Source organism: Salvelinus sp. IW2-2015, linkage group LG7 (genome assembly GCF_002910315.2).
Source record: "Salvelinus sp. IW2-2015 linkage group LG7, ASM291031v2, whole genome shotgun sequence".
In the NCBI taxonomy this organism is placed as follows: domain Eukaryota; kingdom Metazoa; phylum Chordata; class Actinopteri; order Salmoniformes; family Salmonidae; genus Salvelinus; species Salvelinus sp. IW2-2015.
Window position 1 is genome coordinate 8,504,262 of NC_036847.1, and position 108,972 is coordinate 8,613,233.

The window sequence follows — 108,972 nt, forward strand, 5'->3', positions numbered from 1 at the left end:
AGACTCATTCTGAACAAGTTGTAATCTGCCAGGATACTTGGTTTCCTTCCCTTGACATGTGCGCTTGCGTAAGCATAAACACACATGCACAACGGAACATCCAATTAGGATTTATGCTAGGATCACTTAAGGGTCCGAGCAAAATACCAACCTTAGTAAAGTTGAACATTTATTTAAATTTATTTTCTACAGCTACAGTACTCACCAGTTTTCTTCCCAGAAGTCCATAGGTCATCCCTGTAGACTGCCCAAAACTAGTGCCTTACAGCTGTAGACTTATCATATAGTTATCAACTTAGGATAGTACCCTAAGCAACACCCCACAAATTAGGAAAGCCCTAGATATGACATTAGACAATGCCATGATAGGGTCATTTTGCCAAGACCATGGACGTAGATGGAATACAGTCCAATTAGATGATTAAGGTGGCATAACTATATTTTGTTTTGTTTATGCTTTCATTCATTTTGTTTCATTTTCTTCGGCACGTAGAAAGTGATAGAGCCATAAACAACTTCCCCATACAACCATCAGTTAGTGCCACAACGCCGCTCATTTKGGAGGAAATATAATGATATATTTCATGAGTGTGTGTGCGTTGTTAACATCTGCCTAAGTTACTGCCCAGATCTTCCAGTCTGGACGACCAGACGACGGGTCCGGAACGCGATCCCAATCCGGACATCCGCTGCCCAGCCATGGAGCGGACATCTTCATTTGCAGACACCCTACCCGGGTCAACCACCAGAGGGGGGACTGCAACGGCGATCCCAATCCGAACATCCGCTGCCGAGTCATGGATCGGACTTCTTCATTTGCAGATACTCTACCCGGATCGACCACCAGCAGAGACGTTCTTCAAAGGACAAAGGACTCTGTTGGGCAACACGGCCTTCCATCTACCACCAACCTACCGAAGCGCAGCTCAGAGTAAATATTTATTGCATTTTCCTTTTCCAAATGCATAAGATACTGTATTTACGATAGAGACATAGCTTCTCCCTTTGTTCTCCAGTCTTCCTGCTCTTTCACTCAAACCCAACCCCCATTCTTTGTGTAACCAGCTGTCATATCTTTTCCGTCCGCTAGGGACGTTTTCCTTTATGACATAATTTGTAATCAAGGTATGATTCATTCTGTGTATATGTAATTCTGTGTGATTAGTTAGGTATTTAGTAAACAAATAATTAAACCCAATTTTGTATTGCTGATTCAACTTGTTAGCCAGGGTTCGTGAAGATAACCAAGAATTTACAACTTTCGGATGAGACTGAAATAAGGTGACGATTAATATTGACTGCTATTGATGTAAAGTATTACTAGGTCTTTCAGTTTATTCGGAAGATAACAGCTTTATAAATATTATTTCGTGGTGCCCCGACTTTCTAGTTAATTACATTTACATGATTAGCTCAATCAGGTAATATTAATTACGGAGAAAGGATTTTATAGAATAGCATGTCATATCACTTAATCCGGCATAACCAAAGACACGACAGCTCCGTTAGGTGTCTTATGTAACAGTATAACTTTAAACCGTCCCCTCGCCCCGACACGGGCGCGAACCAGGGACCCTCTGCACACATCAACAACGGTCGCCCACGAAGCATCGTTACCCATCGCTCCACAAAGGCCGCGGCCCTTGCAGAGCAAGGGGAACCCTACTTCAGGTCTCAGAGCAAGTGACGTAACCGATTGAAATGCTATTAGCGCGTACCCGCTAACTAGCTAGCCATTTCACATCCGTTACACTTAGTCAACCTCCAGGTTAATGGACTGAACTGGCTAGTTCGGAGAGCCGTTTTTTACCTCTTCCGTTTAAGGTAATGTTTCTTTCTTACAGGTATCACTCTAGGTTCTTGCCCTATGGACATTTTTATATATGGTACCAATCCCTGGTTTTGGAAAGGGGGGGGGGGGTGTTATGTAGTTCGACATGCTGTTCGTCATACTGTACGTTGCTATGGTTTACGACAGTGTGCTGCTTTACGGACTAATGGGTTGTCAGGATGAGTGGCACGTCATTAAACGAGAAAGCGATGTGCAATGTGAAACTGCAGATGTGCGTTCTTTGACATCTAAGCTAGATATTACATCCAGCACTTAGCCTCACCATGAAGTGTTTAACCATTATATTTTCAGGACAACCAGGGCTATAAGTACAATACAAAACAATTTGACAAACAATTGCGTTCATGAGTTTTAATGACACATTTCAAAAAAACAAATAAGATCTGCCAAAGCGAAAACCTGATAAAAATGAATTTATATGAATGCTGTAAGTGCAGCTATTGTTTTCTAACTGGGAAATGACTATCCAACTAGTCAGTGACAACTGTGTGTAGTTTGGAGTTTGTGACAGCAATTACGTGAGCTTATTACAGTATTATAGACGCTATGTCCTGGGATTTCATATAATCTTCTATGTAAAAGAACCTCTTACCTTCTTATGACTCTTGTGTAGCTTGTGAGAGTCATGAAGCAAAACATGTTTGTGAGAGTCTCAGCTTTTCATAGATAACTTTAAATAGTTTGTAGCTCAAACCGTTCAGACTCTACAGACGTTTTTATAAAGATATCCGGCCCTGGCAGTGGAGGCTCCTAAGAGGAGAAGGGGGAAGACCATCCTCCTCAGTGAATTTCATGAAAATAAAAATTGTGAAACATTAAAAAGTTGTCCTTTTAGATAAAACTATACTAAATTTATTCACGTCACCAAATAATTGACTAAAACACATTGTTTTGCAATGACGTCTACAGTTGTCTCAACATCACTCTGTAGGACAGCTAGTTTCCATCCTTCTCTGGGAACTTTAACTTCAATACAAAACCTAGGATTCTCATGGTTCTCACCACCTTCCGTAGACTTACACAGTAATTATGACAACTTTCGGAGGACGTCCTCCAACCTATCAGAGTTCTTGCAGCACGAACTGGCATGTTGCCCACCCAATCAAAGGATAAGATAATGAATCTAGTACTGAAACCATAAGCTACAGCTAGCTAGCACTGCAGTGCATAAAATGTGGTGAGTAGTTGACTCGAAGAGAGAGAAAGACAATAGTTGAACAGTTTTGAACAAATAAATTTCTTAAAAAATGAAGGAGAAGCAAGAGAGAGAGCGAGAGAGAGCTAGCTATATTTCATTGTATTTTATTTGACTTTCACTGAGCTAGCAAATGCAGCTACTGTAGTTAGTTTAGCCTACTCAAACAACCAGCTCAAACAGAGAGGGATGCTATGTTAGGTAGCTGGCTATGGCTATCCAACACTGGAACTATTCCAAGCCCACCAGTGTAACTGCTAAAACTGCTTGCTGACTTTTACACTGTACTGCATGATTGTAGCGGGTTGCTAACACGTTAGTTCTAGTAGCTATGTTGACTATAACGTTAGCTAATAACGGTGACAATGATGTAGGCCGTGTGTAGCGGTTAACGGTTACGATATAAGAGTTTGGCTTGGAAAGGATTTTTCGCCATGTCACAGACAGCTGATGTGTTGTACATTGAAGTCCCCAAGTGAAGGGAAAAGGTGAGAGGAGCGCGCTTAGATGTGAGAAGGACTTACAGCTACAACTATCAGAGTGATCATACTGTTTGTTTGTGGCTGCTATGAAGGTGACTGTGTTTACGTGTGATCAGGGGTGTATTCATTCCACCTATTCTGTTGAAAAACGTTCTTAAATGGAAGCAAACACAACGGGATTTGAATACCTGAATTTGTCCAATACAAACTTGTTTGCAGCTGTTGTACTAATGATTACACCCTAGATCAGCTAGATGCAGGTAAGAGCGTGCAAGGGGTATTGAATGTGTAACTGTCACCTTAATTACTCAAATTTCTCTCGACCTGTGCACCTTCGTTGTAAACTTCCATTCATAGGCTAGGTTGTAGCAACCTCATGATGGGTCCAGGGAAAATTAGAGTATCATGTCGTAGCCTAAACCTATCGATGTTACATTGAGCTGGGTGAATGGATTATGAATAACAGTCATACGATAAGCTGTAATAGAAATAAGGCCATGCTCATCATTTTTTTTATCATCCTCCCTCATTTTAAACCGCACCGACCGCCACTGGACCCCGGGCCCCTTCGGGATCTGCCCCTTGTCTCACAAACACCGCTCTAGCTCAGCCACCGTTAATCACACAGACTAATGATATCTACGGATGCAGAAGAAATAGACAAATCCAATGGTACAACAAAGTCTGTAGCTCAAACACACAATGTTTTAAAAGGTTTTATATTCCAAAACAAGATGGTGTCACAATGGAACTCATTGGATTAAGTTCAGATACAGCTTATGAGGCCCCTGAAACTTCTGAATGCTAGAGACATAGATCTATTTCGAGGACTTCCTTGTTCTGTTTTATGCTATGTGATGTAAGAGCAGCACAGCAGGAAAGAGATCGTTCTCTCTCTGAATCCGGAACCACTCTGTACATTGTTGTGTGGGCAGCATGCGTGCTGTTGGTCAGCCTTTGTTTTGTTCGATCAATGGTTTTAGCATGTCTTATAAGCATGTACTGATGGTGCACTCGTATAAAAAAGGAAAAGTGGTTCCCTGGTTAATGGAGGCTGTAGTAAGTGTCTGTACACTATTTCTCCTGGTTGGCTGCCTTTCTTATTCTTTGTACTTCATAGTTAATTGAATTGGCAAAAAATGGGAAACCATAGAGTAACTCCAGCCTTTCTGATTTTTGCTACACTTCCTGAGGAAATTCTGAAATATGGGGCTGGTTTGTGAGAAGTGGTCATATTGTGAATATTTATTAAATGGGTATATGTTATCGAGTGTGAATGATGTCACTCATGTTCTTTATGAGGAATCAATTTAATTTAGCATGGATTTCATTATGTTCCCGACTTCCTTTCAGTCTAGTTTTAAAAGTTAGTTTTACTGAGCTGTAAATCTTAGGACCAAAACCAATCAACATGTCTATAACCAAAAATCTAACTTTAAAAGCTTGATTGTGGTTGGAGTTCCTCTTTAATTATTATTGTCTGCATGCTGAAGGAGAATTACAATTTAATTTGTGAATGTTGTGAAAAGCAAAAGACATAGAGCATGCAGATCACAGTAAAGACGTCTCAATAAATACTGACAACCATTCGTCTTTATTGAAAATAGAATATAATTGACAATGGTGCCATGTCAAACACAAAATGTGCTTAGCAACAGACGGTAGGCTGGTGACATTACAAAAAGCTGTCACCTTTTTGTAACGATGTCTCCAAGACACTCAGCCGTGTCCTTCCTTAACAAGCATTCAGCCACCCAAATGGGCTCCGAGATCCTCTTGCGCCACATTAACTATTGCTTGTATGTCAATATTTGACCTCAGTCTCCACTATACAAATCATTATAAGCAGGGACATGAACTGAACATTTGCACAGACTATTCATGTCAAATAAGACACAGCTGAATGTCATCATTCAGTTTATATGGCACTCGCTTCTTCATTATTGCCTCATTGCTTTGTTGGATGTCAAATATACAGAGACATTATTGCGGATTCCCTATTTGCATAACGCCAGCATAAAACTTTTTCACAAAAGGAGAACGTATGATAATTATACTATACAAAGTATTTTGGGTTCACAGTTGTTTTGTTCACTATGCTCATTATGTGTTTTGAAACGTGTCATTTCATTGTTCTGAATATTGTGGTGAAGACTAGATGGGATACCAAATTGAAGACATAGTGTCCAACAGATTTCAAAGCCAAACTTGCAATATCTTGAAGAGACTGATTCTACAGAATGATGAAATTAGATAGCTAAAAATATTAACTATATCTTTCTCATTCTAATAGAGATACAGAAAAGACTGGTTGCTCCATGATAACTGGAACATTTGAGTAAATACATTATTTGGCATGAAGCAACATGATAAAATATAAATAGGTAAACCATACAGAAAAGTGTTTAATTTATCATTCTTGGCTCATTTGGTTTATTATGGTCTGCAGCTTCTGAGAAAAAAAACTGGACACTACCAGTCCCACAACTCGGTCAATTACCTCAACAAATGTTGCTGAAATGACGTTCAACAACCAAATATAGGGTTTCACAAACAGGGTAATGACATAAAAGTAAATCCCTTTTAGAAAACATTTTCTTCTCCTTAAAGCTGGTTGATTAAACCACAGCCGATATTTGATCGAGAAACGAACCTGGGGTGAATTGTTTGGCAGTTGGGTAGCTAAGGACTGACTGTTCAAGAGATCAAGTCCCCTTGCATAGAGAAAATTAACCCTTCCCCTCTTCTATCTCTGTCACTTTTTTAATGGCTTTTGACACAGGCAGCAAGTAGTGGTTTAGGGGTTTCCACAGGCAACACCCTCGTCAGCTCCTCTGACACTGCCTAGAACTCCTACCACAAAGAAAGTGACATCACTGGGTTCCTCAAAGACTCGCCTCCATTGAAGTGTAGCATGTCCATTTGATTTGAATTGGTGGGGAAATGGTCTTACCATTGTGGTGGTATGGTAAGACTCATGATCATGTGGGTCCAGCATTTCGACGGTGTTTGATCCTTCTTACAATCCAGACGGGATTGAGAAGTGGCACGGCGACAGGGCGTGCTGCTGTGTGGCGTTTGGACCCTTATCGTCAATGGATGTGCTCTAATGTCCACCTCCAGCTCGTTTCTCTCCGGTCGTCCAGTCGATGATGATGAACGTCAGGCTCATTGACATGAAGATGAAGCCCATGGCTGTGAAACAGGCAGCCTGAAACCAGCCAGAGAAAGAGTTGTTGGAATTTGCCTTGAAGTCATTCATGTTGTTAAAAATCTCCACCCAAACCCGGGTTTAGGATGTTTTTACTGGCACCCATTGTGATACCACCCACCCACTCCAAACTGTAGCGAAAGGGTCATGCTATATGGTGCCAAAACCTGGGGATTGTGTGGGGAGTTTTAACAAACGTGTCTAGACAATGGAAGGAAAATGTATGAATGATATGAAGACCTACTGTGATCTTTGGTCTTGACTTCATTGGTTCTTGTTCAGTGGGAACAATGCGGATGTAGAATAATCCTGGGAGAATGAAGATCAGGCTAGGTGCAGTGGTGGCCCCTGGACAGATAAAGGAGACAATGAGTTGTTCCACTGGTAAGTACTCTTGTATGAGGCATTTGTAATATATAATGTCAATATGAAGGTCTTCCTTCCCATAGTGTTAATAAGGATGATGATGATGAAACATGGTACAGTGTGTCTGGTTGGTTTGTGAGTATGGAGAGAATGAGCATCGGAGGCTGGACGGCAAGAACTGTAGTAGTCTATATTCATGAATATATAAGTCTCACCAATGATGCCAAAGATGTCTCGGATGTTGGGCACAAGGATGACGAGTACGTTGACCACGAAGAGGAGACACAGGGCGATGGTGATGTGACGTGCCCAGTGGAAGGGTTTCGCTGGGAACAGGAGCTGGAGAATGGCTCTGCGAATCTGGAAACCATACACAACAGAGAAGACTCAGAGGAGTGTCTAGGGTGAAACTTGAAACATGGCTGTCAAGTTATGAGGTATGTGTAAAGTCAATCTAAATGAACAGAATGTAGAATGTACAATCTGGCATCAGTTATTCTGTGTGACACAATAGGTTAACATTTAGAGTGAAATGGATAAAAAAGTAACTGCCAAAATAAAGGAAACAACTGAGTAAATGAAGGATACAAATTATATTAAAAGCAGGTGCTTTCACACATAGGAGCATAGGGAGAGAGAGTGTGTGTGTGTGTGTGTGTGTGTGAGTCACCAGATCTCAATCCAATTGAACACTAATGGAAGATTCTGGAGCGGCGCCTGAGACAGCGTTTTCCACCACCATCAACAAAACACCAAATTATGGAATTTCTCATGCAATAGAGTTCCAGACAGTTGTTGAATCTATGTCAAGGCGCATTGAAGCTGTTCTGCTCGTGGTGGCCCAACAACCTACTAAGACAATGTATGTTGGTGTTTCCTTTATTTTGGCAGTTACCTGTACATCAAGGCTATGTCGGTTTTTAAATGCAAACAATGTTTGAAATGAAAACCACTTGAAGTGTCTTTAGAAATACAGTAATTTGAGTATGTAATTAGAGCTTATGAGAGGAGGCTCTTACAGGGAAGAGAACCACAGGGACAGTAAGGGTGACTGCCACCAGTACGGCCACACGCACACACAGGATAAGTGTGTCCAGAGGGTCCACTTTGCTGTAGGTGTGCAGGAGCTCAGATTCTGTGTTCACTACATAAACATATATACGCAAACACGCATACACACACGCACGCACACAAACACGCATGCACACATGCACACACACAAATTGAGTATCATTTGAAATACTAAAATCATTCTTTTTTTCTGTAGATTGTATACAACTTAAGCCCTCTTGAAGCCCTGGTCTTACCGTAGAAGGTGAGGTAACCAAAAATGGCGGTGAGGAGGTACATGACGAACATGCCCATGATGGACACATTAGCAATACCCTGCATACGCCTCTTGGTGGCACTTTGGTGTAAAAGAAAGCAGTTTTTTTTTCAATTAATGAGGTAGAGTAATGATATTACATTTATTACATAAAAAATGACCCTTGATTTAATCAAAAGCCAAAAGGTGTAGGTACATGCGTATGTATTGTACTGCAAATGAGTATCAGTAAAGAAAGATAAAGGCTGTCATCCCAGCATGCTATGGTGTTTATGAAGGGAGCTAATTGGGAGTTTTATCGACTTACTTTTTCAGTTCAGTGTAGATGGGAAGCACCTCGGGGTGACAAACAAAGGCGAACGCTAAGATGGGGATGGTATACGCCGTCTGAAAACCATATAAAGGTTAACTAAAATTAGAGGCGTCGCATGAGGAGTGTTTGAGGAAACTCACAAGACTGTGTGGATAATTGTGCCACACTGGCTCTGCCTCAAAACACATGGACAAGCACTTGTCCGGGCAGCAGGGTTGGGGAGAAATGGATTACCAAAAAACAGTAACTGTAATCCGTTACGTTACCAGCAAGAATATTATAATCCGATTACAGATACTTTTGAAAAACTAGATGATAACTTCAAGGATTACTTTTAAATTCAGAAAGGATGTTTGTGGGGAAAAAACTTTGACACTTCTGTTTTCTCAATGAGAGAATGCCAAGAGTGTGCAAAGCTGTCATCAAGGCAAAGGGTGGCTAATTTGAAGAATCTCAAATATAAAATATATTTTGTTTGCTTAACATTTTTTGGTTACTACATGATTCCAAATGTGTTATTTCATAGTTTTGATGTCTTCACTATTATTCTACAATGTAGAAAATAGTAAAAATAAAGAAAATCCCTTCAATGAGTAGATGTGTCTAAACTTTTGACTGGTACTGTATATACAGTGAGGGAAAAAAGTATTTGATCCCCTGCTGATTTTGTACGTTTGCCCACTGACAAAGAAATGATCAGTCTATAATTTTAATGGTAGGTTTATTTGAACAGTGAGAGACAGAATATCAACAAAAAAATCCAGAAAAACGCATGTCAAAAATGTTATGAATTGATTTGCATTTTAATGAGGGAAATAAGTATTTGACCCCTCTGCAAAACATGACTTAGTACTTGGTGGCAAAACCCTTGTTGGCAATCACAGAGGTCAGACGTTTCTTGTAGTTGGCCACCAGGTTTGCACACATCTCAGGAGGGATTTTGTCCCACTCCTCTTTGCAGATCTTCTTCAAGTCATTAAGGTTCGAGGCTACGTTTGCAACTCGAACCTTCAGCTCCCTCCACAGATTTTCTTATGGGATTAAGGTCTGGAGACTGGCTAGGCCACCCAGGACCTTAATGTGCTTCTTCTTGAGCCACTCCTTTGTTGCCTTGGCCGTGTGTTTTGGGTCATTGTCATGCTGGAATACCCATCCACGACCCATTTTCAATACCCTGGCTGAGGGAAGGAGGTTTTCACCCAAGATTTGACGGTACATGGCCCCGTCCATCGTCCCTTTGATGCGGTGAAGTTGTCCTGTCCCTTTAGCAGAAAAACACCCGCAAAGCATAATGTTTCCACCTCCATGTTTGACGGTGGGATGGTTTCTTTGGGTCATAGGCAGCATTCCTCCTCCTCAAACACGGCAAGTTGGGTTGATGCCAAAGAACTCCATTTTGGTCTCATCTGACCACAACACTTCACCAGTTGTCCTCTGAATCATTCAGATGTTCATTGGCAAACTTCAGACGGCATGTATATGTGCTTTCTTGAGCAGGGGACCTTGCGGGCGCTGCAGGATTTCGTCCTTCACGGCATAGTGTGTTACCAATTGTTTTCTTGATGACTATTTCCCACACCTTGAGATCATTGACAAGATCCTCCTGTGTAGTTCTGGGCTGATTCCTCACCGTTCTCATGATCATTGCAACTCCACGAGGTGAGATCTTGCATGGAGCCCCAGGCTGAGGGAGATTGACAGTTCTTTTGTGTTTCTTCCATTTGCGAATATCACAGAAACTGTTGTCACCTTCTCACCAAGCTGCTTGGCGATGGTCTTGTAGCCCATTCCAGCCTTGTGTAGGTCTACAATCTTTCCTGACATCCTTGGAGAGCTCTTTGGTCTTGGCCATGGTGGAGAGTTTGGAATCTGATTGATTGATTGCTTCTGTGGACAGGTATCTTTTATACAGGTAAGAAACTGAGATTAGGAGCACTCCCTTTAAGAGTGTGCTCCTAATCTCCGTTCGTTACCTGTATGAAAGACACCTGGGAGCCAGAAATCTTTTTGATTGAGAAGGGGTCAAATACTTATTTCCCTCATTAAAATGCAAATCAATTTATAACATTTTTGACATGCATTTTTCTGGATATTTTTGTTGTTATTCTGTCTCTCACTGTTCAAATAAACCTACCATTAAAATTATAGACTGATAATTTCTTTGTCAGTGGGCAAACGTACAAAATCAGCAGGGGATCAAATACTTTTTTCCCTCACTGTATATATCCATTGATTGTTGAAGAATATAACTTATAAATGCGAGTTTAGTTCAACTGTCACACTCCATGAGAACCCAAAATATAAGCTTGTATTACTCCAATGTTTGTAAACATTGTAAATGTAAACAAACACTGTATAGCCTCATAACATGGTTAAAACAATATTTTTTATATCATGGATGGTCAGTCCTTGCATCCATAGCTCTGTCTATTAATCTGAGAGTGGTTACATTTCTCCAGGCCCATCCCTCAGCTTTTTACCAAAACAGAGGCGGGGCGACCGTTTTGTTATTGTTTCATCTGTGGATTTGTCATTTAAACAGCTGCATATGATCAAGATATCAAATTGTCACCAACAAAAAGGTCAACAATAGGCCTATAGCAAATGCAGCATATGGCATTCATTTTTCACATGTAATTAGCACTTTTCAGTAGTGCTCAAAGCATGCCATTCCAGCATTTATTTTTCAACTCGAAATCAATGAGCCCAATCAGTCCTCCATGACAACAAAATCATAAACAACAGAGTGGGGCTGGCTAATAAGTCCTTAGTTTTGGGGTCATGCTTAGATAAAATCAGTTGGCTAATCTATATTTCCGAGTCCTATTCTTGCAGATCAAGGGGTATAACATTTATTGGAATGACAGGAATTCTGATAGACTTTGGTTTTTAATGTAAATACATAATATTATTGTATTATATGTAGTAGAAAGCGATGGGTTAGAAGAAGCCTACATAATCAACCCATAAAGTAAAATTGAACATCCATATATGGCCAGCTATGTAAACTTTGAGATTGATTTATCCTGCAATAAATATAATTTAATTGGTAACATACATTTTTGTCTTCTTCTAAAGGGGAAAGTAATCTAAAAGTAACTGAATGTAATCAGATTACGTTACTGAGTTTGGGTAATCCAAAAGTTAAATTACTGATTACAATTTTGGACAGGTAACAAGTAACTGTAATGGATTACATTTAGAAAGTAACCTACCCAGCCCTGCCCGGCAGTAACATGATATCATGTCATTATAATATTGAATGACCTCTGCTCCAACTGCAAATAGCTCCTAACCTTATGTGGTCTTAACACAGTAAGAACCTAAGAGCAGAGGTGATGTGGAATAAACACAAACAATTATATTTGAACTGATATTTGTGTAGCAGTGCCGTAAACACTTAATTTCCTAACCTCCTGGTTGATGGTGAACATTCTGCCTTCGCACTGTCCCTCTTCCACGGTGGTGTTGATGATTGTTGTGTGATTTCTGCCATATGGCACCAGGGGACAGGGGATGTTGAACTTCTTGTATATGACCTTTGAGATAGAGAAAGAGATAGAGGGAGAAAGAAAGAAAGAAAGAAGCTGAGCTGTCAGAGTTAGCGGAACAGCTTGACCCTCTATCACTGACAACCATGATGACATACTGTATCTCTGGTTAATTTGTGAATTCCTGTCCCAAGCCTCATTCCTCCTTCGGTTAATTGATCAAGTTCAACGATAGAATTTGTTACATTATTAATGTACCTTTCTGCAGCATTTTTAAAAGTATCTTGTTAATGCCCAGAACTGCATCAGCAACATGCACAATAGTATAATCTAGGATTGTGCTCAATTATTCAAGCAACCTTGAATTGTAAGGTTCTGTATTTATTTTCTTAGTCAACCTTGTGTTCTGTTTCGTTGTGTTCTTGAACGTAGCCCTGCTTCTTTGTGTTCTTCAACATAGCCCTGTCTTTCATTTTTGTTAATTGATTTCACCTGTGTTAGTTACTCACCTGGGCTCATCAGCTCCTTATTTAGTTCAGTTCATTCTGTTTGTGCCTTTGTGAGGTATTGTTAATTTTGACTCTACTAAGCCTTTTCCTAGCTCATTTGTGAGAACCAGTTATAGCCTTCTGTCCTAGTTTTGATTCACCTACCTGTGTATGACCATTGCCTGCCTGTGTATGACCATGATTCCTGTATTCTGCGAAGGGGAAATAAACACCTACCGCGCTCTTCGTGTGAATCTACACCTTTTTCTCCCTGAGTATTCATTACATGAATAGTATCAACAATTGTTGAGGTATAGATTTTACATTTGACAATATCTAAATAATTATTGGGATGAATATGGTTCATTTATAATGTTGCCCCCCTTTTTCCTTGTATGTCAACATAATTAGATAATTACCTATTTCAGAAGGTTAACTTAGATGTAGGATCTCAATTTGCAATGCAGGAAATGTAAAACTTGACGTTTAAAAAGGCTAATGACATTTGTAATTTCCACTTTGAAATTTCAGACTACATTATCCCTTATGAAAAATGTATCAACTCCCACAAAAACAGTCATTCACTATAATCCACATAATACTTCAAATTTCCTGTTGGTGCAGTATTTTCCTGCAGTAGCAAACTGGCTCAAATTAAGATCCTACACCTGTATCCATGTTAGCAAATTTCCCCAACAAGGCCTGGCTGGCAGTGAGTATAGGAAACAGGAGCTCACATGAAATGTCATGCGAGGTAGAGTGGCACAAGAAAAAAATATCTCCTCATAAATTATCAAGGGCACATTAGAATCACAGTCGTTAGTCATGTCCTATGATAAGCTCTGAACACTATGAACACATCTAACACATTAACAAGGGTAAAGAATCACTAAAACAGACAATCACCAGGAGAGATTTAATTTCCCAAAATGGTGAAAAGCATATGCAGTATTAGTTTAACATTGAAATGTATGATTGTTGGTATAATATATAGTGTAATATAATAATACAACATAGACATCTGTCGTCAGATGTCATCAAAAAGTCACTCACCGAGGAAAGGAAGAAGACCATGCAGGTTAGGGAGAAGCCGCTGGTGTAGCCCAAATACCCTGCAAGATGCAGTCAAGGATTGTTACTACAACAAAAACAACAACCATCCCACAGCCCAGCTGACAATATTTGGTTTCCAGAACACGTCTGCTCCTGACCTAAAATAGGTCCTAAACAGATACACATCCAAATGTTTTGTTTTATGAATATATGAATCAAGAGGTGCTGATTGAATGATTGACAGACATAGAGGTCATTAGCGGCCATTATGAAAGGTCGAAGTTCATGATGAGATCAGTCACATACCCAATTGTCTCATCAGGGCAAGTGGAAGGATGACGCACACACTGACGATGATGATGAGGTAATTCCCGTTCAGGAACCACTCTCTAGTTTAAAACATAAAAATAAAAAAACACAGCCAGACACAAAAGTTAGTTACTTCTAGTTTCATTAAGGCATGCAATGTAGACTATGTAGAAAACATACTGTTTAGGGGCAATTGATTTAATCTAAGGGAGAAATAGATTGGCTTTTACTAACCTCTCACCATTACCAATAACAGGGGAGGTTTGCATTTTTTGGGGGGGATAATATTTATGCCTCTGTAACTTTCTCACTCATCATTATTCACGATTCATTCAAGATTATCCGTAATCATGGTAGCATCCACATTAATGTAGAAGTGTTCAGAAACATATTACATTCTTATTTACAATAAAAGTGACTCCAAAATGACACAATACATTATTTACCATTAATTTCTATTGGGCACAACATAATCTGAAACACAACCAAAATAATACACGATTGATGTAGTTATTGTGTGCTAGGAATATGGGATCAAATGCTAAACTTTTGACTACTTTAATACCAGTACACATATAAGTGACTTTGTCCAAATACTTATGACACCTTCAGACTAGATAAATAAAGTGCTTTCATTTCTAAACAGTAAAACAGATATGTATGAAAATACCCTCAAATAAAAAGGTGACATTCTGTACTGTCACCTCATTTGAAACATTTGATCTCAATATTTACTATATCATTGCGCTGCCGAACAGGAGAAATTTAGAGGAACAACCCCCATTACGTTTCTTTCTAGAAGTCCAGTCAGCCCAAGAGGCAGCCGCAAAGTGGAAAGAGCTGGACGTCAAGATGGTCTTTGAAAGTTCTGGACGGGAAGAGTTCCAAAACACAATGTCGAAATGTTTCCAAACAGGTACTTCACTGTTTTACAACCTTCATTGAAACCTGTGGATATGTTTGGGATATGGTATGGAGTACGCAAGTACAAAGTGCACGTGCGCGAAACAACAAGTGGGCATTTGATAACAATCCGTAACTCAATCTCCCTAGGCCCATACAAGAGGAAGATCTCCTGCCCTGGACAGGCCCCTCATTGTTACATCTGCCAGGGGCTAGACCATCAGGACAAGGAATGCCCAGAGGTGAAGTGTTGGAGATGTGGAGATCTTAGACACAAATCCAGGGTATGTGAGTCTACAAGCAAGTGCACCCTGTGTGTAAAAGAGGGCCATGACTTCTTCAAGTGTCCCCAGTCTTATGCCTACAAAGTGAAGGTTGGTCCACAATCCAGCCCAGAGGAAGAGCCAGAAGAGGAGACAGAGACAGAGCCACCGACCCCGACAACGAGTTCCATCGCTCGACTGGTCCGAGCGCAGCTGAGAGACAGGTGCCAGTGAATGAGAGAGAAGCCGAGGGAGCTGAATCCAAGAGTGAAGGCGACCAGATCTCCGAGGAAGGTGTCGGCGAGAGTATCCAATCCTCCAAGTTCAGCCACAGAGAGAGTGAGGAACTCCTTTGAGGACGAGAGCGAGTCAGACTTCAGTACTAATTACCCGACCCCCGAAAAGAGAGAGAGAGAAGAGGACGATTCCCTTTCCCCCTGCCCCCGCCCCTCTGCTCCCTTCCCCCCAGAGCTAGTTCCCCACACCGCTCAAGCAGGTGGAGTGAAACACCGTTCACACTTCTCAATCTAAAACCAAGTTAAGAAGAAAGATGAGAAACCCAAGTGGTAGATGGAACACAGTAAAAGTACATCTGAGACACTCCATTTAGTATAATATGTTACGTTTCGTATGGTATGTATTAATTTGTGGATGTCCATCATCCATTTCGTATGATGTGTTACAAATTACAATTCGTACAATATGTTGTGAATTGCAATACGTACAATATGTTACAAATTTGCAAAATGTATGATATGTTACGAATTACTATTTGTTGTGGCTAATGTTAGCTATCCACCCCTACCAATAACCCTACTAATTTCAGTGTCTTGGATTAACATTTACTATGTTACGTCTAGTCTATGAGACCAGGCTGAGAAACCAAGTCCCCAGCAGAGGGTAAGTAAATAATCGAAAATAATTTAGAAAAACAGACTTTGTAGACAATGATGATTTGATATTGGAGTGCATCTTTAGAGGAACGAAAATAAGAGTGATAAATGTATACACAGCATCTGATGCAAATAAGATTTTTTTTTCAACATGTCAACATTTTGTTACGTTTGTGGCGGATGAATCAGAATTAGTTGGATAACATAAATAATTAAGATGTCTTATCTGCATAATATGCTTATGTGATATACTTGTTATTAGAATGTATCCCTTCGGACTCTGGTGTTGGCAGTTGCACTTTTCCCTCAGCTGGGGCTCAGTCACTTGGGGCCCAGAGAGGGGAGAGGACAGGCTTGTCTTTCACATTTATATAAATATGAACTTTATCAAACAAAACATGCATGTATGGTGTAACATGAAGTCCTATGAGTGTCATCTGATGAAGATCATCAAAGGTTAGTGATTCATTTTAGCTATATTTCTGCTTTTTGTGAAAGCTATCTTTCGCTGGAAAAATGGCTGTGCTTACTGTGGTTTGGTGTGAACTAACATAATCGTTTGTAGTGCTTTCGCTGAAAAGCATATTTGAAATCGGACACTTTGGTGGGATTAACAACAAGATTACCTTACAATGGTATAAAACACATGTATGTCTGAGGAATTTTTGAATTTGGCGCCCTGCACTTTCACTGGCTGTTGTCATATCAATCCCGTTAGCGGGATTGCAGCCATATGAAGTTTTAAGTATAACTCTGACTGGTGTGTGAAGTTTGTCTCTCTCCTCATTTTGTAATACAGAAATTAACCACCACACGTTACAGCCTTATTCTAAAATTGATTAAATTGTGTTTTTCCCCTCATCAATCTACACACAATACCCTATAATGACAATGCAAAAACATGTTTTTAGAAATGTTAGCAAATTTATAAAAACAAATAATCTGAAATATTACATTTACATAAGTATTCAGACCCTTTACTCAGTACTTTGTTGAAGCACCTTTGGCAGCGACTAGAGCCTTGAGTCTTCTTGGGTATGACGCTACAAGCTTGGCACACCTATATTTTGGGAGTTTCTCCCATTCTTCTCTGCAGATCCCCTCAAGCTCTGTCAGGTTGGATGGGGAGTGTCGCTGCACAGCTATTTTCAGGTCTCTCCAGAGATGTTAGATCGGGTTCAAGTCCGGGCTCTGGCTGGGCCACTCAAGGACATTCAGAGAATGTCCCGAAACCACTTCTGCATTGTCTTGGCTGTGTGCTTAGGGTCGTTGTCCTGCTGGAAGGTGAACCTTCGCCCCAGTTTGAGGTCCTGAGCGCTCTGGAGCAGGTTTTCATCAAGAATCTCTCTGTACTTTGCTCCGTTCATCTTTCCCTCAATCCTGACAAGTCTCCTAGTCACTGCCGCTGAAAAACATCCCCACAGCATGACGCTGCCACCACCATGCTTCACCGTAGGGATGGTTATGCCCACACATTTTCTATAGGATTGAAGTCAGGGCTTTGTGATGGCCACTCCAATACCTTGACTTTGTTGTCCTTAAGCCATTTTGCCACAAGTTTGGAAGTATGCTTGGGGTCATTGTCCATTTGGAAGACCCATTTGCGACCAAGCTTTAACTTTCTGACTGATGTCTTGAGATGTTGCTTTAATATATCCACATCATTTTCCTACCTCACGATGCCATCTATTTTGTGAAGTGCACCAGTCACTCCTGCAGCAAAGCACCCCCACAACATGATGCTGCCACCCCCGTGCTTCACAGCTGGGATGGTGTTCTTCGGCTTGCAAGCATCCCCCTTTTTCCTCCAAACATAACGATGGTCATTATGTCCAAACAGTTATATTTTTGTTTCATCAGACCAGAGGACATTTCTCCAAAAAGTACAATCTTTGTCCCATGTGCAGTTGCAAACTGTAGTCTGGCTTTTTATGGCGGTTTTGGAGCAGAGGCTTCTTCCTTGCTGAGCGGCCTGTCAGGTTATGTCGATATAGGACTTGTTTTACTGTGGATATAGATGCTTTTGTACCTGTTTCCTCCAGCATCTTCACAAGGTCCTTTGCTGTTGTTCTGGGATTGACTTGCACTTTTCACACCAAAGTACGTTCATCTCTAGGAGACAGAACGTGTCTCCTTCCTGAGTGGTATGACGGCTGTGTGGTCCCATGTTGTTTATACTTGCGTACTATTGTTTGTACAGACAAACGTGGTACCTTCATGCGTTTGGAAATTGCTCCCAAGGATGAACCAGACTTGTGGAGGTCTACACATTTTTTTCTGCGGTCTTGGCTGATTTCTTTTTGCTTGACATCATGGGAAAATCAAGAGGCAGGTACAGGTACACCTCCAACAGGTACACCTCCAATTGACTCAAATTATGTCAATTAGCCTATCAAAAGCTTCTAAAGCCATGACATAATTTTCAGGAATTTTCCAAGCTTTTTAAAGGCACAGTCAACTTAGTGTATGTAAACTTCTGACCCACTAGAATTGTGATACAGCGAATTATAAGTGAAATAATCTGTCAGTAAACAATTGTTGGAAAAATGACTTGTGTCATGCACAAAGTAGATGTCCTAACCGACTTTCCAAAACTATAGTTGGTTAACAAGAAATTTGTGGAGTATTTGAAAAACTTGTTTTAATGACTCCAACCTAAGTGTATGTAAACTTCCGACTTCAGCTGTATCTCATAATAATGACTTACTATCTCATAATAATGACGTACTATCTCATTATTATGACTTACATATCTCATAATTATGACTTTCTATCACATAACTCGTAGTCAGATAAAAAAATGTGGGTGGCGGGAATGGGCTTCCATGCAGATACAAAATAATGTTTTAAAAAATCTACTCTGCGCGCAAATGTCAGAAAATGTCAGAGATCCTGCCTGGTTGATTTCAGTACGACGTTTACCAGTGCGTGCTGTAGTAAAGTGGAATTGTTTTGTCATGACGAAGAAAATATAACACCTTTTAGTGAAATACTACAAAACTAAAGAAATATGGAATCTGATGAGAATTATGACGTAGGCCTATGTATAAATCCCAAGTCCGTCTTCAATATTCACATGGATGACATTACTAAAGAAGGATGGTGGACAATATTATGCATTGACATTACTAAACAAATATTGTGGACAATAATTGTGGACAATGCATTGTGAAAAGTACAATTTGGAAGACAAGATGCCTATAAGTTTATAAAACCATTTTTTTGCTCAAACACTATTTATATTTATTTTTTTGCAAATAAAAATGTAATAAAAGAATAAGAAATATGATGGACTCCAAAAAACTTCCATGGATACTATTTAATCTGTAAATCATGTTATGTAATTGTGAACTCAAATACATTGATGTGAAAGTTTATTTGTATTTGTGTGAATTATTTATGATTATAAACTGGGTGGTTCAAGCCCTGAATGCTGATTGTCTGACAGCCGTGGTATATCAGACTGTATACCACGGGTGTGAAGTCGGTCCCTCTCCTTGTTCGGGTGGTGTTCGGCGGTCGATGTCACCGACCTTCTAGCCATCATTGATCCATTTTTCATTTCCATTGGTTTTGTCTTGTCTTCCTACACACCTGGTTCCAATCCCATTCATTACATGTTGTGTATTTAACCCTCTGTTTCCCCTCATGTCCTTGTTAAAGTTTGTTTTGTTTGTTTGTGATGTGCTATTTAGTGTTGGTGTGATTCGGGTTTTGTACCCACTTTGTTATTTTGTAAATTTTGGTTGTTTTGGAGTTTTGTCAGCATTTATTAAACAACTCCGTTTATACCAAGTTCGTTCTCCTGCACCTGACTTCCCTGCCACCAACACGCACCCCTTACAACGGGTATGACAAAACATTTATTTTACTGCTCTAATTATGTTGGTAACCCGTTTATAATAGCAATAAGGCACCTCGGGGGTTTGCAGTATATGGCCAATGGGTCGTGCCTAAGAACAGCCCTTAGCCGTGGTATATTGGCCATATACCACACGGGCCTTATTGCTTAATTGTAAAATGTGAAAAACTTTAATAAAGATTATTTTTAAACAAAAAAAGAAATGTGCTGCTCCACTTACCCAGTGTTCGATGACAAGCCCAGGAAGGCTTGAATGACCAGAGGCAACTCATACTTCACAATGAAGAGGTAACTGGACATTGCTGGAGGGGATTAAACATATTTCAGAGTTGTTAACTTCTATTTTCAAAAGAAAACAGACATACAAAGCCCATTTACCTGTGTTTAAAACACAAACATTGGAGGAAAAAGTTCTGTCCTGAACCACTTAAACTTTTATGAGCCATGAAATCCATGAGTGTCGCGAAGCCATGAGTGCATTTGTATGTGTCACTGTGGTTATTTTCAAAACAGATACTATGTGTTAGTGGAAGTACTGTACATGGATATACACTCAGTGGTCAGTTTATTAGGTACACCACCCGTTCACACATGGTTCGCTCCTACAGACATTTTCTATTAAGGTATCTTTACTTTTACTCAAGTATGACAATTAGGTACTTTTTCCACCACTGGACGACAATACCACGTTCCACTCCTATCAGCTAAAAACAAGAAGAAGCGGTTCCAGTGGGGCGCACGATCACCAACACTGGACAATTAAGGAGTGGAAAAACATTGCCTGATCCGACGAATGAGACCATGGCCCCCCTGGCCACTTACCGCCGATGTTGTGAAAGGTTATAATGACTCCCGCTGCTATTTTTCCTGGTTGTCCAAAAGCACGGAAACCCAGCTGTTCATACGCACGAATACCTGAAGCAACAAAAGAGACATTAGTCTGTGAAAGAGTAGAAATGGAACAGAATCTATCTGTCATGTCATAAGAATACACTTTTATCTAAAGCAACGTACAACAGATAGTGCATACATTTCAGTATATGTGACCCCAGCAGGAAATCAAACCCACAACTACTAATTTACAGACAGCTTGGTTCATATAGTGGATCCCTACTACAGTTTTCTCTATAAAAAAGCTATGTATTTCTGTGAAGGGGTAAAACAACAGGTTTTTCAATGGTCCAGATGTGAAGGGAAAGTTTGTTCACAGAAAGTTTACTTTTCTCATTTTGTAATGATACACTCTATGATTCAGCTACTAATTTGTCTTTGATTCCATGGGCTGGTCCTTAGTGACACATACTCACCCACAACTCCAGCACTCTTAAGCAGAAGGTGAACCGAGTAGCTGGACAGACAGGCGATACATATCAACAGGATTCTGCGAAGCACAAACAACTGACTTAGACATTTTGGAATGGTAAACAACATAATTGATTTCATGTGGTTTCATCCAATGTTAAAATAATGAGTAGCCGACCTCTTCACAGATTAATCAAACAGTTTACTACGAAGTAAACACTGGAAGAAGAAACTGGCCTCCTGTGATAGCAACTTGATAACGACAATGCTCAAATTATTTATTCATAAGCATTCAAAAAAAAATTGACTCCTGCCTGAACCTGACATGAATGTGAGCAACCCAAAGTGCAAAGCATGCTTGGGAGCCATATATGTGGTTTGCCCACACGCAAGCTGTGATTCATCTGCCAACTCTAAGCTATATTTAACTCCTGAAATTTGATTTCGAAGTTGCATGTGTCTCAAATCTCACCATTAAAATGACATATGGACACACCAACACACACCACTCTTCTCCACTGTTCTTTTAACCATTCAAAGACCATAAATGTGAAATATTATATTGACTATTTTTAATTACATTTTTGTCAGCTTTCCACTGTACTGTTTTGGTAACATTGTTGCAACGCATTATGCAGTAACAGTGTGTATCAAACCATATTGGGAGTAGCTGCATCTGTGACCTTTTGACAAAAAGAAACACGAGATAAATAATCCTTCCCCCCAAATCTTGACCTGGCAAGTTAATATTTAACTTGGTGGGGGTGTGTGTGTGTACTAATTCCCCACTGGGCACACACTGGTTGAATCAACGTTGTTTCCACGTCATTTCAACAACTTACGTTCAACCAACGTGGATAAATCGTTGAATTGACGTCTTTGCCCAGTGGGTTGTCTGTTGTCACTTCAGGGAATCACATAGGGACACGGCACACATGAGTGTGCTGCTGTACTCACATAAAGAGAACGATGCCTGTGTTTGACATGGCGTATGACAATCCCAGAATTCCACTTCCCATGATGGCGTTACTGAGGTTAAAGACGGACATTCCGAAAGAGGTTTTTCCCTCAAACTGCCAAGGATACAAATACATGAATGTCAGTTGTTATAACTCCTCATAATGACATTTCATGACATGACATCTCAGCATAAAAACGATGACTGTCGGCTCCAGACCTGTGGCCATAGTTCGTCATACTCACATCTGTAAACTGGGGCTTCTTGGTCCCATCACTCTTATGTGGTAACATCTCCTCTTCCTCTTCTGCCTGCGGGATGCTATTATGTCAATCAAACCAAGGAAATAGAAAACACTGAGGTTAAACAACACTCAGTTTTATCAATGTCATAAATCAGCCAAGCATCATTATAATCAATTGGGTGCTTGAAAATGCTGTCCATGAAAGAGTGCTGTATCCATTTAAATGTTTAAAATGCATAAATGTAAAAACGGTGAAATGTAAAAACTAGTATTTCCGAAAAGCACGTTTTCACAGGCATTTTTCCAGGTATAGATAATATACACTCAGTGGCCAGTTTATTAGGTACACTCATTTAGTACCGGGTCGGACCCCCCTTTGTCTCCTGAACAATCTGAATCCTTCGGGGCATGGAAATTTTGCTCAATTGATATCAAGGGACCTAACGTGTGCCAGAAAACATTCTCCACACCATTACACCACCACCACCAGCCTATACCGTTGAAACCAGACAGGATGGAGCCATGGACTCGTGCAGCTTAAGCTAAATCCTGACTTTATCAGGATGACACAACAGGAAACGGGATTCATAGGACCAGGCAATGTTTTTCCACTCCTCAATTGTCCAGTGTTGGTGACCGTGTGCCCACTGGACCCACTTCTTCTTGTTTTTATCTGATAGGAGTAGAACCCGGTGTGGTCGTCTGCTACAATAGCCCATTCGTGACAAGGACCGAGGAGTTGTGCGTTCCGAGATGTCATTCTGCACACCGCTGTTGTACTACGTCGTTATTTGCCTGTTTGTGGCCCACCTGTTAGCTTGCATGATTCTCCCCCAACCTCTCATCAACGAGCTGTTTCCGCCCACAGGACTGCCGCTGACTGGATATTTTTTGTTTGTCGCACCATTCTTGGTAAACCCTAGACACTTTCATGCATGAAAAGCCCAGGAGGCCAGCTGTTTCTGAGATACTGGAACCGGTGCGCCTGGCACCGACAATCATACCACGCTCAATGTCGCGTAGGTCACTTGTTTTACCCATTCTAATGTTCAATCGAACAGTAACTGAATGCCTTGATGCATGTCTGCCTGCTTTATATAGCAAGCCATGGCCATGTGACTTACTCTCTGTAGGAGCGAACCATTTTCATGAATGGGTGGTGTACCTAATAAACTGGCCAATGAGTGTAATTATAGGGTGGTAATAGTCTTCTTTGTCAGAAAACAAACAGAAATACACAAAAAAATACTATCATGCACACAACTGGGGGAAAGATATTATCATGCATGCCAGGTAGCAATATGTGCAGTCAAAGAGGACACATACCCATCTTCGAAAGGGACAAAGCCATGGTGGAGGCCATTTGATAGCTTTTGGAGTTCCATATTGTTTTAGCTGATACAAAGACGGGTGGGTGTGACTGATGGTTCTTTACTGGCTAGAGTTCCAATCTGAAACAAAGCAAAGAGGATTGACCTTAGATAAATGAGCAAGTTATCGTTTGCATGTCATTCAAGATGATAGACAAAAAAATGTATAGTCAGGTTTGACCTTCAATGAAAACGGTTTGGGGAATTTGCACGTCGCAAAGCCTAGACTCTTGGGCTGGGCTCTCCAACCCTGTTCCTGGAGAGCTACCCTTGAGTAGGTTTTCACTCCAACCCCAGTTGTAACTATTCTGATACAGCTTATCAACCAGCTAATTAGGGTTGGAGCGAAAACCTACAGGACGGTAGCTCTCCAGGAAAAGGGTTGGAGAGCCCTGCTCTAGGGTAACTGTGGGAGTTGTCAAGGTGTCTGCTGTCACTATGGGACCACATGTCTGCTTCCCACCAGTGGAATCTATAGCACCACTCTCTCCTTGCATGTGTCATTTCATTTGACAGCTCAGGTTGCAATGCCAGTAATGAGACGTCTGACTACTTTTGAAATCCTTCCAATAGAATTCCTTTCAATAGAAGAGGCTAACAAACGTAATAACAGTATCCATTACCAACACCTGGAAGCACTGTGTTGTCATCACAGACTTTGTTGTGAACACAGACTCTATTGTGAACACAGACTTTGTTGTTCACTGTTATTTTTCTAGATTTTATTTATCCAGAGTGCCATTCGTCTCTTTTTTAATCGATTTGGATTTCACTCGTCCCTCTCCACTGCAGGGCTACCATAGGGTAAGATACCAGCACTATGCTAACTGAGGTGCCAGCTGTGATTTGATGTCAGTACAGACGAAATTGGCAAACAATAAATATTGCAATTTGCTGAACAAATAGTGTCATACGAGGCTGCTTACATATCGCCTTCTGATACATTGACAAAATAAGGCATGTGGCCCTTTATCAAGCCTAGTGAGTTGTGTTGGCTCACAGCTTAGGCAATGTTGTATATTATATTTTTATAGCTAGGCTACCTTTGTTCTCAGTGTGCTGTATTTACAGACAATAGTCTTTTCATTCAGAAACATACGGTCTTACTAGCCAAAGAAAACGAAACTTTAAAAATGTAGTCCTATGATTAACTCATAACTAATGTTGTTTGCTACCCCCACACAACATTTCTGTCTATTGTATTATGGCATGAAAGTAAAACCTAAATATCTTGGATAGTGCTTTTGAAAGTAAGCTTTTCTGTTTGACCTTTACCATAGAAAACATTACTGCTTCTTACAAACTGTGTTGCGCTGCTGAATCCAATGACCCTAGGGAGGTGTGTTTTATAACACAAGTGATGTGGGACGTTGGAATTCACATTTATATGCACGCCAGAATTTTTCCTAACCCCTGAGATGGATACGTGGCTCACTGGCTCCCAAGTTGCAGTTTGGAGCAAGTCCAGGTTTTTACCAGCTGCAACTCCCCACCAGTTGCTGGAGATCTCAGCCTTGTAACCTATCATGTCAAACGCGATTTTGATAATGGTTCGACTCACTCTGACATCACATGATGCATCACATGCTTTTCAAAGGTGATTCAGGTAGCGGGCACCCTACATACCCTAATATATTGGATGATCCCTCAGAATGTGCCTTCTGATGATGACCCATACTAAGTGTACAGTACTTTGATATGGGTAAATTGTACCTAAATTCTACCCTTTGGGCCAACTCTAGTTTCTATATCAATAATACCCAACAGCATTTAGAAAAGCCACATGTAAAATCACACCAGTTCAGTGGAAAGAAATCTACCAAACATAAATTCTGGTAGTGTTCAGCTCCCATTGGTTCCTGCAGATTAGAGTACAGTAGGTGTTGGTCTGCTGTTCCTACAGCCATTTCACCAACATTCCTTTCTCTGTCTCTCTTCCTTTTCACATTTCGACATTTCTACGTTACGTGTGGGATTTTTCTCCTTGCTAAATCTCTCCCTACTCCCTATATCTATTCCAATACATTAAGAGCCCCTGGAAATACGTTTCTTACGTAACCCAAATGCTTTTTTTATGACAGGCACCTTGTTGTGAGTGAACGAGAACTGTCGGGCAAGCCCATACTTGCATTGTGTTTTTGGAATCAAACTCCAGAATATGCCTTTCTGCTCGGTTCTCACTTCGCACCAACACAAAATGTCTCTGTTGAAATCAACACCCAACGACCACAACTACAAACAAACACACACATACATGCACTGGTGACCCATTCACACACATGCACACACACCTAGACACGCAAGCGCGCAGACACACCATCTATTTTTGTATGCGTTATTTACATCGCAAGGCTCTTTCGTTGAAATGTAGTCTTTTTCTGATGTTTATGTTGGATATTTTAGGAAGCCATAGTGGTCGGCAACCAATACAGCCAGGAAGTCCTCTCTGAGTGAAGAAAGATGTCTGGTAATGTAAATCAATTGTGTGATGTCAGGTAAAAAATGCAATGGTCTAAAATTAGAGTGGTATGGAAACCATCTATCATTTCCGATAAAATGGCTGTTTTAAGATTTCGCTAAAAAAGAAAACTAGATAGATTTCTGATCTTATGTATTATTATTATTGACTGACCTATCAGAAAACCTATAGCCTAATCTGTAATGGGAAGAAAAAGTCCTGTGTAACCTGTTGAATCGTGCATTCGGCCAACAGAGGACCCACAAATAAGTGCCACCATGTGACGCTAGTTTGGAAAGGTGGATAGACATTGCCTTTCTAAAACTTAGAGACAATAAGAGGGCTCTTTGTACAAATTAAAAACCTTGAGGGACATATTCATATGTTGACTATGTCTTGTGTGAATGAGAATCTATCTAGATAGCTCTGTCGCTTTTGATTCATCCAATTGTGATGGTGGTAACTTCCCTCTGTTACTGTATCTAGTATTAAACTATTTATATGATACTGTACCAAGGCTGAGTTTCTGAGTGAGTGAGGGAAACAAATGTGCCTGTAAATAGGGAAAGTATATTGCAGCAGAGTGCAGCACATAAAACACCCTCTGATCCCCCTTTTCTGTGCAATAAAGCAGTGTATACATTACATATTATGTAATAACCTTAATATAATTTATTGCTTTCCATTGGCCGATTGAGAGGTTTTTATGCTTTAGCAATAGTCCTGGAGTTAGGTGTAGTTGTATACTTGACATCGAGGCTAGTGGATAAGAAAATTGACTGGGTAAATAAACTATGTATGAGATTCTGTCATGAGATTCTATTTGAGGAAGAGCTATAAATTAAGGTCTCCAATGGTACAGTAGGATCAACTGATTTTTGTATTTATAGACAAAGAGGAAAAGGGGGTTTTGTGCTCAAACAACTATATTCGAAGGCACTCCATTAGACACTATTGTCCAATAGACACTCTCTCCATTATAACAATAGAGTTTATTATAGATCCATTGTTAAAAACATACTGTGACGTTTCGGTCAAGGGGGTTTTGCATTTACAGACAAAGATCCAAGATACTGTTGTGTTGGGTTGTATGATTCACATTACAAAACAGTCAACTGCTATTCTGAGCAATTTCTTGAATACAGTGTCAGTCACACAAAGAAAGAGACAGTGGCCACTGAATTCACTGTCAGTTGGTGTCCTTACTCTCATGAGCTCACTCGACCTATCACACAGTGTCTGTCTGTAACCTTTCCAAATGGGCATATTCAGACCAGTCTTCCAACAAGTCATTTGACACCCACCTACTCAATCCATATTGGTAGAAATAAAAGGGCTTTTAAAAGCTTCAAAAGCTGACAACCAAAAACAGTCAAAAATCCACACATGAAACTGGTCAGGAAAACATTCCCAATCATGAATAATGAAAAAAAGACTTTAGTGCTTCAATATGTTGTGGAAGTCAAGAAAATCAAGTAGTTCAACTGATAATGACAAATTCCACAAACACTACCTCACAACAAACCTCACTGATGTGGATCAGTGAAATTCCCATAGTATTTAACCCTTCTTGTAAAGTACTTCATATGACCCACACGTGGCATGGCAATACATAGAGAATAAAAAAAGGACTGGGTTCTCTTACCTTCTAATGCAGAACATGTATAGTTTCAATGAAGACAGAGAGATAGTGAAGGGTGTCCTGAGAAAAATATATGTTTTCTTGACCAAGGTGTTGTTTTTCTCAGTTGTAATTGGCCTGAGTTTAGAGACAAGAAGAAAGAACAGAGAGTGTCTGCTTAGGGGAAAGGGAGACGATTTGGGTGGGAGCACATGTATAGGAAAAAGCACTAAAAGGGAGGGCCTTTCAAAATGATGGTCTCAAGTTTCTTGTGATGTCACACATGGCCACTCCCATCTCTGCTGTCAAAAACAGGCATGCAGGGGCATATTCTCACAACAACTCTGGTGAATTGCTCCATTGGGATTCCATCACATTTGGAAGAGGCATTGACTTTTCTTATCAGAAGACTGTATTCTCACATGCCCTCTCCTCCCAAAAATTGCAATATTAGAAATAAATATGGTGAGGTGATCAATCTCAGGTTGCATAAGAGTCTGGCTCAGTGGAATGAGTTCAGCCCCCCATGAGAAATACACTGGAAGGGAAAGGTAAACCACAAGGCACCACTATGAGAGTAACAGTGCATTCGGCCAACAGAGGACCCACAAATAAGTGCCACCATGTGACGCTAGTTTGGAAAGGTGGATAGACATTGTCTTTCTAAAACTGAGAAACAATAAGAGGGCTCTTTGTACAAATTAAAAACCTTGAGGGACTTATTCATATGTTGACTATGTCTTGTGTGAATGTGAATCTATCTAGATAGCTCTGTCATTTTTTATTCATCCAATTGCGATGGTGGCAACTTCCCTCTGTTACTGTATCTAGTATTAAGCTATTTATATGATACTGTACCAAGGCTGAGTTTCTGAGTGAGTGAAGGAAACAAATGTGCCTGAAAAAAGGGAAAGTATATGGCAGCACATAAAACACCCTCTGACCCCCCTTTTCTGTGCAATAAAGCGGTGTGTACATAACATATTCTGTATGGCTTATTTGCTGCGCAAGGTTTATTTGATCGAATAGATATGTCGTAACGCTTAAGTTGTTGTGAGTGTACTGATATAGGACACGTGACATCCCGGGAAATTTTGAGAATTTATTTTTGTATCGAACTTGTCTCGAGATGGCTATACATATTTATGGCATGAGGCTAGTAGCGCAGCACGCTCTCCGTTGAATACAGGCAGTTGACGTCAACATGTATCCACCAATCTAAAGAAAGGATAGGTGGGAGCTAGACAGTCCACCGTGCCGCTTTGTAGTCTCCCATTGTTAGGGCAGAGAGACATGTATCTTGTCAGTACATCCATAATCTTTGACACAGACCACATGAGACAGCATGAGAGAAGAATGTACACAACACAACAACAAGAGGGATGGATAGAGACAGTTCGTGAGGTAGCTCTACCCGATTGATAGTTGTAGTAGTCTACCTCCACCCCAATGGACATATATTTTTTCATCACTGCCACAGTTGTTATTATGTGTAAAGTGCTATTTCTATGTATATTGTTGTTTTTTAACACCATTTTCATTATTTTATTTAACTTGGTCCTGCATGTTGGACTTCGAAGCATAAGATTTTCACTGTACCCTTCAATCACACCTGCAACCCGGTACATGTGACTATTAAACACTGAATAGTAGTTGGTAATAAGCAAATCTTGAAAGTATGCTTTATCTACTTTGAAGAACTACTAGACTAATTTTGTCAGACGGCTCTGCAGCACAGGCATCTACCAGCTAGCTAATAGCCTAGCTAAATAGGATGACTCAATTGAGAGAAACAGAGATAACGTTACATGGTTATCTGGCTGGCTGCTACTGCCTGAGCAGAGATGAGATGATGACTTTAGGAAATGAAATAATAAAGTCATCAAATAAAAAAAAAGTTATATACACAACTGAAATATTTTATGAAAGTATGGTCATGTGAATACATTATGGTTAATAAGTATGCAGTGATGGACAGTCACTACCATCATTGGGCTCTTATTAATTGTTTTCTTCTGTGTTGTTAGACAATGGAATGTTTTCAATGTTTTGGCAAATTAATGTTCTCAATATTTGGCTTTGGAATTTCAATTAAATAGCTCTAAAATTATTTCAATGTCATATGTCATAATGTATTTTTAATTTTTTTTAAATTATCTAAACAGAAATCAAATGTTTTATTATTATTTTTCCAAAACAGAACCGACCTCAAAAAACACTAATCACTCAGCACTAATAAGTTGTATTCTTCAAGAATCAATGGGTATATATCACCAATTTAAAAGTCAAAAAATGGATGTGGCAATCACAGATTGCCCCCTTTAAGTGAAGCAGTGAAATATAGTCATAGTTAAATATATTAAAATAGCTTGTCTGATTACTTTGATAGACTACTTATCAACCGTATTACTTAGGAGTGTGGGGCAGTTAGATCCCATATTTCATCACAAATAATTGTTCAGATTAGTAGACTTTTACTCACAAGGAATTAGAAAAGTTTTGGGTTATTATTTGGGGAGAGCTATATGATGTTGCATCTAGTGGAAGAAGTTTAGAAGTTTGTTAGTGTTGAAAAATGTTGACTTGTTTAATTGTAAGTAGCCCAGAAGTACGTGTAGCAGTAATACTGTAATAGTGAATAGGTAGGTACGTTTTTATGTAAGTTGTTGAGAAAGTTCAGTTGTTTGTAAAAGTTGAGATGAAATGTAGTTATAATAAATATAATTAGAGGGTGCTTATATAGTCCTGTTTCACTGTATGTACAAATGGGTAACCTGTACAAGTGTGAGGTGTGAAATGGAAATGTGTTTCTGCATATCCCACTTCCCCTGTGGGGTCACAGCCAGGGGATCAGCCATTATTGATAGTGACCATGGAGCAATTACGGTTATTTGCCTTGCTCAGGGATTTGACCCAGCAACCTTTCAGTTACTAGCCCAACGCTCCTAACCGCCATGTTACCTGACGCCCCTTTTTGATGTGGTTACAAAAACAGCTGCATCGTTTGATTGGTATACTGTTCTGATTTCAGATTTGAAACGCAGGAAGTAGGCCAAGATTTCATAAGTTGTTGGGAAAGTGGTCAAAGTAGCTGATTTGTGTCAAAAGTTACGTTCTTTACAGTCAATAGAATGTTGGAATTCACGGGAGTTTTCAACAATGGGAGCTTTAGAATGTTAAAGAAATCCCATTAATGTGGATGAAGGACAAAAAGTATGAATGTTATCAAAAAGTTGTATACAAGCACACTGGTCCTGACCAGTCTACACATTTTAAAGTTTGAATTATGTTTCTACCTTAAAGGGGCAATCAGCAGCTGAAACAATATCAAACAAAGTGAGATCCCCACCCCTGTTTCGGTAAAAGGCTGAGGGATGGGGCTAGAGAAATGTAACCACTCTCAAATTCATAGATAGAGCTATGGATGCAAGGACTGACTATCCATGATATCAACATTGTAGTTTTAACCATGTTTTGAGGCTGTATAGTGTTGGTTTACATATACTTTGTTTACAAAGTTTGGAGTAAAACAAGCTTATATTTTGGGTTATGATGGGTTATGATAGATTAACTAAGCTCGTGAGGCATTTATAAATTATATTCTTCAAGTATTAATTGGTACATATCATTAGTTTATTTAAAAAAAAATGGATGTAGCAAATGCAGATTGCCCCTTTAAACAGTGTACAAAAAAATGTTGTACCAAATAAAAATAAGTCCGAAATAAGTTGTACAATATTTAAAGTGTAATTAACAAGTCCTATTAATACACATCCCACTGAAAACAGGCACACGTTTAAAATAATACAATTTCCAAAATGCACGTGCCAACTCGCAGTTGCCAGTCATGGGTTGTCACTAAGCGAATAGTGGGGGCTTGCTGGGAATCAGAGTTTTACTTGCCGAGCTCTCCAGTTTTTTCCCCAATACTCGCAGAAGATTGTTGAAACTCAGCATCCCATAAAGCACTGCTACCATGTACTCCTCCCATACGACTTCCTCCCTTTAGTTTAGAGATGCACAATTTTAGATTAAACGAATGTATTAGCTAGCTTTCGTAAAATGAAAAGCAATTTGCAAGACATTTAGGAAAACACACAGCATTTTTTTAAATGGAACGGTTGCTGAAATAGCCAGTGCCTTTTGTTCATGCGCTGTGGAGTGATAACGTTAGCTTAGCTAGCTATTTCGCCATCTAACACAGGCTCGCTAGCTAGCTTTTTCCAATGGACAAGCCTGTTAAACCGCTGTCTAACTAGCCAACAGAAGCCTAATTATATGTAATTTAGGGGAAGATTTTTTTTCAAAAGAAATTGCAAGGCACTTCTTACAGTGATGGATGAAGTTGATAAGATTTTAATTCACTCGCTTAGACAGACTGGCACGTAAGTATCTAGCTAGCTAAAGTTACTTTCTAACATTATCAATAAATAACCTGTTGTTGCTAGCTTGCAATTTAGTTAGCTAACGTTTGCTAGCTCATGTGTCTACTGTAGTGAGTTTGGCTAACCCTTGTCTTTGATTTGATAGCCACTGATACCCATATCTACATTTACTCACTCACCAGAGCCATTAAGTTATCAGCCAATATTTTCCTTGTGAACGTTTGTTGAAGTGTAGAGCGCAAATCATGGCCACATTCATCCAAACGTTTAAAATGTGCTTATTTTGTTCTAACAGCTACGGTTAGTTGTTTAATTTTCACTCTGCCAATAATAAAACATGGTCGATAGTGTAATGAGCAGAATTCGTCTATCTTTCTATCTAGCATGTTAGTTACACCACAGAACTTTGAATGTCATTTGAAAGTTTAACCGGCTGATCACATGAGAAGTGGGTGTGACACAAGTGGGAGGTTAACCCTGTGCACCTGCACCTCATGCTGTGTCTGTTTGCACAGGGAAGTGGGGAAGGATGTGCAGAGTGTGAAGCACTTCACCAGTGAGCTGATAGTGGAGGCGGTGGTGAGATGTCTGCGAGTGATCGACCCGGCCCTGGGAAGCGGACTGTCCCCCTCCTTACCCCCAGGCATGTCTGCCCGCTTCCGTGTGGGCATGAGCCTGGCACAGGCCTGTCAGGTGAGAGGTCGAAAGGGATAGTCATAGTGCTCCCCCTCCTGTTGCAAAATGGGGCTCACTCCTTTTGATCACATGAAGATTAAGATATTGTTGGCTGTAAATGGATAACCACGCATGACTTATTGATGTACCCATTTGACCTATACCCCCTTTGCATGACACTCAGTCCAGGGTTTCTTTGGTATTCTGAAATGAATTTACTGCCATTAGATCAAGCTCAGTTGTTCATGGTCCCAACTACATGCATGCAGTCTGGACCACTGATGCCTGAATAGAAGTCATTCAGCAACCAATTTGACCTCCTGCTACAATGTGAAGTCATGTCATATAGACTAATGCCATTCCATCTCATTGAGCATTGTTTTGAACTGTTTTTGTTTCCTTGCTTGATTGACTATTGAATAGCCCAATTGCTTGCGTAACTTCAGTTGAGTGGTCTACTGAGATTAACAGTTTACTTACAAGATTTAGAATCTGCCAAGTGTGAATACATTTGGTTTGATCATTTTGTGAAGCAGGCTACATCATTGGACATGTTCATGGAAATCTCATAGACATTTCTGGTTCCATTTCTTACCCGGAATGACCCTCATGTTCTAAAGGGTGAGGCATTATGCTAAGGTCAATGGCCTGTGTATGAACAGACTCCATAACGAGGTTGACATGTGTTTTATTTGCAGGACCTTGGCTACAAGGGAGAGATTGGCTACCAGACCTTTCTGTACAGCAATGAGCCAGAGATCCGCTCCCTGCTCATGTTCCTAGTGGAGAAGCTGCCCAGAGAAAGTGCTGAGGCCTCGGACCAACCAGCAGGTACAGACTCAATGTCCCACCATTGTACTTCTTGTCATTAATAAATACCATTCATCCCTTAGCCTTAGTTCTCCCATTATAAATTGGTTTTATTTTTTGCTTTCTGAACTGTAATCTGATCAATAAAAAGACATTGAATGTTTGTGAACTTCTAAAAATGACAATTATCAGAAAGTATTTCTTTGTCTCATACATTGTACCCCCTAACAGGTAAATCGGCCCTCCTCCAGAAATCCATAGCTGCCCAGATTAAAGCTCAGCTGGCCTTGCCCTGGCTCTCTCCATCCTGCAGACTACCCCTCCTCTGTAAAACACAGGTACGTCCTGCTAGCTATGCTACAAAGCATTATCAATGACGTGGCCTGCTAAGTTGAATATACACTGACAAATAACTTTGGGTTGCCTAGATCATGAAGGAAGCTAGATTAAGGCTGTGTAGTGAGGCAATAATGACTCATGTTCATCCTGTTTTTCATGGCTTCATGGATATTTACTCAAGTCAATATTCCCCAGAACTACAAACTTCCAATTTGAATCTATACACACTTCCTATTTGAATCTATGCGTCTTTGTGTCAACAGTGTTCCCTCTTATTGTATGCGTTCTCACTTCACGTTTTTTTTTAGAACCCAGGACCGTCCCACAGTTTCCACTCTCAGACCCTTAGTTTACCCCACTGCCTCAAAGTGCCTGGGAAAAAGCAATTGAAAGGTAAACCCCAGAATACACAGGACTCTCTTAACTTACTGTCATTGCATATCATTCTGTAATCCAATTCTTCCAGTTGTGTAGGATTCTGAATGAGTAGCCTATATACAGTACCAGTCAAAAGTTTGGACACACTTACTCAATCAAGGGTTTTTCTTTATTTTTACTATTTTCAAAAATTTTGAATAATAGCGAAGACATCAAAACTATGAAATAACACGTGGAATGATGTAGTAACCAAAAAAGTGTTAAACATATTTTAGATTCTTTGAAGTATCCACCCTTTGCCTTGATGACAGCTTTGCACACTCTTGGCATTCTCTCAACCAGCTTCACCTGGACTGCTTTTCCAACAGTCTTGAATGAGTTCTCACATATGCTGAGCACTTGTTGGCTGCTTTTCCTTCACACTGTGGTCCAACTCATCCCAAACCATCTCAATTGGGTTGAGGTTGGGTGATTGTGGAGGCCAGGTCATCTGATGCAGCACTCATCACTCTCGTTCTTGGTCAAATATCCCTTACACAGCCTGGCGATGTGTTGGGTCATTGTCCTGTTGAAAAACAAATGATAGTCCCACTAAGCGCAAACCAGTTGGGATGGCGTATCGCTGCAGAATGCTGTAGTAGCCATGCTAGTTGTGTGCCTTGAATTCTAAATAAATCACAGACAGTGTCTCCAGCAAAGCACCATCACACCACCTCCTCTATGTTTCACGGTGGGAACCACTCATGCAGAGATCATCCGTTCACCTACTCTGCGTCTCACAAAGACATAGCGATTGGACAGATTTCCATCGGTCTAATGTCCATTGCTCGTGTTTCTTGGCCCAAGCAAGTCTCTTATTGGTGTCCTTTAGTAGTGGTTTCTTTGCAGCAATTAGACCATGAAGGCCTGATTCACGCAGTCTCGTCTGAACATTTGATGTCTGTTACTTGAACTCTGTAAGGAATTTATTTGCGCTGCAATTTCTGAGGCTGGTAACTCTAATGAACTTGTGCTCTGCAGCAGAGGTAACTCTGGGTCTTCCTTTCCTGTGGCGGTCCTCATGAGAGCCAGTTGCATCATAGCACCTTTTTTTTTTTGCTGCACTTGAGGACACTTTCAAAGTTCTTGACATTTTCCGGATTGACTGACCTTCATGTTTTAATTTTATGATGGACTGTCATTTTTCTTTGCTTATTTGAGCTGGTCTTGCCTTACATTTAACATTTACATTTAAGTCATTTAGCAGACGCTCTTATCCAGAGCGACTTACAAATTGGAAAGTTCATACATATTCATCCTGGTCCCCCCGTGGGGAATGAACCCACAACCCTGGCATTGCAAGCGCCATGCTCTACCAACTGAGCCACACGGGACCGCACACACGGGACTTAGCCCTATATGGTAAAAGACCATCTCCTGTATACCACCCCTACCTTGTCACAACACAATTGATTGGCTCAAATGCATTAAGAAGGAAAGAAATTCCACAAATTAACTTTTAACAAGGCATTCCTGTTAATTGAAAAGCATTCCAGGTGACTACCTCAAGAAGCTGGTTGAGAGAATGCCAAGAGTGTGCAAAGTGTTATTTCATAATTTTGATGTCTTCCCTATTATTCTACAATGTAGAAAAAAAATAAAAATAATAAAGAACCTTGAATGAGTAGGTGTGTCTAAACCTTTGACTGGTACTGTACATAAGCAGGTGTTACATTAGGCTTGGTACAAGATCTTCTTTGCTACTGAAATGAGAGCATATGGTGACAGTTCAATACCAGTATACCACGTCATTCTTTTCTCCCCCTCTTCAGAGGAAAATGACTACCACAGGGACTTCCTTCTCCCTGTAACTGCCCAGCCGTCGCAGCATGCCTCTGTGCCGGCCTCCCTGCTGGAGCAGCATGCAGGGGAGCTCAGTGCCGCCCAGGAGTGGGAGAACGAGTGGAACAGCCAAGGCCTACTCTCCCGCCTCACGCCTGAGGTATGCTCTTTAAGGGATAGTTTAAGTTTTTGACATGAATTTGAGAACAAAAATAATATGTGTTCAATGCAGTGTTTTCATCTGTGAACTCCTGTCTCCTTGTGTCCACCCAGGAATATCGCTCCAGGAAGCGTGCCCGTCTACAGAAGCGGATCGAAGAGCAGCTGCGCACTGCAGCCCAGACCCGCCCGGACAACCTCGGTGCTCACGGGTCGGGCTCTGACCTCACAGAGCTGCTGCAGTCCTTCGGGGGCTCTCCCCTCATTGGTGACATCCTCGCCAAGGGCACCCGCTTCACCCACACTGAAAAATTAACTTTCACAGAGGTGAATGATGGGTTAAACAAAGCCTGCTCCAAAGACATTGAGCAAGATCTCCAAATGTTCCCCCTTTTTGATTTCCAATCTGAATCCAGCCTTTGTTTCTCTCTAACCGGTCCATGCCTCTCTCTGGGTGTGTTTGTCAGGAGCCTGAGAAAGCTGCCAAGCAGATGGCAGCAGCGGCCAACTCCCTCCCCAGCTCACATCAGTCGGAGGAGGACCTGCAGGCCCGACAGCAGGAGGAGCTGGCCTCCCTGCAGCAGCAGCTCCAGCAGCTCTCCCTCAGCCTAGAGGAGGTGGGCGGAGACATGAGGCAGCTCACTGTGTCCATACATCAGGTAATTGGAGCCTCTCTTCAAAATAGACAAACTGTATTTGCGTAGACCTCGGACCAGAGTTAACACAGTGGAATGAACTATGATATGTAAGATATAGTCACCCTGCGACACTTGTCTGTGTGCAGGTGTCAGATGAGCTGAAGCAGAAAGAGCTGAGCAACACGGAGGAGGAGGACTCTGTGCGGGTAAAGAAGCAGACCATATACCTGCTGCCGGACGGGGAGAACAACCTGGCCAAGCTGCAGGCCCTAGTGGAGGGAAGTGCCGAGCGAGTGGTCAACCTGGCCGCCCAGTGGGAGAAACACAGAGCTCCACTTATCGACGAGCACCGCAGGCTCAAGGAGCTCTGCAGCAACCAAGAGGTAGTGTTCATCTCCTTAGATATCCCCAAGTGTGTGTGTGACAGAAAGAAACTCTTAATTCAACTTCCATTCTTTTCTTTAGATGGAGTCCTCCCGAAAGCTATCTGAAATCAAAGAGCTTCATGAAAAAATCAGTCAATCTGCGGAGGAGGCCAAGAAGAAGGAGGGACTGTATAAACAACTGGTATTAGAACTAATTAAATGTATTTGGGATGATTTACTTCCACAATGTGTATTAATTTGGTTCCTGTCCAAGCATTATGTCTAACACCAGTTTTTGGAAATCTGATTTGTCCTTCAGATAACAGAGTTTGAGAATCTCCCCAAAGATATCTCCCGCTCAGCGTACACTGCGAGGATCCTGGAGATCGTTGGCAACATTCGGAAACAGAAGGAAGAAATTACAAAGGTGCACTGTCTGAGACACCTCGCATCAATACAGTCCTGAGTATCTCCTTAAAAACAAAGTAATTAAAACAAAATTTGAATCTGAGTAGAGTGATTTTAAGTATGGTATTTTTCTCTGTAGATTCTGTCTGACACTAAGGAGCTGCAGAAAGAGATTAACAGCCTGACTGGAAAACTGGACCGAACGTTCGCTGTGACTGATGAGCTGGTCTTCAAGGTGGAGAACTCCATGATTTTACTTTTTTATATTAGGGGTCTAAGGAATACCTGATCATTTTATTTCAATTGTTCTCTATACCACAGTTGTCTTCAATTGCCTAATCATACTTTTCCTCATACTGTGCAGGATGCGAAGAAAGACGAATCTGTCCGCAAATCCTACAAGTACCTGGCAGCCTTGCATGAGGTAAGAGCTTGTTGGCAGAATATAACCTTTGTAGAAACTGAAGAGCAATGTGTATATCCTTGGGTGTGGTGCACTGGTAATTTTAGGGCCTTATAACTATATTGGTTAGTTGTGTGACTTGATTCTCTTTCCTGGTATAGAACTGCACTCAGTTGATCCAAACTATTGAGGACACTGGCACAATCATGAGAGAGATCAGAGACCTGGAGGAACAGGTATATATATGGACCTCTTATTTTATACCAAACCACTAACTTGCACTGCTACTGTACAACATGAGTCATAGTTTGTGATTTTATTTGGCATAGCGATATAGGTCTGACTTGGTAGAGCAAACTTTTAAAGTTCCCTTCTCCATAGATTGAAACAGAGAATGGTAAAAAGACTGTAAGCAACCTGGAGAAGATCCTGGAGGACTACAAAGCCATTCGCCAGGAGAACTCTGCTCTGGCTGCCAAGATCAGAGAGGCCTGACGTGACCCTCCTCAGCATGATGCACCGTAGTGGCCGCCTGACTTGTCTGCTGGTCAAACTGACCGGTAGGTAGCATGCCCTCGAGACTGCCTGTCCTGTGTGTGGAACCAAGAAAGCACACTCCATCTCGTCTCAAGACTTTCAACGCTTTCCTTCGTCCAACGTCACCTTTGGTTTTGCATTCTGGGAGCACTGACAGCATGTGGGGGAGGGGAGATTGAATTTTGTACTGAAAATACTTAATTTTTTATGCACAAACCTTGGCTGAACAAAATCCATGCAGGATATAGAAAAGAGATGTGTGATGCATAAAACAGTGATGAATTAATTATACTTGCCTTGCATCCCTGGTGTCCCATACTGGTTCCATATTGATTCCACACAATCAAAAAATAGGTTCTGTACAAATGATGCTCTCATACTTTCTCATAATGTGTAGTAGATCTTATCTCAATTGCAGTAGTTCTGATTGACCCATCAAGTGAATGTCTTGATGATCGAGGTACAATTACACAAGCACTGATTTACGTCCCTATGAATTTGAGTACATCAATCATTACCTACATTCTTAGACCAGTCATTGGAAATGAATGATTGATTTAGAACTCACGAGGTCGTTTGAATGTCATCCAGTCCTAGACTAGTAAACCTAGTCATTGTAAGTGATTCTGCTGAATCGGATGAGGTTAGTGTGCTTTGAAAATGTCAGGTCTATGTACCCTCAAAGTGCACTATGTTTCAGAAGTAACATGCACCATCACAATCCCCCTGAGTAATGGTTGCTGTACAAATGACCAGCTTTAAGCTTTTTTTTCTATGTACAATACTTCAAGTAATCTTGATGCTACTTTGAAATGCAATGCAGTTCCATGTGTTAAGGTGAATTTCTTAATTTTGCCCCTCCCATTCCACAGACAAATGCAAGGGCTAGGTATGGCCTAAGATACTGTTAACTTGTGCTGAAAGAGATCCATGCCATATTTTGTCTTACAAACTGGAATCGATAAGGAGATTACTAGGTTTGTCCTTTCTAGGTCATTCTCATGCCTTGAAATCAAATGCTGCTTTTGTCTCTTGCTGAGTATTATTTGGCTTAGGGTAAATTGCCTTGCCTTTTGGGCATTGATCTCCTGAAATGGCCAAGATTAGATAACAAATAAACTACATTGATTGACAATGATTCATGCAAAACTTGTATAAAAATGTTAGTCAGCAGCAAATGAACATTTAAAGGAAAGTCCTGTGCTATGTTGCGTTTTCTTTCACATGTTAAGGTTTAGTTAATGTTGAAATGCTGAGACGTCCTTTGCATCACGTTTGTATTCTGGCCTTTTTTCCCATGATCCTATGGGAATGCCTGTTGTACTGGCTCTTTAGCCCTGTTTATACCTGGTGCCAACATGCGCCCTTTGTCCTGATCTTGTCCACATTCTGATTGTGCCCACATTTCTAGACCGGTGTAGACGATTAAAAAACACATTGTGATCTCTTTGTGATCAGCTCTTCCTGATCACCTCAGGAGGTGGCTGTGTTCACACAGGCAGTCCAATTCTGATCTTTTACCCATTTATTAACAAAAGAGCTTATCTGATTGGTCAAAATGCCAATTAGGGAAAAAAGTATTATGCTGCCTGTGTAATCACTGCCATTGTTTCTGGATATCAGTCAAGTGTTAACAGATCCTGATGGTCAAACTAAATCATCATACTGGCCTCTAAGATCATTGACACTGAGCACCATTGACTTATGGCATCAGCAATTGTCTTAAAATAAATACATGAATATTGTTTTGAAAGAATATCTGTCAAAAATGTGCATGCAGGGAGACACCAGCTAATCTGTTCATAATGTGGACAGTGGCTGGGTAGATGCATCACCTTGATCAGATCACAAAACTCACATAACACATGTAAACAAGGCTTCTTGTTTTTGGAACATTTGCATCAGGCACAAATATCCATTATCAATCATTAGTATATCCACACATGTACCTCTCTTGGATCCATCATGCTGTTATTTTCAAGAATGTACTTGCAATATTGAGTTGCATGTATTAATATATTTTCAATGTTTTAATATAAATTGATGTGTTCCAAACTAGTCATGCAGTTACAATTGACACATGACATGGTTGATCTCGTAATATTCACTAGATGGGCTACCAACCGTACAATGTGTAACTTGTTACTGCGGGAAACCACTTGCTGAATCCATTGGCGTCTAATAACATGTAACGCTAATTTTTACCAACATTTTTCACCACAGACAATTTTCTTAAAATATGATTATTAGAATAAAACCTAGATTTAATCTAATTACGGTTCCCAGGTTTTATAAATATTTCATCCATGAAATAAAACATGAGATGCTTCTGCCAGCTGGAGGCTTAGATCAGTCACGTAGCAGGCGTAGGTCGAACTGTGCATGGAAACACATTTTGGGAAGACTGCATTCTTTCCCACCATAGGCTGAACGTGAAATCAGTCATCGTCTCACGGCGCATGATACGATGGGGACGTTGATACCACAGAGGAAGAGGCGAAGCGAGAGAGCTGACTCCGCCCCAAAATCTGTCCGGCAATGGGAGTGTCTAATATGCACTGGATCTTACTTGTGCATCAGACTCAGTGCATATTATAGGCTATCCACGACATATTTTTTTGATTGAGATAACGTTCTAAAGATACTCTGATAAATGCCAAGTACTAATGTCCTGTCAAAAAATAAGAACGTTTAGTCATGCGTTATGGCAGGCAAGTAAGTCAACGTCGCTTTGCAAAGTTTATGTGGCTTCTTGTGGTAGCGTGGCATCTACAGGTCCGACCACCCAAATAGGAAAATGCTGCGAAAATGAACAAAGTTGTGGAGCAGATTTAGGTATCCAGCCTGCACCGTCCACAGCCATCCCAACTTCTCCATCACCCGCAAATCACAGACACGTAGCGGGCAACAAACAGAAGGTGTCGCCTACCTTGTCTGAAAGGGCATTCACTACAGGACTCAAGATTGACTCCAAGACTTACCTTTGGTCAAGGTATAATGAAATGAAACGGCTTGTGCACGGTAAGATGGTTTTATGTAACTGTTAAAGTTTGCCTAAAATATGTTAGTTTTTTTGCCAACTGAAACTGTATAATCACTAACCCATTTCCCTTTTGTCAATACAGTTTTACCATCCATACCAGATAGATTGTTGGTTGTCAGTTGACAAATGTTAGACTCCTGCCATATCATCTTATTATTGCTACACTCTGGAAACTTTTCAACCTCTCATTTGTCATTTTAGTAACAAAATTCCCCCCTTGATTAGAATAAGGTTGACCAATAAACCTAGTCTTTTATATTAACCCCCCCCCCTCCCATTCCAATTATTTTGTCTGTAATAAACTCTGAAGGATGTGCTAACTGTGAGTGAAATGTTCATAACCTAATGAAATACATATTTGGCCATTTTTAACTAACTGCCCAAAATTGTCCAGACTTCAGTTTACCCACACAATGCATTGAAGACTATTCATGAAGACTGATCATGGTAGATCTGGTATTTTGTTTAATGTCTCCCCCCTTCTTTTCTGCAGATCTGATTCCTCCAGGTGTATGTAACTTACTGAACCCCTCCACCATCTATGCCAACAATGAGGTTGACTTGGACGAAGTGGACATCTATGGCTTTGATTATGACTACACACTCGCTCTGTACTCCAACACTCTTGATACAATGATCTACAATACAGCTCGAGACTTCCTTGTCAAACACTACAAGGTTTGTTTGATGGAAATGCGATGCTGTTTGCCTCATATTCTCATACAAATGTTCATGATGCACGTTTGTTTGATTTGAATTTGTTAAATTATTACTTTTAACTCCCCTAACAGTATCCAGAGGGCATTAGCAAGTATGACTATATTCCCAACTTCGCTGCACGTGGTCTCCACTATGACATTCAGAAGGTAAGTGCTTTTTTTTCTGTATAAAAGCTTATAGTATAAACATTCAACAGGAAAAGTTTGAAATTAGCTGGAATATTTTTTTTTTTTACTAGAGTGAAATGGTAGTTGAACTAATAAAATTGTTTTCCATGCAGGGACTGTTGATGAAAATAGATGCCTTCCATTACATCCAGCTGGGGACTGTATACAGGTAAGTTACTTGCTAGGTGACTATATGGAAAACAAAAGTTTTTTTCTAATAACAATACTCTTTGCTATTGCTATGTCATGGATTAAATTCTGTAGTCAAGAGACCATAGTGAAAGAGATGTTAATTCCCACAGGGGTCTGAAGCCTGTTCCAGATGACGAGGTTTTGGAGCTCTACGGTGGAACTCACCATGTCCCTCTTCAGGAAGTCAGTGGCTTCTATGGAAAGGTCACTACTTCACCACATTCTTCGACAACACTTGCCTGTATCTTCCTGAACAGATGAGCTAGATGAAAGACAAGGATCGGAGATTGTGCATAAACATATTTGACCTATAGTCCTAAATGTTGAAAAAGCATGCAAAAGCGATGAGCTTTAAAGTAAAATAGTTCACAATTGCAATTAATTCTAGTTGCAATGGCAGTAACTATAAGACACGTTTTACCATGTCCGTGACCTGCTCTACACCACATTCTTTCTTTTAATCACAAACAATCCTATGGAGACTTTAGGCCAGCTACTGGAGAAATAGACATGGTCTGACTCGTTAATTGCTCTGTTCTTTCAGTGCCTTGGGAGAAGTTGAGTTTATTTGCCCACTTGATTAAATGCCCTGCAAACCAAATGGTCGGTGTTCTCATACTATACTACGGGAATAAAAATCTATTAACTGACTGGTGTGCATGAATATGTATAACTTGGTTTGTCTTCTATCCCGTTGGGCTAACGTTATCTTACAGGGTCCAATGATGAAGCAGTTCATGGATGTTTTCTCCATCCCAGAGATGACTCTCCTGGCAGCTGCCAATGACTACTTCAACTCCAATGACATTGAATATGACCCTGGTCATCTCTACAAAGATGTTTCGGTGAGTGCATTCAGCAACAAAACATACCCACATTCTGATGCACTTAAAGATAATACTTTATTTTAATTCAGACATCAAAGTGGGACCAGTTTTTAAAATGTGGGCAAATAGCTGGTTCTGAAAATACAAGGCTTTTAACTAAAAAGTCTAACTTAGTTCATTGCTGCACCCTGACTCCTGAGTTGTTGCACCGAAGTCAATGTCTGTGAATTTTCTTTTTGTCTACCATTGTGCATGGCAGTTGAGAATGTGGGTTAACTTTGTTTTTCATGCGGTGTCGGTCAGTCAGTGTGCCAAAAGCTATTTTATTCCTCCTCTCTCTCCCTCCCCTTCAAGTGGAGCCACTTACAATTGCTTTGTGTGTCTAAATGGAAAAGGTTCGGCATAGCTAAAGACAGACAAATCTATGTCGGTGAGGTAACTTTTGGTGCCTGCCAAGTTACCAGTGTGTTGGGCTCTGTTCAAATGCTGTCAAGACATAGTGAAAGGTTCCCCATCTGTGTCCTGAGAACCCAAAAGTCGCATACCATTTTATCTTCTCACTGACTTTAAATAGCAGCTGAATTCGATATTTGTAATGAACATTGATTTTAATGTAAAAAATTACAAAAACTGTAAATATCATCAATTTGGTCATAGTCAGTATTTTCCAAAACAGAGATTTGCGAGATTTAGGGAAGCTGTTACATTCCTAGATTCATTGGATATTTGAGTGTTGTATTTTGATTTCGATCATGCCATCTAACACGGGATGGTAAAACCTAGGGACAATTGTCATGCATGGAGAAAAAACTGCGCTGATTGCTCTCTATCCAACTGTGTGGCAGAACCAACAGGCAGTGAGATAGACCTGCCCACATGACGCAGTGCCTCAGACTTGTTTACATATCGTCGCTGTCTGATAACATTTTAGCCTTTTAATGTAGCTATTTATTCAAAGCAGTAACCTCTTAATGTATGCTGACTCTAGGAAGAAAATGTATTCAAAATAGCTTCTAAAGTTTCATGTATTTTTGTTAATGGGAAAATATGGTAGTTTTTAAGAATTTCCTGAAAAGATTATGTTTTGGACATGAGGTTTTCGTCAGACAGCGACGATAAGACAATACTTGGCCCATAAGCCCTTTATTGAGTGGCCTCTTGCTGATGTGTTTGATAGTGATCACTCGAGTCTTTCACAGTTTTGGGCAAAATGAGAATTGAGACAATGCGCACTTGCATCCCAACTGCCACTTGTCAACAATCCAAAATTCCACAGCCATTTGTGAGCATCATGGGGCCATACTTGCGAACATTAGAAAAAGTTGAAGTTTCAACTTTTTGTCAGTCTCAAAATGCGCATCAGCCAATTAAAATCGTAGACGTAATTGCTTAGCTTTCTGTGTAGAGTGCTTAGCTCCACGTAATTGTCGCAGATTGTGGCAAGGGCTCGAATTTTACACGAGTTGTTTTCCCTGTTGAAATGTAGAATTATTTATTGTGTTTGTGTGTTGAAATGCAGCAAAAACTTTGTAAATTATGAATACAATTAATTAGGAGCTTCTTGTTGAAGTCCCTCTTGCAGGCTGACGCACAGGCTATTGGCACTGCTAACTAAATGTATTTGTTTATTATGGATCTCCATGCAGCAGCTACTCTTCCTGGGGTCCGGCAAAATTAAGGCAGTTATACTATTTTAAAAACATTACAATACATTCATAACAGATTTCACAACACACTGTGTGCCCTCAGGCCCCTACTCCACTACCACATATCTACAACGCAAAATCCGTGTGTGTGTGTTATCGTATGTATGTATGTATGCATGTGTCTGTGCCTGTGTTTGGGTTGCTTCGCAGTTCCATGAAGTGTATTTCTACTGTTTGCATCGGTTACCTGATGTGGAATAGTGTTCCATGTAGTAATTTGCGCCTCCCATAGTCTGATGTGGACAGTGAAGAGACCTCTGGTGGCATGTCTTGTGGGGTATGCATGGGTGTCTGAGCTGTGTACTAAGCGTTTAAACAGACAGCTCGGTGCTTTCAACATGTCAACACCGCTCACCAATACAAGTAGTGATGAAGTCAATCTCTCCTCCACTTTGAGCCAGGAGAGTTTGACATGCATATTATTAATGTTTGCTCTCTGTGTACATCCAAGGGCCAGCCGTGCTGCCCTGTTCAGAGCCAAGTGCAATTTTCCTAAGTCCCTCTTTGTGGCACCTGACCACACAACTGAACAGTAGTCCAGGTGCGACAACTAGAGCCTGTAGGACCTGCCTTGTTGATAGTGCTGTTAAGAAGGTAGAGCAGTCCTTTATTATGGACAGACTTCTCCCCATCTTAGCTACAATTGTATAAATATGTTTTTACCATGATAGTTTACAATCCAGGGTTACTCCAAGCAGTTTATTCACCTCAACTTTCTCAATTTCCACATTATTTATTACAATAATTAGTTGAAGTTTAGTGAATGATTTGTCCCAAATAAAATGCTTTTAATTTTTGAAATATTTAGGACTAACTGCAGTTAAGTGTAGCAGTCATTTCAGTCGCTGTAGTAGCTGACGTGTATAGTGTTAAGTCATCCGCATACATAGACACATTGGCTTTACTCAAAGCCAGTGGCATGTCGTAAGTAAAGATTGAAAAAAGTAAGGGGCCTAGACAGCTTCCCTGGGGAATTCCTGATTCTACCTGGATTATGTTGGAGAGGCTTCCATTAAAAAACACCCTCTGTGTTCTGTTAGACAGGTAACTCCTTATCCACAATATAGTATGTAAAGCCATAACACACAGGTTTTTCCAGCAGCAGACTGATCGATAATGTCAGAAGCTGAACTTAAGTCTAACAAAACAGCCCCCAAAATCTTTTTATCATCAATCTCTGCATCAGCCTATCAAATATCTTAGACTTTATATCCACCAACCAATGGCATTTCTTAAAATAGGTCAACGTGGCAACCAGAGGGCTATTTTAAAACTCCAAATTCAAGGTTTACTTTTGTTCCGCTTGGTCCTTCTCAAGTGTTGAGTGCCAATATTGCATGATGCCTCGTTGACTTGACAAAATTCAAAGGCACATTTTTGTATATATGAGAAAATCCCATGCTCATCTGTTTCACTGTGGTTTTAGAGTCAAAGCGGTTGACTAAAACCAGTGCACATTAACCGTGGGTTCGAGCCCCCTCGCATAAAGCATTTTTGTTAAAGAAAACACTGTTCACTGCTAGTACTCGATGCTTGATTCAAATAACACGTGACAAAGTGGATGATTATAAAAATGCATATAAAAACATTGTACATGTAAACTGTAGCCTACACGTCTATGCAATTTGGTGGCCAAGTTGACCTATTTTAAGAAATGCCATTGGTTGATAGATATAAAGTCTAAGATATTTGATAGGCTGATGCAGAATTTATTACAAGAAAATAGTCACTGCCACCTGCTAAAGTTAGCATAGGGCTGAATATGCCAGGTTATGTAATGGGAACAGCATTTAATCACAAGCAACTACTATCAACACGTAATTGACTGATGCCCATTTTGAGACTGAGAGAAAGTTTAAACCTAAACTTTTCCAATGTTCGCAAGTATGGCCCCCTCGTGTCCCACCACAACCTGTTTTGTAACATGATTTACTATTAAACACTGCCAGACAGCCTCTCACTCCGGTAATAGATAGTGAGAAAGTTCAAAACAAAACGGCACCGAAGCTCTTTGCCACTCGTCAGTGACTTGATAAGCTGATTTAGCTAACGTGGCCTGCTGCTCAATGTGCCTGCTAGCTACTAGCTAGCTTCATTGACAAACACAGATGGAACTTAGCTAGCTAGTGGTTTTGGCCGCTGATAATGGTTTGATGGCACCGGAGAGGATGGCTGTCGTTTCATGGGCTCTTAACAAACCGTGCTATTTTGTTCATTTTTTTTCTTCATTTTTTGTAACTTATTTTGTACATAAAGTTGCTGCTACTGTTTCTTATGACCGAAAAGAGGTTCCGGAAATCAGAACAGTGATTGAACTGGATGAAGAATTTCTCCTTGAGTCGGACGAGAGGGATTTACTCCAGACACATTTACATTACATTTACATTACATTTAAGTCATTTAGCAGACGCTCTTATCCAGAGCGACTTACAAATTGGTGCATTCACCTTATGATATCCAGTGGAACAACCACTTTACAATAGTGCATCTAACTCTTTTAAGGGGGGGGGGGGGGTTAGAAGGATTACTTTATCCTATCCTAGGTATTCCTTAAAGAGGTGGGGTTTCAGGTGTCTCCGGAAGGTGGTGATTGACTCCGCTGACCTGGCGTCGTGAGGGAGTTTGTTCCACCATTGGGGTGCCAGAGCAGCGAACAGTTTTGACTGGGCTGAGACACCCGAACAGGCCCTCATTCCTGTCATTCGCAGGAGAAAGAGATGGAAAAGATGTCGCGGAAAGAGATCAGGGTGCCTTGGAGGACCTGCCCGACGAGTGGCTTATCTGCCCCAGCCATCCGTACTACTGGCCAACATCCAATCGCTGGTAAATAAATTGGATGAACTAAAAGGACGTATATCTTACCAACGGGACATTAAAAACTGTAATCTTATGTTTCACCGAGTTGTGGCTGAACGACAACATGAATAACATACAGCTGGCGGGTTATACACTGTATCGGCAGGATAGAAAAGCAGCCTCTGTTAAGACAAGGGGTGGCGGTCTATGTATATTTGTAAACAACAGCTGGTACATGATATCTCAAGAAGTCTCGAGGTTTTGCTCGCCTGAGGTAGAGCCTCTCATGATAAGCTGTAGACCACATTATTTACCTAGAGAGTTTTCATCTGTATTTTTTTGTAGCGGTCCACATACCACCACAGACCGATGCTGCCACTAAAACCGCACTCAATGAGTTGTATACCGCCATAAGCAAAAACGCTCATCCAGAGGTGGCGCTCCTGGTGGCCGGGGACTTAAATGTAGGGAAACTTAAATCCGTTTTACCTCATTTCTATCAGCATGTTAAATGTGCAACCAGAGAGAGAGAAACTCTAGACAACCTTTACTCCACACACAGAGACGCGTACAAAGCTCTCCCTCGCCTCCCGTTTGGCAAATCTGACCATAATTCTATTCTCCTGATTCCTGCTTTCAAGCAAAAATTAAAGCAGGAAGCACCAGTGACTCGGTCAATAAAAAAGTGGTCAGATGAAGCAGATACTAAACTACAGGACTGTTTTGCAAACACAGACTGGAATATGTTCAGGGATTCTTCCGATGGCATTGATGAGTACACCACATCAGTCACTGACTTCATAAATAAGTGCATCGATGACGATGTCCCCACAGTGACTGTACGTACAAACCCAACCAGAAGCCATGGATTACAGGCAACATCCGCACTGAGCTAAAGGGTAGAGCTGCCGCTTTCAAGGAGCGGGACTTTAACCCGGAACCTTATAAGAAATCCCGCTATGCCCTCCGACGAACCATCAAACAGGCAAAGCGTCGGATGTGGCAGGGCTTGCAAACTATTACAGACTACAAAGGGAAGCACAGCCGAAAGCTGCCCAGTGACACAAGCCTACCAGATGAGCTAAATTACTTCTATGCTCGCTTTGAGGCAAGTAACATTGAAACATGCATGAGAGCACCAACTGTTCCGGACGAATGTGTGATCATGCTCTCCGCAGCCGATGTAAGACCTTTAAACAGGTCAACATTCACAAGGTCTCAGGGCCAGACAGATTAACAGGACGTGTACTCTGCTGTCTTTACTGACATTTTCAACCTCTCCCTGTCTTAGTCTATGAACCAACATGTTTCAAGCAGACCACCATAGACCCTGTGCCCAATAACACTAAGGTAACCTGCCTAAATGACTACCTACCCGTAGCACTCACGTCTGTAGCCATGAAGTGCTTTGAAAGGCCGGTCATGGCTCACATCAACACCATTATCCCAGAAACCCTAGACCCACTCCAATTTGCATACCACCCCAACAGATCCACAGATGATGCAATCTCTATTGCACTCCACACTGCCCTTTCACACCTGGAACACCTATGTGAGAATGCTATTCTTTGACTACAGCTCAGCGTTCAACACCATAGTGCCCTCAAAGCTCATCACAAAGCTAAGTACCCTGGGACTAAACACTCCCTCTGCAACTGGATCCTGGACTTCCTGACGGGCTGCCCCCAGGTGGTAAGGGTAGGTAACAACACATCCGCCATGCTGATACTTTACACGGGGGCCCTCAGGGGTGTGTACTTAGTCCCCTCCTGTATTCCCTGTTCAATCATGACTGCATGGCCAGGCACGACTTCAACACCATCATTAAGTTTGCAGATGACACAACAGTGGTAGGCCTGATCACCAACAACAACGAGACAGCATATAGGGAGGAGGTCAGAGACCTGGTCGTGTGGTGCCAGGACAACAACCTCTCCCTCAACCTGATCAAGACAAAGGAGATGATTGTGGACTACTGGAAAAGGAGGACCAAGTGCGCCCCCATTCTCATCTACGAGGCTGTTGTGTAGCAGGCTGAGAGCTTCAAGTTCCTTGGTGTCCACATCTAAAACAAACATGGTCCAAGCACGCCAAGACAGTCGTGAAGAGGGCACGACAAAACCTATTCCTCCTCAGGAGACTGAAAAGATTTGGCATGGGTCCTCAGATCCTCAAAAGGTTCTACAGCTGCACCATTGAGAGCATCCTGACTGGTTGCATCACTGCATAGTATGGCAACTGCTTGGCCTCCGACCGCAAGGCACTACAGAGGGTGGTGCGTACGGCCCAGTACATCACTGGGGCCAAGCTTCTTGCCATCCAGGACCTCTATACCAGGCGGTGTCAGAGGAAGGCCTAAAATTGTCAGACTTGTCAGCCACCCTAGTCATAGACTGTTCTCTCGCTACCGCAAGAAAGCGGTACCGGTCCAGGAGGCTTCTAACAGCTTCTACCCCCAAGCCAGAAGTCTACTGAACATGTAATCAATGGCTACCCAGACTACTTGCATTGCCACGCCGCCCCCCCCCTTTACACTGCTGCTACTCTCTGTTATTATTTATGCATAAATCACTTTAATTTATACACATGTGGGTAGAGTTATTACCTCAATTACCTCGAAGCTGGTGCCCCCGCACATTGACTCTGTAGCGGTACCCCCTGTATATAGCCTCGCTATTGTTATTTTACTACTACTCTAATTATTTGTGACTTTTTTTCTTAGATATTTTTCTTAACTGCATTGTTGATTAAGGGCTTGTAAGCATTTCACATGTGACAAATCAAATTTGATTTGATGAACAGCATGTAGCTTGTGCATTATTTTGTTAAGTTGCTGATTCAGGATGTCTATGATTGGTTCTGAACAGACTGTACTTCCCAGTTACAGAAGTGAGTGGCAAGATTCCAGGAACGCTAGATCTTTACAGCACACTCTGCAAACATAAGTTGAGCTTATCCACACTCTTTTTATTTTCCTCAGGATGCCATTGGAATGGTGCATATCAAAGGCTACATGTACAAGTGGATAATGCAAGACTTGGGTGAGATGTACCATTTTTTTTTTTTCATCTTTGGTTTTAGACATTAAATCTCATATGTTTGTATTGGATGCTCCCCATCTCACCCATGCACAGTTTGCAGGTTCTTTTAAACAGAACCTTGTTCGAATCCCCTAAATAAAAAGCAGTGTTGTCTTGATCCACTGTTCATTCTCTGTATTTGAAAACATAAACAGGAGAGCAATTTAACTGCCCTGCAGATAATAGTTTTGGGGATAAGATAAGAAGTACTAATCTTTTTCAAGTATTTTAAATCTGATTCTTCCAAAACAATTGCTAAGGATAAGTCAAGCTAATTGATCAAATGTTGCTAACATACTTTAAAGTGCAAAAATATGAACATACTTTTAAGTGTATAAAAAAAATGACAGTACACTTGACAATTTATAATGTTAATACGTTTTGTTTAATGATGTGTTTACAGAGTTCAGGTTTGTCAAAAATTGAGAGGAGAGGGCATTTCAAGACAGTATCATATGTCTCTTTATACTCTGCTGTACCACAGTCTCACAATTACTTTAAATGCCTTTGTATTTTGCTTAAATGGTACATGACTGTTTCCCAATGGACAAAGCTATCAGTTTCTTCCAAGGGACAACACGTTCTGACGGAAGTGGAATATTTACATACTTGAGAAATACTCAAGGGAAGGGGATATTCCTGTCTGAATTGACCCTTTCATCTCCCTCCCACAGAGAAATATATTCTTAGAGGAGATGAGACATATGCAGTTCTGCACCATCTGGCCAGCCATGGCAAGAAGCTCTTCCTTATAACCAACAGCCCATATAGCTTTGTGTAAGTGTCACCATCAACCAAATCAAACTGACAGTTAAATAAAATCAGAGATATACAGTACCAGTCAAAAGTTTGGACACAGCTACTCATTCAAGGGTTTTTCTTTATTTTTACTATTTTCTACATTGTACAAAAATAGTGAAGACATTACAATGTAGTAACCAAAAACTGTTAAGCAAAAATATGTTATATTTCAGATTCTTCAAAGTAGCCACCCTTTGCATTGATGACAGCTTTGCTCTTGGCATTCTCTCAACCAGCTTCACCTGGACTGCTTTTCCAACAGTCTTGAAGGAGTTCCCACATATCTTGAGCACTTGTTGGCTTCTTTTCCTTCACTCTGCGGTCCAACTCATCCCAAACCATCTCAATTGGGTTGTGGTCAGGTGATTGTGGAGGACAAGTCATCTGATGCGACACGCATCACTCCTTCTTGGTCAAATAGCTCTTACACAGCCTGGAGTTGTGTTGGGTCATTGTCCTGTTGAAAAACAAAGCACAAACTAGATGGGATGGCGTTCTAAATTCTAAATTTAGATCTATGTTCTAAATAAATCAGTGACCATATCACCAGCAAAGCACCATTACCACCTCCTCCATGCTTCACGGTGGGAACCACACATGCAGAGATCATCCGTTCACCTACTCTGCATCTCACAAAGACAGTGGTTGGAACCAAAAATCTCAAATTTGGACTCATCGGACCAAAGGACAAATTTCCACCGGTCTAATGTCCATTGCTCATTGTTCTTGGCCAAAGCAAGTCTCTTCTTATTATTTGTGTTCTTTAGCAGTGGTTTCTTTGCAGCAATTAGACTATGAAGGCCTGATTCACGAAGTCTCCTAAACAGTTGATGTTGAGATGTGTCTGTTACCTGAACTCTGAAGCATTTATTTGGGCTGCAATTTCCGAGGCTGGTAACTCTAATGAACTTATCCACTTAACTCTGGCTCTTCCTTTCCTGGGGCGGTCCTCATGAGAGACAGTTTCATCATAGCGCTTGGTGGCTATCTTCTGTATACCACCCCTACCTTGTGACAATATAACTGATTGTCTCAAAAGCATTAAGAAGGAAAGAAATTCCACAAATTAACTTTTAAGGCACACCTGTTAATTGAAATGCATTCCAGGTGACTACCTCATGAAGCTGGTTGAGAGAATGCCAAGAGTGTGCAAAGCTGTCAAGGCAAAGGGTGGCTACTTTAAAATATATTTAGATTTGTCATGTTACAACATGATTCCATATGTGTTATTTCATAGTTTTGATGTCTTCACTATTATTATACAATGTAGAAAATAGTAAAAATAAAGAAAACCCCTTGAATGAGTAGGTGTGTCCAAACTTTTGACTGGTGCTGTACATACAGGCAAAGGCGGCGGCGTGCGCTTTCAAGTTGTTTGGGGAAGCTCATGTTCACCATAAAAATGCACCTTTATAATAAAGGCATGCATCATCGCATTTGCAGACTTATGTAAGAGAGCCTACTATTAATGTGATGAGTAGATTGGATAGTCATAATTTAGGCTAATGATATAACTCGATCACTGTTCGCAGAAAATACTGTTTAATGCATGTTTGAGCGCGTTGTAGAGTAGGTCTATGCTATAGTAGATTATTCTTTCTTTGCACGGGAAGAATTTGGCCTTTTTTATAAACACATTTCATGCAATTTTACTAAACTTTATATGACTGGAGGCATTAGCAGAATGTTTTAATACATCAACTTACAGGGTAGCCTACTCTGCTGACAAGCAGATCAATAAAAACAACATTGCCTGATCCATATAATAAGCCTATGAGACGGGGAGACACAAATACAATATGATGTCCATCTAACCTGGAGGAGGAAATTATTGTCCAAAAACAAACTCATGTGGCACTGATCCAACAATGATAAAGAGTGAATATGCGCACTCACCGGGGATATGGCCTGTGCTCTCTTCAGGTGCCAATAAAATAGGCTATACTGGTCGCTCAATTAAGTTGAGAATTTTGATAACTAAAAGACAGATGAGGATTTTTATTGTCTTCTCTTTACAGCAATATAGCCATTTGCTCTCCAAACTGTTTTCTCACGATTTGTATTTTGAAATTTTGCTATATGCATGGGTGGGGCTCTCTACCTCTCACTGACAGTTGTAACTTGACAATCATCAATTTGGTATTTGCCCCACACGCTGCCCAAATTCCGAGCCCTTCCGACTTTAGGCAATGCGATTTAAACAATCCACAGGTTATTTTTTATTTTTTTAAAGAAGCTAATGTTCCTCTGTGGCCAAATCATGCTTTCTGGTGTAGTAGCCTATTTTGAATGATTGAATTTATTTCTGCATACACAGGAGTAGGTTAATTAGGTTATATCATTTTGGCAATTTTAATTCAATTGACTTTCGGGGGAAGCTTTGCTTTTTATTTGTAAACATTTTTTACCTTATGAGCGTGCCATCTGTGGGCACTTTTAGCTCTCAACAGTAACTGTACATTTCGTGGTTGTTCACTAACCAGCTGTTTTCCTGATTTATTTAGCGACAAAGGGATGAAATACATGGTAGGAAAGGACTGGAGGGACTTTTTTGACGTTGTCATTGTTCAAGCTGACAAACCACACTTCTTCAACAACTGTGGCAAGTAAGTCTGATACTCTGTATATCTTTATACTCTCAACCAAGAAGTGTCTAAATTCTATAAACTTGGTCTTTACACAAATTTACAGAAAATGAGAGCACTCTACATACTGTTCAGGTCATTGTGTGACCCGATCATATTTTCTACTTCCAGACCTTTTAGACGTTTGGATGGCAACGGGGACCTTCAGTGGGACAAGATCAAGAGCTTGGATAAGGGCCAGATTTACAAACAGGTAGGAGCGGAGACATTAACCAGAAATATTACTTTATACAGTGCATTCAGACCCCTTGAACTTTTTCACATTTTGTTACGTTACTGCCTTATTCTAAAATTAATTAAATCTGTTTTTTTTATGTCAGTCAATCTACACAGAATACCCCATAATGACAAAGGAAAAATTAGATTTGAGCAAATATATGAAGAAAACCCCCCTGAAATATCAGGTATGATGCTACAAGCTTGGCACATCTGTATTTGGGAAGTTTCTCCCATTCTCTGCAGATCCTCTCAAGCTCTGTTAGGTTGGATGGGGAGCGTCGCTGCACAGCTGTTTTCACATCTCTCCAGAGATTTTTGATCAAGTCCGGTCTCTGGCTGGGCCACTCAGACATTCAGAGATTTGACCCGAAGCTACTCCTGCGTTGTCTTGGCTGTGTCCTTAGGGTCGTTGTCCTGTTGGAAGGTGAACCTTGGCCCCAGTCTGAGGTCCTGAGCGCTCTGGAGCAGGTTTTCATCAAGGACCTCTCTGTACTTTGCTCCGTTCATCTTTCCCTCGATCCTGACTAGTCTCCTGGTCTCTGCCACTGAAAAACCTCCCCACAGCATGATGCTGCCACCATCATGCTTCACCATAGGGATGGTGCCAGGTTTCCTCCAGATGTGACACTCTGTCAGAGTGACCATCGGTGTCTTGGTCACCTCCCAGATCAAGGCCCTTCTCCCCCGATTGCTCAGTTTGGCCGGGCGCCCAGCTCTAGGAAGAGTCTTGGTGGTTCCAAACGTCTTCCATTTATGATTGATGGAGGCAACTGTGTTCTTGGGGAACTTCAATGCTGCAGAAATTTTTTGGTACCCTTCCCCAGATCTGTGCCTCAACACAATCCTGTTTCGGAGCTTGACGGACAATTCCTTCGACCCCATGGCTTGGTTTTTGCTCTGACATACACTGTCAACTGTGGGACCTTATATAGAGGTGGGACCTTTCCAAATCATGTCCAATCAATTGAACTTACCACAGGTGGACTCCAATCAAGTTGTAGAAACATCTCAAGGATGATCAATGGAAACAGGATGCACCTGAGTTCAATTTCGAGTCTCATAGCAAAGAGTCTAAATAATTACTGCATGTAAATAAGGTATTTTCTTTTCTAAACCTTTTTTTCACTTTGTCGTGGGGTATTGTGTGTAGATTGATGAGGAAAAAAACTATTTCATTTTAGAATAAGCCTGTCATGTAACAAAATGTGGAAAAAGTAATGGGGTCTGAATAGTTTCAAATGCGCTGTATATATACCCAAAATGATACGTGAGAGTGTGGGCCAAAGTTCTTTGCCAGCTTGTAAATTATGAACTTGTCCATTTGAATTGCAGAGTGACTAACTCAGTTGCAGGACTTACCAGCATTGACTACTTGCGTTCCAGATAGTGGTCATTTGTGAGATTCACAATGTCAATGTTGCATTTGATCCTTTTACTGTGGGAAATGAATGACACATGATTGGAATGGCATTACATTTTAGGAATTTAGCTGACGCCCTTATCCATCGCTACTTAGTAGTGAGTGCATACATTTACGTACTTTTGCGCACTGGTCCACCATGGGAATCGAACCCACAACCTTGGTGTTGCAAGACTATTGGACTAAAGTTCCACACATCACAAGTTACTATTTAATCAACCTGAATCAGATGTCCCTAGTCTGAGTAATGCTGGTCTTACAAAGATGGCCTTTGAAGTCTACGCAAAGATGTTAGTCTTGTCCTTGAAGTTAGTTCCCTGTTGTAGCTGAAAATGGATCAGGTTTAGTGAAAAGTGGATTATATTTTGATGCTGTGACATGTATTGCCTCTAGGGTTGCAAATGGAGGGTATATTACTGGACAATAACAAAGTTTACCTGTAAACTACCAGAATTTGGGTGACTTTCAAGTTTTTATTTGTATTTTATCAGATTACATTTTGTGTGGCCTTTTTGGGTACTTCAGATTATCTGTAATTATCTCTGGCCCTCTGTGGTCTTGTCACATGTAAATATAAAATAATCAAATAAGATGATTTTAAACTAAAACATTTGAATGACCAAACTGTAAAGCATTATCCTAAATATAAACCATCAACTTAGTGAATACCATTGGTGTTTTAATATGAGGGTTTCAGCATGAAATATCCTACATTTTTTACACACATTTATTTTACTATGTCAATATGTCTTTGTTGTAAATGTTTTTGCACCAAACTGGTGGCAGTTGGGAAAAAAGTAAATGGTTGAAAGAGTTGTAGAGTTCATTGAAAATAATGCCATTGATGATTTAGATGTTTCCCCCCCATGAATTAAGCTATTTTGGCTTGACCAATAGGGTCTATCCACTAGAAACACATGGACATAGATTTAAAAAATTTATACTATATATGAAGTTATTCAAGTATAAATTACTGAAGTTACCATAAATTGACATAGATTACCTGTTAATAATTCTGTTAACTTTGGTAAATTACCAGTAGCTTTGCAACCCTAATTGCCACAGTAGGACATGGTAGCCATGCAGTACTTTTCCTCTCACCCTAAGAGCACTGCCAACATCATTGGCAGATTGACCCATAGTCAAGGCCAATAGTTGTCTGCTGCTAAGGCCTCAGCAGAATTTGGTGGAAGACCACATCTTTATATTAATTGTCATTAGTCATGTTATAGTTCTGCCAATCCACAGTCCTGTTTTTACTTCAAGCATTAAAACTTAAAGGCCCAGTGCAGTCGGAAAATGTGTGTTTCATATACACTGAGTGTACAAAACATTTAAGGACACCTTCCTAATATTGAGTTCCACCCGCACACCCTTTTGCCCTTAGAACAGCCTCAATTTGTCGGGGCATGGACTCCACAAGGTGTTGAAAGCGTTCCACAGGGATGCTGGCCCATGTTGACTGCAATGCTTCCCACAGTTGTCAAGTTGGCTGGATGTCCTTTGGGTGGTGGACCATTCTTGATACACACAAAGCTGTTAATTATGAATAACACAGCACAAACCAGTGCACCTGGCACCAACTACCATACCCCGTTCAAAGGCACTAAAATCTTTTGTCATGCCCATTCACCCGCTGAATGGCACCTATACATGATCCATGTCTCAATTGTCTCAAGGATTAACAATCCTTTAACCTGTCTCCTCCCCTTCATCTACACTGATAGAAGGTGATTTAACAAGTGACATCAATAAGGGATCATAGCTTTCAGCTGGATTCACCTGGTCTCAGTCTGTCATCGATAGAGAAGGTGTCCTTAATGTTTTTTGCACTCAGTGTATATGTCCACACTATGAGATTGGAATAATATTATGATAATGCACTTTTAGTGTAAGAGCTGTCTGAAATGAAAGACCACCTGAAATTCTTGCCTGTTTTTGGTGGGATGGAGTTTTGGCCTGCCTGGTAGGCCAGGCGATTAAATTAGTTCATAGACCAATTAGAAGGTGTTCCAAACCTTTCTGCCAATACGTAATTTTTGTTTTGTTTTCCCCTCCCCACTCAGGACTGTCTCAGAGTGGTCAATCTAAATTCTTGCTTGAGAAATTGCTCTTTGCTAAAAAGCTACTTTTGTTAATTTTTTTGCCATTTTTTTTATTTTTAACAATCACAGAAAGGTACTTAATTGTTACCCAGAAATGATTTGATATTGAGATCAAAACGGCTGCATTGGACCTTTAATCATCATTCCTAGTGTCATTCATTATGCTGTCTCCTTGTTGTAGGGCAACCTGTTTGACTTTCTCAGGCTCACAGGATGGAGGGGATCCAAGGTTCTCTACTTTGGAGATCATCTGTACAGTGACTTGGCAGTGAGTCATACTATATTATGTCAGATTTTTTGGTTACTGATACAGGCAGTGTAAATGTGATTTCAGAACACAAGAAATGCACACATTAATTTATTTTGTTTTAAGGACTGTGCCTTGCATTGCGGTGCTTACAATGTAATAACTTGTGGCATGCTGTGGCTAATCGTTGTACTGGGCTGACTACTCATGCTCTCCCGCAGGACCTGATGCTGCGTCACGGCTGGCGGACGGGGGCCATAGTACCAGAGCTGGAGGTGGAGACCAGGGTGGTGAATACGGAGCAGTATGCACAAAGCCTCACCTGGCTGCAGGCACTCACCGGTCTGCTGGAACGCATGCAGGTACACTATTGGGCATTTTACCACATAGAACTCAGCAAACTGTGAGATCAAAGCAATAGGTTAAGTTACACGTCTTGTATTTACCATGACGGGTCCCTTGCCTTTATGGGATGAATTACCAATCAATTGTACCCACACAAAAAACATGACTACCACAAGCTAATATTACGATTTTGCTACCCATCAGCCATGCACTTGAGAATGGAGACACTTGACACCATGTTTTTCTTGAATATTGAGATGAAAGTATTCAAGTAAAACATTTTTTATTGAACCTGTGCAGATGCATCGAGATCCAAAGTCAAAGGAAGTTCTACAGGATTGGTTGAAGGAAAGAGAAGAGCTTCGGTGAGTCTAGTTATAGTAGATAAATTATACTTAATTTATCAAAACTGTCAGACAGCTAGTCAGACCTTAAGGATTCAGTGTAGTTTTGACTTGGCAAGCTTCGTCCAGACCTATGAACTTCCTTCGGCCCTTTCTTTCATTTTCCCCCTCAGAGCTGTGACCAAGAACCTGTTCAACCCTCACTTTGGCAGCATTTTCCGCACCTGCCACAACCCCACCTTCTTCTCCCGTCGCCTGTGTCGCTTCTCTGACCTCTACATGGCGTCCATCAGCTGTCTGCTCAACTACGACCTCTCCTACACCTTCTACCCTCGTCGCACCCCCCTGCAGCACGAGGCGCCCCTGTGGATGGACCAGCTTTGCACTGGCTGCATGAAGACTCCCTTTCTGGAGGAGATGGCTCACATCCGCTGAGGGCCGCTCCGAGGTTTCACAAACCTCAAACTTGATATAAAGAGGCAGGAACTGAAGCTATGCCGGGAGTAAGGAGAATTGGGGCATGGTGCACAGATCATGAGTGCCACCTCCTGGGTTGTTGTATGCCAGTAGGGAAAGTGAAAAGGGTCACACAACTGAATGCATTCAACCGAAATGTGTCTTCCGTATTTAACCCAACCCCTCTGAACCAGCATACAGTAATAGTAAAATATCTGAATATCTGGCTATTCAAGTTACCCAATATCACTTGGTTGGCAAGAACATTTGATGGGTTAAGCCTTTAGTTACTTTTTAGGTTAGTTAAGTTGAGGTTGCAACTTGTAATTAAAAACCAAAACAATTTGAACAATAACTGTTTGTACATGGTGTGGATATCTGTTACTTGATTACTCTTTTTTTATTTTAACCATGTAGCCTCTTCACTGTAACAGACTGATCTTATGACCTCATCAGTTTGAGTTATGAGTAATGGATCTTAAGTTTATTGGGTATAGTCTTGGCTGTTACTGTATTTGAGTATGACCATTCACATTGCAGTATGGTTCAGGGCAAGCTAAGTTGTTGCAGTCACTAGAAATCTATTTTGGGTCATTCTTGAATCAGTGGCATTTTTGCAACCATGAGTTAACACTTTAAAATGGCAAATAGTTACACCTCATACATGTTTTTGTTTGCAATAATACAATATAGGCTAATGCAAGTCCTTTATACTGCAAAACTTTAAGTCTCAAATGAATATCACATCTTTTGTTGCTTAAAAGCTTAATTATCCATTTGTGTCACTTCAAAGTAATAAATGAGTAAAGAGTACCAAATATGACTGCTGAAACAGAACAATAAAAATAGGGTATCTCCCTCTCATAAACGAGAGTTAAGTGATACGAAATAAAAGTGTAATTTAGCTGACAACTGTGTGGTAATGGTTTATATATTTGCTCCACCCTTTTTGACTGTTTTGCATGTTATTTTGATAATACGTGTCACATATCACTTTGCAAACATTGTAAAAAAAAAAAAATATAATAATCATTGAGTTAATAAAGCTGCATACAAACATGGTCTATTTTTTGCTTTCTTGAGTTAAGACAGCTCCAAAATGCAGGTGTTAAAGCATAGTGCTTTCTGTGGTGGTGGGGCAGCCAGTTGAAAATACGCAGCGTAGGGGTTGGTAATGTTCTCGAATTGCGCCGTGATTGGCTCACGTGTTCTGCCATATCTAATGGTGGAGCTTGAAAATTCAAGCCCCTTAGGTGCTGCCATAGTTACATTAGAAGTGCCCATCCAAGAAGGCTCAAGGGCTCCCAAGTGGCACAGCGGTCTAAGGCACTGCATCACTACAGACCCTGGTTCGATTCCAGGCTGTATCACGAGTCGGCCTTCATTGTAAATATTTTTTTTAAATCTTACCTAACTTGCATAGTTAATTAAAAGCCCCATAGGGGTCATCACATATAATGCAGTGGTAACCACATTTATCCAACTCCGATACGTGGCAATCATACCAAAATATAACGCAGACATGGATCTTAATGAAAATCATATAATTCAACTTTCAAATCAAATGTTATTGGTCCCATACACATGGTTGCAGATGTCAATGCGAGTGTAGCGAAATGGTTGCCACCACAAAGGGGACAAATTATGTGAAATTTGGCCTGCTGGCCCAAGGACTAATATAGCCTATTTAGACTTCAGCTGGGATGCTACTTGCTAGCCAGCTAACAGCCTTCGGTGGATTATTTCAACCTGGGAGGTGAAATGCTCTGGGAGTCTTAGTATCAAAGACAGTACGTTAGCTAGCATAGTTATGTGGTGATGTGTTGTGTCTCTTGTCGTGATGTGTGTTTTGTCCTATATTTATATATTTTTTCATTTTTAATGAAAAAGCCCCCGTCCCCGCAGGAGGCCTTTAGCCTTTTGGTAGGCCGTCATTGTAAATAAGAATTCATTCTTAACTGACTTGCCACACGTCTTGCCAAACCGTCGTGTCGCCCAAACTGCGCATGTGCAGGCCATTCAACGAAAGGCACTCTTTTGATATAAAGTCGTTTTTGACAAAAAATTTAAATGTGTCAGTTTGTCACTTTCACGAGGTTGTAGTAATGACAGGTTCAGCTGCTTAAGACATTGGCTCGAATCTATGTTTTGCCTTTAGAATTCACGAAAATTAACAACGAAGGACGAAGGATTTCTCCCATTGACTTTCCAAAGCCCGGTCTGTTGAGTCTGCTTCGCGAAGTGACTAAAAATAAGAACCGTGAAGTATGACTAACAAAAACGATAAAACATCCAAATGTGTATCAAATCGTACTGTAGTGAATATATACTAACAGCGTAATAACTGGTTTTATAGTGGTTGAATGGCACTGTCAATGACGTGTCACACAACCATTGGTTGATGCATACAACGTCTGAGCAGGGCAACAGCGACTTGGCTTTAATTAAGCCTTGTCCCAGTAGTGTTGAGTAGAGATGTCGTGACATGTTCTTGGGATTTAGAGATGTCTATTTATTATTTTGAATTCTAGAAGGTAAACAAAAGTATAATATATTGTATAAATCAATAAAAACAAAGAAGGCTATTAAAATACCGTTTATTTTTATTTTTTACAAACATAATTTATGTCCTTAGGTTTTATGTCATTGGTTTTACCGTCTTGAAATTCACTAATTACAAGGATATACACGGATCTTGAACATTCCCTCTAGTGGCAAACTGTTATCGGGGAAGGGCTATATTAAACAAAATGATTAGCTAATCACACCCTTTTAGTATATCATACATTTGATGATTGATGACACAGACACCGTATAAAAATGCAGGAGCGTGGATCAGAAAAACAGTCAGTATCTGGTGTGACCATCATTTGCCTCATGCAGCGCAACACATCTCCTTTGCATAGAGTTGATCAGGCGGTTTGATTGTGGCCTGTTGTCCCACTCCTCTTCAATGGCTGTGCGAAGTTGCTGGATATTGGCAGGAACTGGAACACGCTGTCGTACACCTCATTCCAGAGCATACCAAACATGCCTAATGGGTGACATGTCTGGTGAGTATGCAGGCCATGGAAAAATTGGGACATTTGGCGGATGCTAGGAGAATGCTACCTGCCCCAATGCATAGTGCCAACTGTACAGTTTGGTGGAGGCGGAATAATGGTCTGGGGATGTTTTTCATGGTTAAGGCTTGGCCCCTTAGTTCCAGTGAAGGGAAATCATAATGCTACAGCATACAATGACATTCTAGACAATTCTGTGCTTCCAACTTTGTGGCAACAGTTTGGGGAAGGCCCTTTCCTGTTTCAGCATGACAATGCCCAGTGCACAAAGCGAGGTCTATACAGAAATGGTTTGTTGAGATCGGTGTGGAAGAACTTGACTGGCCTGCACAGAGCCCTGACCTCAACCCCATCGAGCATCTTTGTGATAAATTGGAACCCTGACAGTGAGCCAGGCCTAATCGCCTAACGTCAGTACCTGACCTCACTAATGCTCTTGTGGCTGAATGGAAGCAAGTTCCCGCAGAAATGTTCCAACATAGTGGAAAGCCTTCCCAGAAGAGTGGAGGCTGTTATAGCAGCAAATGGGGGGACCAACTCCATATTAATGTCCATGATTTTGAAATTAGATATTCGACGAGCCATGTAGTGTATTTTTGTTCAGTTTAGTTGATGTAGAATGGGAAGATGTACCAAAACACATTAAAATAAAACATCTGGAAAATGTATTTCTTCCAAAATGCCATGCCCAAATGCCACCATAAATCAAGCATAGCTCTTTTAACAAAAGGTGTTGTTTTGTAGTGACTCAGAGCTATTGAATAAGTTTATGGATAGCACACTCAACACTCCCTATGGAAGGGGGGAAGTAGGTATGCAAGGTGAATTCAAGAATTGGAAAACCCTCATAAAAAATAAATGTTTGTTTTCAATTATTGTTTTCCAATCTAATTTAATATGTAATTGATCCCAACCATGTCACACTAACCGTGACCATATAATAATGATAATTTGTAGATTCCAGTTAATTGTCAAACCGAAGTAAAATACTGGTGATTTAACATTCCTCTGCATGCAACAACCACAAAAAAAGATTCAGAAGCATCACTAAATTATGTAATATGTATGAGCGTCATATCCTGATTTCCATTCGTAAAAGTTGAAACTTCAATACATTTTGGAAATATTAAAAGTCCCATTTGTTACCAAGAAAGGTATTTTGACAAATGTTTTAGTTAATCTGTACATTATATCTGTTTTCTGGTACTCAAAACATGTTAACGGAAATAAGAATTGATAATTTGACAAATTAGCTTCGGTGAAGTTCTGCAAATGTTTGAGAAGCGCTTTTATTTTGAAAGCTTATTCCAGTCAAACAGGAAATAGATTGCTCTTATTCTCGCAGATTTACAGGTCTGGACAAAGCGGTAACGGAAAAATTGGTCGGCGCGATAGTTATCGTTTTACAAATGGCTATAATACAAGACAAATATAATTGAATACAACTGTCGTGTGTTCAGTGAACTCCTAAACATGACAACTGAGGAGGAGAGGGGCGTAGTGCGTGTCAAAGTCAAGGTGAGGAATATGTGAAAGTGGTGTACTCTTGCCTATGTTGCCAGGTATCACATTTCCAGATAGTAAGCTAGCTATTGTCATGACTGTGGCCGACCTATTTGAGCCATTTCACATGACATTTGCGGTAGCTTGTAGCTAGCCTACTTTGATGTTGGAACTGTTAAGCAACCACTTCATCTGCCTAGTCCAGACCAGTGCTTTGTTGTTTTTAGCATTGAGGCTACAGTTGCTAACGTCTATAGTAATGAGCAAAGTGTACAGTATGGTGTTTTGAAGACAAGAATGAACTGGGGGGGGGGGGGGGTCATCTTGACGTCAGTGATCTCCAGGTCGGAAAGTCGGAGCTCAAGAACGATGCACGAGTTTCCGACTTGGACTTCCGAATTGTACGAATGTTCAAAATAATTTCTGTCGAGCTCGTTTTCCCCCCCGAGTTCCCGGTTGTCTTGAACGCGTTGAAGTCGGAATTCAGTGATTTCCTAGTTCCCAGTTCAACCCTCTTGGATCTTCTGACTATAAAAAGTAAATGATTGATTTAAAAAAAATAAAGCTAGCTAAACAAATTAGGAATATTCTGTGATTGACATTGGGCTTACTTGCTGATGTGATGCGTTGTGGTCATGCACTAGGAAAATAATAGAAAGCAGAATTGAGAGTCAACCGAGTTTAGCAAGTCTTGACAGTTAGCTAGTAGGTTAATTGTGTTATTCCAAATAATTAATTCAGTGATTCAGAGACAGAACCCCACAGTAACGTGGCAGGATGATATAACTTTAGCTAAATGGTTTTTGGTACAAGTAATTTAGTAAACATCACCACTCCAGGGGTGTATTCATTACGCCGATTCTGTTTTCAAAAAGTTTAGTCTGTGGCGAAAGTTTTGCAACAAACCGAACTTGGACTCAGAACTTAGACTTCCAAACGGAAAACACAAACGAGAGTTAGGTTTTGCAACAGATTCGGCTTAATGTATTCGTTATTCGGTTTCCGTTGCAAAATGTTTTGTCTGTTGCAAAACTTTTTGCAACGGAAGCCGTTTACTCCAAACTGTAATCGTTTTGCAATGAAAACGAGTTACTTTTATTAGACAAATTGTTCCTTTTGTCCCGGTGGGAAAGGGCAGTGTGGAATGCGATTCATTAGACAAGAGTGTCTTGTTTCGCACTCCATTTTCGCATAGGAGATTTAGAAACACTTAAAATAAGGGCCTAAAATAAGTCACGGACAAGGTCACTTTTATCAATATGTTTGGCTTTATTTACTCTCAGGTTCGAATGCTAATTAGCATCAAAGTAGACATCATGCAAAACTAAAAATCCCTGAAAGCTCCTGCACGTCATCTCTAGCTGACACCTTTGTTAACAGGTATTGTCAATTAACTTGCACAAGACTGTTCACAGAATTGTCCGTTTAAAGACATGTAGCCAATTTATTAATTACTACGTTAAGCTAACATTAGATAGTTAATTGAGAGATTCTTACCTTTGTCTCGATTCGGCAGTCTCGTCCAGATCATCATGGCATTTGTAGTTCTTTATGATAGCCACATTAGCAGCTAATTAGCATTAAAGCTTTGGTGGGTAAATACTGGTGAATACAGTGCATTGGGAAAGTATTCAGACCTTGAGTTTTCACCTTTTGTTACGTTACAGCCTTATTCTAATATGTATTACATTGATTTTATTCCTCTTCAATCTACACACAATACCCCATAATGACAAAGCGAAACCTTTTTTTTTGCAATTTTTTGCCGTTCAAAAGTTTGGGGTCACCTAGAAATGTCCTTGTTTTTGAAATAAAAGCTTTTTTCTTTGTCCATTAAAATAACATCAAATTGATCAGAAATACATCGTAGACATTGTTAATGGTGTAAATGACTATTGTAGCGGGAAAGGGCTGATTTAATGGAATATCTACATAGGTGTACAGAGGGCCATTATCAGCAACCATCACTCCTGTGTTCCGATGGCACGTTCTTAGCTAATCCAAGTTTATCATTTTAAAAGGCTAATTGATCATTAGAAAATCCTTTTGCAATTATGTTAGCACAGCTGAAAATTGTTGTGCTGATTTAAAGAAGCAATAAAATTGGCCTTCTTTAGACTAGTTGAGTATCTGGAGCATCAGCATTTGTGGGTTCGATTACAGGATCAAAATGTCCAGAAACAAAGAACTTTGTTCTGAAACTCGTCAGTCTATTCTTGTTATGAGAAATTAAACATCTCTGAAGCACTCCACCAGAGCAGCACTGCCCCCTCAAGATTCTGAGCCTGCTTGGCAGGGTTGGTCCTGCAAAGCCAAAGCCCCCTAAAGGGAGGGAGAGCATAATATACAAGGAAATTCTCAAAGCTGCTAATGAGAACCTTGACGACCTTGTACCTAGCCGGTGGGGTGCCCCCACCCAGGCAGTGGCAGTGCTGGCAATACTAGCTGTAGTAACCCATGGGGAGGGGGTCACACTCGGACATTCAGAGAGGGGGTATAATTATTGTGGCACAAAATCAAAAGTCAACAAAATGACTAAACATGTTATTGGACAATAAACAGATATGGCTTATTAACCTATACGGTCCAAATAATGATGATCCAAGCTTCTTTGAAAATATATATAATAATTTATCAACTCTACAAGCAACACTAGACTATTATTATTATGGTGGGAGATTTTAATAGGGTCTTAAATACCTCTATGGACCGGACAGGAAATCACACTACAAACTATCACCCTCAGGCACATATGGAAATCATGAATGTCATGGATATATTGGAATTAGTGGATATATGGAGGCTTAAATACCCTGACCTAGTGAGATATACATGGCGGAGGCTTAATCAAGCTAGTCGTCTTGACTACTTTCTTATGCCGTTCTCTGGCACCAAAAATGTAAGTGTTGATAGGGGACAGAATGCGGTCGGATCATCACATAATTGGAATATATATTACTCTTACAGTATTTCCACGTGGGTGAGGATATTGGAAATTTAATCAAAGCATACTCGATGATAAATTATGAACTAGGACAGAATAATTTATAACTGACTTTCAGACATAACATAGGTACAGCAGATCCCTTTATTGTATGGGACACTTTTAAATGTGCCTTTAGAGGGCATGCAATTCAGTACTCATCTATAAAACAAAAGCAATTTAGATCAAGAGTCCATATTAACAAAGGAAATTGAAGGACTAACACTACGTTTGATAGCAATAAAAACTGTACCATAGAAGCACAGAATAAGTTAGAGGAAAAACAAAAATAAATGGAACTTATTCAAGAAAGATCCAGTGTAATATATTCTAAAAATAAAGCGAACTGGATGGAATATGGGGGAAAATGTACCAAATTCTTTTTCAATCTTCAACATAGAAATGCTACCAATTTTTTTTTTATTGAAACTTGTTACAAATAATGTAAAATTAACATCTGTACAGAAAGACTCACGTGAAGGCCAAATTACAGAGGAGGAACTTCTTCACGCAATTAAAGCCTTTAAGGCTGGGAAAACTCCAGAGCTGGATGGCATACCAGTGGAAGTATACCAAACTTTTTCTTGATATACTCAGAGGACCATTATTAGCATGTTTTAACCACTCCTATATAAATGGTAGATTATCGGACACGCAGAAAGGTCTGATATCATTATTACTGAAACAGGACCCAAGTGGTCAGTCCATTTAAAAAAAAAAAATGGAGGCCTCTTACACTTCAGTGTTGTGATGCAAAAATCCTAGCAAAATGCTTGGTGCATAGAATTTAAAGAAGTTTTGTCAGATATTATTCATCCTAATCAGACAGGTTTTTTACATGGACAATACATTGGAGATAATATAAGACAAGTACTGGAAACAATAGAATACTATGAAATATCAAGGACACCAGGCCTGGTTTTCATAGCTGATTTTGAAAAGGCTTTTGATAAAGTATGACTGGAGTTTGTATATAAATGCCTGGAATATTTCAATTTTGGAGAATCTCTTATAAAATGGGATAAAGTTATGTATAGTAACCCTAGGTGTAAAATAGTAAATAATGGCTACATCTCAAAGTTTTCAACTCAAATATACACTGCTCAAAAAAATAAAGGGAACACTAAAATAACACATCCTAGATCTGAATGAATGAAATATTCTTATTAAATACTTTTTTCTTTACATAGTTGAATGTGCTGACAACAAAATCACACAAAAATACAATGGAAATCAAATTTATCAACCCATGGGGTCCTGGATTTGGAGTCACACTCAAAATTAAAGTGGAAAACCACACTACAGGCTGATCCAACTTTGATGTAATGTCCTTAAAACAAGTCAAAATGAGGCTCAGTAGTGTGTGTTGGCCTCCACGTGCCTGAATGACCTCACTACAACGCCTGGGCATGCTCCTGATGAGGTGGCGGATGGTCTCCTGAGGATCTCCTCCCAGACCTGGACTAAAGCATCCGCCAACTCCTGGACAGTCTGTGGTGCAACGTGCGTTGGTGGATGGAGCGAGACATGATGTCCCAGATGTGCTCAATTGGATTCAGGTCTGGGGAACGGCGCGGCCAGTCCATAGCATCAATGCCTTCCTCTTGCAGGAACTGCTGACACTCCAGCCACATGAGGTCTAGCATTGTTCTTGCATTAGGAGGGAACCAGGGCCAACTGCACCAGCATAATGGTCTCACAAGGGGTCTGAGATCTCATCTCGGTACCTAATGGCAGTCAGGCTACCTCTGGCGAGCACATGGAGGGCTGTGCGGCCCACAAAAGAAATGCCACCCCACACCATGGACTGAACCACCGCCAAACCGGTCATGCTGGAGGATGTTGCAGGCAGCAGAACGTTCTCCACGCGTCTCCAGACTCTACCACGTCTGTCACATGTGCTCTGTGCTCAGTGTGAACCTGCTTTCACTGTTGAAGAAGCAGCAGGCGCCAAGTGTGGCGAATTTGCCAATCTTTGGTGTTCTCTGCAAATGCCAAACGTCCTGCCACGGTGTTGGGCTGTAAGACAAACCCACCTGTGGACGTCGGGCCCTCAACCACCCTCTGGAGTCTGTTTCTGACCGTTGAGCAGACACATGCACATTTGTGGCCGTGCTGGAGGTCATTTTGCAGGGCTCTGGCAGTGCTCCTCCTTGCACAAAGGCGGAGTAGCGGTCCTGCTGCTGGGTTGTTGCCCTCCTACGGCCTCCTCCACGTCTCCTGATGTACTGGCCTGCTCCTGGTAGCGCCTCCATGCTCTGACACTATGCTGACAGACAAGCAAACCTTCTTGCCACAGCTGCATTGATGTGCCATCCTGGATGAGCTGCACTACCTGAGCCACTTGTGTGGGTTGTAGACTCCCGTCTCATTGCTACACTAGAGTGAGAGCACCACCAGCATTCAAAAGTGACCCAAAACATCAGCCAGAAAGGCATAGGAACAGAGTAAGTGGTCTGTGTTCACCACCTGCAGATATCACTCCCTTTATTGGGTGGTGTCTTGCTTAATTGCTATTAAATTTCACCTTTTGTCTATTTCCATTATGGCACAACAGCATGTGAAATTATTGTTCAATCAGTGTTGTGCTTCTAAGTGGACAGTTTGATTTCACAGAAGTGTGATTGACTTGGAGTTACATTGTGTTGTTTAAGTGTTCCCTTTATTTTTTTTGAGCAGTGTACTATTTTTATTATTTTTTAAACATTTTTTGAAGAAATGCTTATAAAAGGTATAATTTTTGTGAATGATATCATAAATAGGACTGGTGGAGTTATTTCACACATGCAGCTAACACAGACATATGGAAATGTTTGCTCTGCCCAACTAATTGCAGCATTACCACAAAAATGGAAGAGGCAAGTAGAAGGGGGGAAAAGTAAGGAACTTGTATGTTGGCCCTGCATTAAAGAACATAAATGGTTAAAGAAAAGTGTGATAAATTCAAACATATACCAATTTAATTTAAGGACCAAAAAACTGACAGCTGTGCCATATAAATTGCAAAAGAGTTGGGAAGAGACATGGTTTATGAATTGATACGTAAAACAACGCCGGATTCAAAACTTCAAATTTCTCAATTTAAATTACTTTAGCAGATTTTCACAGAATTTCACAGATTTTGCTGTGAGGAGGCAGTCATTAGATAATTTATTTTGGTATTGTCCATATGTAGCTCGTACAACATTTGCCTAGAACTAACGCTGCAGATAGCAATACTGGGTGATTTGAAAAGCCATAGTCAATCAATAAAATTATTTTAGCAAAAAAAAATATTTTAAATTTACAATCTGTAGAAGCTATGAGAATAGAAAGGGTCAGTACTTTTGTGAAGCATCACAGCACAGTTGAAAAATATCTGGCAAATAGAAATCCAAAATGGATGGTGTTAAGAGATAGATTGGAGGGGTTGAATGGAGCTGAAGGGTGGGACTAAACAACAAGATAACCAATGTAAAACATACGGGATCTGTAAAATGTATATAGGTTCAGAAATGTTGTGTAATATCACAGTTACAAATAGAAATCAAACTGGATGGACATCAGAAATAGAGGAAGGAGGAAATAGAGGAAGGACTAAAAACAAACCAAATATAACTATTGTAAAATAGTTTGTCTAAGATGTGTAAACTAAAGGTAAAAGCCTAAGTGTTAATGTTTATTAGTTTACTCCAATTGGGGGATAATAAAGGTATATTCAAAAGAAAATTTAAAAAAGGATGTATGTATATGGATATATATATATACCAAAAAAAGAAGAGCTCTTCACTAGATACCAAAACATTCAAAGGCCATTTTCTCAAAAGTGAGTTTACAAGTTTATCAACTTTCAAAGCAGAATTACTTCCCCATTGTTCCTCAAATGCAGTATGATATACCATTTTGTAGCTCTGAGTCTCTACTTTTATCCAATGTAAAAAACACAATTTAAAATTTTACTACATAAGACCGACCTTACTGTGGTGCTCTATATACAGTTGAAGTTGGAAGTTTACATAGACTTAGGTTGGAGTCATTAACTTGTTTTTCAACCACTCCACAAATTTCTTGTTAACAAGCTATAGTTTTGGCAAGTCGGTTAGGACATCTACTTTGTGAATGACACAAGTACTTTTTCCAACAATTGTTTACAGACAGATTATTTCACTTATAATTAGACCTCCACAAGTCTGGTTCATCCTTGGGAGCAATTTCCAAATGCCTGAAGGTACCACGTTCATCCGTACAAACAATAGTACGCAAGTATGAACACCATGGGACCACGCAGCCGTCATTCCGCTGAGGAAGGAGATGCGTTTAGTCTCCTAGAGATTAACGTACTTTGGTGCGAAAAGTGCAATTCAATCCCAGAACAACAGCAAAGGACCTTGTGAAGATGCTGGAGGAAACCGGTACAAAAGTATCTATATCAACAGTAAAACGAGTCCTATATTGACATAACCTGAAAGGCCGCTCAGCAAGGAAGAAGCCAATGCTCCAAAACCGCCATAAAAAATCCAGACTACGGTTTGCAACTGCACATAGGGACAAAGATTGTACTTTTTGGAGAAATGTCCTCTGGTCTGATGACACAAAAATACAACTGTTTGGCCATAATGACCATTGTTATGTTTGGAGGGAAAAGGGGGAGGCTTGCAAGCCGACGAGCACCATCCCAACCCAATGGGGGTGGCAGCATCATGTTGTGGGGGTGCTTTGCTGCAGGAGGGACTGGTGCACTTCACAAAATAGATGGCATCATGAGGAAGGCAAATTATGTGGATATATTGAAGCAACATCTCAAGACATCAGACAGGAAGTTAAAGCTTGGTCGCAAATGGGTCTTCCAAATGGACAATGACCCCAAGCATACTTCCAAAGTTGTGGCAGAATGGCTTAAGGTCAACAAAGTCAAGGTATTGGAGTGGCCATCACAAAGCCCTGACCTCAATCCCATAGAAAATTTGTAGGAAGAACTGAAAAAGCGTGTGCGAGCGAGGTCTACAAACCTGACTCAGTTACACCAGCTCTGTCAGGAGGAATGGGCCAAAATTCACCCAACTTATTGTGGGAAGCTTATGGAAGGCTACCCAAAACGTTTGACCCAAGTTAAACAATTTAAAGACAATGCTACCAAATACTAATTGAGTGTATGTAAACTTCTGACCCACTGGGAATGTGATGAAAGAAATAAAAGCTGAAATAAATCATTCTCTCTACTACTATTCTGACATTTCACATTTCACATTCTTAAAATAAAGTGGTGATCCTAAAACAGGACATTTTTACTAGGATTAAATGTCAGGAATTGTGAGAAACTGAGTTTAAATGTAGTTGGCTAAGGTGTATGTAAACTTCCGACTTCAACTGTACAGCTCAATGGAGTTGAGTTGCGAAGCGTTTTGGCGGAGTGTAGGCCTACTTCCGAATACAAGTCAATACTTGTAAAAATGTCCATTCTTTAATGCATTCCTCTTACCTATGTCTGTCCTGTATATCTGCGTTATTTTCTTTGGGTGCTGCAATCAATAGTTTTTGACTGAAAAATTATTTTACGCAGCCTCGGCCAATGGAGCTGTTTGTTAATGGAGAAGTAGCAGCACGGCAAGTTTTTTTTTCCCTTTTCGGTAAGGGGTGCATGGAATGCAATTCTTTAAATAAAATCTATGCATTCCAACTCCCACGGACAACTCTATGACAAGGACAGGTACACAGTAAGCCGTAAATAATTATTTATAAATGTATCGAGTGGTAATGCAGGTTTGGAAGTCGCTAACTTTGGAAAACAGTGGATTAGCCGGTGCAATTTGACAGAGATCACATAGAATAACGTTTTTATCAAACTACGGATTGCAGCACCCAAAGAAAAGGCAACAGGTTACCGACTCGATGTAGGCCTAGTCGGAGGTATACTCCGCCAAAACTCATCGCAATTCGACTCCATTGAGAACTCCATGATGTAGCTAGTGACACGTCAGCTAGTAAGTTAAAAGTGGGTGTTTCTGCTGTCTTGTGGCACACACAGCCTACGCCTTATTTGGTATACAACCCATTCATTGTACAAAATAAAAAGATTGTAAAAGGTCAGTCTGCTATGCAATACATTTACATTTTGTTGTTGCCTTTTGGTTCTAGACTGGTAGCCTGGGTTCTAAACTGAGAATTTAGTTACAATACATTTCTAAACTATCAGTCTGAAACCCAGGCTAGCCTTTTGATTGGAAAGGAAGAATGAAATTGATTCAGTCACATGATTTTGGAGATGATTTGTGGACTACAGGAAAAAGAGCACCGAGCACGCCCCCATTCTCATCGACGGGCTGCAGTGGAGCAGGTTGAGAGCTTCAAGTTCCTTGGTGTCCACATCACCAACAAACTAACATGGTCCAAGCACACCAAGATAGTCGTGAAGATGACACAACAAAACCTATTCCACCTCAGAAGACTGAAAATATTTGGCATGGGTCCTCAATTCCTCAAAAGGTTCTACAGCTGCACCATCGAGAGCATCCGGACTGGTTGCATCACTGCCTGGTATGGCAACTGCTCGGCCTCCGACCACAAGGCACTACAGAGGGAAGTGCGAACGGCCCAGTACATCACTGGGGCCAAGCTTCCTGCCATCCAGGACCTTTGACACCGCCTGATATAGAGGAAGGCCCTAAAAATTGACAGACTCCAGCCACCCTAGTCATAAACTGTTCTCTCTGCTACCGCACGGCAAGAGGTACCGGAGCACCAAGTCTAGTTCCAGGAGCCTTCTAAACAGCTTTACACCAAGCCATAAGACTCCTGAACATCTAATCAAATGGCTACCTGACTATTTGCATTGCCCCCCCCCCCCCCCCTCTCCTGTAACACCCACTGCTACTCTTTGTTGTCATCTATACATAGTCACTTTAATAACATCTATCCTACTGTAAATACTACCCTATATCTAATACCCGGTGCCCAGCCAACATCTTGACTCTAGTCATCGGTACCTTCACCTTCTGCCCCCCCGTCCACCCCCCCCCCTCCCCGTATAAAGTCCTCGCTATTGTTTTTTACTGCTGCTCTTTAATTACTTGTTACTTTTCTCTTATTCTTATCCATATATTTTTTGGGAACTGCATTGTTGGTTAGGGGCTCATAAGTAAGATATTTCACTGTAAGGTCTACTACACCACCTGTTGTATTCGGCCCATGTGACTAATAAAATTTGATTTGGGGATTTACAGATGTTATAAAATGGGCCTACAATTAATGGTTACAATTACATGATTGTTTCTCACTTTCCTCAGAAGTGGGAGGGGATGCTGCCAGTGGAGCTCCGCTCGTTTGCTGTGGATCCTCAGATAACATCACTAGAGGTGCTACAGCACATCCTCATCCGAGCCTTTGAGTTAAATGGGTGAGGAGCATCAACATCATAATGTCTACAGTGTTGTTGATTGACATGGAAAGCAGAATATCGGAGGTGCATAAAAGTGGGCAGCCCCAGGCATCACAGTGCTAGCTGCGTTACTACAGATCCTGATTCAATACAGAGTTGTGTCGCAGCCGGCCGTGACCGGGAGACCCATGAGGCGACGCACAATTGCCCCAGCGCCGTCCGGGTTAGGGGAGGGTTTAGCCGACCGTGATGTCCTTGTCCATAGGGCTGGGCGATATGGCCAAAATATTATATCACAGTATTTTTTTTTTAAATGGACGGTATGATGGTATTTGACGGTATTTTTTGTTTTTGAATAATACAAGTTCTACATTTGCTTTATGAGTAGTGAGTGATCGTAGGGTGGCAACACATACATTCTAAGTGATTTCAATGAGTCTTTCTCCATTCTGATTGGTTTATACTGTTCAATTCAACTTCAACCAAACAAATTTCAGCACTTAGCATTTCAGCATTTCCTGCACTCAATTGAAGTGGTGTCATACTTGAGTAAAAGTGAAGATACCATAATAGAAAATGACTCATGTAAAAGTGAAAGTCACCCAGTAAAATATTACTTGAGTAAAAGTATTTGGTTTTAAATATACTTAAGTATCAAAGTAAATGTAATTGAAAAAATGTACTTAATTATCAAAAGAAAAAGTATAAATCATTTCAAATTCCTTATATTAAGCAAACCAGATGGCACCATTTAAAGAATATATATATATATTTTTTATTTACAGATAGCCAGGGGCACACTCCAACACTCAGACATAATTTACAAACTAAGCATTTGTGTTTAGTGAGTCCTCCAGATCAGAGGCAGTAGATGACCAGGGATGTTCTCTTGACAAGTGCATGAATTGGACCATTTGCCTGGTCTGCTAAGCATTCAAAATGTAACGAGTACTTTTAGGTGTCAGGGAAATGTATGGAGTAAAAAGTATTTTCTTTAGGAATGTAGTGAAGTAAAGCTGTCAAAAATAAAGTACAGATACCAACAACAACAAACTTAAGTAGAAATACTTTAAAGTACTACTTAAGTACTTTACACCACTGCTCAATTGAGATAATTTCCACACTGCCACATAGGGCTGCACGATATGGGCAAATAATCCAGGACTTATTTTTAACCAAATGTTGTAATCATGATTTGACTTGCGAATTAGAGCAAAACTGTTGGAATCATAGAAATAGAATGACTATTCTATAGTTAGAATATAATAGTGGCCACTTTGATTACATTGTTTGAGATGACAACGAATTAAAATGCCAGGGAGGAGTTATTGTGACAGGATAGGAACTTAAGTGTTTCCAAGGGGACCCTATAAGCTTTGGCTACATTGGATGTTTTCTCTTAGCTACTTCATGTAGCTAACATTCTTGCTTTGCATATTCCTCTTGATTTAGAAGATACTGTTGCACAAACATGCTGATTTTAGTTCTACACCATCACTGGTATTATCAGGATGTATTAGCTAGCTATGTTTGCTCTTACTCAGTACATTTATAAGCTATTAGCATTAGCGGCTAACAATTAGCGTCTAATTAGGGCTAGTGGATTTATAATAAGAAGTAAAGTGAAAACAGCATTGTTGTCAACAACATTGTTGCATGTGCTGCATTGACCATGCAGACTGAACACAAGTTTCTCGTGGTTGAATTACATCTTTGAAGAACATCAAATGCGCTCCTTGAGTGACGGGGGCGTGGCTAGGTCTGTGTGGAAAGTGGCACTAAGACAAAGAGCGGAGAGAGATGACTCAAGTAGCGAAGTAAACTATAAAAATTGATATTACACGCGGCGTATCACATTTAACAAACCAAACATTCAAATACCGGTATAGAAGATAAAGTAAAAATACAAACCGACCTTGCATCAATTCTGGTATATCATAAAATACGGTATACCGCCCAGCCCTACTTGTCCCATCGCGATCTAGCGACTCCTGTGGGGGGCCGGGCGCATGCAGGCTGACGCGGTTGCCAGGTGTACAATGTTTTCTCCGACACATTGGTGCGCCTGGCTTCCGTGTTAAGCGTGCATTGTGTCAAGAAGCAGTGCGGTTTGGCGGGGTTGTGTTTCGGAGGATGCACAGCTCTCGACCTTTGCCTCTCCTGAGTCTGTACGGGAGTTGCAGCGATGTGACAAGACGGTTACTACTAATTGGATATGATGAAGGGGGGGGGACATGCACTAAGTTCGCCCTTTTGTATATTGTTCTCAGTTGGCATTAGTTAGGGCTGTGACTGTCATGGAATTTTGGATGATGGTATTCGGCCAGCCACATTTTATTTATGTTTTTGACGCACATTTTCTCCTTTCCTCCGCTCCTGACTGCATGTGCTGCCATAGAAATAAAATTGGCGTCCCCGTTCAAGTCAATGATGGCATAATGGGTGGACTGGCAGGCCATCGTGAGTGTACCCATAGGAACAAGACAGGAAGTAAAAGCAGGAAGTAAAAACCATCAATATGTGCTGTGATTTGTTGATTCAACTCAACTGTCATTACAAAGAATACATCTCATTGCGTGAGTCACATCAGTCATTTGAATCAGAGGTTCTCTTAACTTGCAGTATTCTAATTCCTTATTTGAATTAACATTCTACATTACCACTGTTAGGTTCTAAATGAACTAGGGATGCACAATATTTCGGTGAACATATTGGAATCGGCCGACGTTAGCTAAAAATGCCAAAATCGGTATCAGCCCGATGTCTAGTTTAACGCCCATGTGCAAAACCAATGTCAAAGCTGACAAGTGCTACATATGCAACACAGCCATCCTAACCTAGCCTACAATGTCTGCTGTGTGGATCGAACAGTCAACAAGTCGAGCAGTCATTTGAAATACATTTTCAGCGAGACAACTCAAAGGCAAAATCCATTAACGCCAAGATAATGGAATTCATTGCCCTTGACAATCAACCGTTCTCTGTCGTGGGTGATGTTGGCTTTCGCAGACTGGTCGAGCACCGGTACACATGTTGCCCTACCAGAGTTGCACAGTAATAGCGTCAGTGCTATTAGCTTCACGACATGCTATGGAATGCTGTTTGGGTCTTTGCGTGGCAAAAAAGATACACGTCAAATAACACAGTTCTATTATAGAATGTTGTTCTGAATTTGCACGTGCAAGCATGGAAAGCCGCCCCTACTATCAGTAGCACTGTCAAAGCTGTACAAAGAAGTCTGCAAACAAGCAAACACTGGCCACGAACGATGTGTTTTACAATACCGCGTTGGTAATAAAGCATTATTTGTTCGACCGCAACTTCTGGGGTAGCTAGCTTTAGCTTGGTACCTAGCTAGCACCGATACAACCAGCCTGAAAACAATGACCAGTAGAAGCTGCAGTCATTTTCATTATTCTTAGCAATGATTTAGGAATCCTTGTGAGTATGTATTGTTGTCCGCCTATTGAAATTGAACTTTAGTTAATGAAAATAAATGGCTAGCCAGCTACTTAACCCTGTTGACCAAAGCTAACGTCATAAGCTGCCAGCTAGCTTAATCTGGCTAGTGATGCTCGACCGGACCGGGTTATGTGTTGTGAAGCTAGCCACAATAAGGATTAGACACAATACTGGAATTTGCCGTTTGCCTTCAAAATAAAAGTTCCTCTTTTGAAAGTGATTGCACTGTACAGCTTTATCTAACATGGAACCCAAACCGGCTGCGCGCGTGCGCCATCGTGCATTAATTTATTTTGTCCCCCTACACCAAAGGCGATCATGACACACAGGTTAAAATATCAAAACATCAAAACTCTGAACCAATGACATTAATTTGGGGACAGGTCGAAAAGCATTAAACATGTATGGCAATTGAGCTAGTTAGCTTGCACTTGCTAGCCAATTTGTCCTATTTAGCTAGCTTGCTGTTGCTAGCTAATTTGTCCTGGAATATAAACATTGAGTTGTTATTTTACCTGAAATGCACAAGGTCCTCTACTCCGACAATTAATCCACACATAAAACGGCCAACCGAATCGTTTCTAGTCATCTCGCCTCCTTCCAGGCTTTTTCATCTTTGAACTTATATGGTGATTGGCATCTACACTTTCATAGTATTACCACGACAACCGGCAAAACATTTCGTCTTTCAATCACCCACGTGGGTACCTGCTTCTATAAACCAATGAGGAGATGGGAGAGGCAGGAGATGGGAGAGGCAGGACTTGCAGAGCGATCTGTGTCAGAAATAGGAATGACTTCTATTTTAGCTCTTGATAACGCAGACGCTAGTTGGCGCAATAATTGAATAACATGGATTTCGAAATTTATTTTGCGACGCTCGCGCATGCGACGTGTCCGGTCTGGTCAGCATGTAAGGATTGGGATCAATGAAATGGGGTTTCAGTCTACTCAATACCCAAGAGATTTTTTCCCCAACATCCGCCTCTGAGTTATCAGACTCAAACATCCACGCAGTATTGTTTTTCCTCTGGAATAGTGTTCAATACACACAGGTTGACAATAAATGTGGCTCAATTGAGTTGTTTCAGAGTCCCGCAATAAGAGCTACTACGCTAATGTTCTCTGGGTGTCACTGAGTAGACTTGATACCCCATGTCATTGATCCACAATCCATAGTGAAGGCTGTTCAGTGAAATAAGTTTGCCCCCAATGCAATTCTAAAGTATAATACATCCAGTGTGATTTCAACAGATTTGTCAAATTAACAAATTATTTAAATTTTGTTTTTTATATAACATTCCAACCTCGTTTAGCATGATCTATTCAATTATGGCATAATTCTACTATTTGTATTCATTTGCATCATTGTCAATGACATACTTTTATTTTGAAGGCTAACCGCAAACTCCACTTGTGGCTATTCCTTATTGTGATTAGCTTAACATAGATGGGTCCGACCACTATTAATCAAATAAGAACTGTCTTATAAATTTTGGTTATTTGAGATGATGACAGCTAGCTATATAGTTAGCTACTGAAACAGATTGTCATTTTACTATGTTTTTTGGGAGAACATTGTATGCATCCAGCTTCTTTAAAAAAATGACCAGCACTGTAGGTGCGCGAGACAACTTTACCAGCATCATAGCACACGTATCGATGAATCGTGACATGAAATACGAGTGGTAGTGTAATAACTACGTAGAAAATGAATGAATGCATTAAATTATTATGTGACGTGCAGTCATATTCAGGTCCTGTATTATTTGACACGCAAAGACCCTAACATCGTTCCATAGTATCAGAAGTCCTGGTTGAGAATTAAACGACTGAACAAATGAACAACAAAACAGCACACCAAGTAAGTGAAAGAAATTGGTTTTAAAATGTTTTACTGGTAATGGTGACATACAGTAGTATTGTGCAAGAGTTTAGGCAGGTGTGGAAAAATGCTGTAAATTTAAGAATGCTTTCAAAAATAGACACGTTAATAGATTATATTTATCAATTTACTAAATGCAAAGTGAGTGAACAGAATAAAAATCTACATTAAATCAATATTTGGTGTGACCACTCTTTGCCTTCAAAACAGCATCAAATTCTTCTAGGTACACTTGCACACAGTCTTTGAAGGAACTCTGCAAATCTTGGAGAACTAACCACAGTTTTTCTGTGGATTTAAGCAGCCTCGGGTGCTTCTCTCTCTTCATGTAATCCCAGACAGACTCGCTGTTGAGATCAGGGTTCTGTGGGGGCCATACCTTCACTTCCAGGACTCCTTGTTCTTCTTTATGCTGAAGATAGTTCTTAACTTCTTATGGCTGCATCCCGCTACCGGGATCGATATGACAACAGCCAGTGAAAGTGCAGGGCGCCAAATTCAAACAACAGAAATCCCATAATTAAAATTCCTCAAACATACATGTGTCTTATATCATTTTAAAGGTAATCTTGTTGTTAATCCCACCAAAGTGTCCGATTTCAAATATGCTTTTCAGCGAAAGCACTACAAACGATTTATGTTAGGTCACCACCAAACCACAATAAGCACAGCCATTTTTCCAGCAAAAGACAGCAGTCAGAAAAAGCAGAAATAGAGATAAAATTAATCACTAACCTTTGATCTTCATCAGATGACACTCATAGGACTTCATGTTACACAATACATGCATGTTTTGTTTGATAAAGTTCATATTTATATAAAAAAAATCTGAGTTTACATTGGCACGTTACTTTCACTAGTTCCAAAAACATCAAGTGATTTTGCATAGCCACATTGTTTCAACAGAAATACTCATCATAAATGTAGATGATAATATACACATGGAATTATAGATATACCTCTCCTTAATGCAACCGCTGTGTCAGATTTCAAAAACACTTTACGGAAAAAGCAAACCATGCTATAATCTGAGACGGAGCTCAGAACAATAGCCAAATTAGCCGCCATGTTGGGATCAACAGAAACCAGAAAATACATGATAAATGTTTCCTTACCTTTGATGAACTTCATCAGAATGCAGTCCTAGGAATCCCAGGTCCACAATAAATGCTTGATTTGTTCGATAATGTCCGTTATTTATGTCCAATTAGCTACTTTGGTTAGCGCGTTTGGTAAACAATTCCAAAGTCACAAAGCGCGTCCACTATAATGTGACAATGTCCAAAAGTTCCATAATAGTCAGAAACATGTCAAACGATGTACTGAATCAATCTTTAGAATGTTGTTAACATACATCTTGAATAACGTTCCAACCGGAGAATTAGATTGACTTCAGTTGAGCGATGGAACGGAGATGCCTATCACGTGAACGCGCGTGGTCAAAGTATGGTCAGCTCGTGGCAGTGGTGACTAATTCCTGTCTCCTTCACATTAAAGTCATCAGACAAAGTTCTATTGACTGTTGACATCTAGTGGAAGCCGTAGGAAGTGACTCATCAATACCTCGCTGTAATTTCAATGAGAGCTTGGTTGAAAATCTAGCACCCCCAGAAAAAATCCAAACAGGAAGTGGAACTTCTCAGGTTTTTGCCTGCCATATGAGTTCTGTTATACTCACAGACATAATTCAAACAGTTTTAGAAACTTCAGAGTGTTTTCTATCCAATACTAATAATAATATGCAAATATTAGCAACTATGACTGAGGAGCAGGCCGTTTCCTCTGGGCACCTCTGTGCACCTTTCATCCAAGCTACTCAATACTGCCCCTGCAGCCATAAGAAGTTAATGACTCGCTGTATGTTTTGGGGTCGTTGTCAATTCAATTCTTGTAGGTACACTTGCACAAAGTCTGAGATTTTGTAGGCATATAGTCAGGTGTATGATTGACCAATTATACCAAACGGGTGCTAATGATCATCAATATGGAGGTTGAAACACAATCATTAACTGAAACCGAAACAGCTGTGTAGGAGGAATAAACCTGGGTGAGGAACAGCCAAACTCGTCTAACAAGGTGAGGTTGCTGAAGACAGTTTACTATTAAGTCATATACCATGGCAAGACTGAGCACAGCAACAAGACACAAGGTAGTTACACTGTATCAGTATGGTCTCTCCCAGGCAGAAATGTCAAGGCAGACAGGGGTTTCCCCAGATGTGCTGTCCAAGCTCTTGAAGAAGCACAAAGAAACGGGCAACGTTGAGGACCATAGACGCAGTGGTCGGCCAAGGAAACTTACTGCATGAAAGACACATCATGTTTACTTCCCTTCGCAATCAGAAATGTCCAGCAGTGCCATCAGCTCAGAATTGGCAGAAAATAGTGGGACCCTGGTACACCCATCTACTGTCTGGAGAAGTCTGGTCAGAAGTGGCCGTCATGGAAGACTTGCAGCCAAAAAGCCATACCTCCGACGTGGAAACAAGGCCAAGCGACTCAACTATATACGGGGGTGAAGAAAAATTTCAGCAGGTGCTCTGGACTGATGAGTCAAAATTGGAAATATTTGGCTGTAGCAGAAGGCAGTTTGTTCACCGACGGGCTGTAGAGCGGTACACGAATGAGTGTCTGCGGGCAACAGTGAAGTATGGTGGAGGTTCCTTGCAAGTTTGGGGCTGCATTTCTGCAAATGGAGTTGGGGATTTGGTCAGAATTAATGGTCTCCTCAATGCTGAGAAGTACAGGCAGATACTTATCCATCATGCAATACCATCAGGGAGGCATCTGATTGGCCCGAAATGTTTTCTGCAGCATGACAACTACCCCAAACATACAGTTCTTAATGCCTTTTTCCTATCTTCAGTGTAAAGAAGAACAAGGAGTCCTGGAAGTGATGGTATGGCCCCCACAGAGCCCTGATCTCAACCTCATCGAGTCTGTCTAGGATTACATGAAGAGAGAGAAGCACCTAATGCTGCCTAAATCCACAGAAAAACTGTGGTTAGTTCTCCAAGATGTGGGCGAACCTACCTGCCGAGTTCCTTCCAAAAACTGTGTCTAAGTGTACCTAGAAGAATTTGATGCTGTTTTGAAGGCAAAGGGTGGTCACACCAAATATTGTTTTGATATAGATTTTTCTTCTGTTAACTCACTTTGCATTTAGTAAATTGATAAATATAATCTATTAACGTGTTTTAAAAAATTATAAAAAAATTCTTACTTTCCAGCATTTTTTCACACCTGCCTAAAACGTATGCACAGTACTGAATGTAAATGCCAACAAAATAACTTGGTGTGTAACCTTAACTTGGCAAGTCAGGTAAGAACAAATTCTTATTTACAATGACGGCCTACCCCGGCAAAACCCGGACGACGCTGGGCCAATTGTGCGCCGCCCGATGGGACTCCCAATCACGGCCAATGTGAAACAGCCTGGATTCAAACCAGGGACTGTAGTAACGCCTCTTGCACTGAGATGCAGTGCCTTAGACTGCTGTGTGTGTGAACTATTTAACTGTACTAGAATGCTTAAGGCCACTAAAATGTTAAATATCGGTGGCAAGGAAAATATTGGATATTGATATCGGCCAAGAATGTCATATCGTGCATCACTAAAATGAACCTTTATAAAATTTCACGGACGATTAGCTTAGACCAAGTTTATTCACCCATTGGGTCAATACAGCTGCATAAGACAAGACATATTCACACAAGCACTGCTATTTAACCCTTTCTCCTATTCTAAGTCTCCTACACATCTGAATAGTCAATGCATCTCTGTTGCTTGACAGAACCTTAGTGATATCTGTTCTTCCTCACTTCCTCTGATCTGACCTCTGCCCCAAAGTGTTCACTCCTCCCCAACTCACGGCTGTCATGTTGACTCGTACCAGACTCTTTTCCTCCTATAGGATCCCTGATGGCTAACGATAACATATCCGGACACAATGTAAACGTTATACATTCCCCTCTCCCTCAGTGACATGAAGAAGTATTTTTAAAATTTTCAGAACTCAACACCATAGAAATTATTGCATCATAATACCAGGCAGCCATTGCGAGTGTACCCATAAGTCTACCAGTCAAATTACCAGGGTTAGAGGTTACAGGCCCATTATTCATTGTTTGCCTCAACACCTTGCTTGTTTCAGCAAGGAGCAACAGAGTTTCAAGTTAAACCATGTAATTGCAGAAACGAACTCAACTGCGCAAATTCTGGGCGTGTTTTGTTGTTGTAAAACAGTTCTGATGGTTATTTTACGGTCTTCATCCATAACCTTTGGTTAAACGGTAATTATGCCAGCCCTAGCATTAGCACAGTATACATGATCCCAATTTTAGCTCCAAGATGCCGGCTTTTAGAAAAGCCGCAATAGTAGATTGTGCTGATTTTTATTGGTGCATTGAACCATGTAGCTTAAACACTTCATGGATAATGCTAAAACGATGACAGCTTATCTGAATTCCACCATCTTCATGCAACTTCGCCATTCTGCAGAAAATATTAGAAAGTATTGTTGTGGGAAAAAGCTTTTGCCTACAGTAAAGTTAAAAAATAAATGATGAAGAGGGACATCATCATCACTACTCTGGACGGTTCTGACTTAGAATATGTGGACAACTACAAATACCTAGGTGTCTGGTTAAACTGTAAACTCTCCTTCCAGACTCACATCTCCAATCCAAAGTTAAATCTACAATTGGCTTCTTATTTCGCAACAAAGCATCCTTCACTCATGCTGCCAAACATACCCTCGTAAAACTGACCATCCTACCGATCCTCGACTTCGGCGATGTCATTTACAAAATAGCCTCCAATACCCTACTCAATAAATTGGATGCAGTCTATCACAGTGCCATCCGTTTTGTCACCAAAGCCCCATATACTACCCACCACTGCGACCTGTACGCTCTCGTTGGCTGGCCCTCGCTTCATACTCGTCGCCAAACCCACTGGCTCCAGGTCATCTACAAGACCCTGCTAGGTAAAGTCCCCCCTTATCTCAGCTCGCTGGTCACCATAGTAGCACCCACCTGTAGCACGCGCTCCAGCAGGTATATCTCTCTGGTCACCCCCAAAGCCAATTCCTCCTTTGGCCGCCTCCTTCCAGTTCTCTGCTGCCAATGACTGGAACGAACTACAAAAATCTCTGAAACTGGAAACACTCATCTCCCTCACTAGCTTTAAGCACCAGCTGTCAGAGCAGCTCACAGATTACTGCACCTGTACATAGCCCATCTATAATTTAGCCCAAACAACTACCTCTTCCCCTACTGTATTTATTTATTTTTCTCCTTTGCACCCCTCTATTTCTACTTTGCACATTCTTCCACTGCAAATCTACCATTCCAGTGTTTTACTTGCTATATTGTATTTACTTCACCACCATGGCCTTTTTTTGCCTTTACCTCCCTTATCACCTCATTTGCTCACATTGTATGTAGACTTATTTTTCTACTGTATTATTGACTGTACGTTTGTTTTACTCCATGTGTAACTATGTGTTGTATGTGTCGAACTGCTTTACTTTATCTTGGCCAGGTCGCAATTGTAAATGAGAACTTGTTCTCAACATGCCTACCTGGTTAAATAAAGATGAAATAAAAACTAAAAATACATAGCATTCGGAAAGTATTTAGACCCGTTCCCTTTTTCCACATTTTGCTACGTTACAGCCTTATTCTAAAATTGATTAAATACACATTTTTCCTCATCATTCTACACACAATACCCCATAATGACAGAGAAAACAGGTTTGTATTTTTTGCTAATTCATTTTTGGGGAGAATGGAAGAAACTCCCCAAATACAGGTGTACCAAGCTTGTAGCGTCATACCCAAGAATACCCGAGGCTGTAATCGCTGCCAAAGGTGCTTCAACAAAGTACTGAGTAAAGGGTCTGAATACTTATGTAAATGTGAGTTTCAGTTTATTTTTAATAGTTGCAAACATGTCAACCTGTTTTTGCTTTGTCATTATGGGGTATTCTGTTTTAGAATAAGGCTTTAATGTAACAAAATGTGGAAAGTCAAGGGGTCTGAATACTTCCCGAATTCGCTGTATATGGAATGCCTTGGATTGGCATGCTTTCTAGAATAGATATCAGATTATTTATTTTTTTAATCTATTTTTATTTCTTGTTTCCTACTTAGCAAACGCAACTTTGGGATAAGTTACCTGTCCCAGGACCGTGGAGGTGTGGAAGTGTATCTATCTCTCCTTTCTGACTTTGATTTAGAATCTGCTTTTGTCAGTGCAGCTAAACCTTATCTACAGCTCAAGATGGACATTAATCTCTCTGAAGACAGTAAGCAGACGTTCACTTGTATAACCATTTTAGGTCATTTAGTGAAAGCAAATCTCTGTTTATTTTTATCTCTGTTTGTGTTCCTTTGGGTCACCACTTTAAGAACTAGTTCAGTCGTTGATTTGGTGTGTGTGTGATTTCAGTATTAGCCTTATTTCTCTGTGTATTTTGGGGGGATATGTGTTAAATTATGCTGAACAAAAATATAAACACAACATGGTTTCATGAGCTGAAATAGAAGATTCCAGAAATGTTCCATATGCGCAAAAAGCTTATTGCTCTCAAATTTTGGGCACAAATTGGTTTACATCCCTATTAGTGAGCATTTCTCCTCTGCTAAGGTAATCCATCCACCTGACAGGTGTGGCATATCAAGAAACTGATTAAACAGCATGATCATTAGGTGCACCTTGTGCTGGGGACAAAATGACACTCAAAAATGTGCAGTTTTGTCACAACACAATGCTACAGATGTCTCAAGTTTTGAGGGAGCATGCATTTGGCATGCTGACTGCAGGAATGTCCACCAGAGCTGTTGCCAGAACATTGAACGTTAATAAGCCGTCTCCAATGTTTTAGAGAATTTAGCAGTACGTCCAACTGGCCTCACAACTGTAGACCACGTGTAACCATGCCAGCCCAGGACCTCCACATCCGGCTCTTCACCTGTGGGATCGTCTGAAACCAGCCACCTGGACAGCTAATGAAACTGAGGGTTTGCACAACCAAAGAATTTCTGCACAACTGTCAAACTGTCTCGGGGAAGCTCATCCGTCTGTCTGCCATCTGCCTGGTACAGTTGAAACCGGGATTCATCAGTGAAGAGCACACTTCTCCAGCAAGGCAGTGACCATCGAAGGAGAGCATTTGCCCACAAGTCAGTTACAACGCCGAATTGCAGTCCGGTCAAGACGATGTTGTGTTGGCGAGCGGTTTGCTGATATGAATGTTGTGAATAGAGTGCCCCATGGTTGGGTAATGTTATGCGTTGGCATAAGCTACGGACAACGAACACTTGCATCTTTATCAATGGCAATTTTAATGCACAGATACCGTGACGAGATCCTCTGAGGCCCATTTTGGTGCCATTCATCCACTACCATCACCTCGTGTTTCAGCATGATAATGCACGATCCCATGCCGCAAGGAACTGTACATAATTCCTGGAAGTTGAACATGTCCCACTTCTTCCATGTCCTGCGTGCTCACCAGACATGTCACCCATTGAGCGTGTTTGATGCTCTGGATCAACGTGTGCAGCAGCGTGTTCCAGTTCACGCCAATATCCAGCAACTTCGCACAGCCATTGAAGAGGAGTCGGACAACATTCCACAGGCCACAATCAACAGCCTGAATAACTATGTGAAGGAGATGCCCTGCTGCATGAGGCAAATGGTGGTCACACCAGATACTGACTTGTTTTCTGATCCAAGCCCCTTTTTATTTTTTTAGGTATTTGTGACCAACAAATACATATCTGTATTCCCAGTCATGTGAAATCCATAGATTAGGGCCTAATTTATTTCAATTGACTGATTTTATATATGAACTAACTCAGTAAAGTCTTTGCAATTGTAGTTTGTACAGAGCATCTGTTCCCCATTTAACTTTTTTTGTAATTTAATTGTGGGCCTCTCATTCATACAGTTCCATTGATTGATCACCTTGTTTTTTTCCACTTTCTTATTCCCTTAAGGTCCCGTTATGGAAGACTGGGACATAATAAGCCCCAAAGACGTGATTGGTTCTGACCAGCTTCCTGGGGATAGGAGGTCTTTGGCTGCTGCCGCCCTTCCCTTCACCCAGTCCCTGCTCTCCCAGGTTACTGATGATGCTCTCACTCTTCACCCTGTCAGACACATTGTTTACCAGCCAGTGCTGCCTTGAGTCAGGTCCTTCTGCTAATGCTAAATATGTCCACTAGGTTAGTGTTGCTTACAATGACCMACCTGGGATTCAATCTCTCGCTGTCTGTCTCTGTGTTCAGATGATGGGTCGAACGCTGTCTAGAGTACAGCAGGCCTTGAGCTGGTCGTATGGGGAGGAGGTGAAGCCTTTCAAGCCCCCTCTGAGCGATGCCGAGTTCCACAGTTACCTCAACGGCCAGGGCCAGCTGTCCCGGCCAGAGGAACTGAGGCTACGTATCTATCATGGTGGGGTGGAGCCCTCTCTACGCAAGGTAATTGTACATTCACTGAGCGATTTCAACAGCAAGTCTGCTACCGGACAGCTCTTTTAAACCTCAATACCAGACAGTTTCACAAATATAATTGAAATTGCTTAAATATCGAATCACATGGGGCCGAATCCTAACTTGAGTGTGTGAAACTTATACTTTCCCCTATCCTTGCAATGATGTCAATGAGAGATTTGCACAAACATTTGAGTTTCGATTGAGAAGGGCTTATGGTCTCCAAAACATTGACGGCAAGTGTTTACTTATGCTCTTTGGATGTTAATAATTTCCCAAAATGTGGATTAGATGTGGGAATAGAGCATTTGGATGTATCCTTGTTGTATTTTGGAATCTAAACTGACTATCTATGTAGGTCATTCAGTGTGGAACAAGAACAAATGGCACAAAGAAATGCCATTTGGCGGTAGGAGAGCTATATTTTTATATTACTGTGTTGTATGAACGCAGATATTTTAGAGATATCCTGTATGTCAAAAACCCTTTCCTCTGTGCCCAGGTTGTCTGGCGATACCTCCTGAACGTGTACCCCGATGGGCTGACCGGTCAGGAGAGAATGGACTACATGAAGAGCAAGACTAGGGAGTATGACCAACTGAAGGGGGAGTGGTCAGCGAGGGCCAGTCCAGAGGACCTGGAGTTCATCAGGGGCAACGTACTGAAGGACGTCCTGAGGACCGACCGGGCCCATCCCTATTACGCCGGCTCCGAGGACAGCCCCCACCTYACCGCTCTCACCGACCTGCTCACCACCTTTGCCATTACACATCCACAGGTGTGGGGATCTATTTTTTTTAGTTTTGCTTTCTTTTTAAATTCCTTGACATGCGGACATGCTAAGGGGTGTGGTGTTATGTTCAGTGAACAAATTATATGCTCAACACTGGTGTTTGGCATCTTAGATTCTGTGTATTTGCTATTGAGTGAGTTATGATTAGTAAACTCAGTCTGCTTGCAGTGAGTGATATGTAAGTCCAGTTGTTGGTGTTCATATGTCAGGGCTCCAGACTGCGACCATTTAGTCGCATCTTGCGACCCTTTGATTTGGCTGTGCGAGTTATATTTGTAATTGGTCGCATTGATGCGATCTGTATATTGTACATGCTCACCTCACTCTAAACATCCTTTTTTTTTTAAGCTACTAAAATCATGATTTGGTCAAACAGTAATGTGCCTTATCCTCATGATTCCTGTAATGAAAGTCTCTGCCCTGTGCCTGTTTCGCTGGGGGCTTCTGCTGTGTTTAGCGAGCCACGCACTCCCTCTCCCCCACACTCTGGGAGAAAAACATTTGTTCTGATTGTAGGCTATAACATTTCAATTACGCTTGTCACTGTTGAAAAGAAGAGATTATCAGCTTTCTGTAGGTACAATTTGTAATTCTTGACTCTCAATATTGAGCTATATAGCAACTATTTTACAACCAAGATATTTGAAATGGATTTATGATACGTAGCGTGCTAAATGAGCATTGGCCATTGTGAGTGGAGGCCTAATTGCAATGTTTTTTTAGGACATTGCATTTACTATTAGATTAGGGATCGTTCGAGGGGGGGGGGGTAATTCAGCATGCTTTTGTGGCACAGTCGATGCCATGCAGGGCTATGGGTCAGAAGGTTGAGGGTTCGCCGACCACCACAGATGAGCTCACTATCCCTGCCCGTTTCCTTATACTACGGTCAGAGCCGGCTGCAGACAATAATCAGCTAGGGGGGCATCAGATTTTTCACATTTACTTGATATATTTATGCTATAAAATATATTCAACAAATCTTCCACCAACCGGTTTCTGTGCCTATGCACCACGCAACCAATAAGCAAAGAATATGGCGCTTCAACATCATGGTTTGCGTTTTTAACACCACAATTATACACTGTCGTGCTCGACAAAGAGTAAATACATCCCTCCTGACCTTATATCGAAGGCTTAGCTTGACAATCTCCTAATGGCATAACTTTTTGATGTTTTTTTTCCATTCATCAAATGGACGTTGCCCATTGCGCTGTTTGGATGCTGGAATTCTGTTAAGTGTGGACGAACGTGCACAAGTATCCTACAGGAGACTTTTGAATTCTAATCAGATAAAAACACTAACTGGTTGTGTTTATGCTGCAAATAAAAGGCCATGCATTTTAAAAGTTAAATGACGAATAATTAGGCAATATTGAAGCGTCAGGTTCTAAGTGCACGAGGAATAGCCTCTCGGATCGTGGAGGAAGCAGAGCGTGCATTAAGCTTTCCTGAATAACTGGGCTTGCTGGAAGCATATGTCGCCACATTATTATAGGACGACTTGGGAGAATGATGAACCGCAACAGACAGCACGTCTCAGTATCAGAAGCAAAAATACAGCCAGGCTGGCCTGCTACTGTGCCTTTCTTGTCCTTTAAGGCTTTGGCTCGTGAGACCCCTTTGAAATAAATCTTAATYACCAAAGCGTTATTATAAGATCAAGTTTGGCAGCAGCAAAACAGTGAGCGGACATCCCTCTTTTGATCTATGTATTGTGCATTATTTTAGGCAGCTCATTATTATTTTGGATGTGCTTAAATCCCCCTCCATATATGCCCATCATGAAACGAGAAATTAGATGATGCCAGTGCAGTGACTTTATTTTTWWTTTTTTKKAAACGTTTCATTTACTTTAATGTAACAGCTGCTTGTTTTCCGTTTCACTTGATTAAAAACCAAGCCCTCAGTAGGCTAACCTTACCCTACTATAACGGAGTCTGGTTCAACAGCAATATGTCATCGGGTGTCTTTCTTTTATCCTGGCATTACTGCCAAGTAGCCTATCCATAAACTATCCATAAAAGGTGTTTAAATGGTCCATTCCTGAGAGTGCCTTGAATTGAAAATATACGGCACATTCTAAAACATGCCTAACTGCATACGTCATTTTGCTTCAAGTGTCCATCCTCGTTTCCAAAGAGTGCTTCTCATCCGGGTTACCAAAGACGCGCTCCTCCAAACGTATTTAAATGATTCAGTCCTATAACCTGTCGAGATTAGACCCACAACTGATCCAAATGGTTGCCTTGGATAGATGCAGTTCTTTCGGAATGAAACATTCAAATCACAGGGCTTTAGYACCATTATTCAAATGACATTCACTGCATTTTACAGCATAGAGTAGAATTTTGTTCTAATTTTTAAACAATAATGCAATAATTCAATGCATTGTGCTGTTGTAGGCTARTCTCGGTAGGATAATTGTATTGTCCCTAAACAAGTTCAATAGGGGAGCTTTTTGAGCAGCGTGTATCATGTTCTTTCATGCACATTGACGCACCTGGCCTCTCCACTGCCTATCAGCTATTCCTCTTTGTTCTTGTGGATTTATATTGAAAATTGGTGCAGCTTTGAATGATTTTCCCGTGGTATGATTACTGGTTAGCCGATTTACAGATCTGGACAAACAACCCACCTACCACTAATGTCATGTGGGTATTATGTTTAGCGTTAGCGATCTAGCTAATGTGTTTTGAGTTTACACTTACTCAGGTGGTGTAATAGCCCCAAATAAATTATCATATGATATTAATGCACATAAAGATGTTGGCAAATTAATCTCTATTGAACAAAATACAATTCTGGAGACCTATTTTAACAGTAAAATATAAGAAAAATATCCTAATTGTCAACACAATTTATGACAATCACTGGGTTAGGTTGCACATCAAAATATCTTGAATCATGCATTCCTGCATGGACATGTTTAGATGAAACCACTTTCTTTAATATCATCTCGGTAGTCTACTTACACCTCATAATCATTCACAGTGCTTTATTAAAGCTGGGCTGGTGCCATCAACTAAAAGTTAGTGGCACCAGGGAGAAATGTTTGTCTGTAGCCCTGTATATTTTTGCTGGGTTTAATTTATCTTAAATTCTTTGTTTCGTAGGTGTCGTACTGCCAAGGCATGAGTGATATTGCTTCGCCGATACTTGCCGTCATGGACAATGAGGCACATGCATTCATCTGTTTCTGTGGCATCATGAAACGCCTAGAGGGCAACTTCCGTCCAGATGGCCATTTCATGTCCGTCAAGTTCCAGCATCTGAAGCTGCTTCTGCAGTACTCAGACCCCGAGTTCTACTGTTATTTGGTGTCCCGTGGAGCTGATGACCTGTTCTTCTGTTACCGCTGGCTGCTCTTGGAACTCAAACGGGAGTTTGCCTTCGACGATGCCCTGAGGATGCTGGAGGTCACCTGGAGCTCCCTGCCCCCTGACCCTCCCGAAACAGAAGTGGAGCTTCTTGGGCCACCGCTAGAAACAGACCAAACCATAGTGACATGTGAGAGTGGTGTTGAAAAGAGGCCCGCCGTTACAGGGGATGCTGGAAATGAAGGGGAGCTGAAAGAGAAGCAGCGGAGACGACACATGTTGAGGCCCTCAAGAGTGGAGGCAGATGGGGGGAGAAAGATCAAAATGGAGGAAGGAGAGGGGGAGGACAGAGGAGCCAGAAGAGCGGGTGAGGGGAATTTTGACATGCCTTACGTGGGAAAGGAGAAAGCTCACAACAACGTGCCTGTTCCTTCCTTCGAGAAGCAGACCAGCTTTGGCGAGTTCAAATACTACAGTGCACGGAACAAAGACAGCTTTGATTTCGAGCAGAGAGACCCACCAGTGGGTCCTGTTGAGATGGAAGCCGCCTCACACCCATGGGAGAGAGCGCCTCTTATAAAGGACATTAATAAGTCTTCCTGCCCAGATACAGAGGAGAGGAGCTCCCCAAATGGACAAATAGCCTCTCCGGTCTCCTCGTTTCCTCCTGGTCTGCCAGACTGGAAAAATGTTTCCTCTCTGTCTCCAGGCTCCACTCCCTCCCCCTCAAGTTGGAGAGGTGCCTCCCCGGACACCCCGTCACCAAAGTTCACCTCTCCCATTTTACCCAACGGAAGGATGGCGGTGCCGAATGGAACCGGAGCCAACTCACCCGCTACCCCCACAGGGAGGTCCTTAGTTTCCTCTCCGCTGTTGTCTCGAGCGTTGCTCTCCTCGCCAATTTTGTCCTTTGGGAGAGCTCTTCCTTCGCTACCCGTCGGACCGGTGAACAAGTCCTTTTCTAGTAACCTTCAATCTCCTTGCAGCAGAGCTTTAAGCACTGCGCCCCACACTCCAAATTCAACCAAACCAGAGAATACCACCATCAAACCTTGTTCCCTGCCACCTCCTCAAGAGTTTGGCAAAGGAAATCCTTTCATGTTGTTCCTGTGCCTGTCGATCCTGCTGGAGCATCGAGACCACATTATAAAGAACGGCTTTGATTACAACGAGCTGGCTATGCACTTTGACCGCCTTGTTCGTAGACACAATCTGGGCAGGGTGCTGCAGCGCGCCAAGGCATTGTTTGCAGACTACCTGCAGAGTGAGGTATGGGACTCAGAGGAAGGGGATGAGGTCAGCTCGGATTCRCCCACCACAGTCACTGCTGCTCTGTATTCCCCGCCCCCCTCTGCCACCAGGCTTCTTTTTACCCCTTTGTCATCCCCACAACCATCCTCCCCAAACTCCACCTATAACCTGGCAGACACCATACCTTCCCCGTCACCTGTCTCCCTCTCACCATCCTCTTGACTTCTGTCACTATATCCCCAACACACTTGCATTACACAGATTTCAAATGTTGTATTTTTATTTTTTTATTTCACATTTTATTTAGCCAGGTAGGCCAGTTGAGAACAAGTTCTCATTTATGTTCTTAAATTTATGTTCTTAAGTTCTGACTCATGTGAATGAGTCATGTGATTCCCTTAAATGCCCTCTTCTTGAGAATATGTCAAATATGCCTGTATTTGACCGTACACATCCCATCATAGTGATTATGAGGACTTAACTGAGTTTTCTAAATGTTATATTCATGAGTCATAATTGCATACTGTTGATCACCTCTGGTATCATTACCTTTTCTATCAAAATAATTTCAGTACTGTATATCATTTTGTGTTGCAAGGTCACATTTTCAGTATCAAGGTGAGATTAAGTTYTTTCCAAATAAACTATGAAGTATGGTGTGCTGTATAGGAATMTGAACGGCAAAGAAAAGTTATATTGGGAGAGGCCTTTTCTGAAATTAATGGGTTTCATTACTGTAGTTTCATGGCCAGTTTCTACATTTGCTCTCTCAATTGACTTTGTTTGCTTTTAGATCGCATATAACTGCTATGAACTGAACTTTATATTAWGGGGAATGTTTTGCTATTCGTGGGTTTAATGAATCAATGGATCATTCAGTCGATCAAACTGTTTAATATGTCACATTGCACAAATTATGCATTTGTCCTGATCATGAATGGCCCTGTGATCATAGGGGATGGATACATTGTACATAGCTACTATATGGTGCTAAAATATTTAATTAGAGTAGGATTTATCATGGCTGTAGGAGAGTGGTTATAAATATATGTAAACATAAAAAATTAAGGATTATGTTAGTCTAGGATTGATTGATTGGTTGAGCTGTACTCTGAAGTGAAACATTTCGCTGTGAATGATATTGCCCGCTTTCAGCAGGGCACAACATTGTTGAACGTCCAGATATAAATATATTATGTAGAACAAAAATGCCTCTGACATGTAGAATAATGCTGGATTCATGGAAAAGCCTCATCTTCAAAAAGTACACTTCAGGAATAGATTTTTTTTTTTAAATAGATTTTTGGAGCTCTTTCAAAGTCTTGGGAGTCACGTCAGCTCTTTTCATTACATTTCTTTCTGCGATGTTCCACAATGTTTGCCCATTGAATATTACCCTGGTATCATGTGCAGTAGCAATGGAAATGGGGTGAACGTGCATCTATCTCCAAAAGTTGTGTTTTAGTAGCATTGATTTTGTTTGTTTTTGTGTGAGCTTGATACTACTCTTAATTGAGTCTTTTTGGTGGAGTAAATAATCTTCATATTGAACAGCTTGTGCATAGCCATTAAGGTTGGTTATCACAAGGCAAATGTATGCCTTTGTGCGACGTACCAAAACCACAGGGTCTTTTTTGGATCATTTTGTAGGAGTACTTTTTATTTAACCCTTATTTTACCAGGTTTAAGTGCTATGTATCAGACAAGGGGGGTTGATATCAGTTTAAATGCCAATACCCAGCACAAAATGCCTTCATCAGGTGAAGTAGTACATCTAGCTGTAGGTGTAGAGAAGACATGTGGAAGACAGGCCAGAAAATGGGTTGAGTTGGTGTCTCTAAGGATATTTAAGCAATAAGGCCACAGGATGTGTGGTATATTAGCCATATTCCACAAACCCCTGAGTTGCCTTATTGCTATTATAAACTGGTTACCTTCATAAATAGAACAGTAAACAAGTATTTTTGCATCATACTGTGGTATATTGTCTGATGTACAYAAGGCTGAAATGCTGTTTCAGCCAACCAGCATCCAGGACCCTAACTACCCAGTTTATAATGTCTATTTAAGTGTGAAATCCAATGTCGGAGTGGACTTGTTGCTGGCATGCTGGACACATTTTGAAATGGATCATAATCTCGTAATACACCATGCCTAATGTGAATGATCACATGTTGAAAGAAGACATGGACACCTTTTCATGAACACTAAGTGATCGTATTGTCTGTCATTTGGATTTTAAATCTTATTCATATACCAGGTGTAGATGGTGTAATGGATAATAATGCCCAAACTGAATATTTTAATGAACCAGAAAACATAATCATGATGCCCATCTGCATTAGTCCTATGTGGGAGAAAGCATATTTTATGATAAATGTAATTACTTTGCATTTTCTCTCAAGTGTTCTAAGTTCCTGCCTTTTGATTCTCCCTTCTGAGTGCAATATCTGTTGCAATGTGCTGAACTCTTGAAAAAAAAATGGTACATTTTTTCCCCCCCAACAGCATTGACCATATTTCTAACATATTGGTAATGTTAATTTCATCTGAGGTTGTAGAAAGATGATATGAAAATCAGGATTTTTTTTTTTTTTTTAACTGGGCCAGGCCTTTTTAACAAGGATCAAAAGTTGTCCTGGATTTGTTATCCTTATGATTTCAGTTGATATGATTATTTGTTTTCTTTGTTTTTGTATGATAGTGTTATAAAGCCKGTTTTAAACATTTACCCCTTGAGAAAACTTGCTGGACTGAAATGCTAGCAATATGCGTATTTGTACAATAAACAAATGCAATATTTGACTTGTTTATTTCTTACTTGATATATGCACAAAACAGTAAACAGTCATGACTGACTAATGCATAATTGACCCCAAAAAATATTATACTTTCAACAAGCTTGCACTAGATTACACATACTAACAGAGAGAAAGGGTCAGATAATTTCTTTCCCAGAACCATAGGCCTACATTTTCTTCCACTATATGAAGGCAATAGCTAGATTTTAATTCACTTGAAAATCGATATACAAGTGGATGATCTAATATTCSCTCAAAATTACATGTACATTTTACCGGCAGAGGTGTGTATCGTCATAGAGTTTCCATCCATGTACAGGGGCGTGACGAAGTATTTATCAGTGGACAATACAATGAAAAACAAAAAATATACATATTTTTCAATCTATGAACATTAAACAAAATGAACCTCACTACACACAAATTTTACATTCCATTTGCAGATAAAAATGTAAAAGCATTACATTTGATTTTTTTTTTTAACAATGGAAGAATATGTAATTTACTCATTCTAGATATTTTTAGTAGTAGAAAAGTAGAAAAATATTACATTTAGCCACAGATTTCAAATATTTGTGTATGAAGAATTTACCAGATACTACTGTATAAAGAAGTTAACATTTTTCATAGTAAATACATAGGTCTTATTCAGTGGCAAATTTAGCATGTAAATCTTGGTGGGGCAAAAAAGAAATAAGTGGGATGCATGCCAGMAAAGCCACTAAACAATACATTAATTGCACTATAACGGTAACAAACAGTGCCCAAAAACTGTTAGGTATTTKGGGATTTTATTAGGAAAAGCAGCAGCTACTCTTCATGGGGTCCATCCACACAAAACATGAAACATTACAGAATGACATAATACAGAACATCAATAGACAAGAACAGCTCAAGGACAGAACTACATATTTTTTTTTTTAAAGGTGCACGTAGCCTACATATCAATGCATACACACAAACTATCTAGGTCAAATAGGGGAGAGGCGTTGTGCCGTGAGGTGTTGCTTTATCTGTTTTTTGAAACCAGGTTTGCTGTTTATTTGAGCAATATGAGATGGAAGGAAGTTCCATGCAATAAGGGCTCTATATAACACTGTATGCTTTCTTGAATTTGTTCTCGATTTGGAGACTGTGAAAAGACCTCGTGGCATGTCTGGTGGGATAAGTGTGTGTGTGTCAGAGCTGTGCGTAATTTGACTATGCAAACAATTTGGGATTTTCAACACAATGTTTCTTATAAAAAGAAGTGATGCAGTCAGTCTCTCCTCAACTCTTAGCCAAGAGAGACTGGCATGCATAGTATTTATATCAGCCCTCTGATTACAATGAAGAGCAAAATGTGCCACTGTTCTGGGCCAGCTGCAGCTTAACTWGGTCTTTCCTTGCAGCACTGGACCACACGACTGGACAATAATCAAGATTAGACAGAACTAGAGCCTGCAGAACTTGCTGTTTGGAGTGTGGTGTCAAAAAAGCAGAGAATCTCTTTATTACGGCCAGACCTCTCCCCATCTTTACAACCATTGAATCTATATGTTTTGACCATGACAGTTTAGAACTAAGGTAACACCAAGTAAATTAGTCTCCTCAACTTGTTCAACAGCCACACCATTCATTACCAGATTCAGCTGAGGTCTAGAACTTCCGGAATGATTTGTACCAAATACAATGCTCTTAGTTTTAGAGATGTTCAGGACCAGTTTATTACTGGCCACCCATTCCAAAACAGACTGCAACTTTGTTAAGGGTTTCAGTGACTTCATTAGCTATGATTTGTACCAAATACAATGCTCTTAGTTTTAGAGATGTTCAGGACCAGTTTATTACTGGCCACCCATTCCAAAACAGACTGCAACTTTGTTAAGGGTTTCAGTGACTTCATTAGCTGTGATTGCTGATGCGTAAATGGTTGAATCATCAGCATACATGGATACACATGCTTTGTTTAATGCCAGTGGCAGGTCATTGGTAAACATAGAAAAGAGTAGAGGGCCTAGAGAGCTGCACTGCGGTACACCACACTTTACATGTTTGACATTAGAGAACCTTGCATTAAAGAAAACCCTTTGAGTTATATTAGAAAGATAGCTCTGAATCCACGATATGGCAGAGGTTAAAAAGCCATAACACATACGTTTTTTCAACAGCAGGTTATGGTCAATAATATCAAAGGCTGTACTGAAATGTAACATCACAGCTCCCACAATCTTCTTATCAATTTCTTTCAACCAATCATCAGTCATTTGTGTCAGTGCAGTACATGTTGAGTGCCCTTCTCTAAGCATGCTGAWAGTCTGTTGTTAATTTGTTTACAGAGAAATAGCATTGTATTTGGTCAAACACATTTTTTCCCCAATAGTTTGCTAAGAGCTGGCAGCAATCTTATAGGTCTGCTGTTAGAACTAGTAAAGACCGCTCTACCACTCTTGGGTAGCGGAATTACTTTGGCTTCCCTCMAGGCCTGAGGACAATGACTTTCCTCTAGGCTCAGATTAAAAATATGACAGATAGGAGTGGCTATAGAGTCAGCTACCATCCTAAGTAGTTTTCCATCTAAGTTGTCAATGCCAGGAGGTTTGTCATTATTGATCGATAACAATAATTTCCCCACCTCTCCCACACTAACTTAAAAAAATTCAAACTTGCAATGGTTTTCTTTCACTATTAGTTTTTTTATGCATGAATACAATTGCTCACTGTTCATTGTTGGCATTTCCTGCCTAAGTTTGCCCACTTTGCCAATGAAATAATCATTAAAATAATTGGCAACATCAAATGGTTTTGTGATGAATAAGCCATCTGATTTGATGAAAGATGGGGTTGAATTTGTCTTTCTGCCAATAATTTCRTAAAAAWAAAAAAATCCATCATTCTATATATYATTGATCTTGGCTTCATAATACAGTTTCTTCTTTTTGTTGAGTTTAGTCWCATAATTTCTCAATTTGCAGTAAGTAAGCCAGTCAGATGTGTAGCCAGACTTATTAGCCACTCCTTTTGATCCATCTCTTTYAACCATACAGTTTTTCAATTCCTCATCAATCCATGGAGCCWTAACAGTTCTAACAGTCATTTTCTTAACAGGTRCATGTTTATCAATAATTGGAAGAAGCAATTTCATAAATTCATCAAGTGCAGCGTCTGGATGCTCCTCATTAATCACATCAGACCAATAAATATTTTTAACATTATCCACATAAGAGTCACAGCAAAATCTTTTGTATGATCTCTTATACGCTATTTTAGGCCCAGCTGTTGGAACTTTGGCTTTCCTGGATATAGCCACTATATTGTGATCTCTGCATCCAATGGGTACGGATACAGGTTTAGAACAAAGTTCTACAGTATTAGTAAAAATGTGATCGATACATGTGGATGATCTTGTTCCTGTAATATTTGTAAATACCCTGGTAGGTTGATTAATAATCKGAACCAGATTACAGGCACTGGTTGCAGTAAAAAGCTTCCTCTTGAGCGGATGAAAACCAGTCAATATTCAGGTCCCCAAAAAAGTTGGCCTCTCTGTTTACATCACATACACTATCAAGCATTTGACACATATTATTTAGATACTGACTGTTGGCACTTGGTGGCCCATAGCAACACCGCAAAAGAAAAGGCTTTAGATGTGCCAAGTGAACCTGCAACCACAACACTTCAATAACACTTGACATAAGATCTTCTCTAAGCATTAMRGGAATATAGCTCTGAATATATACAGCAACACCTCCCCCATAAGCATTTCTGTCTCTTCTATAGATGTTATATCCTTGTATTGTTACTGCTGTATCATCAAATKAATTATCTAAGTGAGTCTCAGAAATGGCTAATATATTAATTATCTGATGTTAGCAAGTTATTAATTCCATTAACCTTATTTCTAAGGCTACATACTGTTGAAGTCGGAAGTTGACATACACCTTAGCCAAATACATTTAAACTCAGTTTTTCACAATTCCTGACATTTCATCCTAGTAAAAATGCCCTGTTTTAGGTCAGTTAGGATCACCACTTTATTTTAAGAATGTGAAATGTCAGAATAATAGTCGAGAGAATGATTTATTTCAGCTTTTATTTCTTTCATCACATTCCCAGTGGGTCAGAAGTTTACATACACTCAATAAGTATTTGGTAGCGTTGCCTTTAAATTGTTTAACTTGGGTCAAATGTTTTGGGTAGCCTTCCACAAGCTTCCCACAATAAGTTGGGTTAATCTTGGCCCATTCCTCCTGACAGAGCTGGTGTAACTGAGTCAGGTTTGTAGGCCTCCTCGCTCGCACACGCTTTTTCAGTTCTTCCCACAAATTTTCTATGGGATTGAGGTCAGGGCTTTGTTATGGCCCCTCCAATACTTTGACTTTGTTGTCCTTAAGCCATTTTGCCACAACTTTGGAAGTATGTTTGGGGTCATTGCCCATTTGGAAGACCCATTTGCGACCAAGCTTTAACTTCGTGACTGATGTCTTGAGATGTTGCTTCAATATATCCACATAATTTTCCTACCTGATGATGCCATCTAGTTTGTGAAGTGCACCAGTCCCTCCTGCAGCAAAGCACCCTCACAACATGATGCCGCCACCCCCGTGCTTCACGGCTGGGATGGTGTTCTTCGGCTTGCAAGCSTCCCCCTTTTTCCTCCAAACATAACGATGGTCATTATGGCCAATCAGTTCTATTTTTGTTTCATCAGACCAGAGAACATTTCTCCGAAAAGTACGATCTTTGTCCCCATGTGCAGTTGCAAACCGTAGTCTGGCTTTTTTTATGGTGGTTTTGGAGCAGTGGCTTCTTCCTATGTGAGCGGCCTTTCAGGTTATGTCAATATAGGACTCGTTTTACTGTGGATATAGATTATTTTGTACCTGTGACCTCCAGCATCTTCACAAGGTCCTTTGCTGTTGTTCTGGGATTGATTTGCACTTTTCCACCAAAGTATGTTCATCTCTAGGAGACAGAACGTGTCTCCTTCCTGAGCAGTATGACGGCTACATGGTCCCATGGTGTTTATACTTGCGTACTATTGTTTGTACAGATGAACGTGGTACCTTCAGGCATTTGGAAATTGCTCCCATGGATGAACCAGACTTGTGGAGGTCTACAATTTTTTTTCTGAGGTCTTTGGTAATTTCTTTTGTTTTTCCCATGATGTCAAGCAAAGAGGCACTGAGTTTGAAGGTAGGCATTGAAATGCATCCACAGGTGCATTATGTAAATTTGCCTATCAGAAGCTTCTAAAGCCATGACATCATTTTCTGGAATTTTCCAAAGCTGTTTAAATGCACAGTCAACTTAGTGCATACTTCTGTGCATACTTAGTGCATACTTAGTGCATACTTAGTGTAAACTTCTGACCCACTGGAATTGTGATACAGTTAATTATAAGTGAAATCATCTGTCTGTAAACAATTGTTGGAAAAATTACTTGTGTCATGCACAAAGTGAATGTCCTAACCGACTTGCCAAAACTATAGTTTGTTAACAACAAATTTGTGGAGTGGTTGAAAAACGAGTTTTAATGACTCCAACCTAAGTGTATGTAAACTTCCGACTTCAACTGTAAATGTGATAAAAAAAATACATTTAAACCTGTTTTTGCTTTGTCTTTATTGGGTATTGTGTGTAGATTGATGAGGGGGAAAAAATGACTTAATCAAGTTTAGAATAAGACTGTAAAGTAACAAAATATGGAAAAAGTCAAGGGGCCTGAATACTTTCCGAATGCACTGACAACTGGCCACTCATTAACTCTCAATTACTTGGGGATAAATTGATCTAACRATTTTAGAGGCTTAATTTACATTTTTTGACTGGCTTCTACATTTAACCACAGTTTTGACGGTACAAAACGGAGTTACTCACTCCCCATGCCTCCTATCGGTACATGCATSCGCGCCTCTATCAAATTCCAAAATGGTATGTTTTCTATGGAAATGCATTGGTGGTTAGCCGTCATCTTTTACTAGTAATGCCTTGTATATTTTAGAAAGTGTCTCATTTGTGTAGAGCAGTGTTTCTCTGGGTATGATTATTGCTTAGGTTGTGAGAKGCTCAAATCCCGGACGAGCCAGCTATTAAAAGTGTGAAAAATGTCATCAAAATCTGCATCATACCTAAAAAGTTGTATGATTTCTATGGTAAAGCATTGTCTGTTAACCTTCGTCTTTCCCCAGTAATGCCTTGTATATTCCAGAAGGGGGTTCCATTTCATCTGTTTCTCTTTAAAGCTATATAAAGGGCTCGTCCGGGATTTGAAGCCAGGACCTCTCGCACCAAAGCGTGAATCATACCGCTAGACCAACGAGCCACTTTATGTCATATAGAACATTACTGATGAAAGACGACCGTTAACAGCCCATGTGTTTCAATATAAAACCCCAAAAACATCTGCATGATGTAGACTTTGATTACATTTCTCACCTTTGTAAAAGCGGGCTCATTCGAGATTTGAACCAGAGACCAATCGCACTCTAAGCGAGAATCATACCCAGCGATAAAGGAACCCATTTTATCTGTTTCTCTGAAAATATTGGTTACAACTAGCGTTGGCGAGCACGTGATGCCGTGAAGCTGAGCAGAAGTTGACAAACCGAGCTCTTCAAAGTTATCCTATTATTACCCAAATAACAACATTGAACCAATATTCTAACATCGGCTGATAAACTGTCAAGTACTTACCTTCCCAAAGAGCCATGGACCTCCGACCGAGAGGCAAGAAGGATGACCAAAACTTAGTTGAATCCCAARATAACGATAACGCTACAGCTAGCAAGATTACCATTAGCCCTCATAACTCAGACGATAGTTCCAGACTGTTACAAGCCTGCTGGCATAATTGCTACTCTCCTCTGGGAAATTCAAGATGGTAGCAAAGGTCTTTCTCTGAAATTGGTTGAACTCCATTCTTCCATTGACGACCTGAAATCCTCCCTGAATGATCTCCTTTTGAGAACAACTGAAGCTGAGTTGCGCATTAGCACAGTTGAAGATACCGTCACTCAACATGACCAGGTTCTGATATAGCTGCAGAAGGACAATGCCTATCTCAAAAACAAGGTAGACCAGATGAAGAACCAGAGCAGACGTAGCGTGTGGTGGGATTGACGTGTGGTGGGATTGAGAGAAGACAGCGAGGGCCGTGACCCGGTCCGTTTCTTCACTCAATGGATCCCTGATGTCCTAGGCATAATCAACTTCACCAAGCCGCTGGAAATCGAACGYGCCCACAGAACATCAGCACCGAAAGCGCGGCCAGATGAGCCCCCACGGGCCATCCTGATCAGGTTCCTCCGTTTCCAGGACAGGGAGAAGATACTGCAACTCGCAAGAGCCAAAGGGGACATCTACATCGATGGCAAGAGGGTCAGCCTTTTCCCGGATATGAGCACGGATCTCGCCTGACGTCGCAAGCAGGTCGTCGCAAGCAGTTCAGACCTGCCGCCAAAGCACTGAAGGAGAAGAACATCACCGGCTACCTCATCCACCCTGCACGGATGAAACTTCAGTACAATGGCCGAAACCATCTCTTCGACACACCGGCAAACGTGTTCACTTTTCTCAAAGAACTGAAACGTGTTTTATTCACAATGGTCTTTCTGTGGGATAAGACGCAGTTTATTGTTTGTTTTTACTTATCCGTGCTGTCCTAGGACTGAACTGCTGATATCTTCTTGGAATTTGGATCCGTTTACCACGCTATCCGGTCGCCTCAGTTGATTTGCACACTTTCAACTAGTCGCCCCCCCCCCCCCCCCCGTGGTGAGTTCCTACTTAAAAAAATAATACATTTACAGGAGAGTATATTTTGGTTTAGCCAATATCCACTGGGCAAAGCAAATTAGTAGGCTTAGACCTACTGCTTTCCACCCCATTTATGTTTTCTCTCTCCTGAAAAGAGACTCAAGCAGCCCTGTGGACAGTAAATATTCAGCCCATAAATGTCTATTCACAATGTTTTGTTTTCAACATAGAGAGCTCGTAGGATTTAGTTTACACCAAGGTTTAGCTAGTAAGAGCAGATCGGAAAGCAGAACGAAAGAGACAACGTATCTCTACAGTGTTTCAATGTTGATTGTTGGCGATTGTGGTTTTAGTCTCACAACTAATAGGGTGGGTGGGGTTTCTGTTTTTTCTATGTTTATTGTGGTTTCCTTCCTAAGAGAGCACAGGTCACTTCAATGTTCTAACTAAAGTGAAACATTACCTGCACTATTTACGTATGAGGGGATTACCTTTTGTGGTTATATATTTGAACCAACCTCTGCTCTACACTATCTAAAATGTCTCATTCAACGTAAAAGGTCCTATACAGCGCCGACTTAAGAGAAAAAGAGTTCTACATACCTTAAGAAATTAAAAGGCTGATCGTGTTTTTACAAGAACACACTTACAGCCATTGAACACAAGAAACTAAAGAGGGAATGGGTAGGACAAGTTTTTGCATCCTTTTTAACTCCAAAGCAAGAGGAACTGCAATTTTGAAATAGGTAGACACATCCTTCTTCTGCGTCAACAACACCACTCTGATCCCTCAGGCAGGTTTGTTTTGGTGCAGGGGCATAATGTTCTCGGAGTCTTGACGACCTATTTGAATATTATGCTCATAACTTGATGACCATACGTTTATCAGAATATCTTCTCTTCAGGTTGCTCAAACACTATTAGGATGGCTACTGGTAGAGGAGATTACATTTTTGTTTTAGATACAGTTCTTGATAGTTCCTCTTCTTACCAAAGCCGCCAAGCTCACCATGTTCATCATGAAGGATCTCAATTTACAATACATCTGCAGACAGATGCACCCACAGGATAGGGAATACTCTTTTTATTCACACCCACACAACACAGACACAGGCATAGACCCAACTGTTTCATAGAGTGTTAGATACCGATTATCTCCCCAGATTGCTTAGTGACCATTCTCCTTTGGTATTATCAATCTCCATTCCTACCAAAGGTAAATGGAGTATATAAACTGAACATAACAAGATTCAACAACTGAGACATAAACTGTGTAAACTGTGTGACTAACAGAAATTTAATAATGTGTCCCTGAACAAAGGGGGGTCAAAATCAAAAGTAACAGTCAGTATCTGGTGTGGCCACCAGCTGCATTAACTACGCAGTGCATCTCCTCCTCATGGACTGCACCAGATTTGCCAGTTCTTGCTGTGAGATGTTACCCCACTCTTCCACCAAGGCACCTGCAAGTTCCCAGACATTTCTAGGGGGAATGGCCCTAGCCCTCACCCTCCGATCCAACAGGTCCCAGACGTACTCAATGGATTGAGATCCGGTGCTCTTCGCTGGCCATGGCAGAACACTGACATTCCTGTCTTGCAGGAAATCACGCAACGAACGAGCAGTATGGCTGGTGGCATTGTCATGCTGGAGGGTCATGTCAGGATGAGCCTGCAGGAAGGGTACCACATGAAGGAGGAGGATGTCTTCCTGTAACGCACAGCGTTGAGATTGCCTGCAATGACAACAAGCTCAGTCCGATGATGCTGTGACACACCGCCCCAGAACCATGACGGACCCTCCCCTTCCAAATCGATCCGCTCCAGAGTACAGACTCGCGTGTAACGCTCATTCCTTCAACGATAACCGCGAATGCGACCATCACCCCTGGTGAGACAAAACCGCGACTCGTCAGTAAGAGCACTTTTTGCCAGTCCTGTCTGGTCCAGCGACGGTGGGTTTGTGCCCATAGGCGACGTTGTTGCCGGTGATGTCTGGTGAGACCTGCCTTACAAACAGGCCTACAAGCCCTCAGTCCAGCCTCTCTCAGCCTAGTGCGGACAGTCTGAGCACTGATGGAGGGATTGTGCATTCCTGGTGTAACTCGGGCAGTTGTTGTTGTCATCCTGTACCTGTCCGCAGGTGTGATGTTCGGATGTACCGATCCTGTGCAGGTGTTGTTACATGTGGTCTGCCACTGCGAGGACGATCACAGTCCGCCTGTCTCCCTGTAGCGCTGTCTTAGGCGTCTCACAGCACGGACATTGCAATTTATTGCCCTGGCCACATCTGCATTCCCAAGCCTCCTTGCAGCATGCCTAAGGCACGTTCACGCAGATGAGCAGGGACCCTGCATCTTTCTTTTGGTGTTTTTCAGAGTCAGTAGTAAGGTCTCTTTAGTGTCCTAAGTTTTCATAACTGTGACCTTAATTGCCTACTACCGTCTGTAAGCTGTTAGTGTCTTAACAACCGTTCCACAGGTGCATGTTCATTAATTTATTAATTAATTCATCACCATAGCAGCACCCACCCGTAGAATGCGCTCCAGCAGGTATATCTCACTGGTCACCCCAAAGCCAATTCATCCTTTGGCGCGCCTTTCCTTCCAGTTCTCTCTGCCAATGACTGGAACGAACTGCAAAAATCACTGAAGCTGGAGACTCTTATCTCCCTCACTAGCTTTAAGCACCAGCTGTCAGATAAAACTCACAGATCACTGCACCTGTACATAGCCCATTTGTAAACAGCCCATTCAACTACCTCATCCCCATACTGTATTTATTTATTTATCTTGCTCCTTTGCACCCCAGTATCTCTACTTGCACATTCATCTTCTGCACATCTACCATCAAGTGTTTAATTGCTATATTGTAATTACTCGCCACCATGGCCTATTTATTGCCTTACCTCCATTATCTTACCTCATTTGCACTCAGTATATAGACTTTCTTTTTTCTACTGTATTATTGACTGTATGTTTGTTTATCCATGTGTACTCTTGTGTTGTTGTATGTGTCGAACTGCTGTGCTTTATCTTGGCCAGGTCGCAGGTTGTAAATGAGAACTTGGTTTCTTAACTAGCCTACCTGGTTAAATAAAGGTGAAATAAAAAAAGAATTAAAATAAAAAATTTGTTTATTGATTCATTGAACAAGCATCAGGAAAACAGTGTTTAAACCCTTTACAAAGAAGATCTGTGGTTATTTGGATTTTTTACGAATTATCTTTGATAACAGGGTCCTGAAAAAGGGACTTTTTTTGTTTTTGCTGAGTTTAGATGGAGACAAATTCTACACTCCTGAAGCAACCTGAATATTGTGCATTCATCAAAGAGCAGATCAATATTTTTACTTTGACAAACAAACCCTCCGCTCCTGACAGTTTCATTATTGGGACGCATTGAAGGCCTATCTGAGGGGACAGATAATTTCCTATACTAAAGGGTTGAAGCGAAAACACGGTGCTGAACTGAATGTCATTGAATCTGAAATCTCTGAGCTAGAGAAAACCTACCAAAGAAGCCAGACTAAAGACCTATACAGGCTTTTGGTAAGTAAAAAACTGAAATATAACACTCTGAACACATATCAAGCTGAGAGGGTCATCACTAAATCAAAACAGCGCTACTACGAGCTTGGAGAGAAAGCACACAAAGTATTGGCATGGCAACTGAAAGCAGAGGAAAATAYGTGGACAATTAATGCTATAGAAACTCTTACTAATGAGATATCTTTCGACCCTACTGAAATTAATGATAGTTTTAAGAAATTTTACGAAGACCTCTACACTTCCCAATCAAGCGATGATCTATCAGAGATCGACTCTTTTCTCTCCTCTCTCACGCTTCGAACACACCGACTGTGAGATGCGTTTCGAAACACCAGAAGTACATTCATTTCCAATGGAACGCTGCGTTTGCATTGCAGCATTGCGTTGCAGAGGAAGTTGCAGTGCGTTCTGTGCAGTGCGTTCGAACGTATGCATCAAATTGTATATGTAGACTTACTTGACAGAAAGTAGCAAAATGTGAATGTTTAATTTTTGTTGCACACATATCCAGTAAAAGAAATGTGGGGTTACATAATAAAAAYAGTTTGAGTGGAAAATTTCTTTMCWTTTTTTATTCATTTATTTGCCAAGTATATTATTTATTCGATGACATCCWCAAATTAATTGTGAGAGCCTATAATATAATTTCCCTCAAATGCAGTTTGGAGCGAAATGCAATAATAAATAGTCAAGATAGCAGCGTAGGCTCATTCAACAATGAGACCAACGTTGAGGAAGGTGGTCTTGATCGCGCTGTTGGGCCGGGACCAGCCCCG

At 40.8% G+C, this 108,972-nt stretch overlaps 4 protein-coding genes across 5 annotated transcripts; 3 read left to right on the top strand and 1 right to left on the bottom strand.

The window, feature by feature from the left end:
• Positions 1–5,992: 5,992 nt before the first annotated feature.
• On the bottom strand, positions 5,993–28,142 carry LOC111966332 (sodium-coupled neutral amino acid transporter 3). Its single transcript, XM_023990886.2, has 16 exons — positions 27,986–28,142; positions 23,839–23,963; positions 22,514–22,589; positions 22,268–22,383; positions 21,316–21,389; positions 20,831–20,923; positions 20,229–20,310; positions 14,085–14,167; positions 13,779–13,837; positions 12,160–12,285; positions 8,741–8,820; positions 8,414–8,514; positions 8,126–8,250; positions 7,322–7,466; positions 6,985–7,088; positions 5,993–6,740 (listed from the first exon to the last, which is right to left on the bottom strand). The coding sequence occupies exons 2-16, from the start codon at positions 23,895–23,897 to the stop codon at positions 6,636–6,638; spliced, it is 1,428 nt and encodes a 475-aa protein (XP_023846654.1). The 5' UTR covers positions 23,898–23,963; positions 27,986–28,142; the 3' UTR covers positions 5,993–6,635.
• Positions 28,143–31,920: 3,778 nt separating this feature from the next.
• On the top strand, positions 31,921–40,624 carry LOC111966333 (coiled-coil domain-containing protein 22). Its single transcript, XM_023990887.3, has 15 exons — positions 31,921–32,346; positions 32,862–33,039; positions 33,720–33,852; positions 34,063–34,169; positions 34,479–34,563; positions 36,360–36,529; positions 36,643–36,855; positions 36,996–37,187; positions 37,313–37,549; positions 37,632–37,733; positions 37,851–37,958; positions 38,079–38,174; positions 38,304–38,363; positions 38,504–38,578; positions 38,724–40,624. Exons 1-15 carry the CDS (start codon positions 32,297–32,299, stop codon positions 38,835–38,837), a joined length of 1,920 nt encoding a protein of 639 aa, XP_023846655.1. The 5' UTR covers positions 31,921–32,296; the 3' UTR covers positions 38,838–40,624.
• An 819-nt stretch (positions 40,625–41,443) lies between these two features.
• LOC111966334 (5'-nucleotidase domain-containing protein 2) lies at positions 41,444–60,069 on the top strand. Its single transcript, XM_023990889.2, has 14 exons — positions 41,444–41,900; positions 42,416–42,600; positions 42,714–42,788; positions 42,923–42,978; positions 43,112–43,205; positions 43,718–43,846; positions 51,311–51,371; positions 52,085–52,187; positions 54,716–54,817; positions 54,968–55,049; positions 58,782–58,868; positions 59,069–59,209; positions 59,493–59,557; positions 59,710–60,069. Exons 1-14 carry the CDS (start codon positions 41,546–41,548, stop codon positions 59,969–59,971), a joined length of 1,797 nt encoding a protein of 598 aa, XP_023846657.1. The 5' UTR covers positions 41,444–41,545; the 3' UTR covers positions 59,972–60,069.
• A 4,329-nt stretch (positions 60,070–64,398) lies between these two features.
• Positions 64,399–96,911, top strand: LOC111966335 (TBC1 domain family member 25). Of its 2 annotated transcripts, XM_023990890.2 has the most exons (7): positions 64,399–64,572; positions 74,803–74,912; positions 86,397–86,551; positions 88,248–88,372; positions 88,539–88,730; positions 89,245–89,520; positions 92,652–96,911. In XM_023990890.2, exons 1-7 carry the CDS (start codon positions 64,528–64,530, stop codon positions 94,326–94,328), a joined length of 2,580 nt encoding a protein of 859 aa, XP_023846658.1. In that variant the 5' UTR covers positions 64,399–64,527; the 3' UTR covers positions 94,329–96,911. The 2 variants fall into 2 exon arrangements, with proteins under 2 accessions (XP_023846658.1, XP_023846659.1); XM_023990891.2 differs by lacking the exons at positions 64,399–64,572; positions 86,397–86,551 and having other exon boundaries at positions 74,824–74,912.
• Positions 96,912–108,972: the final 12,061 nt, after the last annotated feature.

Bases quoted from the DNA above. Each gene is read 5' to 3' on its own strand.
- LOC111966332 (XM_023990886.2), bottom strand. From the start codon at position 23,897: ATGGAACTCCAAAAGCTATCAAATGGCCTCCACCATGGCTTTGTCCCT. The intron at 20,924-21,315 runs GTGAGTATGTGT...TTGTTGCTTCAG, and splicing joins TAAGAGTGCTGGAGTTGTGG to GTATTCGTGCGTATGAACAG. The intron at 8,515-8,740 runs GTAAGTCGATAA...TTTACACCAAAG, and splicing joins ATCTACACTGAACTGAAAAA to TGCCACCAAGAGGCGTATGC.
- LOC111966333 (XM_023990887.3), top strand. From the start codon at position 32,297: ATGGATGAAGTTGATAAGATTTTAATTCACTCGCTTAGACAGACTGGC. The intron at 33,040-33,719 runs GTGAGAGGTCGA...TTTTATTTGCAG, and splicing joins GCCTGGCACAGGCCTGTCAG to GACCTTGGCTACAAGGGAGA. The intron at 36,856-36,995 runs GTGAATGATGGG...TGTGTTTGTCAG, and splicing joins AAAAATTAACTTTCACAGAG to GAGCCTGAGAAAGCTGCCAA.
- LOC111966334 (XM_023990889.2), top strand. From the start codon at position 41,546: ATGTCCTGTCAAAAAATAAGAACGTTTAGTCATGCGTTATGGCAGGCA. The intron at 41,901-42,415 runs GTAAGATGGTTT...TCTTTTCTGCAG, and splicing joins AATGAAACGGCTTGTGCACG to ATCTGATTCCTCCAGGTGTA. The intron at 59,210-59,492 runs GTACACTATTGG...GAACCTGTGCAG, and splicing joins GTCTGCTGGAACGCATGCAG to ATGCATCGAGATCCAAAGTC.